This window comes from Coturnix japonica, chromosome 8 (genome assembly GCF_054131305.1).
Source record: "Coturnix japonica strain WE chromosome 8, WE-NBRP24, whole genome shotgun sequence".
Lineage (NCBI taxonomy): Eukaryota > Metazoa > Chordata > Aves > Galliformes > Phasianidae > Coturnix > Coturnix japonica.
In genome coordinates, this window is record NC_140670.1 from 28,799,228 (window position 1) to 28,943,406 (window position 144,179).

Below are 144,179 nucleotides of genomic sequence, written 5' to 3' on the forward strand. Positions count from 1 at the left end.
TGTAAAGACAATAATTAATTAAGTACAACGTCCCCTTTTACCTCTGGAGCTATTTTTACTGACCAAATTAAATAAGTTCATTAAATAATATTTAATAATTTCATATTAAATAATGAAATAAGGTCTAGAGATTGACTCAGTTTCCATAGTTCTCAGGCACTGGATCCTAACTGGCCTTCTTGCTAATTTATTTACAGCTGGCTGATGGGCCTAATGTTATACAATCCATTGTGGTATTTTCAAACAAGATGTAGCAATTCTTACCTCAAACCGCTCACACACAACATCTTGAGGATGCTCCAAGCCAGCACTCCTCTATTTCAGCAAACCTACAATGAGAAAAAGGCTTAAATTGATTGGAATGAAATGAAAAAGCATCAAATCATAACAGAGCCAAATGAGAAATCAAGGCAGCATTTTTAATGTGTGGTCACTCAATTATCTCTTATCTCTGCTTGTTCCAGTGCACAGCTGATGGTACAAGAACATTCCCTGCAAACCATTTTTACTAACTATAGACTCGAGCAAGGATTTGTCTTGGACTTGCCTCTTCTTCACTCCTGGTTTCTCTTTTTCTTCACCCAAAATCCTAATGCTGCTTGAATGAAACGCAAATGAAATGTATTTAGGTTTTATCTGACTTAGCTTAGAGGTCGAGAGCTTGTATCTACAAGGATACAAGGCTAACAGTTGGAGGTGTGTGAATTTTGCAGCTGATGGGCATTCATGTATAGGTGAACACAGAAGCACATCACAGCGGGAGATGAGAGTCAAGTCAGGGTGGGAGCTGCATAATGCAGCTGATTAACAGTGGTGCATAAGTACATGGAAAGGGGACAGTTAAATGATTTGAAGAAAAAGAAAACAAAGAAAACACAAAGAGGGCTCAGTTTGCTGCATTGGAATGCACTTCTTTTATTTAGCTGCATTGAAATGCACTTTTAATTTTAGACCAGCTACCTTTTTTCCTGGAGGAAGAAGCCTTACCTATAGGCCAAAACCAGAAGAACCAACCTTGCTTGTCTTGTAATGCATTGGCCCAATGTGCTGCTCTGCAACACCTGGTTGCAGTGACAGCCAGAACTAGGAGCGGCGAGTTAGAGAAAGCCAACTGCATTTCAGTCTTATGCTTTATATAAATGCTGCCCTCTATCCCTAGTCCATGATCTCATGGGCTGAGCAGGAGGCTGTGAGAAGGCAGAAAATGCCTTAATCAAACATTCCCACATCAGTCCTCAGAGCTGAAAGTGTTTCTTATGTGTACATATAACTTAATCAGGAAGCATCCAGAGCTTTTACACACCTAAAGGTCATTCCACCAAAAATAAACATAAAGATGCTGCCAGCTTAATGGAAGTCTAGTTCAAATGCCAACCAGAATTTGTCATCTATTTGTCAACTCTTAGTTTGCAACAAGAAAACACACACATATCCTAAAATAAAATAAAACCTTCTGTCATGCCACGCTGTTCCTGTTTGATCATAGTCTAACCCCCAAAAAAACATTGGATGTGATCCCACAGGGCTAACAGGAGCAAAATGTGATCTGACAAAATCAGTGAGCTAAACACATAAATAGACTAATGTAGTTCTGCCTTCCTGAAGCTAACAAAAAGGAACTTTGAAGACTGTAGCTTTGTCTTAATTGGAGCTGCTTCCAATCCCCATGATCCATCACCAGGGTCCTGGTGTTACACTGAGCAAAAACTGAGAGCATACAATCTCCAGGCCACCTCCCCACAAGTCATCTGCCTGATGTGCATGAATGAGAGACGGACGAGATCCCAACATCCCTTTCAGTCCTGTGCAGTTATGGGAATCTTAAGAAGATGAGTCAGTTCCAGTGCATGTTTTAGCACTGGATGCTCTGAACGTGAGGTCACAGAACTCAGATTCCAACAGATTCTTGTAGACATACTTACAACTGTGACATTATATTTGCAAAGCAAACCATAAAACACACAGCTGCTGTAACTTCAGCCTGCTGAAGATTTCCTGGGCTACATAATGATTTTCTTGAATCTGCTTAGCAAAATCACCCTAAGCTTTTCTTGCAGTTCAAGAGAGTATTGCACCAATCACACAACACAAAGATGTATAAGATAGGCCTTTATTTGCCCATTCAGAACCAAAAGACAAGTTATTTCAAACCGCTGACATAAGAACTGACTGATTTTTAAAATGTATTTTTCCACCATGCATATTTCATAACCATTCAACATTTTGGTTAATCATTGTAACTGATGATGAACAAGATACTGAATTAGGTTCCCGTGTCTGCTCTGTGCTCTCATTGGTCATGCGGTTAAAACAGAACTGAAGGTACAACAGGGGGCTCTCATCAACTTTGCATCAAGAGCTCTTAAACAGGTTTTATTTCTGACTTCAGTCCTGGAACAGGCAAAAGGAGGAGCCGCATGCATAGGCAACTGTGTGTTATCAAAGCATAAGAGGGATTCTGTTTAAAATTCGCCTGGATAGTCTTTAAGGAGCAGGTGCACGTAATCCTGCAACCTGAAATTCTCCAAATCTATTTTCTCTGGGAAATCCAGCTGCTTTCATGTCAGATAAGAAAGAAAATCACACAACATCCACTTGGCTATTCACCATTAGCTTACAGCATCCCACACCGTGTGCTCAGCACTGGGGAGCCTGGGCCCAGCAGGGCTCAGTCAGGCCAGAACAGATTTTTGAGCTGTTTGTTGCTGTGCTGGGATCTGAAATGCTCAGTGCTGTGCTGTATCAGGTCTCACTGCCTGCTGGGCATGACTGCCAACCCTGGGCGCTCAGTTCCCTCTCTTGTAAGTTCCTCGTGGATGTTTGGAGCTGGCATCACTCCCAGTAAAGACGTGGAGCTAGAAAGTGTAGGACTATGTAGGACTTCAGCTGCACAACTTTCTGCTCCCACTGATTAAAGTACTGGAGGGCAAAGGCTTCATATGTAATTTGCAAAAGGAAAAATTTGTATCCAATTCAGGACAGAGTTAAGTAAACAAATTTGGAGCAAGCCTTTTGCACATATATTCATCAATGTGTTTTGATGTCCTGAAAATAAACTCATCAAATATACACACAGGGTGTGCTTACCTTACCATAAAACCTAACCCTCATAAACATCATTAACGTTACAATATACCTGTGCTTCTCACGTGCTTCTTAATATGAGAAGATTGTGTGATCATTTCTAATCTCTCCCAAACTGCTGTTCACATCTTCACTGGGCAAAACTGTCTGAAGGCTTAGTGAGGATCTTTCCATGCCAGCATAACCCTCCAAAAATCAGATCCATTGGATTTCTGTTTTTTGCTGTCTGTAATTTGTTTAGTAGATGTGACATTTAAACTGCTAAAATATAGAGAACAGATGATCAGCCTAAAATAAAATGAAATACGATAATACAGCAGGAGATGAGAAAATGTGTAGAGACAAAAATCTAGTTAAACATAAACAGTGGGAAAAGTAAACAGTCTTGTAGTTAAAGCAAGTTAAAGGTTCAAAATGATCTTTTTAGCTACTGGAGTCCAGGATTTAGGGGGAGATTAGACTGCTACCACCATTAGATGAACAGAAGTTCTGTGAGCTCAGAGAAGTGTAACCTCATCTTGTGTTTCAGAAAACTGATTAGTTTAGGAAGGAATTATTGCCCCAGTGCTGCGTGAACAACAGATTTTATGCATTATACGGAGTTCAGTCTTGTTCAGAAGCATTGGAGACGCGGCTCTGACTCAGCCCATTGAGCAGAAGCCCCAGGTTTCCTCTCTGCCTTGTCAGGCATTATTGATCCAACAGCAGGATGGCTGAAGGAGATAATATCTAATCAAGTTACAGATAGCAATCCTCTGTTCTTTTAAAAGGAAATTAGTTCATCAGCCAGCAGGCTGAGGTCTGCAGTGTAGCGGAGATGTTTCACTCTGTATCCCTGGAGCGGCGGCAGGATGCTACAGGAGGCCAAGCTGAGAGGTATGAGCAGCATCACTTCAGCTGTCCTATCCAAATTCACATGTGAACGTGAGTCAGAGCTGCTGCTACAGATGGGATATTTCCCTGAAGCATTGTGCAAATACGTGCGTTGAACAGATAGAGGATGAAACTATTAACACTCTCCAAAACTCACCATCCCACATCTGCCCATCCTGCCAGTGCAACCAACAGCCTTGCAACGGAAATCCTGAATGACAGATTCACTCCTTCCAGTTCTCCCTTTGCAACTGCTCTTATCATCAAGCTGGCCTTGAGCAGCCAGCTACACTCTTGAAGTGGGGGGAATGCATTCCTGGCACAGTCCCAGGGAGCTCTTTGTATGGCTAAAAAATGCCAGCACTTCTAACGCTGCCCTTGCTCTCGCTATTGGAGCCGCCTCACACTCCCTGTAGATGCTGCTCCAACACCCCATCCTGGCAGTGCTTTTCTTCTTTCTTTTTTTATTTCTTGACCGAGATTTGCTAGCAAAGCTTGCACAGTAAACCAGATTTCGAGGCATTCAGGGTATTGCAGCCTCGAGTACTTGCTCGAGTTCATCCACTAGGTGGAGGCCTGTAGATACTAATGAATGATGACCACTGCAGCAATTAAAAACAAAAAAGCTGAGATAGACTGTAATTCATTCTCCTGATTCCTAATGAAGTATGGCAGGGATCTGTTGCTCAGTGGACAGAGTGAGGTAGATCTTCCATCAGAGATCTCTCTGCTTAAGAGCTCTGCCTAACTGGCTCAGGAACAAGAGGGAATGCTCAACCAAAACAGCCCACTTTGTACATCATCATTTAGCTGACCCATTCAAAATATACTAAGGAAGTGCTTAGTTCTAAAAATCCCAGATCTTTTCTGTTGCCTTTGTTCTATCTTGAATTTTCCTTTTCTCTTCATACAGATCACAGACATCAAAGTGGTTTTGGTGTGATCACAGCCAGAATTGCTCCCTGACATAAGGCAGGATTAGCTGAGCTATACACACCATACAATTCCTGCACCAATGTAGCTGTCAGCATGAGATCAGACTGTTTGTGCACTGATATGTGATGCTTTCTTAAAGGCTTTGCATTTTTGGTTTTCTTTTGTGCACCTGGAACAGGACATTCAGACAGGGAGTTTCCAGGCTGTTCAGTCCCAGTATTCTGCTCTGGGGTGTAATATCATACTATGGAAGTCATGGGGGTAGACCAGTCATAGTCTGTCTCAGATTGGAACACTGAGGGACTCCATGTGCCTGCTTGCTGCACTTATTGACAGAGATTTCTTATGACTCAATCTGAAATGACTCCAGCAAAGAACTTGGACTGACTCCTGCTTAGAAATACAGCTACAGACATGTGCCATACACACTGCTATCCACAGGTTCATTAGTAACAGCTTTCTGGAATACCTCATCCAGAACAAACATTTCAGCTCATAAATCTTTTCTGTTCAGGTCTGTTCAGATCTGCTAAATTGTGAAGGTTGCTCAGAAAATAAATTGGAAAGCCAGTTTGCAGCTTACCACAAGACATGTTGTTTCCTGATATATCAGAGATATCCACTTGTTTATACAGTGAGTACAATGACATCCCTACAGCGGTGCTGCTTCAAATAACCCCAACTAACCCTGCAGCAAGGCAAGGAGGCAGCTCAGCAGGCTGGGGACATGAGCACACTGCTCCATCACCTGTTGGACTCCATGATCCTGCTGGGTCCCTTCCAACTCAGGATATTCTATGATTCTGTAATGTTGGACAGAGCTGTTACCAGCGTCCTCATGAGAAGAGCAGGCAAAGCAGATAACCTCCACCAGCATTTGCTGATCCACCCAATGATCTTCTGTTTGGTCTAGAATCGGCCAGTTTGGAAGACAAAGAAGTGAGCAAAGACCCTGTAGAGCTTATTGAGATTTGTGCTGAGCTGTATTCCTTATATGAACATTTCCACAAACCACTCTGGTCTGAAACATGGCTAAGAAAAATATAAGTTATGAGCTGTACTGCCTCAGGGTTGCAGCCATGGCACGGCACTCTGTAGCAACAACACCTGAATCCAAGGACTGCTGTGCCGAATAACCCACCTACCCAGCAATCCGTACAGCTACAAGAGGCTAAAGTCTACCTAGCACGGACAAGAATTTAATTAAGAGGAAAAGCACAATATCCAGCCAAATAAAATCAATCACTCGGATGCCTTCCCTTTTCAGTCCATGCTCATCTCTGCATGATACTGCAGCCACAGGATTTGCTCCGGCAGAAGAAGCTCGGGCAGATTCTGACCTATCAGCCCATGATCATTTAGGTGAGATTTCCTGACCTGTTTCTCAGCAAGGCACAAACTCACAGCCACATTTAGCTTATGTCTCTTAGCTACTACCCTGAATTTTCCTTCTATTTCCAGCTTTTTTATTAACTCTGCTAAGTATGTGGCTATCAGCTACAGCAAAACAAAGCTTTTCAAACAAAGAGATCCTTGAGACAAATATTGCAAAGGCAAAGATGGGAGGGCTGTGGGAAGGGCAGCTGTACCTGGGGTTTATCAGGCCCAGCACTGCTGGCCGGGCAAGGAAAGGGGTTCTCCTGCTCTGCATTGCAATGCTGTGTCCTCACATCGAGTACTTCCAAATTGGGATATTCTATGGCTCTAAGGAAGGAACAAGGCTGAGCAATTGTCACGATAAACAGACGGATAAACAGTCAGAGGATGGATGAGTGTCAGTGTCAATCAGCGTCAGCCCAATCTGTGACCCTGCCCTGAGCTGACAAGGTTCTGACCATCCCCAGGGTGTGCACAGGCAGCTCCTCTGAAATGAGGCACGTGGGTAATGAACGAATGCACACCTCAACCTCTTCGGAGCAAGCAGCTTTGCAGCAGATAATGTCTGCTCTTCAGGGGCTCGGCTTTGACTCTGCAGGGTAAATAACTGTCAGTAGGCGCCTGGGGCCAAGTGGATCTGTCAGATGGCTGCAGGTGGTCGCTGCCAAGTGGTGTAACCCACTGCCAGCACTCGGAGATGGGGGACAGGCTGGTGCTCACACAGACACTCTACATTCAGATGTTCGCCAGCATCAGTGAATCCAAAGGCTGAGACACGATCAAAGAGTCGATTCTGAAGTACAGTGCCTGTCCACACTGCAACTCTGAAACAGACATTATTTGTGCTGTTTGCCAGGGCTGGACACACATAACCTTAACCCATCAGAAAGGACGACGTTCCTGGCTTCTCGTTCCGTTGGACCAGAATCGCAGAATCACCGGCTCGGAGCAGGAGCTGTCAGAGCGCTGTCAGAGCGGTAACAACGGGGACATTCAGGCACTCGGCGCTGCTCCCCCAGCCCGCACCCAGCTCGTCTGTCCCAGCCGGGTCTCCCCGCCCGTAACCCCGCACCGCACTGGAGGCCACCAGAAGTTTCCAGCCGGGCCGGGCTCGGCCGCCTCCCTCCTCCCCGTCCCTCCCCTTTCCCCTCCTCCGCCGGCCGGCGCCGATTTCCAGACACTTCCAGCCCCGCGCCTCCGCCCCCCCGCTCCCCGCGGCGGATAAAGCGGCCGGGCCCGGCCTCCCCGCCCCGCACTCGGCGCATGGCCCGGATCCGGCATGAGCGCTGCCACGCACTCCCCGCTGCTCCAAACGGAGAGCGGCTCCGAGCCGCTGCCGCCCGGCTGGGAGATCAAGGTGGACCCGCAGACGGGCTGGCCTTTCTTCGTGGACCACAACAGCCGAACCACCACCTGGAGCGACCCGCGTCTGCGGGGCGACGCGGCCAAAGTACGGCGGGGCGGGGGGTGCGGGGCTGCGCTATGGGGCAGGGGGTGGGTGGGTGGGTTGGAGGGAGGTGGGGGCCCGGCGCTGGGCTGGGGGCTGCCGGGGCCAGGCTGCGGCTCAGCGCGTGGCAATGCAGTGAGGCCAGGAGCTGCCTTTTGTCTCTGACGCACTGCAGTCCCTTTTTTGTGCATTAAATCATCCGATACCTCGGCTCCGGGGTGTTTATTTAAAGTTGGTGAAGTGAACCCGGCCGGCCCGGGGAAGGTTGGGATGGGTTTTTTTCGGCTGCAAATGAGCCGAAGCGACGTACAGAGCTTCAAAGTGACGCGGCTCAGACTTGTCAAGAGTTTTAGGGTTTTTTGTTGTCTTGGTCTCGTTCCATACTCCGTCACTTCGTTGTGTTGTGTCTGTAAGTGCGCTCAGAGAAAAGCTGCATCTCAGTCCTAATATGTCCATGGCTGCGGGCAGCGGCTGGGAGCCGGTGGGACCCGCAAAGTGGCTTTTCGGAGCCCAGCTCTGAGCCTTCAGAAGTTGCGCCGTGTGACCCGCCTTAGCATTAACGCGGTGACTGAAAAGAAAGTGCTGGAAACTTGAGCTGCACCGCGAGTTGCCAGAGTGCTGGAAAAACAAATCCTGGGGGGTTTTCTTGCATTTCTCTGCAAGCAACGCTGCTTTCTTTCAGCCCGGGTACGGCCAACCTCGCGGCCTCGCCTTTAGTTCTGCAACCCCATAAAATGGGCAATGATGAAGCATAATATCGCGGCGCCTGTGGAGGATTTCTGTCCGTCCTTGCGACCTAAAATGTCGCCCGTTGCCGCCGTTAGGACGAGGCCCAGGATCGCTCCGTGCTGGACCCTGGCCGCCGCTGCTCGGAGCGGTGCTGGAAGGGATCGCTTGGACTGTGCGGAGCCACGGCTGGCCCCGAGCCCAGCGCCGGCTCTCAGCTGCCAGGCCCGGCTCCGTCCTGCTGCAAGTCAGCTGGAACAGCCCAGCTGCTCCCTGGACGTGGTGCGCGTGGAGCTGGCAGCCTCCAAGTGCTTTGATCACGGTGACGCGGCCCAGCGAGCGCTGACTGTGGCCATTGCTTCGCCCCGTCCTGTCGGGGAGAGCCGGCAGTGCAGGGAGGAATCGGGGCTGCCATCTTAGGCAGAGCCCCTTCCCTGGGAAAAGCAGCCTCTGGTGTGGCACGTGGCTCACATGGAGCCAGTGGAAGATACTCAGTAACTCCAAAATGTATCTTCGATGTAACTGATACAGTTTTTATTCCCCTCCTCGCCCAAGGAGTCTTAAAGTGCAAAAGAGCATTTTGAGAAACATTAAGTTCTTACATTGAATTGCCCATTTTATGAGCGCAGATCAGCTCAGTGTGAAAGCAGACGAAGCTCACACAGAAGCAAAGGGGCTGTGCTTCTTCTCCCCACTGCTCCAGCCAAGTGATGTTGTGCAGTTGCATTCACAGATACAAAGTGCTGTTTGGAATGGAAGAAATGCATTGTGCCAGTTACAACATAGCCTTTCACCCCCTTTTTCCACTCAATTATTGAGTATATAGTTCTGGCAGTAATGGTAGATCTTGTTTGATGTAGTTTGGTGATGTGAATGTTGAGAGTACAATAGGGAAAAGTGCTTTAACTCATTTTTGGCTACTGGCTTCCTAGTGGTAATGAGACACCTACTAACATGGGCTGTTATGGCAATAAAATATGCTTTTTAGAGCCATAAAGCATAGTCAAGTCGAAAAGCATGCATTTATTCAAGGCTTTTGTTATGGAAATAGCACTTGAAAGTAACTCGTTTAAGGGAGAAATCACATTTAAGCTGCATTTGATAATTGTATAAAAAACAGGTTTTGAAGTGCTCTAATGGATCAGTGCTGGTTTTGAGTGGGTGACCGAAACAAAACAAGTTTTCATCCCTATCTGATGTTAAATCTGTGGTAATAAAAAGTGCCTCCTCTCCTGCCAACTTGGGAGTGTTACTACAGGCAGAAAGAGCTGTGCCTCTTTTCAGCTCTTTTTGTGGAATTCACTTGTTTTCCAAACAGAAACACCTGTCACTGCTCACTACAAGCAGGAACAGCTTTGGGACTGGTCACAGAGAAATGCTTCCAGGGATAGTATTGGAAGGTTGATTTCTCAGTTCCCTCCTTCTTAGTCTGCCTTCAGTGAGAGTGGTCAGAGAACTGCAGAAGCCAACCTTGTGTCGGACCATGTCTCATTAAGGATGAAAACACAAGCAAAATTGTACTGACTGTACTGATGAAATCAGTGATTTTGTTGATCCCTTTTATGTTAGTCTCTATAAATCCTTATTCTCTCTATAAATCCTTGCTCTCTCTTCAAATATTCCCTCTTCACAGAGATATAGGTAGAACATGAGCTGTTGCTCAGAGAGCAGAGCGCAGGTCCAAAGCTGACTGACTTCTTTTAGCTGATCAAACAGGCTGTGGCATGGCAAGGTGCTGCATTTCCCCAACAGCTGATCTTGGTCTTCCTGCTCTAGATTTGCCAGCAGTGTAACTATGCTGACTGCATCAACTGTACCTGTATAATCAGGCAGAAAGAGAAACGGCTCCCGTAAAGTGTGAATCCATGAGAGTTTGTTAAAATGTATTCGCTGATTCAGGTAGCTTTTTCTTATTCAGATTGGCCTGTTTTAATTTGCACAAAATAGCATGTCCTTCCTTTGCACATGGAACTCCAGTTATTTGTATGGAGTCACTGTGAAATCAGGCTGGGATAGGGGGACAGTGCTGAGAAGGAACAGAAAACCTCTCATTAGATCCAGTAAGAAACAAGCTGCAACTTTGCAGATGGCTGAGAAATATTTACTAACAGAAGCATCAAAGCCTCCTGGTAAACTAATGATTTTAAGTGTTTGTTTAGTTAATAGCGAGTCACTTGGGGGAAAAAAAGTCCAATCAACATCAATATGCATGATTTTACCAAGAAAGTTTTACTGTTCTTCATATTTCTTTGTTAGGATCACTGATTTTGTATGCTTATCTGTTTCCTTGTGTTAACTCGAGCTGTTGTTAGCCCAGCATACTTTTTGCAAGGTTGTCATATGTTAAATTGTTGACTTGGTATTCCCCAAAGTGTTGATAAAAATAGATAATGTTTAGAGAAAAAAAAGCAGTAGCGAAGCTTGTGTAAGTATTTACTGATGCCCCTTCCCATATGTTGTTTCTACGTGCAGTAAACCCAATGGGAAATGCTGCCACTAAAAATAGACCAAAGGAATTGACTGTGCTGAGCTTCACTGAGCTCACGTTGTGGAGATCGATAGCGCACTAATGCCTCCGGTCCGAGACTGGCCAGCACAGCTTTCAAGGCTGAGAGCAGTTATAAAAATGGTGCATTTATTGGTTGCAATAATGCACAGGCCTAAACCAAAGGGGAGGGAAAGCAATCTGAATCTGATACTGATGGATTCTGCCTTATTAGAGGAATGGCTAATTGTATCTATCCGCACCCTGTGGGTAATTCATGACTCTTCTCTGGTTGCTTCCCCAGATAAGACATAAGTCACTCAGTTCCCATCTCTTTAGGATTAAACTTATTTTTGAGTGCTGACTGGAAGGTTTGGTAGACCGAATTAGGACTTGCACTGAAAGCACCTCTCTGAACATCAGTGTCTTGCAGTGGTTCATGTCAGTGGAAGAATACAACAACATGTTACACTTGGGATCTTTTACCTGCAGTGCTTTTTACATTACTTAGGCTGATAAATATTCTGTCATAGTCAGGCTTGCAGTTTGCCTGTTTCTTAATAAATTAGTCATTAGATTTGAGATATTGTGCTTACTATATACTGTATATGTAGAAGCTGCAAGGCAGTCAGTAGGGGATTTCTGGACTAAGCCAGTACACAACCTTCCAAGTTCCATGGAGCTGCTTTATATAGTCATTTAGAGCCCGACTCAGTAGAACATGGTAAACAGGGAAATAACATACAGAGACACCAATTCATTTGAGAATGAGGGATGGATCAAAGATAATTTAGCTCCAAGTAATGTGCCTGGGCAGTCATGGGCCAGAAGAAGTTAAGAAGGATGTTAATTTCCTGGTTCTGCTCAAATTCAAGTACATCATACCTTTCTTCTAAAGAGGAAGAGTACTTGTGCCAGTGTTCTTAGCTGGGAATCATATTTTTAACACTTAACCTATACGCAGCCGTGGCTTTTCTGTACCCATGTACCAAAAATAGAATTGTTCACACTGGAACCATGATGAAGCAGATAACAATCTGATACGCTCTGTGGTATACAGACAACATCTCTCTCTCTAGGTAAGCTTCGTCTTTTTCCTCTGGCAGCTGTGCCTTCTCAGTTATGCCAGGCTAAATATAAAATAGAAGAAATGGCTTGCTCACATAAATTACATTGTTTAATTGCAGGTATGATACATTCTGTTTCTTCAAGTATCTTCAAATACCTTGCAGAAACTGTTTTTAATATTTGTTTGGTTTGGTTGGTTTGTTGTTTTTGTTGGGTTTTTTTAATAGGCAGGAAAATGAGCCATAGGATGGTGAAGCAACTTGTGTGATGTCACTCACCCACTAGGTCAGGTAGCACAAAAACATGTTTTCATGGCTGATGGCAAGTCTTATAATTGATAGATGGGTGCAGGGTAGCCAGTGCTTCTTAGGTAAGCAGGCAGCAAACATAGGTGAATGGTCCTTGATGAGGAAATTTCTAGTGCTTTAATGGGCTTTCTTTGAAACCAGCGTATAGAAGCCAGCAGGATGGGTGGTACCAGCTCCCTTTCTCAGAACTCTTTGCTCCATGCATCAGCCTTTGCTTTCTTGGGATGTGCTCAGTTGGGGCCACCCAAGGCTTCCTGTGAGTGGGCAGTTTCCACTCTTGGGCGTAAAGGGCGAGTGTCATCACGTCATGCCAAAATGACATCTTAGCCCAAGAAGGAATTGGCTTTAGTGATCAGAAAAGAGCAGTTTCAATTCCCGTAATAAGGTAGATAGTCTTGGATGGTAGATGGCCAACATGTTTGCCCCAGTAAGGCTCTCAGTTCTGAAAAGCTTATGTTTAGAAGTCCTCTTCAATTTTTAATAGTGATTATTTGTTTCTAATGACATCATTGTACTCCGCCAGTCAAAGCATGCATTAATGTAATACCTGTAATTATCATACAATCATCTTGTATTATACGAGAGAGAACAAAAGGCCTATTTGCCTACACATGTGTATGTTATGAAATAAAAGGCAGCATTCAGCAAATACAACATCAAAAGCAGCTCACTGTATAAATAGGTTACATGTTGCGACTGACACGAAGGTCTACTGGGACAGCTCATGAGGCTCAGCTTATTCATGGTTTCCTTCAGTCATCAGCTAATGATATCTTGCTCAAATACTCATGTGCTCAGTGTATCTATATTCAGGCTGGATATTAGGTAGAAATTCTTTTCTGAAAGAGTGGTCAGGCACTGGAATGGGCTGCTTAGGGAGGTGGTGGAGTCACCACCTCTGAAAGTGTTCAGGAAATGTGTAGATGCTCTACTGATGAGCGTGGTTTAGTGGGCAGTGTTGGTGATAGGTGGGCAGTTGGACTAAGTGATCTTAGGGGTCTTTTCCAACCTCAGTGATTCTATGATTTGAGCACAGTTTTTGCTCAGCAGTATATGGATATAAAAACCTTCAGTGCCTGAAATGGCATTGGGAAGCTACAGGTCAGTTACGTGAGCCAATGACTCTACAATGCTGTGTGTCTAATGCCCTAAGAAGTATTAGTTAAAAGCACTTCCTGATAATGTTGTATCAAGTATGAAGCACTCTTTAGTACTGAGATCAGATTACAACAAATAAATGAGCTTGCAAGGGTAGTGTAATTTTGGTTTTATCTCATTAGTACAAAAGAAAAGGGAGGGAAATGGTGTGGCTAAAAGTGAAACACAAGTGGATAGGGAATCCAGTTGTAATAGTGAATGATTTGCCTCTCCACAAAACCCTTATAATTGTAAATAAACCTGGCACACCACTCTTAGATTTGAATATAAGAAACAGTGTGTATTCAGTGGCCATTTCTGATTTTACTGTAGCCATTAGACTTTCTGCTTGCATACAGAAAGAGACACATTCCATCTCTTGGTGATGTTTGCAGCACTTCAGTTTCTTTGCTAGGTAATATTTACAGAACAAGTAAGACTTAAATGTTTGTACTTTTGCTCTGTAACAGCTGTGAAGGTGCTGTGTGTACAACGTGCTTTGGAGAACTGGATTTACTCTGTTATGAGTAGTGTCTGTGTAGTTTAAGAAGTGCTAGTGTGTAATTGATGGGAGCTTGTTTCTGAACCTTTTCTGTAGCACGTTGTAGTGTTTGAGGAATGAAAAGCATATTTAACAGGCAGCTTCAAAAGGGAGGCTTCATATTTGTTCCAGGTTTTCTGGTAGTCTCATTTGCATGTAGAATTGTAACTAGTTTTGTTGTGCTGGTACAGCCATCCAGATGCCTTCCATGGCATTTGCTAGCTTAAGCATTGAATGAACTTGCAGGTTTTTTTGTTTCAGGAATGACACTTGTACAGTCATTGACATACAGACACAGGTAGGTCATTGTCCATTCTGGACAGATGGTACAGGAAATTTTCTTGCAAGTTGTCTCAATCCCTTTGTATTTTTCCCCAGTGGCACACAGTGCTGGAGCTTACAGTCTGTGCCCAAGTTAGAGGATTTTAGTGTTGCTGGCCATGCCCTTCCTATGGGAAGCCAAGAGTAAGATGTGGGGTATGAAGTGTTTTTTCCAGTTGCACAACTCGTGCTGGCTGCACCTTTATTTATCGTGGTGATGACCTCACAGCAGAAGCACGTGTCCCCTTCCCAGGAGGTGTAATCACTGTGGTCTTCCAGTAGCCCCACACTTGTGTGTGCAGAGAGCAATGCGAGCACCTGCTCTCCCCTGAGCAGCCCTGTTGGTTTTGGCATTGATGCCTGAAATAGTGGATTGCATCTGAGTTCCTGGTGTTGTTGCAAGCGACCTGCCAGGACTGTTTGCACCTCTGGATTTCCTGGGGGGAACTGTGATATTTTTATACTTCCTTATTTTGGGGGATTCTGCCCTTAAATACGGTGTATGACCACAGCCTGAACTTCTGTAAGGTTGACCGCCAGTTCTGGGGACTTAATTCTTCTGCTTAGAATTATTCTCAGTTTCAGCATAAAAATGCTTCTCATCCCCTTGAGTGAGGAGAGGAGGAATTACTCCAGCTTTTCATGCAGTAATAGGAGTTATATTCCTATATGTATTTTTTTTAACTTCACCTACAACTAAGGCTTTTAATGCAAATAAAAATGTGACCAATAAATTCAGCATTAACTCTGGACTTGTATAGATAACACACTTGTTAGCCTACTAAGCAAAAGCCATATTTGTTAGAGGGCAAATAGAGATCAAAAATGGGCATTTTTTACCCCCCTGACCTGGCTGTGCTGTGGAATTTCTGAATTAAAGCATTGAGAACTCACGCATCCATTCTCTTGGTGTTACCTGGAGAGATTTGCAGAGCCTGGTTCCACTCCCCTTTGTCACACTATCCCCAGACACACCCCAGTTTCTCCTGCAGTCTTATAGAACCAGTTTGTCAGGGCTAGAAAGGCTCATTTCCCTTGCACGAAATAGAATTTCTTTCTTTTGCTGAAAGCCTCGCTTTGGGGCATATGGAGATCACTGTGCATGAGATGTTCTGCTGGATCTTGGCTTAAAAATGGGCCTGAACCTCTGGCAGCCATCTGACCGAACCAAGAGCCTTTTTAGTCATCAGACATTGTGTTACTGTGGCATTCCTCAGCGTGGGGTGTTTCACAACACTAATTTTGCACGTCCATTGACCTGTGAAACTGTGAGGTGAGAGGGAACAGAAAAGGAGGAATGCTGAGAATGTGGTGATACAAACTGGCCAATGTCAACAGCTGTAGATGGAGTTCAATCTTTATTATGTGTTGAGGGGAGCAGTGTGGGGCTGGAAGAACAATTGTGATGAAAACACCTCTCCCAAAGCTGTGATCTGGCAGCCTCGGAGCTACTGGTGGTGGAAGAAAGGGGAAAAATGGTATTTCTTCCTTAGCTGAAGACTGCTCCTTATGGCTGTACTGTTCAGCAACAACAACAGAGAAACCCCAAACCTCCTGACTACAGGGGAAAAAAACCTGGAACAAAGATCAAGCTCTAAAAGCAACTAAAAGCAATTTTCCACAGGAAGAAGCATAGGCTGTCTGAAGCTGTAAGAATAAATGATGAATTACAAAAGCACGGCTTATGCTGTGTCTCTTAAAGAGAAGCATGTGCTTCCATTTGGGGGGTGGGAGGGGGGAGGAAAGTGCTGAACTTGCAAGAAGTTCACTTTGGACATAAACTGAAATGTTGTAAAAGTAGTTCAGCTTGATCTCTTTTCTTTGGTTTTGGGCTGCTTGTTTGTGCTGAGCTTACAGAAGCAGACCTGTCAGGGTGCTGAGATAGCTCAGAATGAGGGCAGATAAAGAGGAGGTAGCCAGGCTCCTAAGAAGGGCTTTGTGACAGCAGGAGGAGTGGGACACTGAATATTGAAGAGTTGGTGATTATTTATTACTTAGTATGGCTTTACAAGATTGATGGGATTGTCACCAGATGCAGCAGCTCAGAACACTGCATACCCTATTCTTGCTGGGGAATGGTACATGTTGCTGGGTCCACCCAACCCCTCTACCTCTCCTCCCAGCATTGACCCTTCCTGCAGGGTGCCTGACAATGCTCCGTGCGAGTGCAGCTTCTTTTTATAGCTGTGGGAGCTGTGCCTATAGGTGGGCTGCAGCTCTCTGGTTACACCCCAACTCGCTCCCACCACTATGGAGCCTGTGCTGAGCAGCTGGTGTGAGCGGGTGCAGAATGCATTGTCAGCACCAGGCAGCAAGGTGCTTCTTCCGCCTGTCGAATCATCAGTTTCCCTCACTGCAAGGCAGCTTGTGTAGCTCTGTGTTCAGTGGAGGTGTAGCCCTGATACGGCTCTGTGTTTCTACTTGCTGAGTGTCTCTCAAACTTACTTTCTGACATAGCCACGTGTCCCTGCAGATGCAGGGAGTGTGCTGGCAGCACAGTGTGTTCAGGGCTGTGTTGGGGGCATCACTGATGAGGTAGAATGGGAAGATAATCCTCAGTCCTTGATGTCCCGAGGCACCGGAGCAGTCTGTGTTCAGTGCAGCAGCCTCCAGTGAGCAGCTTCCTGGGGGAGTGAATTGAAAATGACTCATCTGGCCATGGTGGCTCCTGGTGCAGAGCTGGGCATGAGATCATCCTTGGGCTGTAACTGGAAAAGCCAGCCGCGTTCCTTCTCTGCGAACTTTCTAGGCCTCTCCTGTGTACCTCCCTCAGAATGTTTCCTTTGCTCGTGGGGGATTTCTAATCAGCAAAAGCAAGAGCTTCTGACTGCAAATTCCTTCCTTTCTATACTTATCTTTATTCTTTAAATGTACCTAAATAATAGTATTCATTCACTGCAGTTTTCTCAGAAACTGGTTCTAAAGAGATACTGTAAAAGAGGGGGAATATTCCGTCTTGCTAGTAAAATAATTAATTGTTACTATACTGATTCATTAAAATAGGCAGAAGCTACATAAACAAAATACTTTTGCCCCTCAAACACCCCTTTAAAAATAGGGTTTCTAGCACTTGTACCATATGTCCCCTTATTAAATTCTCCTCTTACTGAATAATGACATTACCCTCTGAATGACAGAGGTGCTTGTTACATGATCTGACTTAGAGATACATCTGGAACTTGGCCCTAGCTGGGCCTCAAAATAGAATGACCGATGCAGGAAGAACTTAATAGAGGACTTGGGAGGGATCTTGGTACAAAGCACTTTCCCCCTTGCCAGAGCTTTGACATTGTCCAGTGAGCGCAGTTGGCCAGCACAGGAATTAATATTATCTAACCTTCCAGCATTTTCCTCTTCATTATGTTATCCTGTTGGAATCTGCTGAAGTGGATCCTCTCTTGGCTGTGAGTATCTTCTTCAGAATGAAGCAGCAGTAACTCTAGATAGGCAGTAGGAAGCACAATACCAACAAATACTGCTCTATGATGAGATAAATCTTCTAAGTTTCTTTTCTGCTGTTATCTATAACGCTGGGTGGATTTGAAGGGGTGTTAAGGAAACATATGTGGTCCCTGAAGCTCTCGTTTAATTAGCATGGTACCAGGTGAGGCAGCTGGACTCATGGCTGTATGCAGGTAGTGAGCGCTACAGAAAATCCCTGTTGTAATGTGGTATTTTAGTGCCTCAGTTAGCATTTATCAGCACTGAGGGTGAAAGGCTCATACCTAATTGGTGTTCAGCTTCCTTTCTCCTGCCTGCTGACCTTGCACAGACCTGAGGAGCTGAGCTTCTCATGCCTGGCTGACGCTGCTTTTAGACAGACCTTTATGGCTGCTTTCTTACGTGGTATGTTGAGCTGAGCTACCAACAAATGCTCTGTGATGTTTTTAATTTCTAGGATGGCCAGTCGTCAGCAAATGGCCCATCTCAAGATAGTCCCAGGCAGATGCCGGCACGGGAAGGAAACGTGGTGTACCCCAAGCTCCGGGCTGGCTACATCCCCATCCCAGTCATCCACGAGGGCATCGACAGCAGACAGCACCCATACTTTGCTGCTCCACAGCCCGGCGTACAGCGGTACAAAGCAGAAGCCGTGCCCACCACAGCACAGGCACAGCCACCACTGAGGGGGGCCTATGCCAGCCCTGAGTCCCCTCATAGGGGGCCGGCTGAGGCTTCCCAGGCAGATAAACAATGTGGACAGACAACAGCAGCTGCAGCAGCCCCAGCTCCAGCGACACACGGACCTGAGGTAACTCGTCAGTACTGCTGGGGTGTGTGTGCCTTGGTCTCTGAGGCCATGTATGACCTAACTGTCACACGAGTACTTTATCCTTTGGAAAGCCAAACCTGCCACAGGATTACATTTTCCCAATACTTCCACAGTGTTGAAATACGAAAGTGCTCAGTCACTTCAGCAGAAGTGTTTCACATTTTTCCGGCATTGCCAGCTTTTGTTATCAACTGATTTGCACAGAAACAAGCCTGTGAAAATTTTCTCTATAAAAAAGCCTGTGAATGGTGCAGGTGCTCCTGCGGCAGGTGAGGGCTGTTGTAGGGTTTAGAGTGGTTACTCTGCAAGCTGGGAATGCAGGCAGATCTCTTGCATTCCCTATGTGGGAAACAAGTGAGCAAGGGGAGAGACACAAAATACAAGTGTCCCATTAGCTGACAGCTTAGGCTGTTTCAGAAACAGGGCTATTCTGCTTTCCAGTTTAATACTCTGGTTTTATTAATTGTATAGACCTGCATACACAGATTTAGAAGTGAATTCTGAAATATTTTTGTTGTTATTTTGTAGTATGCTAAAATACATGAACTGCTTTAAAAAGTGTCACCCTCCTTGCTTTGCTTTTCAAAAGGCAGGATTTTGGTTTGTCTGTTATCTCCTCAGAATTAACAGGAGCAGTATTCTTGTAATAGGCTGAAGCACTAATCTCACTTCTGTTCCAAGTAAAATAAGCAGGAAATCGAGCCTCTATCAGTGTGAAAACACATGGGGAATTTTTCATGTCAGAAGTGGCAGATATTTCTCTAAAACCTGTTTTTGTGTCTAAACAAGACAATTAAAATCCTGTTTGCAGTTCTCCTCAGTTGTTGCTGCTTTATCCATGCAGTGCAAGGATGGGAGGCTTAGTTCTTCCTTCTTTCAACTTAATGCAGCTGGGAATATACTTTTGTATTACATGCAGAATTGCTTCAGAAAAGTCTTCTCCATCTCATGTGCTCTGAGATAACTGCTGAGGACCGGAGAAGCTGCCATCACAAACTTAGGTGGCATGGGCACTAACTGACCAGGGCACTGACACAGCAGTGCTGGTGATATGTACAATAAGAAAAAGCAGCATTTATTTATAGCTGCTGAGCTGCAGAGGTGAGCATTGACTAGCACAAAAGGCATCTTGTTCCCTATCCTTTCTCACCTTGCCTGCCTACTTGTTGCTTCCAGCTACATTGTCCTGCTCTCCCTCCTGTGCTAACTCCAGTCTTACCTGGCTTGTCACTGAGATATCAATAAACCTGTCAGGAAATAATTTTTCCTCTCCTTCATGGGTTAAAGTATAGAGAATAGTCCATAGTAGGTGAGTTGATGGACTGGCACAGCAGGAGTAGAGAAGGAGTGAGCTGTGAGCAAATAAACTGCCTTTCCCCAGATGGTGCAGAACCATAACCTGAAATACCAGAAGCTGAATCGTGGTGTATCCCCAGCACTTGCTCCTGCTTACAGCAAATCTACACTAGAGCAGCTATCACTCCTGGTGCCAACAGGGCTGATGTGCTGGAAGATCTCGTGAGGGGTCAAGGGGCATTAGCCACACATAGCAGGCTTCGACAGTGCACTAAATTACATGCTTAAAGAAGTAAATAAATCTGTTAGCATGAGTGGGATCAGAAGTCTGAACTTTGTGTGCCTCTGAGTAGTTTGTTTTTTGTCTGCAATACATAATTTGTTTGCTTAACTTTAGTTTGCCTCACATTTAACAGGTTTAGACAGGAGTAGCCATGTAAAAACAGAAAACATTCTGAGTGAGCATCCACTCCCTGCTTACTTGAGGGCTGGGAATGCTGTAGCTCAGGTTATTACTTGTTATAATGATGCTCTCTCACAACTTCTGTGGTTTGTCTAGCAAGGCAAAAAAAAATAGAACACAAACCAACACAAACCCAAACCAAGGACATAGATCTTTTGTATGTGGGAACACAAATTCAGTTTCCATTTCTCTTTGAAAATGAAAAGTGCTATGAGCTGAAACAGCTGATTTAATAATGGATTTTGTTTTCATGGCAGCCTCAGTCTCCTGGAGCTTCTGATTCTCAAACGGTTCCACCTCAGTCATCTGGCAGATCCAATTCAGGAAGCCATCAGCTTCCCCGTGGCTATATTTCAATTCCTGTGATCCATGAAAATATCCAAAGGCAACCACCACAAGGCTACCATCAGGCCCAGAAGACACACTACCCTGCCCAGCAGAGTGAATTCCAAGCCCACCAACCTGTATTTCCCAGAATTCAACCAGATGACAGGGAGCCTAAGACAGCACGAGCACAGTCTCCATTCAGAGCCGCTCAGAGAGGGGCATCAAGTCGTGAGAGTTCACCTGCCAGAATTATCACCCAGCAGGTACAGCCCTCGACTCCCATCACAGTACAGACGGTCGTAGACAGACCTCAGGTATGTAGAGCGGGGAGGGTTATTACCTTCCACTTATCTCTGCTAGCCATGCTGGGCTAGAGCTGAAACAGTGGCTCATACCCACAGGTACATGAAAGCACATAAAGCATTTCTTATACTTGCTGAGATCCTGAGATAAGCTTCCATCAATTCATCTTTCCACCTATCAGAATTCTGAAGTCTTTGGATTGTCGAAATACATTAAGCAAATCATTTCTAGTACATGATGTGATCTTTCCTCTCAGAGTATAATTTAATGCAATTACTCTGAGGTCAGTGATATTGCATTATGGTACTGAGAAGCCAATCAAGTCCATGGGATTTGTGGTATCTGTAAATATACCTCGCTGTTGTCTCAGAACCACTCAGGAGAGCAGCAACTGCACAGAGTAATTTCAGTTATGGTGAAAGAGAACTGGCACAATTTAATCTGAGAATACTTTATAACCAGAGCAAAAAGGAAAAAAAAAACAGGAAAAGAAGACTGAAACTACACACCCTTCCTCTTCCAGCAATATGCTACTAGTAAATAGACTCCATAGCAGCAGGGAGGACTCAGTCTTGATTGAAATTGTAATTAAAAAAAACTTCTGAGAAGTGTGAGTTGTGAATCTACCTCTTCTGGAATAATACTTGATGCTGGTTGCTGCCCTTTTTAGCATATACTTTTTTTCACATTAAACAAAATATTCTTACTCAAGCTACAGTTAGAAGTCCTTTGAGTCAAGAATTCTTCAACATTATTTGAGTTGTCTTCTACTAGGAATTCCCCACTATGGGAGGGGAAGGAGTGATGTATAAAAACAACCCTGGATTCCTTCTCTTCAGAGATTCCATGCTGAGAATGACAGGAAAACCAGGTGTTATGTAGGACAAAAGAGTAAAGACTGACATATAGTTTATAGTGTTAGTTTACCTTTAGAAGGTGAGAATTTGAGCTCCCTAAACAAATCTAATATTTAATGGTTAAAACAGTGTCAGTGCAGGCCAGTATATATAGCATAAATATAAATGTGGGTGTGTTAATGAGAGCCAAACCTACCTCCTTTCCAAAAACCATGTACAAACACAGTGGGTAAGTGAAGGAGGTGGCAAAACAAGGAAAGTACAAGTCTCAAGAATTCAGTTTTTCCAATAGGATTTCATCACTCCTATCAGTTTTAAGAATTTTCTGACTTGATGACTGTTACATCTCTAGCAATCATTCTGATTGTCTCCAGTAACTCTGGCATAATAAGATTGACATAGTAACCTCTGCATGTAAAACTGAGAATATAGAATCACTAAAAATAAGCACTAACAAAAACATTACCTTGAAAGTAGGAAAATGAAATGAGAATAGCCCCAGATGAGATTAAAGCCCAGCAAAGTACTGATAGCTTTTCAAGAAATAGTAGCTCTTTGTTGCTGACACTCTAAGAATGGAATGTTGATGATGCTGAAGACACATGCTGAAATCTTATTTAAGACAGGCTAGAGCTTTGCTGGAAGATCCTACCTTATAAAACTGCTTGTAGGGCTGATCTTAGCAGGCATGAGCAAAGTTTAGTCAGTTGTAGTTTAGTATCTGAGAACTGATTGGTGCTGGTACTCATTACAGTAGTTTAAAAGCAGTACCTATCATCTCTTGAGCACAGAGCTTTGTGGTTTAGAAACCTCAAGTTCAGCACTACACAGGGAAAAGTGTATGTAATGAAAATTCATAGCTAATTAGGATAACAAGAGCAGTGTGAAACAAGACCCCTGTTGGGCTTGAAGGCTTTGTAGCTCTGCTTAAGTCCTTGTGATGTGGATGGTGCTTTAGGGAGCAAAAAGGGAGGCTCACAGCTTGCCTACATCTGCCACAGCTGAAAGTTGGATGGGCAAAACTAGAGGTTTTGCCAGAAAAAGGAGAATGGGGAAACTATCCCATCCCTATTCCATCTGCTTTCATTCCTGTTTTTAGCTTTCTCACTCTTGCTCTTACTGGACCACTCTAAGGCAACAGAGAAGTGTACCTTTGGGGGTACTTTTGCCAAATGCCTGGCAACAAACTCTAATGTACTTCCTATGCTTCAGCGTTAAGTCCTTGATTTTTAAGAGCATCTGCTGGCTTTTATGCTTACTCCAATTTGAGATAGCTTAATGGTCTGGATTTCAGAAGAAAAGATGCTGACACCTCCTGAAAATCAGGGTGTTTTTCTAGATTTCAGTTTGAGTACCTGCAGTTGGGATCCTTTCCTAAAAGCAAATAATAATAATTATCTTGGGCTAAGCTTTTGATTTTTATGATTTTATTACCTGTTTTTAAAAAGAAATAAGGAACATTGTTGACTGTGTTTCAACATAAACTTGTCTTCCTCACCAGGTTTCTCAGCAACAAGTCCCTCCTCCAGAGCCACCAAGACCATCTCCACCACCTGAAATCAAAACTGAAACCAAGACAATCCCACCGCCTGAAACTGAGGTGCCTGCAACATATATTCCAATTTCGGTCACCTACCGAGAACCAGATTCTAAACCACCACCTCAGAAGCCTCCAGCCATGGCAGAGAAAGCAGATAAAAGGGTTCCCTGTTCAGCTAAGGCTGTTCCTCCGCAGGAAAGGCCTGCTCCTGAAGAAACTGTGACATCGAAGACAACAGAAACAGCAGAACCTCAAAAGCATCCTGGTGTTTTGAAAGTGGAGGCAATTCTGGAGAATGTACAAATGCTTGAGCAGGCAGTCGACTCCTTTGAAGGCAAGAAAACTGACAAAAAGTACTTGATGATTGAAGAGTATTTGACCAAAGAATTGCTAGCCCTAGACTCGGTGGACCCCGAGGGTCGTGCGGATGTGCGTCAGGCCAGGAGGGATGGTGTAAGGAAGGTCCAGAACATTTTGGAAAGACTTGAACAGAAAGCAGAAGATGTCCCAGAACCAGTTCAAGTCGATGGACTTCAGCCAACCTTGGCAGAGCCTAAGCCACCACAGGAAATCATGGAGATTGAACCTGTGGTAGTCAAGAGCAAGGGAGATACCAGTAATAAAGATGCTAAAGAGGAAAGCAAAATGGAAAGACATCAGCCTGAGACTAAGGAAGAAGTGTTTACCAATCTGACCACCACCACAAACACATCTAATAACCCAACCGAGCCATAGCTATGTGCTGAAATTAAAATCTCTCAGACTTCGTAACTTAAAGTGTGTTTAAGTGAATTTTAAGTTGCATGCATTTCCAGAGCTCTTTTCAACTGGTTTTTAATCAACATAGCAGCTTGGGACGCAGTAAACACTTGTGGGGAAGGAGGGAGTTAGAAAGAAAGTAATGCATTTATCCTTTATTCTTACACTATGTAAAGACATGTTCTCAAAAACAAACTCTGTACATTAATCTCTTTTAGATCTTCTGAGTGGAAAAAAAATAAAATAAAAAGAAAAGGAACAACTTTGGGGTTAACGTTGATGTGTGTTGTTTGGGATGTATTCTTCTGCAGGTGATTTTTGTACAATCAAAGGCCTGCATTGTTGGAATGCTGGTCCTTCTTTAAGTGTAGCCACTCATGTAACAGCAATGTTTTTATTTTTAATGTTCACAGTTGGGCACTTTAAGCAGTGGTGGGTAGAAAGTGTGTAAGAAACTGTAGGGATATTTATATGTGTGCAGGACTTCAATGCTATATTTTAAGAGGGAAATAAAATAATATAGAAGCCTAATTTAGTCTTGTGATTTTATGAGCTGGAGATGTAAGAGCTGCAATCGGTTTCAAATGCACTCTTCTAAGCAGACAGATTTCTGTTTGTACACCATTATAGCTGAAGTCTGAGAGCTGCTTTCTCACAAGATGTGCCTTTCTCCATTCAGTTTTTTCCTTTAAGATTTCTCTGTTCTCTTGTGTATGTGGATTGAGTGAGCAAAGAATTTGGCTTTTTAAAAATCTCCTGCTCTCCCTTTTTCCTGGGAGTTAAAAGTAATTTGTTGGTATCTTACAGTAACTTACTTCAGAGTAGTTTAACTTGTTCTGTAAAGCTATTAGCCTTTTATTAGCACTACTTCTGAATTTCCAGACAAACACATTTGCTTGGTATTCATTTCCAGCTAAAGACACTATGTATTCATAGCATAATTGAGAGGCAGCCTTCTCATTTCATAAACATTTGAAGCAGAACTCAGTGGTTGGTTTAATTGATTAGCAACATGCATTTAATCGAGGAACATAAAACGTGATTCAGGTTTCATCAATGAAAAACGAAAGCAGAATGATTGCAAGTGAGGAAGGAGCCTGAACCAAACTCCAGAAATTACATTTGGCTTTCATTTGTTAAATGAATCAAATATCGTTTTACATGACAGCTTATGTTAACAGCATATGAAGAAAATTATAGAGATGCTTAAAGCAATTATAGTCTGAATCATGGAGTTCAATTGGAAATTAGTTTTAAACCCATTTGAACACCTGACTTTAAGGGATAGGTTTGGACAGGTCATCTAAAACTGCTGCTTCTTATTTTAACAGAACCATAAGTGTTCTTGAATAACAGATGGACTGCGAGGTGCCTGCTTAGTTGTAGGTAGAACACTGATGCTTCTTTTAGTTTCATTTTGATAGTCAACACCATGTAAAAATACACAATGTCTTGTAACCATTTGGCTGCTCTGACTTTTGCAGCAGCACTGCAGGCATTCCAGCAGAAGAGGTGTGAAAGTTCATCTGCCTGCATAATTCTTGTATGAACTCACTTCAGTGACACATTCCTCCTGCAGGATTGCATTTCAGCTGAGGACACATGTCTCTGACATCATACAACAAAAATACCTAAATCCAAGAAAATCAGTTATGGTTTTTACTGTCAAGATACAAGCAAAGTCTGTGGGAGGCAAAAGGCTGCTTCTCTTCCTGGTTTTCCTTAGTAGCTCACTAAAGTAGTTCAGATCAAAACCACCTCATTAGATGAGATGGGAACGTGGAAATTTAGATTACAGTCATAAAAACATGCTATTTACAGGAAGTTGAACAGGTGCTGTCCTTTGAAAACACGTTATCTGCTGCTAATGGAGCCTGATTCATATTAAACTATTCAAGTTGGTCAGAGTAGGTGGAGTCAAATTTAAATAAAACTTTATTTAAGAAGCAAAGCTAGAGCTACAGCTGCTTTCTGCTAGCAGCTCTATAAGAGATGATTCCTATAGTCAGCAATACTACTGCAGAATTAGGTACCACTCAAAATGAAGAAAGGTTTCATGATCTGTCCTAATAAGGGAAAGTACATCTGGCTGCCCTGGAGCCGCCTAGTTGGAAGACTGTTGCTCTGAGTCATAGCCTTTCTTTGTTTCCTCTGTTGCTTAAGAGTAAACTACAGGCAGCCCAGCATGTCTGTCTTGACACATCAGTGTGCACATTTTGCATGCAGGCTGGGATGAGGGAATATAGAGGGAACTGGTAAAGTGAAGACTCCCACCTGGTCCCTGTAAGTTTCTGACCTGCTCTGTTTTTGCACAGCTTGCTTGCATCCTTGCATTGGTGCCAATGAGGTGATTAGCTAGCAGAGAAGAAAAGAATCCTTTGTAAATTTGCATTTCTGCACCAGGGTACTACCTGGTGTATGAGCTGCCCTGCGCTGTGGAAACTTGGCTTTGAAACCTAAGCAGAGAGCAATTAAGGTTTTAGTGCTAATGATTGAATTACATTGCATGACGTAGCATTTCAAGTGTGACAAAAAAGTGTGCTGTGAAATGTGGTTTTCAAAGGCACATACTGCATTTGTGATAGCCATTTCAGAAATGAAAATAACCCAAAGATTTTCAATACCAAAAAATGAAGCTATTTATTCTGTATGCAAATAATCCCGTAGCCAGTGAAAGACACTGCTTCAGCTCACTTAAAAGTAGCGGGGATATGAGAAGCCTGTACACAGAATCACAGTAAAAGCTTAGGCTATTTTCTGATTGCATTATCTTATCCAGTGATATTTCAAATGCCAGTAGTGGTCTGTTCTCTATATTTAAACTATCACAGCAGAAGGCATTGTGTTTCCTATAAAAATAGTGTTTTAACTGTTTACACACGACCAAATCATAGCATACACTGAGGAAGAAGCCCCCAAGAGTTGAAGCGTGGTACTTGTTTGGTGCCAAATTCCTTTCCTTTGGCAGGGGGTGCGGGTCCCTTATCTGGGATATGTTTTACTTCCAACTTCAGGTTAGGTCAGCTCTGTTTGCAGATGAGTTGAGGAAGGAAAAGTGTACAAGCAAAACACTAACCCACGTGGTGGGGAGGCAACACGGCACAGTTTATAGAGGCAGGTCATTCCCCTGTGCTCTAGCAGCAATGTAAACCAGCCTAGGAAGGCTGGCTCAGTATCCTTAGTGAGGATATCGTGTTGGGGTCAGGACGTTCTTTTAAAATTATAGTTGAAACAATAAAAAGCTTCTGGTAGCCGGCATGGATCTACTGAATAAGACAAAGGTCAGTCTAAGATGTAACTTCTGTGCTTTTTGGTCCTGTTTAGCCCTAGTAACAAAATACAGGTACCTAATGAAACTAAATTTCAAATTACTGGCTGTAGATATTGAATATTGGATCAATATTTGGGTCTGTTACAGCAGCTAGTATTGGTCAACAGCAGTTTGGGCCACTTGGGTGAAAAGACTTGGATAAAGCTAATCTGGGCTCAGTCGTGCAGGCTGTAGAATACAGATAGAATACAGATAGAAGCAATGTGTTCATTCTTAAAAATATGGTTTCCTATATTTAACATAAGCATTAGGATTTAAAATCCAAATGTTTCTTCAGACACATAATACACATAATACTGTCATCATGAAGTCATCATGATGTCATCATGAATAGAATAATTTTAGTATCAATACAACGATTTTATTGGCACTTCTGCCTTTTACTTTTATGAGAAGCATCTCACAGTGCTGTAGGAGATCCAAACGAACTTGTCTGTTTATTTTACTCATAGCAAATAATTTGCTTAAAGATAATTGGGTGACACTAAGACACATCAGCCTTGCTGCACAAAGAACGACCTGGATAATCTGGATTTCCTAGCTGTGTACAAAAACCACATGGATAGCACTGGGGATGGGATTGGCCTGCAGTTCCATGAAGCACTGTGTAATGGTCTGTCCGCCCTTTGTAATACTAGATACAAATGTACGCCAGCCAGTGGATTCCAAAGCAAGAGTTATTTTAAGATGGACAAGAACCTGGTTACAAAGAGGAACATGTACCAACTCTCTGTCAAATATGCTTCCAGAATTTATAAATAGGCAACTTTTTAAAAAAGGGGTAGGAATTAGAGGGTATTTCAGTTATTGCCCACTAGAATTTCCACTGCTGCTCTGGAAGCTGAGAATCTGCTCAAAAAGATGGAAGAGGTTCAGCCTTCAGCATCCCTGCAGCAACCAACCAGAAGTAGAAACTTTCACATTAAACTTCAGTTTACCAAAAAAAGAAAGGTGCATCTGGCATGCATGTTGTTGGAAAGGATGCCAAAGGGCACCTGTCTGTAAAGACATCCTTTGCTTTCCAGAATTAAACATGGAATAAGGAGGTCATCATCTGTGGTCCCTTACATCAGACATCTGTACAAGGACTGTACAGTATGTGCAATGCGTGTTCCACAGCAAACTCAGAAATCACTGTTAGAATTTGCACTAATTGATAAAAAAAAAAAAAGCTTAAGGTTGAAGAGACATAATAAGTGGTTTCTCCTATGGAGAAATGGTATTTTTTATTTTTTAAGAAATGAGGTAAGCTGGCAAGAAAATGTAATGAACTTTGATGTGCTATTACTTTAATTACACACATTCAGTGCACAGAGGATCTGTCTGCAGGGCTGTTCAGCTGCATTCACAAATTTTAAATCCATTGCACTTAAAGGAGTGTGTGTGTGGGGGGTGTCTTAGTTTTAAAACAGTGGAAGAAATATGCTGAATTTAGCAACAAAGTGGTAAGGAACTTTCTGTGATACCTGGTAATGAACAGACTGTGCCTGCAAAATCATCACATGAATTACTTTAGGCCCTGATTTATCACCTCTCATCATCTGGTGAACTTTGAGTTCTCATCTGTTTCTATTCTTTCAGGAAAGCTCAGCTCCTTTGCAGAAATGAGCAACTCTGGTGTATTTCCCACAGAGCTGGCAAGCAGATAGTGGATATTTTCTGCAGCCCATATGGATCTGAGGCAAAGAATACAAAGAGCCAACAGTGTCTCATGGCTCTCCAAGTGCACAGCTCGGAGCTTAAGTTCAGAATGTCAGAACACTTAACTCAGCAGGAATTTTTCTATTTTATTTGAATAAAATTGAGATGAAACCAAAGAAAATCTAAAGCAGTGTTGCTGAGCTGCCAGAAAGATTTGAGGGTTTTACTTCTGTCTGGAGGAGGAGGAGCTACAAGATCTGGTTTAGTAGCTGTGGTAGCAATGGGAGGATGGTTGGACTAGATGAACTTGTAGGTCCTTTCTAACCTTGTGATTCTATGATTCTTCCAAAGGACTGAAGTAGTGGCAGCACATTCCCCTGTTTACATATTTCAGTAGTTGTTAGTGCTTATTGGTCCCCAGAACCTTCCCTCAAAGCTGTAATTTCTGATGAGATCTTATACCTCACCCCTACCTTCTTCAATTGCCATCCAGCTACCATGAAATCTTATTGTTTCTCTTGGCCTATTATCTTATCAGAGATTACATGTGAAGACTTCCCTTAAAAATTTAGAGCTTGGTCAAAAAAGTCAGTATTTCAACTCCTAGTTTACATCCACAATTAAAGGAGATCTTCAATCTTGATTCTCAACCATTAAATTCAAAGCTTTATTAAAATTACTACATGCCTACATACCAAGCTCTCATAAAGACAGAACACACCTGGGAGGGGGACTGCACAAAGAAAGAGTAAATGCTATTAGTGCAAAACATCCTGATAAAGAACAAATCTGCATCAGAGGAATTTTGTCATTCTCAGTAGTAAACCTGTGAAAAAAAAACACCTGTGTGATTGAAATCTCACTGTATGGATCCATTAGCTTAGACTGAACAAAGGATATAAGGTAGAAAGGGTTGTATAACGATAACATAAACAAATATTGGTGCCTAGAAACAGCAGGCACAGACGCATTAAAATATTTAAGGTACCTGAAATATTAACTGCCTAGCAACAAGTCCCTGATTACTTCAAAGAAAATACTTTGGAAGGCAGAAATCACAGCTATTATTATTATTATTATTCTTTTTTTCTTTTTTTTTTTAACAATAGCAATTAGACTCATCGTTATTATTACATTACATACAATTGCACGCACAGTGAATCCCTGCCTTAAATAGTTTGTGCTTGACTACACTAAGAAGCAATACATGAGCAGGAAATCACAGGATGTATTTTACAGAGCAGAGAAATTGACTCTCTGCATCACTGGGCTGCAGCTCCTCCCCTGCCTCAGATTTATGTTACAGCAATCCCAACCCACCTAAAATCTACATACTCATTTCTTGATTGCAATTATATTGCAGTTGTGCCATACAAACTATCCCAAGCACATTACATGACACTGACAAAAGAGCCAATTTAGGCCGTGACTCTTATTTCCCCTCTGTTGTTCATGTCGTTGCAAGTTCCTGTACCTTAGTCTGGTAGTGACCCACAGTGTACTCACTAAGCAGCTCCTTGGGTTACAGCCTGGCGCTGCTGTCTTCCCTCACCATTACACGTACCTTACGCATGAGCCCAAAGGCCGAATTTCCTGCTCAGTCCTTGTGAAACAGTTGAAAGGATTGTGATGGAAAAAGGTTCCCAGTAATACCTAAACAAACTTTCTAATCTTGCATGTGTTCATTACAGCAGTGAGCAAACACGTTGGCAGGATGTTTCCACACTTTGGTGGCAGGCTCTGGTAGAAGCCTACATTCCTCCGATATTTTTTTAAGCTCATAATAGGTGTCAGATTAGGGCAGGTTTGCATGCGATTGGAAGCCTTGGGTTCCTGCAGTTCCAGTTAAAACACACAACTTAGAAACATTCAACATTAAAATAACAAAACAAAGCAGGATGCTTTCAGATTTGGGTTCCAAATGAGGCTTTTAGAACCCTACTTGCACAAGGCTCATTTCAAGCTCCATATGATACCGATAGCTGCTTTCAGGTGGGATCCAAGCCTCATTTGCTAGTTGTCCACTCCTGATGCATGATTCTTCTGTAATGTTCCTCTCCCTCGTGGGCAGGAAAGCCAAGGAGTTTTTTGTGCTTAGGATTTTCCTCGTTGTACTTTCTGTCTGAAGGACTGCACGGCCGAAGTTGTGAGGAGTTGCAACAGAAGTGAAAGTATTTGTGTAAATGATAAGAGGAAGAATGGTCCAACTTCTGTGTGAGCTCATCTGCTCACACAGCACAGGACAGGGGTGGGCTACGTGCAGCAGGCACTCAACGAATCCAGGCTCTAAGAAACTTCCAGATTTAAAAGCTGAAGTCACTTAGGCTTGAATCAAGAAATAAGCTTCCCACCAACCTTATTCCCAGCAAAATCCAGCCAGTGGAAGAAACTTGTGATGATACTTTAACTCTCATCATACAGCCAAGAATCGCATCAAGAAAATGCGCTATTGCGGCACTATTAACGCGATTTTACAGCGTCGCAGAATTACGTTCCTCAGGAGCAGCTGAACCAGCTGCATTACTGCACTTGGAAAACACGGACTTTGCTCGCTCCAGCCGACTGCCGCTGTAGTTCTATGCGTGACGCCACCGAACCTTCACGCCGCTCCGGGAAGCGAGCGGCAGGCGGCGGCCGGTAGGGGGCAATTGGGAGCCGCGGGCGAGCCCACAGAATCACGCAGAATCACAGAATGACCCGGGTTGGAAGAAACCTCAAGGATCATGTAGTTCCAACCCCCTGCCTGGCAGGGCCACCAAACATACACCTTTACTAGATCAGGTTGCCCAGGGCCCCGTCCAACCTGGTCTTGAACACCTCCAAGGACGGGGCATCCACAACCTCCCTGGGCAGCCTGTTCCAGGGCCTCACCACTCTCCTAGTGAAGAACTTCCCCCTAACATCCAACCTAAATCTTCCCTCTTTTAACTTAAAACCATTTCCCCATGTCCTGCTATTATCAGCCCTTTCCAAGAGTTTACTCCCCTCCTGGGTGTAAGTTCCCTTCAGGTATTGAAAGGCTGCAATGAGGTCACCCCGCAACCTTCTCTTCTCCAGGCTGAACAAACCCAACTCCCTCAGCCTGTCCTCATAGGGGAGGTGCTCCAGCCCCCTGATCATCTTCCTGTCCCTCCTCTGGACCCTTAACAAAATCTCCATGTCTTTTTTGTACTGAGGGCTCCACACCTGGACACAGTACAACAGATGGGGCCTCACAAGAGCCGAGTAGAGAGGGACGATCACCTCCCTATCCCTGCTGACCACCCCTCTCCTGATGGAGCCCAGGATCCCATTTGCTTTTTCATCCCAGTCCTTTCAGAAGCCTTTTACAACAGGAATGCCTGCTTTCTATTTTATCTTCCCTGAGCTGAATCCAACCAGATCGAACAAAACCAAAGGATAAATGGCTGCTCCAGCTAAGAACTGAACCTTTGCCCACAGCTGGTGCTGTTAAATGGCATTTGCCTGTGGATGCTGTGTTTGATTAAAGGTAGTAGCATCTATTTTTAAGATTGCTGGCAAGTTTTATCTTTGTCATTGTAATTAACATAGAGGCTCGAGGCGAATCAAACCAGCCAACAGAACAGCTGCATGCATAATGCACCAGTTGGGCTCAGAAATCTCATATTTCAACCTGTTTTAGCTGTTCTTAAAATCCAGTAGTGGCGTGTGCAAGCACAGCTTATTGCAGTGAGCAGTCTATTCCCATACCGACCTAGCCAGACTCTCACTTTCTGTCTAATCTCACTCATTTTTTCCTGCAATTCTACTCATTATTTCTTATCGGGGATAAAAGATGGGATTGTTTAACCTCAAAGTAAAAAAAAATCACAGAAACAAAACCAGGCCTCAGGCTTTATATGATTCAGTGACAGAGGACAATGAAGACAGCTCTTCTCGTTATCTTTCCAGCACTGTTTGTATATTTCAAGACTGTTTTCCTCTTTCCCATACATCTCTAAAGAACTGCAATTCTTCAAATCACGAATCACATCTGCTAAAATTCAGATTATCCTTTGGCCTATTTTCAGTGAATTCATATAATTATTGAAATGATAGCATCAAAAAGATAGTATTCTCACTGAGGCCTTTCTAGCAGTGGAGCAAAAGGATTACTGCATAGGTCTTATGTGTAATGCTCCTGTGTATTCATCTTAGCATAACTGGATTTTTTTCCCTTTTCCTACTGGTTGGTTCATCAGTTTGTGATCTAGGATTACCCCAAAACTCCTGATTAACCAGCTGTTCTTCAGCTTGTATTTATAGCCAGAAACATTTTCTTTTGCCTGCCATTTCATGAGTTTGAGAACATTTCTTCAGTTTGGCACAATAATATCATAAAGGAATCCTGATACCTAGTGGGCTTTTGAGTCATTCTAGCCTGATATCCACTAAACATACTGGCTATTTCATTATTTGGGCCATAAATAAAGATACAAAATAGTACCAAGCTTGTGAGTTTAGTACTAGTACCTCTTGATAACAGCCAGCACAAATAACAATAAGGTGAACATCCATAAGGAGGCTGGCTGTGTATTACCTTCTGCCCTTCTCTCTCCTCTCTGGCACTAGCATGGAGGGACACCCTTTAACGGGATGAGAAGGCCACCAGCATTATCAAGCCCCAGGTGCTGAGCTGCCAGAACATGGTGACATCCATTGTGGAACAGGAAAGTACAGTGAGCACTCTATAAAATGTACTATAAAATAGCAGCAAACTCTGAGTGAGACTTTGATCAGTGCTGCTGCTGGACAGCAAGACTTGAGATCTTCCAGTGGCCAGCAACACCTTCTCTGTTGCAGTATTCTGAGGACTAAGCGAGCCTTTGACATGTGATCTTCTACTTAAAGCCTGAGTCTAGCTTGTGATTACTGTATTATGTGCTGGTTGTTAAGAATTTGACTGGATCTACAGAGGGTTTAGGTAACTGGAAAGTGCACATAACTGGAAATTCTAGAAATTCTGTGCAACTGTAAGCTATGTTAGGCCCTAGAAATTGTAGATTACAAGCTGTGTTGATTACTAAATTTATAATAACAAGTCTCTAATTATAACCACAACCCTGTGGCCAGTTCTCATTCTGCCAAGGATGTCTGTGCTCTGTAGTATCAGGTGACAGTCAGCCCTTAGGAACCACTCAACAGGAGAAACTTCCCAACTATTTGGGGCTGTGGTGGTGTCCTGACTGGACTGCATTTCCCTGGATAACTATGGGAAGAGCACGAGAGGCAAGATCACAGGTCATATTAAGCCAAGATTTACTCTATCTGCCCAGGACTGCTAGACTGTCAGACGGGTATTGATTCAACATTGTTATGTTAACAGTTCCATAACACTTCATTATCTTGCAAGTATCTGAAAGTAGATATTTTATTTTCCTTCTATTTATTTATTTATTTATTTATTTAATTTAAGGAATGAGGCAATTTGATCTAAAATTCTCAAAGTCTTCTTTGCCCTTTTTTAAAGACTTAAGGTGGTGCAGATTCATCATTATCCATACAGTTATAACCTTCCATCGATCTTTCAAATATTGGACAATCATGGTAATTTAGAAGCCCAAATACATTCCCTGCTTTATGGAGCCTTGTTCATCCTCTGTCAGTGTCCAAAGGTCAGTACTTACCATTCCAAGGCCGTCATGTCTCCACCCGATCCTACCAGACTGATGATATAATGTAGACTCCTGCAATTACAACACACACTGTAAATTTTCCCTTCAGTAATAGCTCAGAAATAGTTCTGTTTCTTCCTACAGTGAGTATGGCAGGCTTATGGTGCCTTCATAAATGAAAGGATGCCTTGCAATTATTTGCATCTCTTCCCCCCCCCCTCCCCCCCCCCCCCAAAGACATAGTTCATTATTTATAATTAGCTTCTAGGACATAGAACAGTTTTCAGGAATGGCTTTGGACTTTCCTCAGAAATATCTTCTTGTAAAGCTGAGTCATCTGTGTAGCTACATATCAATCACAGCACCACAGCTCTCTGATTTATCACATGGAGTCACAGAATTAGAGGGTAAAGCTATTATAGATACACAGTATATATATATTGCACAAATACATATGTCAAAACATAACTAAAATGTCAAACAAAGTGAAAAATATAGTAGTAATTGCCAGGTGTTACATGAGGCTCTGATTTCATCTTGGCTTCTCATTACCATTTCCCTTCAAAAATGCAAAACTCAGCTGACAGCAATGGCAATACACGACTTCCCACGTTCGTCTAAGGTACAGTCTTACATCTTTTTCCCCCCTTATTATTTCCATAAAACAGAGAGCTTTCATCTATATGCATATTAGTATGACTAATTTCTTCCACACTAACATATTAAACAATACATACACATATCAGAATAGATGTATATAGCACCATAGTACATTGTAGAAATATTATCTTTAGTTATGTATGTAAAAGGAAGGGAAGATTTTTATCCAAGACTAGGCAAGGATTCAGATTTTATGACTTTCAGCCCTCTGTTTTAGTCTCATGTCTATCTTCCCTAGGTTTTACAATGACCTACATATCATTGCACAGGAAATGCAAAGCCAGCAATAAACACTATCAGCTTCTTTACAGCAATGATCAACTATCCTAGTTATTTAAGTATAGAACATTTAATCTCTCAGGAAAATAAAGTTATTTTAATCTTCTGGTGTAGCCCATTGAGAGTCATAAGAATTGTAATTACCAATATGGTGCTTTACTGTACAGCAAGTGCTTGAGCTTTGCAAATTCCATATGTGCGTTTTTATATCCACAAGCCACAGATGAAGGAAAAGTTGATGGCATTTTTGACCTAAATTACTGCCTAGCAGCAAGAGATTCTGCTCTCACAGGAAAAGGATTCAGTGTCATTCTTAGCACTTTACACATCCCTGTTCCATTCTTACATACAGATGGGCATCCCTGCAATATAAATGCATCTCTACGTAGAGATCAAGGTTCTGTAAACATGGGTTCCATTGGAGAACACTGGTTAGGGTCACTTGGAGCCTGGTTTCATAAGAAATACTTCAGTAGATTATTCAGCAGCTGCATTAGTTCCCTGATTTCAGTTCACAGTATGCTGCACAAATGCTTGTGGCTATACAATGCAGGCCTGGTACAGGAATAGAAACATACAGCTGGGAAGGAGGAAATGATTATTTAAGCTGTCTTTAGCACTGTTGTTGGTGAATGTCACAATGTGTCAAAACTTTGAGAAGTTCTTCTGGACTTTTTCCTAGTCTCTCATTTTTCTTATTAAAAGACAGGAGCTCCATTTGTCCTGTAGCTTTGCTTTTTGTCCTTGAGAGAAGCCAAGTCCTGTAAAACTTCTAAAAACATGAACTATTTTGCTTTTGAAAAAGCAGCCCACATTGAAAAATGACAATGAAGCAATCTCTTCCAAAAGGCAGAAAACCTCCTAATTTGCTTTCAGAATACTTTAAAACTTTAATTTTACTGAATATCTCTTCAACAAAGTGCCTGTAGACTTCCATCCTGCACTTTAGTAAACTTATTTTACCCTTCTTCCAAGACACTGAGTTGAATGCTGTTTCACAAATAGAAGTGTGATCAGGACAATACTGTCTCTGAAACCCTTCCACAGAAGCCACAGCACCTTAATAAAAACCCATATTGTTGTGAGGAAGCATCTGAAGAAACACCTACACTGAAAGTTCTTCCTGTCAAAGGATTGGTGTACGTAGGTCTAGACAGCATTGTGCAGATGTCCTTGATGCATCTGGACAATGGGATTAGTGCTCACTCAGCCCTTAAGAAATGAAAAGACACATGGGGCCGTGCAGAGAAATATAGAATCCATTTAACAAAGCACTTCTTGAGTCTGAAATAGCCCACTAAGTACACTTGTAAAACTAGCAGCAAAGCAGTACATCTATGTTATCAGATTAGGAAAAACAAGCAGAATTGGTTGAAATTAAGCTGTGAGTTTTATTATGGTGGTGGCAAAGAGCGCCCTGTCATTTAATTCGGAACAAAGTTATGAATTAAACATAGTCTCAATATACTATAAATAATATCTTGACTTACTGAGGTGGACCAACAACAGTATAAGGAATCCTTTCATGTATGACTGTACTAGGTAGACTACAAGTGGAATTTGTAATTATAGAATGAAAGAAAAGAAAGTAATCATAGGCCCTAAAAAAAAATTCCCCTTTATTTTTGCACACAGTATCACTGATTTGATCTTAACACTAAGTGCAAGAGGGAAATCAATGTATTATCCATAAGCCATGAAATATATTGCAGATGTTGATCACATACACATAGTTTTGAAAGGACAATTTTATTGTTTTCCTGTGTGCTGAGTGAGGCTCAATGGAAATATTCCCACTAGTAAATAAGGCACTTCCACAGGGAAGCAGGAAATGCCATAATCCTCCTCCCTTTGGAGATAACAACTCCAACTGCCATATGGAAAAGTTATTCCTGTGAAAAGTTAGACATAAATACAAACAAAAATTCTTATGCTAAACTTCTTTCCCTGGTTTTGAGGAATTCTCATTTTGTTGTAAAAAGTTAATATGTATTTTTTTAATGACAGAACAGTACAAAACCACTGTTATAAGTTTCTTTTCCCAGAATACTTAGTACAAAGATGATATCTGTAGGTACTTCTGCAGTGTTCTGGTGCCAATTGTTGGCTGTCACAAACTTCTCTTTATCTGCTGTAAGCTGCCAATCCGAAGTGCCTACTGTGTTACTTTTGTTCCAAGGAGGTTCCATCTCAAAGTGGAGTAAACCTCTCCATTAAGAACAGAAATGCCATTTCAATAATACTTGTGAATCAGGAAGTCACCTTCTTGCATTGCAGTCTCTTAACCATCTCACACAGCTGGGGAGCTGCCATATCAACTTAGTCAACGTGTGATTAAGGATTAGGCAGATTAAAGAATATGACTGTGATATTGCAGAAGTACTCATCCATGGATGTGATTGAAGATAGTAAGAGCACAGCAATGTGGATTTATTATTCATACCCCTCTATTAAAAGGAGCATGTCAAAGACACAGGCAAACCAGTTTGTCTTGTCTGCAAACAAATATCTTGCAAGAAAATCAGCAGGTGTAACAGGAGGCCAGCTGGACTGAATGGGGAACATGCAACCAGCCTCTAATGCAAAAAGGGAGCATATGGAAAATCCAAATGCATGTGGACTACAGATGCATTGCCTGGGAACACAAGGATGAAAGTAGGAAGAACATAATGCCATTAGGTTGAAAAAATGGCAAAGAGTATGAAGTGAAATAAGAAAAGAAAAGCCTCTATAACTACTTGGGCATCAGGAAAATGACCAAAGCAAAAAATGAATCCACTGCTAAGAGAGGCCTGTAACCCTATGATGACACAGAAAAGGCTGAGGCCTTCTCTGAGAATTAGCTTTAAAGCCTTTCATGCTTATGTGTCTAACAGTGAACTTTATCACAGCACTTGACAGTTCTGTAAATAACTAGATGGGATGTACCTTAAATAAATAATAGAGTAGCAAAAATTACTTCCTATGTTGTCAGATAGCTAAATAAGTGACAGCTCAACTTGTCATTCCAAAGGAAAGCAGTAAATGTGCTTACTATATAACTTCACCAACTTTGTCTATGACCAGGTATCTCTGATAGCCAGAAAAGCACAAACTGGATATGACAATACAGGTAAATCAGGCTGCTTCAAATACTGTTATTGGCACAGTGCAAGCTAAAGATGATTTCTCTGCTGCTCACCTGAAAGCCACCAAGAGCATGTTTCTCCTAACACAAAAATGTTCCACCACTTCTTAATCATGGGGATTTACAAATAAAAATCCTCATGTTACACTCTAGAGCTGCACATTGATACCAACTATTCAGTCAGTTCTACTTTCAAGTACGGACTGTTGCCAAATCAGATCACTTCCCATTAATCAACATTTGAACTTGAAACCAAACTGTGGGCAATCAGGTAATACTGAGAGTGAGAGTGCATAACTAATTGCCAGCCCACACATTTCCTTCCCATTAGCTATTGTCAGTGAACTGCAAAAATGCAAATACAAAGTTCCTTCTCTTTTTTTCATTCTTTCTAACTGAGGCTGACAAGGCTTATGAAAACACTGCCCTTCTATGAATTGCAGGAAAACACACTGAATGTAAACAGAAAACTCCCCATGGGCTAAAAATGCCCTCACCAAATGGTGAACAAGGGCAAAGCCAATCTGTCCTTGAATTTCTGCAAGGAGCTCTGAATTATTTTAAAAGCAGCTCTGTGCATTGCACTACAACAGCAAACTACTCAGAAAATGGATGCGGAATGGAGATGCTTTTGTAAACTGCAGTGATAAATGTGTATCAAATGATAGTGCAAACTAGTCAGAGGGCAGCAAAAGTAAAAGGTTATCTTTCAACCCTTCGAGATGTTTAGTTCCTAAAGTACAGAAGTTCTGAAGTCAGCGCTCACCTTAAATCTGCTGATGTCTTTGTGAAAAATGTTTCATTTAGACATTCAATGTCAAGCATTAATTAAATGCTTTTCTAGTCTGGATGTTCAGTGCCCTTCAAAATCAAGCACTTGCCTGGGTCTTGAATGCTGATATTTAATAAGGAAATTTCTCAGTTCTGAATGTCCTTTAGTCTCATGTTTTTAGAATAACTAATAGACGTTCATGAGTAAAATACTAATGGAGAAATGTTGTGTCATAGAGAAAGCAATCACTTAAAAGCATGGTTTTAAAATAATGCTGTTTAATGCTTAGTAGCTTAATAAAAATTGGCATCTCTTTTTGTGAGCTGAAGAGGCTTACCTCCCAGTAGTCCACCCCCACTGTCAGCAGAGGCTTCTTTCCTCCAAGCTACAGTGTGTCCAGACTGAAGGCATGATTTGGCATGACAAAGGGCAAGCAGAAATCTCTAGCAGGGGAGGGAAACTCCTGAAATGGATCTGCCACTGACAGAACAGACTCACTCTGGAAAGCTCTGCCCTCAGCTGCTGGTCCCATGCCCCAGCTGGAGAGTCTCATTCTCCTTTGGTGTGACAAACAACAAAACAGCTGCTTGGGGAGCCGCTCTGTAACCGATGGAGTGGAGTCCACAGCAGGGGGCAGGATATATTTCCTCCTGTCACTTTAAAACTGATTGTCAGTTGTTCTCACAGAGCAATATTAACCATCTCAGTCAAAAGTCTTCGTGGGTTTCCCAGAAAATTAATTCAAAGCATATGTAACACTGAAATGTTTATATTTACACAATGAAAGGAAGGAATTGTAAAATTCAATATGAAATCTACTTGCACTGTGTAGAAAAGAACAGCCTATTTCAGGTATGCAGGTGTGTACAGCTGACAGCTTAAAGAGATCCTTCTACCTACTGAGAGTTAAATTCTAACATATCTGCCTCATCGTTCATCTGAGCGAATCTCAGCCCCAAATCGCCTTCAGATCTTTTTTCTTTCCTTAAGGCATCACACATTTCTCAGTGAAACAGAATGCCGGCAACGCTGCAGCTATTGCCACTAAGATGCCTGCTGCCCGTGACTCATTATCTTACTGAACTGCTGTCCCTCTTTGCAAGGTCATGGGGTGACTTCTACGTAGGAGAAGCTGCAAAAAGGATTCTACAAAAATGAGCAGAGCATTTGGAAAACCAGAGGGTACCGCAGCTCCTCACCTTTTCCTCTTTATGTAGCTAAAGCTGAAAGATGCAGCTTTCTTCACAGATCAAGAACTTTGCAATTGGACATAATCTGTTTCTCTGAGTGAGTTAGCTCTTCAATCTATTCATTCAGCTCAAAGTGTTACAATACCTTCTTTTCTTGGGCAAGGCTTTGTTTTGCTGCACCACGAAGTATATCATTTGCAATTAAAACAAAACAGCACTGTGGTGTTCTGCTAGGAAAGCTGTCTGCATCCAGCTGTTTCCAAGAACCTTTTTGTCTGCTTGCCTTCCTCCACTTCCTCATCCTTTTCCTATTAATCTCCATGATGTAATTTCAATTCTAATCAACAAACACAAAGGCATGCTGATACTTACAGCCTTCTTTCTGCTTCAGTGCAGACTTTGCTACACTTAGCCATTCTTTTTTCCAGTTATTACTCCAGTTTTTCCTATCTGAAGGAGGTATTTATTTTTAAAGCAATGTTGGACAGAACCATTATTGTTTCCTAAGCCCTGCCCACTTGCATCATTCAGGAAGATCCTGGGAATCATCGGTCAGACTAAAGGCTGCCTGCAGAAAATCAGAAGAGCTTGATTTTATTCATCAGTTGTTGCCTTCTCCCATAACTTGAATGTGTGTGTCACAGTAGTGATCCTTCTTGATAGGACTTTTTCCAATGCTGGCTTATTTATAAATGAATATGCAGGAGACAAAGTAATACTAAACATGACATCAGCTTTTTATTTCAATGGAGCTTAGAAGAAGGCCATCTTTTCCTCCCAGCAACTTTCTATGGCCTACAATGATGAAACAAGGTAATAAGTTTGACTATTCCCATTTGCCTTCACTGTAGGTCATAAAACACACATCTAATTTTTATATGGTTGTTGGAATGGGAGTATGCATCCGAAAGTTATTGCAGAAAGCTTCAAATCCTGATGGAATAATTAATCTGAACAATAATCCCATGTAAAAATTACACTAGTGCAATTAAAACATACTACTTTCTGCACAAAGCTGCTAGAATTTAATGAAATAAGAGGAAAGCAGTACAGCAATCTGCACTTGAAAGCTGAATAATCAGTCCCTGTGGATACAGGCATGTATGGCAGTGCTGAGAGGAAGCTCTGATTGCCTGTGCTTACCTAAATGCACAGTTTTAAACGTAATTCCTCAAAGGAAATCTTTCAGTATTCGATCTATGGAGCGATCCATCCCTTATTGCCTTTCTGTGTGTTTGATATGCCTTTGTAAGTACATGACATTGTGCTTATGGGAACGCTGAGTATAAAATAATTCAAAACAGATACACTGAAATGCTGAGAAGCTATTTAAGCTCTTCTCTTGCGTAGCACCTGCAGGAGTGACCTGAATTACTGGCATAACTCAGCAAGTGACATTGACTGCTACATGCAGGAATGTGACAGGATACACTGGGAGCTGCAGGGCATTCACACAGCATTTCCAATACTAGGATCTGTAGTCAAGAAAGGAGAGTGTGTTCTTCTGCATCCCTGCCCTGGGGAGAACACTGACATGTAGAGGCACCCATTACTAAATCAAATGGAGTTTGACTCCTTCAGACCACTCCTCTATTAGTTAAGTGTGCTTAAAAAGCAAAACAAGACAAATTAGGGATCTGACATTATAAGAAAAATCATAGACAGGACACAGAATTGCAGAGGAGCATTGAAGATAACAGTCTCTTAAGAAGGAAAGGTAGATGGAGATAAACAAGATGAGAAAATTGTCTTTCTAGCACCGTGTGAAACTACTTACACGCACCATTAGTTTTCAAGACACCTTGAAGATGGTCTTTCAACACATCCAGCTGCTCCTAAATGGCTGCACACATGGTGGGATGCTCCTGGTAATGCTGTTATGGGGCACAGGGCTCCAGCCTCTGCACAGCCCAACTCTGGGGGGTTCTGCTGAGGGGATCTGACATCACCACACAGCAATCAGCGCTGCCTGGACAGGAGAGAGACGCAGTTACCCTCGTGTCAGGGGGTGCAGGTCACAGAAACACAGAATCACAGAATGACCCGGGTTGGAAGGGACCTTAAGGATCATGTAGTTCCAACCCCCCTGCCTGGCAGGGCCACCAAACATACACCTTTACTAGATCAGGTTGCCCAGGGCCCCGTCCAACCTGGTCTTGAACACCTCCAAGGACGGGGCATCCACAACCTCCCTGGGCAGCCTGTTCCAGGACCTAACCACTCTCCTAGTGAAGAACTTCCCCCTAACATCCAACCTAAATCTTCCCTCTTTTAACTTAAAACCATTTCCCCGTGTCCTGCTATTGTCAGCCCTTTCCAAGAGTTTACTCCCTCCTGGGAGTAAGTTCCCTTCAGGTATTGAAAGGCTGCAATGAGGTCACCCCGCAACCTTCTCTTCTCCAGGCTGAACAAACCCAACTCCCTCAGCCTGTCCTCATAGGGGAGGTGCTCCAGCCCCCTGATCATCTTCCTGTCCCTCCTCTGGACCCTTTCCAAAATCTCCATATCTTTCTTGTACTGAGGGCTCCACACCTGGACACAGTACAACAGATGGGGCCTCACAAGAGCCGAGTAGAGAGGGACGATCACCTCCCCATCCCTGCTGACCACCCCTCTCCTGATGGAGCCCAGGATCCCATTTGCTTTGTGGGCTGCCAGAGCGCGCTGCGGCTCATGTTGAGTTTTTCGTCCATCAGGACCCCCAAAGCACTCAATATCACAAGGAAGGCTGTGCTGCGATCCCACCTCCAAATAACGACTGGATTAGTTCAAGCCGGCAGCCTGGATGCTGAGGGGCGTTGGGAGCGGCGGGAGAAGCGCTGCCGCTTTAAGAGCGCGGGGCGGCGCTGCTGGGCACGGTCACGTGCGGGGCTGCGGCCGGAACCCGCGATCGCGGCCGCCCGAGGAAGCGCCCCGAGCCGGAGCTGTGAGTGTGGGGCGGCGCGTGCCCGGCTCGGGAGCGCGCATCTCCCACTGCTCCTCATCCGCGGCAACGGTGAAAGGAGGGCGGCGGAGTCGGGGAGAGGATGGAGCTGTTCCAAGCCAAGGATCACTACATCCTGCAGAGCGGGGAGCGGGCGCTGTGGTGCAGCCGAAGGGACGGCAGCCTGCAGCTCAGAGCCGGTGGGTGCCGGGGGAAGATGGCAGCGGAGGGTGGGGGGGTCGCTGAGGGGAGCGCTGGGAATGGCGGCGGGGCCGCTCCCGTGTCCGATCCCAGGCCACGGTCCGCTCGTTTAACACGAGACTTCTTGGTACCTCTGGTCACCCCCCGAGCATCACTAAACCCAATGGCCATCTTGCGTTGGCGTCAGCCTTATGTAAGTGGTGCCTGACGGTGCCGAGTCCTCGCAGGGGTGTTCTGTACTGGACGGTGTTTCTGTTCTGAAACTGGACCGGTACAGCCGCTTCTTTCAATGGCTCACGAACGTTTCTGTGTAACCCAGCCGTGGTCGGGCTCAGGCTGTGCAGAAGTTGTAGGCACAGAGTTCTGTCAGCTGAGATACTGGGGCAGCGCTGGGCAGTGATACCTTGTGGTCACCACGGGGTGAGAAGTGAGGAGTGCTCTTGGTTTAAGGAGCACATGTAGCTGATGAGATATAGAAGACCATAGGTCACCTGCTTAAAGGCTGGAAATAGCCTGAGTCAACGTGTGTTCCACCAGATGTATGGCATTGCTTACAGCTTTCTGCAACTAGGCTGAAAAAGCCACATAGGCACATATATGGCCACAGTTGGCTGAATGCGGTGAGCTTAATGAGCTTTCACAAGGCTGGAATTGACTTAGATTAACAGTGGGATTGGATGCTTCTGTGTGTTTTATCAACAGTGCTGCTTTGTTGTACTGTTATGTCTTCGTGCCTTTATCTCTTCTTGTGTATTGTCATAAAAGCTCTTGCTTTAACCGGAGTAATACAAACATTAGCGTGTAAAGCTGTAATTCTGGAGGCTGTTGTGATTGACACAAACCCAAGCTTTCAGGCTTGTTGTCATGCAGCTGTTGCTGTGATTTCCTGGAGCTCATCAGCTTCACGGGGGCTCTGCCAGTGCTCTGCAGTCTGTGCAGCTCACCAGGGTTCTGTCTGCAGTGTGACTTTAAATTTACAGTCGCTATGAATGTGATCCCTATTGTGTGTGATCCACCAATTAATGGAGAGTAATGTGATAGTTAAGGCTCCTGGTTTGCTTGACACTTGTTAGTCATGCTTTCCTATTTGGCTGGGTTTTCAGTTTTGTTGTTGCTGTGGCTCTGGTTGATCTCAGTATGTGCTAATGCTGTGAATTGAAGTGCTGTACTTGGTGTGTTGAAAGCAAACCTGAGCAGGAAATAGTTCTGTAACAGAATTTCTTGGATCAGTAACTCTTGGTTATGCTAAGACAAAGCTGGGGACCCTTTAGAACAGGCCATTTGACCATTTATAATCAAGGGCCACCGAGTGGAAATGAGTAAATGGATTAGTGTCCTATGAGTCACTGCTATATTAAAAAGAACAAGTTGTAACTTGTGTTCATTGGCATGTTGAATAGGCCAGGAAAAGGCTGTCACCTCACTGTGTGTCTCTACTAGTTTTTGGAAACTGGCTCTGTCCCTAGAAGGAGGTTAAAATTAATCATTGCTCACTTACGGATTGAAACAGGTAATGCTGGCAAACCCTGCAGAGTATTGTTTTACAGGATGGGTTGAATTCTAAAGAGCTGAAGCTGAGCTTTATAATGGTCTCATCCCTCAAACATAAAGGCACGTTTCAAAACTTGCTGATTGTGAAAGCTCTATTTCTGACCTTTTCAAGTCACGGAGAGAACTCGACTTAAAACAAAAACCAACCAAACAATGAAAACCCAACATGAAAAAGCACAACCCAACGAAACACCCGTCAACTGAGAAATGTTTGCTATGAGCCAAGTCTGAAGCTGACCCAAGGTTCAAAGATGTCTTCATGTGTTTACAAGGTATCTCTGTTGGTGGTGTTTATGTGAAGTGAAAGTAGTGATTGAGTCACCTGCAGGAAAGCTGAATCATTGTGGCATCCCAGTCTATGTGAGGTGTCTTGCTGTCCTCAGTTACTATTTTTCAACATGGTGACAAACTATGTTGTTCAGCCCTGCTTTAAGTGCTTTGCACTCAGGTTTTGATCTGGTGTTTACTTCCAGCTTACCCTGCTTATACTTTGCTTGGCTACTCCTGGCAGCACAGTATAGTGTATATTTTACAGCATGGTTTTATTGCTGTCATGGGTGTGAATTATGCAAGATGCCGAATTCCTCACTATCAGCACAAAAGGGAATGGGAGACTCTCAGTGAGTGAACACTTCTAGCTCTTTCAGTGTTGGCTTTGATGATGCTATGGGTGGTGGTGCCAGACTGAACACAGCTGGAAGTAGTTGCTGAATAAACTGGGGCAGTGATGCTGTCCTCTCTATCCTGCAAGAGAAACAAGTGCCAGCAGTGGGAGTGACATTCAAGTGGTGTTATTCAGAGCCAGCTTCCGGGCACTGTGTGCTCAGATTCCATGACCTGCTTGTAAGTGTAAGGTGGCGATAAGATGCGCCTCACCTCTGGAGCTTAACTAGAGGCAAATGAGCATTCATGTATTATTAAGTGTTTCAGGAAATTAGTGCTCCAGTATTGTTTTTCGTCTGTTGAAAATGGTTGTGAATCATCAGCTGAAGCAATGCCTCTTAAACATATTTCTTTCCTAATGAGAAGCTTATTAGCAAACAGTATTTTTTTCTGAGTATCAGGGAAGAGATTTCAGGCTAAGTGTATTTCTGAGAGCATGAAATCTGAACCGACTCACGAATCATAATGTCATCTAACACCGGAGCTGTGTGTAGTTACCTTACTCCTCAAAGGCATTACTGAGGTCATGGGAAAATTACCAGTTAGAATTTCTGCTATTCTTCTCTTCTAGTCAAATGCTATGAGGAAAAATTCCTTTATATGAAGTCCAGTGCCTATAAATGCTCAAAGAGGCCTCAGTGAAGCAGGATGGCCGTGCTTGACGTCACGTAGGGAGTGATGCTGCTGATGCTGGTTGATGCTTTAGTTGCTTGAAGGCTGCAGAGCCCTTCTGAGCACAGTAAAGGGATGATGGCCTGTGTGCTGGCTTGTGCCTCCGAATTAGATTCTTGATGCAAAATAGGCTTCTTGAGGGGGTATGTCTTAGAAATGGCCTGTGTGTTCTGGAATATATTCCATAGAGGAGCTGCAGCTTTGGGAAGGTTTTTTATCACAACTTCCATAGGGATCTCAAGCTGTTTTCTTGATACTTTGTTTTAGCTGCGGTGGTTACTGGGCTGTTTCTCACTTATGTGCGTACATTGCGTTCCGTCCTTTCAGCGCTCTTAGCTGACAGCGCAATGTACCTTGTGGCATATGTGACAAACCAGATGTCAAACCGATACATATTAAATACAACCCAGCAGAAATAGTGCTTGAATACTGAGCAGTTAATTTGCTGCTGCTGCTTTCTCCTAACAAAGGGCAGCAGGGTGAGGGCAGGCTGTAGGCTGCTGCGTATCCTTCATCTACTCTGTTTATTTTATGTATGAAACATCAGTTTTGTACCTTCTGGCTGTGAGGTGAGACCTTCACTACCGGAGATAAGATCTACTTCAATTTTATTGACTTTCTTTAATGGAATGTAGTCAACCTATATCTAAGACTTAGAGATGCCTGCTATGTGTTAACCTGGTGGCGAACAAAGAAATCTTGAGGCGCCAAGTTGCTTATTTAGCTTCCTTTTGAATCTTAGTGGTTGAGGGGAAGCTGAATATAACATGGCTGTTCCTCTCATCTCCTCTCCTTATATGTAGAGGTCTGGAATTGTTAGATCTGTCCCAGACCAAATGCAGATGTATCCTGGAATTCCTGCCCTCACTGGAATGACTTTGGTTTTAAATAAGCGAAGACTCTTTTAAGCCTGATATGTTGTTTCTTGTGAGCTGACAATTGTTAGCTTCTACAGGGAGAGAGAAGGTTATTTATTTATTCATTTATTGCTACATTAAAAAATGAATCTGTAATTCAGATGTATTTTAGCCTTGTATTTTGATAGCATAAATCAGATATCTTTGATCTCTGTAGGTTAGAATTAACTAAATGATGGCAAAGAGGATATTGCAGAGTTAATTGCAATGAAAATGTTTAGAACTGCAGGCACTGTTAGGAAACATCTCTTCATTTAAGAGGGGTCTGCTCCTATACCAGCAAGTATTGTTGCTTTTCACACTGAGTACAAGTGTTACAATGTGTTACCTGTGCTCTTTCAAAGTAATTCTTCTTGTTTTGTGTTTGTTTGTTTGAATTATAATTATTATTTTATAATTCTTAACTTTGATTCTGTTAAGTGTACAGGAGAGACCTCAGGCTGCTGGAGTTACGTTATTGCAAAGGTTGTATAACAACACTGTGAGTGTATTTAGTGTTAAGACTTTGTTTTGACTCCTGCAGTATCTACCCCGTCCTTGGCAGAGATAGGGAGCTGTTGCTGGCACAGGTGTCAGTGGGCAGTATGAAAACATGGCTTTTTCTGTTGAAAAATAAAGTATTTTCTGATGAAGTTATCATTATGAAAGGGTGGTTGAAGCTGGATCATCGGAAATTGAGAGATTTAAGATGCTTCTCTGAAGGCTTTGGGTGCCCTGAGGAAGTGATCTGGTGGGCACTTGGGCATTTCCTGGTGACATGAGTGAGACCAACAGAACGAAAACGTTCTTTTGCATCTGTTTCAAATTGTAGTGCATGCCAAGCACAGCTGGAGTCCTGCAGTGTCCATGTACTTCCACTGAACAGTTCCCTTGCATTGTGAGACTTCTTGGATAGTGGTGTAAAGTTTCCTTTTGGAGGCAAATTTTGCAGTGTAATATTGAACAGCTCTCAAGTGTAGCTTAATTAAATATTGAGTGTGTTGCACAAACCCACTGTTAAAGCTGTATATTGAGATTTCAGGCCCAGAGTTTGTATTTGGGGTACAGATAAACACTTCTCTCAGTGTCTGGAGTTCTCATGATTGATGTTTAATATTATACAAAACATGATTTCTTAATATACTTGTTTTGAGAGAACAAGATACAAATGTGGTAGCGCAATTCATTTTTCTTAAGCGTTAAATTTGCTATAAGCTTCTGACTTCATTGAATGCTCTGCATTTTGTTACAATATCCATGTGCATTTTTATAACTGAGAAATCCCCACTTGCAACTGTGCATCCTGATGCAGTAACCTCATTTGATTAGGGGTTATTAAATGACTTCTGGAGAAGCGAAGGCTCATTGTGGCCTTCCAGAATTTAAAGGGAGCATATAAACAGGAGGGGGAGCAGCTGTTAAATGAAGGCTTGTTAAATGAAGGTATGAAGATAAAGTTGAACATCACTTCAAGCCACTACGCTACAACATAAGAGGTGTTTGAATAATTGTTATGGAGTACATATACTGCTAGAGTTATTTAACTTCCTGAAGCACTCTGTTTTGCAGGAATTCAAGCTTTTCTAGCAGATGCATGATTATCTGAAATGCTCATAGTCTGGTGCAGAAATGTGCTTTCTGAGCAAAATAATCTGGCTGAGAAAATCAAGGAAAGAGGATTGAATAGAAGTCTTTGGCTAGAAGCAACTTTAAGAGTAAAGGGTTCTTAGCCACTGAAGCACAGCTTGCCATCTTATTCTAAGCTGCTTCCTCCTTGGGCTTTTTGAGGGATCAAGGGACCTTACAGGTGAGGAATGAATTGAGGTGTTGAATTCTTTATGGTTGGGAGGGGAACCTGCATTTTCAAGTGACAGAACCTTTTCTGGGATTGAATGGGGATGGCTACATACTTCTCGTGTTTTGTGTTCACAAACAACTTGAGGAGGAACAAAACAAATCCTTCCAAGGTGGAAGGAGACTGTTGGTTGAATTCGGTGAATGTGAAATTAAGCTGACATTTAATGAGCTGACATGGGGATTGTGTGTGTGCTGAATGGCTTTTTAGGGCAGACTAGTGGACTGTTCGGTAATAGTTTTGTTTTTGAGTAGTGAATATTTGAGGGATGTGCAACTAGAAAAGCCTTTTTGGTTTGTCCCTATTATTTTACAATTACCAATTAAAATACTTCTGGATTTAATTGCAGCTCCCATCAACTTTGTATGCCTTAGAACATGGCACTGGAACAACTGACAATGGCGGTTTGTTATTGCTTATAGCTTAGGAGTTCCTTGTAATATTGTGTGCTTTCTAGGCAAATGAATGTTTTTCCTTATGTTTTTATGGTTTCTCAGCAGTTCTTGGTGACTCAGAATTTTATAGCTGCAGCAGAGTACAAAGAAGTGTTCTTTATCCTTACAAATAGCAAGGATTCGTTTTCATGACATACTTTCTCTTGAGCTTAATATCCTGCTTACTCTTTTTTAGGAATGATTGCTGCACTTAGATAAGGATTGTGTTGTTACATCCCTCATTTTAAATCTATCACTATCCAACCTGGACAGAATGTGAATTTGTTCCCGTTCATCTGGTCCAGTTTTGAAATGCATAAAGAATATGTTCAAGGATACTGAACTGCTTAATTTCTTAAACAAAGCTGGATGGATGTGTGCTCTGCGGTGTCTGTGCTCCTATGGTTGAGCCATGCATGTTGGAAGGAACTTGCATTGAATACTTTCTTGGACAGGATACATCTCACGTTAGGGACTGGGGGATGAACAGGTTATTCTGAGGTGCCACAGCAATGAGTTATTAGCTGAAGAGATAATTTGTTTCAGGTTTCAGCTGGGAAATAAGCAAGTCAATAAACCTACCCTTCATAATTATTAGTTGTTGGTACTCATAAGAATAAATGTCTTAATGCTCCTCCATCTTTCTGCAATTAAAGTACATTAAACATGAATTTAGGAGTCTGCCAGTAAGAACTTAGCTGAAGTTTGCCTGCTGAAGTACTACTTGAGGCCTTTCTTTTCTAGAAAATACTTGATACTCTTAAGTCTTCCCAGTTAACTTGTAATCTTTTAATCCTGGCTAATATTTCAGAACAGTCCTCAAAGTTGAACTGGAACTTGAAAATAGTTCCTTTTGAAAAGCCCTGAGGGTCCGGTAGTGTTTGTTGGATGCTTCAGATCAAAGGCAAAACTTAAATGGGAGGAAAAAGCTGAATGTTGAAAGTGGCTGTGAGAATTTCTACCCTGCCAGGCAACAGAAAGAATTCCTGAAGGTGTTTATATGTTTATTTAGATAGATTCCATGCTTGTTTTTAGGAGCTCCATATGTATAATTGAGCTTAAAGTTCGGTACCAATTGGTTTTCATACTGAGTACGGTGGCTGAACACTTCCTAGCTGAGGCCCATTCCTTGAAATTCCCCAGTGTTTGAGAACTATACCCCCTGACTTCCAGCAAAATTGGAAGATAAATGGTTGTAACTACCTGATGGATTGAACCTGACAGCAGCTCAGTGGTAATGGCTGGATCCAACAGATTCTAAATGAGATCTTTTTTTTTTTTAATTTCCTGCCTCCTGCCCGAGGGAGGCTGATTACCTCCCCAAACCCATCAGGCTGAGCAGTAATCATTGGTGCTGAGCAGTGCCTTGTCCCAAAGCAGCAGTTTGTTTCCTTGTCAGAGCTTGTGCCTGACCTTGGATCGACTCTGCCGGGTGTCGAATGGGGAAAGAGCTGGAAAGCAGTTTTGGCTTTTGACAGTCTTCCAAGTTGCTTTTATACTGCCTTTCCCAGGATTATGTTTGTATAAACACAAACAGTTCAAGAAGCTTTATCTGATGTTTTTGCCTTTACTTCCCAGCAGCGATGTTCAGAGAGCTGGTGTGGAAATAATCACATCAGAGCTGGTTTTGTTCTGTGTTTGTGGTGGAAGTCCTATTGTGCTGTGATTACAATGCTGATGCAGTCACGGTGCAGAGTAAATGTATGTTTGGTGATCACTAATCTCAGACAGCAATTGGCAAAAAGAGCCAATTTTTTTCCTAATAGCTTGGATTTATTTGGTGTGGTAAGGAAAAAAGAATATGAAATTCTATAAATAAAGGTATGTATTTGTCTACCAGGTTTCTGTCCCAAAGTATTAAGTGCGTGTGCTAATGCTTATCAAACTTGGCAGGTCTTTAAATTGAAGCTGAATGAGGGCTCCACAAGCTCCCTGAGCAAATGATGTTCCACCTGGATTAGCTCATTGCTGTTCTGAACTTCGTGTACAGTTAGCTTTTATTTTGGTAGACAGTGGCTACTTTGATATTTGAGTATAGAGACTATTCCAGTGCTTTGCTTGATAGAGCACTATGGTAGATAGTGCTTACTGATAGATGGATTTTTTTAAAACATGAAAATGAATTCACACTTGCTGTTGAGTGGCTTTAGTATTCAAATATTTTCAGATGTCTGAAAACATCTGAACAGGGAACTTTATCTGAGAATTTGCTTTTTTTTGTATGTCTGCTTCCTTTTGGCTATATAAAGACCTGAACATCTTCTGTAACGTGTCGCTATCTACCAACTTATGTTGCCTCTTACATTTTAATGCATTTTGTAGTTAAACTAATCTTATAGGCCTACATTTAACTTTTTTTGGTCTCTGTATATTTAAAAGTCTTTCATAACCGTGGAACTTCTGCTTTAATTTTAAGAATTCACGTCGATGGCTAAAGGAATAACAGCTGCCAGAACTGCTGGGCAGGAGGTTAAATTACAGTAGTCAGTCTTAGATGATCTTACAGTATTAAACATAAGCTCGAGAGCTGCTTTGTCTGAAGCTGAGTAAGCAGGACCGTATTCAATATGAAAGCCTGTATTCTTTTTTTTTTGGAGGGTGAGGTAGGAGAACTGTGCAATAATTTGGTTCATCTACCTTATGTAGGTACGCAGGGGTGTACTTCTCTAAAGCAATAAGCTCATACTGGTGATTATTATTATTTTAGTTATATTTATTCAACATGGCTGGCTGTTGGCTCTGAGTCCAGCAGGGACCATCATGTGGGATCTGGAGCTCTAACTGGTAAATATGTTCTAGTCAGAATGTCAAAACAGACATTGATATTTTTTCCATAGCCTGCAGACACTGCTTCTATAAGAGTTGTTTATAGCTAAACTTTGCTGGATGCTGGGAGGAACGCGTCAGTCTCCTCAAGTGTTGCTAAATATGTGGCTTTTCCTCCCACCATGTCACAGCTTCCTTATAGGTTGGCTTTCTTGCCTTCACTGATGGTAGTTTGATAATCACATTTATTTCAAGAGTCATTGCTTCCTATCTTGTGGATCCATATTTGCTGCCTTTTGAGATCTTACTGTGATGTATATCTGACTCCAAATAACTCCTGGTTTTCCAAAGCTTTGCTATGCTGTAAGTGAACACAGGAGTTTAGTCAGCTCTCATTCTCTGCCCTACTTGGGAGACGTGCTCCTGCAGAGGTTTCAGGCATTGCCTATGGCCACGTCTAGGGCTGAATATGTCAGAGTAAACCATGAGAACAGTAGAGGCTCCATTAAAAAAAAACCTTTATATTTTGCAGTCCCCAGTATCGGTTTCTTTACATCTTCTTCTTGGTGTGCCAGTCCAAACTATCATTTCCTTATGCCTTTAATTGCAACTAAATCTTTTTTTAACATTTTCCCCCATTTTTGTACATTATTTGAACAAACTCACAATTTAGAGCTTTCCTACTAATAGGCTGAATATTAGGAAAAATTCTGCTCGAAAGGAGTAATGAGGTATTGGAACAGCTGCCCAGGGGAGTGGTGGAGTCACCATCCCTGAGGGTTTACAAGAAACATATGGTACTGAGGAATGTGGTTAGCGGGCATGGCCAGGTCAGGTTGATGGACTAGATGATCATAATGGATGATTCTGTGCTTAGTTTATCTTGTTATAGCAGGAAGCAGATGGCTTCAAGAGACCTGGATAGTATTCAGATTATTATTTTTGTAGTAGCTATGGCAAATATGAAGTGGTTTGAAGCCTTTAAACCGCTACCAGTATTCCTCTATGTGCCTGGCTTGTGTCTGTTTTTTATCTCTCATTGGCACATGAATGAAGTAAATTTCAAGTGTCCAAGGTAGCAAAAAGTAGATTAAGTTTGAAATAGAGCACTACAGGATTCTTGAGGTGAAGGTGAGACTCAGGATGTGTTGGTGAGCTGGGGAAGGTGGTGAAAGACTTGAGAGCGGGGAAGGCTTCTTGCGTGACTCGATCCTGTAAGCTTGGTGCTCACATCTGCTCAGCACAGAAGTGCTCCTGTGCATTATTTGAACTGAAATGCTGAGATCAAGAACTCAGGCGGTACTTGAATACGTATTGTATAAGCAAAAGATATTCAGTACACAGGAACATGATGAGTTTGAAGTACTTCAGAGAGGCTTGAGCATAAATCACTGATCACACTACTGCATAATTTCTTGTGCTCATCTATTTCAGTCTTCTTAGGAGCTTAAATTATGGCATGATTCATTTTTCTTATATTGGCTCCTGTACCAAGTAACTTTCTCTAGTGCTCTCACAGTAAAACAGGAACAGTCAGGTATCTGCCATTAAATGGTACAGCCTGGTTACACGTATTAACCATAGCTCTGTACTGCCTCCTGCAAACACCTTGAAATCTTGATCCCCAGTGCACTTAGTTCCTGCTTTTCTGTGTGAAAGCACAGCACGGTAAACTCCTTTTAAGTGAGTTCAGTTTAGATCTATGCTGACTTCTGTGTCTCATGTAAATGCTTGTATTTCACAACTAAATGCAGGCTGGTTTATTATGAAGTGTGTTAAACTGAAAGCTAGGAATAAATCTGTATTCTTGGAACAAGAGCAGCCTGAGTTGTGAATAAGTTTCAAGGAGAATGTAGTGTTTAAAAAAACTGTGTTTAAAAATAATAAAATACCATTGGTTGTTGTCTGCAGATTTTAGACTTTAAAGGAGGAACTCAGTTCTCGTGAGCAAGGTGTGGGTGGATGATTGTTCTCTTTATCTTGGGACGTTATGTCAGGATGCTCTTGAAAATGTTTACATATTTACCCTGGGATCTAATCTATGTAACTTGCCTACATGTAAACTGGAGAAACTTTTCCTCTTCTGAGCTAATATCAAACTAGTGGAATGTGAAACCCTCAGATTTCTCACGTGGATATTGTTTTTAATGGCTTAAATGAAAATTCTGAAATTTCTTTTGCCACATTATTGAACTTTACAGGTATCATACAGCTGTTGGTAACAAGATGCTGCCATTCATTTAGAGTTTCTATCAAATGCTTTTCACACTGATACTGACTTGCATCAAACAATGGCTTGAGTGCATGTTGAGATTGGTACCTTTTGCACATGATGGAGCTGGTAGCATTGCCTTCCTGTTTGCTTTTATACTTCCTCTGTGGTTCATTGGCACTTCTTCATATGGTTTCTTAGAAACCATGAAACCTTATATAAAATGAAATTGTGTATGTATATATAAATAGAAAAAAATTGTGAAATGAATAGTATCTGGGTAGATATGACAGAGAGCTGGGGCTGAGAGTTAACATCTGCCTGGTCATCTTGGGGCTACATTAGCAGCTTAATGACCTGTATTTAATTTTGCAATGACCATGTAAAGTTTCAATTAAGTTATGAATTCCAGTATATATTAGGAAAACTAAATATCCATTCAACTGAATTGTGTAGCTGAAAACACTCTCATAGTATTTTTTTTTTTCCTGAAATAACCAGGAAGGGAAAGGATTAGAACTATAAACAGGAGGAATCATTTGGTCAATTAGTTAAAATAGCTACTTATTAGCAAGCAAAAATTGAACAGCATATGTATCTTACTCTTGTTGTAGGAGTCATAGCATGTTTTCTGTCATCTGAGAGGGGAAAACAGAAAGAATGACTTGTGCTGGATTGATTGTCCTGCTGATTTTATTACAAAATATTAATTGTTATTATTTTTTTCAGCTACTGATCTTCTTTTGGCATGGAATCCCATTTGCCTGGGCCTGGTGGAAGGAGTCATTGGTAAAGTCCAGCTTCATACAGGTATGTGGCATTTTATTTTGTGCTGCTAATTCAGTTTGGTTTAAAGGCACTGATATGACCAGTAGAACTGTGCAACTCAAATGGGTTATGTAAATATAATATATTCTCTACAATGGTGTAGTACTTCCCAACTGTATGAACGTGTCGAAGTGTTTATACTGTAGCTGTGGTATGCAAATTCCTCTGTCCAGTGCATGTATTTTTTTTTTATTGTCTTGTAAAAATAGGGGACTGCATCCACAAAGAATAAAGTCAGTACCTGAAGTTCCTTCTGAGACTCCCTGTGAGATACGCTTGTTTGTCACACAGAAACAGCTGAATCAAGATAGCAGAGGCACACTAGAAATTGAGGAAGAAAGAAAATGGGCTGCGAGGGTATGGTGGATTAAGTTCTGGGAAGTGGCTGGCTCCATAGTTACTGTAACCATTAGGTCTGGGTTCTGAGAGAGCAGTTCAGAGCCTAGCTCTTTTCATAAGGCTTTTGGCCATTTCCTCTTTCCAGTTGCATCGCTTGATCTGCTTGGAATTTCACCTGATATTTTTCTGTCCTCCTTCTGCAGATCTGCTCAACAGTTCTTTCTGATTTGGTGATATTAGTTGGTTCACACTCTGCCTTTTTCTCTGACACACTCTTCTCATACAGGCAGTCTGTGCTGTTCAGTGCGTGCTTTCCATAATAAATGGATGAGTGAACTCCAGTGATGACCTTTTCTTCCTGCTGTGGGAAAATGCTTCATGCTTGTTTTTGACATGGTTTTGTTTGTTAATAAACCATTCTTGTACACAAAGACCTTCCTCCTTCTCTTTAGGGATTCCTGCATAAAAGCCTTTCAAGGGAGAAACCTTGATAGATGCTTTCTAGAAGTTCTCCTGTATCATGGCAACTGAATATTCTTGCATGCTTGCTTACTGTGAGGCACTTCTGCTTATGAAAGCTGCATTGAAACTTTTCCCAGCATGTGACATTTGTTAACGTGCCAGCTTACTGTTGTCAGGTAAATTAAGGTTGTCAGGTAATAAGTCTGATATCTAGTTTTCTTTCCACACGTTTTTTATAGCTTCCGTATAGATTACGCTCATCCAGGCACTCCATCCAGTTGCTGCTTAGGCAACTGCTAACATTTTGTTTCTTTGCCTTTTTTAAAAGAATACATAAAGTGCTTATGGACTGTTCTTCTTGTGCATGTTGAGACATTTAATGATGCAGCTGTCTTGTGGACAGACAGTAAGAGAGAGAGTCCTCGTTGGGCTGCAGTCAGAATCAAAGAGCTGACTGAAATGGCCTAAGAAGGTCTTTTTAAGCCAGTTATTGTTAATGAACTATCATTTGATTACATTCAGGTATAGTTCTGTGTAGTCCTCCAGCTGAGTCATCTAACACTGTAACAGTAACTGTCTTCATTACTAATTCGTGTATCAATCTTTGTCACTTTGAAACTTTATCAGTAACAATTGTATAAATATTTAAGTGCTGGACCATTATCTCCATACTCAGTAGGAGAATTGGGCAGTGCAGGCTGGATGAAATGCTTTTCTTCCAAACCTCATTTGTGTCAGCAAGATCAGGAGGACTTGTTGCTCTGATTTCTTCCCTTTTTCCTTTCCCTATCTCTGCCACCTGGACAAGAAAGATCAGAAAATTTATTTTGAACTCCTGGATAATTAGATTCCTTTATAGGATTGTCCTGTTCAGCATCTTATTGACTAATACTGTAAACTTCAAATACTTTCTTAAGAGTTAAAGTTGTTGCCAGTCTGCTATTAAGCTGTCAGTAAGCCCAAAACCCATATTCACTTGGTCTTGGACATAGATCCTTATGTGTATTGCAAGATCTACTTAGTGCAAGAATGCTGGAGTAGTCTAAAATGACCTTGAAATAACCTGAAACTGACTACAGGGATGTTGTTAATTTAGCATTGGAAACCGCCAAGTTGCTGTGACAAGGGATGGGATTTAATTTACTCTAAATCTTTCTGCTGTTATTTCTGACCTAACACAGGAGAATTTGCAGGGAAGCAATCCTGTGAGAAACCAACTCATATTGTCCTTTTTAATTCTTTGAAGAATTTATATTTATATATATTTATAGAATATTGGTAATGTTTTGTCATCCAAATAATTTATGTATGTACTAAATAACCATTCAGATTCCTTTGGCAGAAATTCCAATACGTGACTAGAACTTATTTCTTGTCAGTGGTGAAAGTAGATGCTGCTTCCAGCACTGAAGTGGTAATTGTAGCCTGGAATCAAATTTGTAGTTGAGATTCACTGATCTGCTTTAGCAATTTTGATTTCCTTCACTTTGTTAGTATAACTTTTGGCTTCTGATTACTGAAGTTACTACAAGTACTACTGTATGTTAGCAGAGGAGTATTTCTTTTCTTTCTTTTAGTGGTGGATGCTCCTATGTAAGTGTTGTAATCAGTTTTGATTAGAGACCAGTTAATCAAACATTGATTAGAATATGCTCAGAATTAATGGCGTATATTGAACTATAACCAGTGCTAGACGTCTTAGTGCCAGACAAATTCCACTTAACTCCACCTTGCAATCACACATTTCTCTATCTCATAGTTAAAATGCAGTTTAATGTATGCACACGTATCAGTTTGTTTTTCTTATGTGGGTCGATTAAGACCTGAGTAAAACGTTACACTCAACTTTCCTTAAGACACTGTAAGCAAAAAGGAAGTGAAATACTTTCCTTCCTATAACCAGGAATGGAAAGCCCTTTTGTTGCCATGCCACTGAGACCTGTGGTTTAGCATCAGAAATGTCTTCAGTGCTGCAGTCTCCAATTTAATCCAATCAACAACTTAAAATGTTTTCTTGGCTTTCATCTAATCTTCAACAATCAGATAGAAAGCGATACCATAGTATTTTTTGTTGTTAGAATCAAAGTACTTGCAAGAAGTGCCATTTGTAGTAAAATTATGCACAGTTTAAGACTAATTACTGCTAAAAGGCACTTGGGGAAACTAAATGCTAGGCTGTCTGGGAAACGTTAGTAAGTTAAACAGCATGGTGTGCTGGCAGTAAAGCAAAAGCAGAGCTCAATTCCCGTTTCAGTGAGGAATGAGAGGTGACAGCCTACATTAGATACAGTGCCTTACATCAGTTGTTGCTGCCAGCTCTGCCATAGTTTGTAATATGGTTTAAACAGAAAGACAACAAAAACAAACCATGGGATCTTGGTGGATGACCTAACAAATTCAGCTTATGGAAGGACATGTAGCCAAAGCATTCTTCTGTGCGTATGGTATGTCTGACATGGGACATATTGTAAGCCCTCTTATTAAATGAGAAGTTCTACAGAACTACCTTTCCATACTGTAGAAGCACTACTCTTATCTGGGCGTTATTGGCAATTACACTGAGTTTCTGTGGTTGTTGCTGAAGCTTTTACTCGGGGGCATTTTTTAAGCACATACCTTGGTTCTTGACTGATTTCTTTTGGCCTGCCAGGGAACTCCTGTTGTTTTTCTTTTTTAACGTACTTTGGCTGTGGCTGTAATACAAATGGAGCTTTGAAATGAATGCCAGGATAACCACGTCCTTCTTAAAAAATGCACTCAAAGGTAGCAGAACTCACTGGGCTGTGTTGAATTCTTGTTTGCTGCTTTTAAGGCAATATGAAATACCTTTTCCTTTAGTTTATTTTATCTTGTTTGTAATGGTGTCTTTCTGACTATTTTGCTTGAGATATAGATGGTTTCCTTTCTTTAAAAATCTTTTGTTTCCTGACATACTGATCTATCCATAGGTTTGAATTGTGTGGTTAAACTTCCATAACAGGGAATAAATGAGAGTACGGCGTTCAGTGAGAATGTCCGGATGCTGTTTCTACCCTTGTGTTAAACTTGGACTGAACTGGATTTGCAGAAACCTGATTGTTCTGCCTACTAGAAAACAATCTAAAAAACCTAGAGCTACTTTACAGATAAAACTATAATAAACTTCTATTTATTACTTTCACCTTATTCCGTGGTTATGTGGCGTCAAGCTGGATGCAGGGGTGGTTGCTGTCAGCCATGTTGCTTGTATGTGCACTAAACAGCTCTTTCAGCACCTGCTGAATAGGATAACTTTCTTGCTGGCATCTACTCTCATTCTCACATCCTTATCTTTTATCCATTGACCATCAATAGTGCAGTTAACTCATTTTTTAGGGGGCTGTGCTTGTGTGCCAGTGTGAAAAAACATGGTCTAATCTCATAGCATCCCCTGTTAGAGCAGGGTGACATCCTGAACCACCTCTGCGATCCTCCAGAGGTTATGGTTTTGGTTCTGTGTTCAGGAAGCAGTGCAGAAATGCTCTGCTTGGAAGTCGGCATAACTGAACAATTGGTGCATGACTTCATATCCTCCTTCCTCAGTTGTCATAGCACATCTGTACTTTTGGGAAACTGTAATTTATAAAAGCATAGTGCTCCTTGCATTACAGACTGGTATTATTCCAAAGATAATGATACACAATTGAAACAGTGGGTTGTCATAATGCACAATTATTTTCTTCAGATGAACAAACTGTTGCTGAAACACATCATCTGCTTTGGGCAGAGACATTAAAGATTGAAATGCTGTTATTCGAAAGATGCTTTTAACTTTGAAGCTTTGATTCTAAGCTGAAAGTACATCGAGAACTCTGAGTTTACTGTAACTTAACACATTTTCCTGGATTTTCTTTTTTAAGAACTCAGAGGCTTAAATTGGATGTAGAATTTACTGTACAATGAAAGTAGACTTGACACAGTGTATATGGAACGTGGGTGACACAGTGTATATGGAATATGGGTGATACAATGTATATGGAACATGGATATATTTCAAAGCATAGTACCATGAACTGTCAGTTGTGGAAGCATATTGGTCTATGGCAGCAGGCTTTTAATGCTTGCATAGGACCTCTCTGCTTAAGCTCAGGTGGGAGTAGTAGTCTGTCTTCTGTGTTTCTGCATAAGAGAAGGTATGAAGGGAAAACTGTAGCTTGCTGCCTGGTGAGATCCAACTGTTCATTTCTAGTTGTGCTGCTACTTGGGATGTTGGGGATGCCCATCATCCTAGAGGTAATTTTACCTTTGATTGATGTCTATGGAAAAAGTTTCTCTGATTCATTGATAGCAACCATGCTACCTCTTTGGTAGAATAAATAATCTTTTCCAGGTGGTGATTTGTTCTTGTCATGTGTAGTAGCAAAACGTGGCAGCAGCAAATCATCATTCACTGGATTCTTCTGGTCAAATAACTCCTGGCAGGCAGTTTTACTACTACGAGGAAAAATCTGACAGATTAGTTGAAGTAAATGACTTTACAATAAGCCTTTACTAATCTTTCTCCAGATTTACCGTGGTGGTTACTTTTAATTCGTCAGAAAGCGTTGATTGGCAAACTTCCAGGAGACCACGAGGTGTACAAAATAACAAAGGTTGCAGTGATTCCGCTTTCTGAAACAGAACCTCAGGATCTGGAATTGGAGGTATGAATATCTTCAATAAACTATGACATTTTTTTCTTCTGACCATGTTTTAAGAATGAAGGTGCCAGGATTTTCAGTAAAGCCCATCGCTTTACAGTGATGCACACTGACTGTGACCGTGCATCTACTAGATGTTTCTGTATGTAGAAACCTGTATAAACATTTAGATTTGCAGTGCCTGCTCCAGTGCCTTCAACTCAGTTACTCCTCAGATCATCTGAATATCCATAGGTTTTCATGTGTGTGCCTTTTGCAAGGAGAAGATGTTTTGTTTTGCTTTTCTGAATTTTAATTAAAATTCCTTTGGATTTTATTGTGAGTATTTTTATATTGATTTTAATTCAATACCATTATTGCTTAGCTTTGTAAAAAGCACCATTTTGGAATAAACAAGCCAGAGAAGATTACGCAATCCCCAGATGACTCAAAATTTCTGCTGAAGACTCTTACACAAATTAAATCAAATGTATCTGCTCCAAATAAAAAGAAGGTAAGGCTTTTTACTGATTTATTTTAGTATTATTATTTTTCCTTCCAAAATGTTTATTTGGTTACTCAGAGGTTATGATGGATGGATAATCAAGTAGTAAGTAGTAGTAAGACCTGGAAAGAGAACCAGTAGGACTAGGATGTATACCTACCCTGTCTTGAGTTTGACTTCATTTTTTATTGCTTCACTTTTGCTCTTCTATTTTTATATTTTGTAAGCATGCAGTTGCTGAGCATTTCCTAATGAAATGTTGTCTTGCCAAGACTTGTTTCTAGTGGGTTTGCAGCTTTTGCAAGTTGCGCTGCGTGAATATCTACTATCATAGAGCTGGACAAACTTTGGCATGCAGTTTCTCAGAGAATCTCGTACTATCTTGAAGAAAAAGAAAAGACACAACAAATGAAACACTTCTGACACTGAGGTTTGGATTTGTAAAATCTACAGAATTTTAGGATTAGAACAGGTAGATGCAGTCATTGGTTTAGTTTAGAAACTCTTCAGGTGGGAAATGATTGCTTTAATGTCAGCTCAATATTTTTGAGCCTGATTGCTCTAGATGTCCTTGATAAGAAAGTGCTTCTATGATGCATTATATTTCTGAAGAGTCCTATGCTTGTGCTGATCTCTGCTAGGAGTTTTAAGATCCCATTTGTCAATGATAAAATGTTTTACAAGTTCAGAAATGGTGTCTTGCAAGTGTGGCTAGGATCTTTTTTTGATAAGACATACAGCCATTACTTTCCTTTCAGATTAAAGAAAGCAAAGAGAAAGAAAGGTTGGAGAAGAGGTTATTGGAGGAATTATTCAAAATGTTCATGGATTCAGATTCGTTTTACTACAGCCTTACCTATGATCTAACAAATTCTGTGCAGAGACAGAGCGCATGTGAGAAAACCGACTTGCCACTCTGGCGAAAAGTAAGTGTTCTTGCTTATCAAAACTTGACTCCTCACTCCATCTGGTAGTATAGTCTGCAGTAACTGAAGATCTTGCCCTGTTACTGGGTTCAATGCATGAGAATGAAGTATGAGTTTCCAGCAGCATGCTTTGAATTGAGCTGTTACATTCAAAAGTAGCAAATGCTGAACTTGTCTGTGCAGTTGTAGTCAGTAACATTGGTGTCTTTGCTAGGAGTATTTCTGAATACTTCTGTTGCAAAAAATGCCTCTTTGTTTTAAACAGGTTGATGACAGATTCTTTTGGAACAAACACATGATCGAAGATCTTATCATCACTGATGTGAGTTATTTCTAGCAAAAGCTGTGTTTTATAAGTACTAGTTTTAAAAATAATTTCAGTTGCAATTTTTATTTAAGGCCACGTAGTAGTTGACTTAAAAACATGCTTTGACAGGTCATGATCGGGGCTGCACCTTCTGCAGCTGACTTACAAGGCAGCTGATGCTCCCTTTTTCACCCAGCCAAACTTTCAGTTAGCCCATGTTCACTGCTAGTTAAAAAAATAAACTCACCTTAGGTGGCTTATTTTAATAAAGCTATGCAGAATAACCAGTGATATGCCAGTTTATGCTGATTTGTGGAAGTAAACTTCAGATCTATTCTAAAGTTTTTCTTATTTAAATGATGGAATGATTTTTGTCTTCTGGAGTGGAGAATACTGCTTTTCTCCTTGAACAGAATAGCTGATCAGCATAAGAGTAGTGTGGAACAAGTTATTTTGAACTTCTTTTCAGAGCAGATAAAGCTAATGAGGCTTCCTGGCTAATGAACAGAATCGAAGAAACATACAGTAACTACTTACAGTTGGACTAGATGATCTTGTAGGTCCTTTCCAACCTTGTGATTCTGAGATTCTATACTTATTTCTTTTTCTTCAGCATGTGATCTCCTTGATAAGTTAGTGAACTGTAACTACTATGTACATTTGAGGTTAGGCCAAGTAATAGGTTCTTTTAAAGATGATGGCAGACACTGTACTTTGTGTCTTGTATCTGTTAATGAATTTCTGCTTTGCCTTTTTCTATCTTGCATAATTTCCACAGGAGGAAAAAAACTCTTTAAGTTGCTTTCTGTATCTAATTCCTAATTTAAAAGCCATCCAACTAACAGGGAAAAATGCTGATACCTTTTACAGAAATAAGACAAGGGTATTGCAAAAGCTACTTTAAAACTTGAAAGCAATGTGAAGCAGCTGTTTATAAATGAGAAATGGGAGAAATAATGGAGATGACAATGTAAAACCATCAGGAATGTAATGGCTGTTTTTTTTTTGTTGTTGTAACCTTCAGAATTCTGAAGTGGACTTCTGGATTATGCCCATCATACAAGGATTTGTGCAAATTGAAGAACTTGTTGTCAACTACAGTGAGTCTTCTGATGATGAGAAGAGCAGTCCTGAAACGCCTCCTCAGGAATCAACTTGTGTAGATGACATTCATCCAACGTTCCTGGTGGTACTTATTTCACGACGGAGTCGGCACAGAGCTGGTAAAGAAATGTACCATTATAGGAGAGCAGTTACTAAATCTAAGCTTCAGAAGTCTGCTCTTATGCATCAAATGTGTTCTTGAGAGTGATAGTTTTGAGAAGAATTTCCATCTCGATAAAGAATGCTTAAATTTGGAACTTACAAGAGAAACTCTTACCATTGATCATTTGTTTTGCCTGCGGTTCCTTTATTTTTTATCTTTAGAGTTTGGGAAGGAAAAAAACCAATCAGTAATGTAGGATTTAACCATTTTAATGCTTAAGATGTGAATTGATTGTTATTCTTGTTCTTCCTAGGAATGCGATATAAGCGACGAGGTGTTGATAAAAACGGAAATGTGGCAAACTATGTTGAGACAGAGCAACTGATTCATGTTCATAACCATACTCTTTCATTTGTACAAACAAGAGGTTCTGTGCCTGTTTTCTGGAGCCAGGTTGGATATAGATATAACCCACGGCCCCGCTTGGACAAGAGTGAGTTTTTAAGTGGAATAATTCAAGATCAGAATTTTTTCCACACCACCCTGCTCTTAACTCAATGTAAAAGAAAACAAACATGAAGAATGATTTTTTTCAAATGAAATATAGTAGTAGAACAGCAATGTTGGAGCTGATAGAGCTCATGACGGACTGTAAAAGTAAGTTTGTAGAATGTATTGTGCTGTTTTTAAGCAAGGGTATCTTTGAGCATAGATTTGAGTACGAATACTTCAAGCAGAACTTACTGCTGAACAGACTGTTCTTGTCTAACACTGCTCTGCCTTGTAGGTGAAAGTGAAACAGTGTCCTGTTTTCGTGCACATTTTGAAGAACAGCTGAAAAATTACAAAAAGCAGGTAGGTGCTATGTGGTGAAATAGCTCAGAAATTTTTTTGCATGCTTTTTTGTGATTATTGGGATGATGCTACATATAATCATATCTCAGTTTAGTGTCACCTGAGAAATGTAGTAACTTGCAAAGATGTTTAAACCCTACTTTTGTATGCATGTCCTTAGCATTTTATAGCTCTTTATTCAGCAAACATCTAGAACTTATTTGATCTCAAATACAGCTTATCAAAGACAATACCTTATAAAAAGGTAACCTGCAAATTTTTTTTTGACTCAAATACTACTTAATACATGATATCAGTCACATTGCAGAGGGTAATAAGTGTTAAATCTATATTTCTGAACAGGTCATTATTAATTTGGTGGATCAGACAGGCAGAGAGAAGATTATTGGAGATGCTTACCTTAAACAAGTTCTTATGTACAATAATGCAAACTTGACCTATGTTTCATTTGACTTCCATGAGCACTGGTAAGAAATATGTTTAAAAGATTGCTTTGCATGTTTTTTTATGTAACAAAGAACAAAAAGGAGGAGAAAAACCATTATTTGTCTTCTGTGTGAAGCACCTCCTTTTGAATAGGAAGAATATCTTTTGTAAAGCGATATAAAAAGTTGAAGGTGGGATGAACAAGCATTACTTTCCGTAGATTTTTGTCTCTGATCTTTGTTAAATATGCACTGTTGTTATTATTAACGTTGTTATGCTTTATTAAGCAAAGGTTTCTTTACATGCTGTGAGTTGGTGGCTGACCTGCTTTTCTAACAGTTGAGCATTCTGCATGTGATTCATTGCTATTAAGTATTTTTCTTCCAGAGGAACCCACTGCGTGTTTATAGAATTCTAATGATGTTCCATAATAAAATACATCAAATTTTACTTTAATGCGGTATAAATAGCTGCTGTTTTCATGATTCTACTCTGATGTTGGCATGGTCTGTGGCATGCCCAGGCATGTGAACTGGCACACAAACATGTATTTTCCCTGCTTTCCTTAAGCAGGCTGCAGTGGTGAAGTTTTCTTAGATACTATAAGGGATGGATTTGGCCTGGAAAATCATTATTGACCTAGTATGACACTACAAGATATTATCTGAATGTCAGGAAAAGGGAAAGCCCTCCAAGTACTTAAGGTCTTTAAGGTAACATTTTTATCTGTAGAACATCCTGAACTGATACTTAGCAATGAGCTTTCATTTCTGTTTGCTCACTTTTCTTCCAAGAACTGTAGTAATGAGTACTGTTTTTCCCATGGCATAAGTGAATAGGGTACAGTACTGAAAACACAATTCTTGGCAAAGGTTGTCAGAGGGTGTGTCTGCAGGTGTGACTGTTATAGGATGGCTGGAAAAGCAGTACAGGCTATCCCAACTTCAAATCCTTTTTTGTTGACTCTGCCATAAATATTACAGAATGGCACCCATGACAGAATAGCTGCACACTTGTTTTTCCTTATAGATTCAGCGTTCCTGAATGTTGATTCTTTAGAATGTAAATATCAATGTCTTGCTTTGGTTTTTGATATTGAACTGTTCAAAGTGTTCTGAATTAGGTTTACTGTTTAGTTTGTCAGATTGCCTAACTCTCCCACTTAGCTAAATCCTTAACATCATTTATTTTCTGTTACTTGCAATGCCAAACAAAATCACTACTTCAGTTTGAATTAACTGCTATAAAATTCTGTATTTTAGCCGAGGAATGAAGTTTGAAAATGTTCAAACACTGACCGATGCCATTCATGACATTATTCTTGACATGAAGTGGTGCTGGTAGGTACTTAACTGTTTTCAGGCTCATATTAAGTACTTCCAGGGGAAAAAAAAAAGTGCCTTGAATTTGTTGTAACTGTATGTTTTGTGGTGCCAAATTTGTGCATTGGTCTGTATTCAGTGTTCAGAAGCATTACTTTTCTATGCACCTAAGAGCAAAAATTCTCAGGTACTGTTTTCTCCTCGAGGTTTACTGCCTTAAATGTTTTTAAGGTTGCTTACATTTGTGGGAAAACACTCTATATTTGACCCATTAATCCTAGAGCTACAGCTCTACTATTGTAAACAATGTCTTCTCAAGTAAGTGAGAACAATGGTAGTTAATACTGAGCATCACATGGTGTGATGATGAGTGAAATCAAACCGTATTCCATGTGTAAAATGTTCTGTGTCTGTAGGGGCTGATAAACTACACTGCTTTCACTCGATTTTTATTTTTTTTTTTTATCTCGAAAGGGTTGATCAAGCTGGTGTGATTTGTAAACAGGAAGGAATTTTTCGAGTTAACTGCATGGACTGTCTGGATCGTACCAATGTAGTGCAGGCTGCTATTGCCAGAGTGGTCATGGAACAGCAGGCATGTATAAGTAATGTCATTGTTAAAGTATTGAGTTCTTCGAAGTTTTACTACTATTCACAGGGAAATCACGCCTACTTATGTGACCTATTGTAGGGTGCTTGCTTTAGCAGGGGGCTTGGACTTGATCTCTTGAGGTCCCTTCCAACCCCTCCAGTTCTGTGAAGTCTTTGTTACTGAATAATGCTAAATTAACATCTGCTGGAAAGGGTTTTTGCAAACTGCTTAGAGAGCCATGAAGCTGCTAACATAACTCAAAATTGTTTGAAAACAGTAATGCAAACATTTTCTTCAGAGAGAAAGGGACTGACCACATCTTGATGATTCTTTTGTTTGGATTTAGTCATTTCAGTTTCAAATGTGCAGTAACATAAAGTTGTTTTTGTTAAAAAACAGTCTCCTAAATGAGATGTTTAAGGACTAGAACTCAAGTAGAGGTTGGATGCTAATATTAGCCACCATGAAATGTAGTATGGTATAGCATGCAAGGACATGCCTCTTCTCTTCTGTGTAGAAGAACAGCTAGTTCATGATGTTAGTGTCCCAGGCAGTTTGATTCTCTGCTCTCTCCAGGATGCAATAATACTTGGAACATAGAAGCTTCCATTATTTCCCCAACCTAAAATGAACAAATCCGGCTATACTTGAAGCGAGGGATAGAAGGTGTGGTGAGCCTTTCATAAGGATTGAAGATTGAATGGCTTTAACCCTTTTGTCTGGCAGTTGCTGTTTGCGGGTCATAAACAGGTTTCTGTGTACATTACCAGTGCAAATTCAAAGGATGTCTTTCTAAATAGAGGATTTCACGGAATGCAGAGATCTTTTTCTTTTTAATAATTATTATAACATTAACTATGATGTGCTCTGTCCTTCTCAAATTACAGCCAAAGCACTTTCCAATTAATTCAAAACACTGGGAGTTGATTGACATGAAGTAGAATATTTAGAATTACACACGTCTTTCCTTTACATTTTCTAGGAACTGTAGGATTAGCTTTATGTCAACTGGGAACTTAATAGGGTTTGCAAAGTAAAAGAATAACCTTGTATTAGTTTTCGCCTAAGCTGCAAACATACTTGAGCATTTTTAATTACAACTTGTAAATAGAGGTTTGACAGGTTATTACTACAGTGATAACCTAAAATTCATTGTCTGCTGCAGTTACATATAATATTATTTTCAGAATAGAAAACTCTACAGCTTTACCAATTTAATATGTGGAGAAAAACACTTCAGTTTTTATTATAGCTGAGACTTATCTGGGAAAACCTGTAAGTACTGGGCATTCTGAAGAGGAATATGTCAGGCCTTCAGTATCAGTGTTGAGCACTAACAGTCCAGAATGCACAAGCCTTTATTATAAACACAACATACCAAGTTGCTATTAAAGTTCTCTTCTGGGGAAGGAGTGAGACTGAAGATGGGGTGACTACACTGGCTTTAGTGTCTATGAGAAAAAGATCCAATCTTCATGGCATGCTTCTTTTCTTGCAACTGGAAAGAGATTCTACTTTATTTCCAGACCTTTGACATTATGAGTACCTTTGCAATAAAAGTAATTAGCTTGTTTAGCCTGTTAGAACTTTAATGTGGGTAACAGGTCACGTACTCTCGATATTTTCCATAAGAATTTCTCTGTATCCTGAGTAATCTTCTTGTCTTTCTTCATGAACAGGGGATTAATCTGAGAAATCAGCAGACTGGGCTTCTTATTCAAACCATATAAAATTTAGTATTAAAATGCTTAAGTGTTTTCTTTCTTTATTCAAGCTCTTATACTGTGAATGAGTTAATCTAGAGCCTTATATTAACAAGTATGTTAAATTCCAGCTCAAAAAACTGGGTGTGATGCCACCAGAACAGCCTTTGCCAGTGAAATGCAATAGAATCTACCAGATAATATGGGCAAACAATGGAGATGCCATAAGCCGGCAGTATGCTGGCACAGCAGCCTTGAAGGTAAAGGGTCAAGTGTTACCTATTTTGTTATTGAGCAGTGTGCTACGTTGTAGATTTTACCTCCAATGGAAAACTGTCTTATGGAAGGTGAATTAGCCACCTACTCTGTTTTCCTGGTGGAGACTGTGGCCTTTTAACAGAAGGACACTTTGTACTAAAACTGAGGAGGCCTTGAGTGTCTAGATGTCTTGTGGAACTGCTGGCTCTAGTTAACTGTGTTCTATTAGTTTCATCCCTTGGTGCATTGCTCTTAGGTGAGAAGTATTATTATTATTATAATAATGCTTCTATGTAAGCAGAGATAGAGTATGTTTAAGCTCAGCTGAGGTACTTCAAAAACACTCTGAAGGACTTAATACTGGGCTAAGTAGATAGCAGGGTAATACTAATTTAGTTATTGTTTCACAGGTTTACTTAATTAGCTGCAGTACAACCTAACAAGATGAGAATTGGGCATGAAGTCCCTTCCTGTCCACTCCTTCTGCTTTTAGTGGTCTTTGAAAAAAACATAGACATAGGACTGAAGCTACTTCCTGTGTGTTCTGGTGGAACAGTTCCTGGTATCTGATTCTGGAGAAGATCTATTCAGGAGGAGTGCTTTAAGCTTAATAATTGGTTTTTAAATCTCTCTACTAAACTCTGATTTACACCAGTCTTTTAACTGCAATCAAAAACAACCCAACACACTTGTCTTATTAATAGTGTTTGGCTTTAACTCTGGAACACAGAACTTGATTTGTATACATAAATTTTTAGCTTTTCTGATTAGTTTTTCATTATGATTATACACAGAATTATATTTGTTGAAAGTGTAAGGCTCTCTGAAGAGTCAAATCCACGAGAAATATTTTGCTTTTCTAAGAACATTTGTTTTCAACTTGTATGTAGAAATAGTGATTTGAACATTACTTCTGAGCTGTCATTTGTTCATAAAGCTTTTCTGCTAAGACTGCTGCTTCCAAGCTGTGTGTGTGCATGACTTGCATGTTCTTGTAACTTGAAGGGTGACTTCACAAGGACTGGTGAAAGAAAGCTGGCAGGAGTAATGAAGGATGGAGTAAATTCTGCAAACAGATATTACTTGAATCGTTTCAGGGATGCTTATAGGCAAGCAGTCATAGGTAAGGATAAAACTTCTTCAGTTAAGCTAAATTATTGTGCTTAAGACTGTTCAGAATTACCTTGGCTTTATCTTTGTCTGCTTTTTCTATGTACCTCTGGTGTGTGTGTATATTATCTCACTCATTTCTGTGCAGTGGACACCAAATGAAATAAGCATTTGGACATTAAACACAACTCAGTTCAGTGGAATTATATATAGGATAAATCACTACAGAGTTTGTTCCTAACTTAAATTTAGCATTAATTCTCTTGTGACATCTCTTAGACAAAGGAAGGTTCATGTTTATGTAGGAAAGCTTTCATAGTTATAGATACTTGAAAAATGGTTAGTTAATCTTTCTGAACAGAATGTTGCCAGAATTGAGAACACTATAGGTATAATTTTGTCTTCTGTCAGCAAAAAAGGTTACAGTTCGCTATTTTAAGAACCACTTGAGGAACTGACAAAGCATTTCACAGACTACTGTTGTGCATCACTTAACTGTTGGCACCTTCTTATCGATATCTTGTGTCGTTAAATCTAGACTTGATGCAGGGTATCCCTGTAACAGAGGATCTCTACTCCATATTTACAAAAGAGAAAGAGCATGAAGCCCTACACAAAGAGAATCTGAGAAGCCATCAGGAATTGATTAGTCAGCTGTTGCAGAGCTACATGAAAATGCTTTTACCAGATGATGAAAAATTCCATGGAGGATGGGCACTTATTGATTGTGACCCAAGGTTTGTTGAATAAACTGACCAGTCGTAACTGACCAGCTGCTATTACATCTTCTGTTAATTACTTCTGACAAGTTGTATAACTTTGATAGCTAGTATGTTAAACAAATACAGGTGTTCAGCTGTGAACTATGGTTGAGTAGCTGGAATTGTAAAGGTCTTACAAACGTTGTGTTTTATCTCAGGTGCCATAAAAATGGTGGGTTCACCCTTAGTTCCAGAAGGGGCTCTTTGATATGTATTTCCTTATTGTTTTGTAGAGGAACTTGACTTCAAAGCCATATTGGATCAAGTTAAATTCTTGTGTAATGAGTGGGTAGTAGGAAAGCCTAGGTGGCTCTTCATGGTGATAGTGAGCATAAATTCTAATTTCATTGATTAGTCTCCTTATCAAGGTCAGAGTATGCTAATATATAATAGATAAACAATGGTTAGATCTTCTGCAAACTAAACAGTAACATCTGAAATAGCAAAGATGCACATAGACTCATCACTTGGATTGTCTGAATTCTTTTTCTCTTAATCTGTTAGCATTTTAGGAGCTTGTGAGAGTTTATTTTTTGGACCTGGTACTGACCTATTTGAGCTACTATATACTTCCAGGTATAAGGGGTCATTGTCAAAGAAGGTCCCTGAAAAATGCTGTAGATTTGTTACAGCTGTGAGAAGAAAATGATTGCTTTTTCTTTTTCTCCTTCCTCAGTCTCATTGATGCTACTCATAAAGATGTGGATGTTTTGCTGTTACTTTCTAATTCTGCCTACTACGTGGCCTAGTAAGTTACCAGCTTCTCTTACTTTGTGTAGCTTACTTTTACTAGCTTTATTTCAGATTATTAAGTTTTTAACTCTGATTCTTTTTTCTAGTTATGATGATGAAATTGACAAGGTGAATCAGTACCAAAGACTAAGCCTTGAAGCACTGGAAAAAATAGAAATAGGTAAGAATACAATAATGCACATATTTCTTGAATGCTTTTAACAATAGCTTGCCCAGTGAATGCATCTGTAGTCTGCTCTGAATAGAAACAGCAAGCCTTCACATGTTGCATCCTCTGTAGTGTGTCCTAGACAATTGCTGTCTTGCTGATAAGACACCAGAGTTCTTTCACAATCTTGTCTTCTGGTCCTGCTTGAAATGGAAGCTTTGATCACTGGAAGGGCTCCAAAGCAACAACAAAACTGCATTCTCAAACTCTTCCAAAAATACCAAAGCACCAAAACCATCAATTCATCAAATCAAAATGAATCTCTCCTCAAATGTCAGTAACAGATTAATCAAATTCTGTAATCAGTTACAGGTATGTGTATTTGGCGGACCTCTTTATTTCATCCAAATACAGCAGTTGTTTCTCAGTTGTGTTTTAGATCTGTTTCGTAGCTTTTTAAAGTTTGTTCTTCTTTAGTAAGGTCTGATAAAGAATATGCTATTTTGGAATTGTTTTATGTTGATTAACTTCTATTGTTGCCCCTTCCTCTGTTAATTAAGTTAAATAATACATTGCAGAATGCCTCATGATTTTATCACCTCCTTGCTGTAACTCTAACTATGCATTTACAGTTCCTAAAGAAAAAAGTCTGCCTCAATTGTGGTTTTCCACAATACAGGAAACACCTTGATTTACCAATTAAAGTTGAATCAGCAGGATCTAATACCTTACTAAAAACGCATAATAACTCCAGCTGTTCAGTGATATAGATAACTTTGAAGTGCATTGAAAAGTTGAAGTACTTGGTTTAAATCATGAAACTTATATTACTGGTGAATACATAACTTCCTCTCTTTAATCTTCTCAGAAACATTTCCTAGGACACAGGATGTAATAGATTTTTTTCTCTTATCTGAGAGGATAGTCTATAATGAACAGTCAGGCTGGATTATGTGTGCATATGTCCAGTTGCTCTTCGAAAGTAATTGGTAACTTAGTTATTGTGGAAAACCTTTCATTTAAAATGCCTATATTATTTAAAGACATTACAAAGCTGTTTTCTTACTTGTTTAGGTATAGTCTCCACAATATCTTTTTCATTATTCCATGTTTCTTCTCAGGGCCTGAGCCTACTCTCTTTGGCAAACCCAAGTTCTCATGCATGAGGCTACACTACAAGTACAAGGACATGAGTGGATATTTTCACACCCTTCGAGCTGTGGTACGCAACCCAGATGAGGATGGAAAAGGTTTGTTTCTTGTATAAAAGCTTTATATATGAAAGCATATTAGTTATACCAGCTTTCCTCTAGAAAACCTTTTCCGTAGCTGTTACAATCTCTTATAGTGTATAACTTTTAATATAACTAACTCTTCTGCTGCGGGGTTGGGGTAGAAACCTATATATCCTGTGTGTACACTGAACTTTCACTGTTCTAACAGAGAAAAATAAGCTTCAGATATGGTTTTAAAGCAATACTTCCGTCTAGAATGAAGACATCCAATTTTGGAGTAATGACGGTGTAGACATGAAGATAGAACAGACTTCATATTGGCTCCTAATGAGATAAGAAATTGGTTTAGTTAGTGAAAGCAACATCTAGAAATGTTCTTGCTTCTTGTTTAACTGAATAAAAAAACACTAATAGGGAAAGCCATCACTCTTTACCTGGAGCACTAAGTTTAATCAAGAAGGTTTTAGAATAAATGTAATTGTAGGTGTTCCTTCTGCAAATGTATCATGGCAGTGATTCACTTACACCCGCCACCCAGTATCCAGGGCTTAAGGAGTGTCTGTTGTTTCCTTAAGCTTATTTATAAGCTTTAAATCAGTTGCCACTTGAGTGTAACTACTCTAAAGAATAGGGGGAAAAAAAACCAACCTTAATTAAGTTACCAAAAAAAAAAGTCCAATTTTAGATGTCGGGATGTTGAGATGTCAAGTTTTTAAGTCTGACAGGCTGCTAATTGGATTTCAGACACTCTTCAGTGCATTGCAGAAATGCTGCGCATCACGAAGCAAGCAATGGGATTAGATGTGCCTATTATTGAGAAAAAGCTAGAGAGGTGAGTGCTTTAATCATGCAAATCTTTGTTCCAGATTTGCTGTCTTCTCAGTTGGTAGCAGTACACGGTAATGCGCGATACCTAAAAGAAACAATCCTGTTTCTGGCAACTGTGCTAGAAATTAATTTGTTATGGATGCCATTCTGTCACACCTTTCTTTGTTTTGGTTGTTTTTAATTTGATGAACTTATATGGGTATGGTTTATGTGCAGATCTCTATGGAAATAGACTGGAAAACAGTGAATACTTGGTGTTTATAGATGAAATTCTCTTTGTTGGACATTAGAGATTGATTTTTCTTCCAGGAAGAGCAGCAAACCTCACGAAGACATCATTGGCATTCGCACTCAGAACAGAGGGTCCTTGGCACAAGGCAAGAATTACTTACTCAGCAAGTTTTCATCTCTCAATCAAAAAGTGAAACAAACCAAATCCAACGTAAACATCAGCAATCTTCGCAAATTAGGCAGCTTCGCCAAGCCTGAAGTGAAAGTTAATTTTTTAAAACCTAATTTGAAAGTTAATCTTTGGAAATCAGACAGTAGCCTTGAAACTTTAGAGAATCCAGCAGTAGATACTAAAGTCCATGCTGAATCTGATACAGAAATGTCAGATAATGATTCTTTCCACTCAGATGATTTTCTGACTAATTCTAAATCTGATGAGGACAACCAGTTAACTGACTCTCTAGAGAACATAGGGCAGATAGATTATGTGCTGCCTAGTTGTGGTATCATTGCCTCAGCTCCACGGCTGGGCAGTCGGTCTCAATCTATAAGCAGCACTGATATGAACATCAGCATTCATGTTCCGTCTGAGATTCACGTCACTCAGGCTAACCAGTCTGACTGTGAAGACGTACCTGTACCTTCTGCTGACAATGCGGAGATGGAATTTGCTAAACCTATCGATGTGTACTGCCAGAGGTTTGTACAGGATGCTCAGAATAAAATGTCAGATGCTTTGGAGGCAGAGACTTGCTCTGAGGAGCCACATCATACAATAAATGAAACCAGCAATAACATGTGTAAAAAAGCAGAAAACAAGACTGAAGCTATCAGAGGCATTCCTTCCAGGCCATCCAAGCTGGACGTACAATCTTCGGAGCCAAATCCTCAGCTCTTAGCTGTTGATGGGACTGACTTTACTAAATCTCACAGAAGCCCAGGATCTGCTTCTGGTATCCTTGAGACGGGACTCCACACAACTCCTTCCCCAGCTGACAGTAGCAGCAGCAGAGCTGTATCTCCTTTTGCTAAAATCCGCAGTTCCATGGTCCAGGTTGCTAACATCACACAAGCAGGATTGACTCAAGGGATTAATTTTGCTGTGGCAAAGGTCCAGAAGAGCCCTGCAGAATCAGAAGCTCTAAATGAAATCAAACAAAAAGAACTGAAAGAAATGTTTACACAGTGCCAGACACGGATAATTCAAATTTAGTTGTTAATGGAGTGTTTTTCTTATTGTGGCTTTTAATATACCAATACTTCAACGACAACAAAAAGAACCTTAAAAGAACCCTCTATTTGAGTTCACTGTAGCATTAACTGCTAATGAATAATGGGATCAAAAATATGGATTACTTGTTTACAGTAAGTGCGAGAGATGTAAATGAATTTGGTTCTGGCTTCAGAATTCCCTTGGGCAGCTGAGACAAAAGAAGTGTAAATCATGTTTGAACAGGTAGGTTAGACACTGGGACTTAGTGAGCATGCTGTTTATCTTAAATTTGTTGCACAGGTGTTTTTTTGGGATTAATTTTGTAGCTCTTCTGACTTAAGTAGAGAATATTTATACTTAAATGGTTATTATACTGCACTTCTGTGACCTTACTTACCTTGCACTGCACCAGCAAAATAACTTCTTAATAGTAGATTACATGTTATTTATTTTTGGACTAGTATTTTTACTTGTTTCCATTGAAGTTTTAGATGCAATTTTCTATGAATTGTGCCTCTACAATGGGAATTGATGTGCTTTCTTTTGGTATTTAATTACGTTAACCAGAAATTAAGACTTCTTGCTGTTCTTTTCTTTCCACACTACCTGGGCCACTTTCAGTAAAGATATGATATCCCGATACAATATGAAATACCCACAATCCTGCAGTGCAAATTTATCTTGTAGATTTGAGGTGAAGGGAAATGAGGTGTGAATGCTCTAATATTTTTTTTTCTCTAGACTGAAGCTGTTCTGTGCCCTTCTAAACGGTGGCAATATGCTCAAATTTTGAGCTAGTGTAACACAAGACCAGCCAGATACCTGACCTTCAAGCATTGTGACCACCCCCCCTCTCGTGCTGTCACTTTCCTAGTATATCCTAACTGCCCAGATGCAAAGATCTAACTAGCTTGTAAAACAGAAGGCAAGTGTAGCATTTCATAAAGTCAGTGTTGACATCAGAGCATAGCTGTCTTTATCTGATCAAAACCAAATCCATTACCAGCTCAAGCTTTGCGTACTTGCAGAATAAGGCTAACCTTACACTCATGCTGGGAACCAGGTTTAAAAAACCAAACAAACAGCACATGTATGTGGTGTCAAAAGATGATTCTCTTCCAGAAATGCCTTGCACTGCCATTCTAGTGTAGGACATTATCCAAAAGCAGATGTTGCTACGCTGTGGTTTGTAACTCTACCTACTCTAACTCTACTTACTCTAACCACTGTTATAGAGCCAGTGCCTCTGTTCTAGTACATGTACTGTAGATAGGCTGCACGTGGTGTTTTTAAAAGTAGTGTCATGGGTAGGCAAGTACAGTGTCTTAGGACTTGTTTATCTGAAATCATTGTCTAATCTTCATCTAATCCTGATAGTCTGAAACCTTATTTATTTATTTTACTGAAGTGATGTGGGTTTGGGATTTTTTGAGTGTCTATACTTGTGGCTCTATTTAAAATTAAACTACTGCTGTATTTTAATGTAAGCAATATATATATATATGAGATATTTTAATAAAAAAATAGAAGAAAAAATGCTTTCTGGCATGTTATCAAGGTATATGCTGCTATAGAAGTCTGGAATTTTAAGTTTCCAAGTAGGGGGGAGGCTGCTTTGACTAACCATATCTTGGCTCATCTAAATGCTTTGTAGACAGGAACAGGAAGCTATGAAACATGTCACTGCAAAGCATGGAGCCAAAACAGGGTTTTTCTCCATGTTTCCTTCAAATCTTTGTCAAACTACAGAGTGAGCAGCACTCCCTTTGGTGTACATACCACACACATGGCCTTAAAACTTCATTAGCACTTGTTACTGTTGTCAAGGTTATCTAAGCAGCTTCAGAAAATACAGGAAGCAGCTGTGAGACACTGCACACTGGAGCTCAGTTCTTTCTATAAGCTGTCTTATTTTCTTGAAGAGACAGTAACAGAACAAAATCATCATTAACAGGCTGCAATTTTGTATTTTCCCCAGGATGGAGCCAGGGGTTTTAGATAAACACATCTTTAAGCTTAAAAAAAAAATAAAAAAAAAATCCAATGCGGGCTGAAGTCAAAAGCGTATTAAAAGACTTTTATAACTGAGAACCATTAAGTTGCAGACAAAATAAAAACAATTTCAAGTTGCTTCTGCTGTGCAGCTACCATTGTGCTTGGAACAGAAAATGCAATAAACTAGCAGCTTCCTGTTAACAGTCTCGCTCAAAAAGTAAGGTTGGCTTAGGCTTAATGAAAAGTTCACAAAATAACTGAATATTTAGTCTTACCTCGAATTAACTCTAGACCTGATTCATATAATTTAAGTTATTCAGAGGGTAACAACACACCTTGCAGAGCCCTGGCTGCCTAAAGCCCAAGTTAAACCTACAGAAGCTGCTCAACAGCAGCCTCTGGTCCTCCAACCTACACAACTCAAGAATTACACCATGCTTACTCCCAAGCAGACCCTACACCCCTGCTACAATGGGTTACATTTTCCTATTGTTAAAGGAAATGAGTTTACACAAATTCAGTATTAAACTTTAATATCAAATCATTTGCTCAGTGTTACCAATTCTCAATTACAAAACAGGCTCCAAAAAAATTCCATAAAATATGTTTAGCTGGCTGAACAGAGATAGTTTGTTCAGATTGCAAGGGTAAATATCCATAATATCTTGGTATAAATTATCTACAAAAAAACTGGTATAAACAATATCCCAATCTTAGTATGGGTTCCATCTAGGATTAGACAAATTTTTATCATGACATCCACAAAACATTAAAGTTCATTTCCATTAACACATTTCTGCTGCTGAAGTCTGGCTTTACGCAATGCCTCCAGTTGTTTTGCTCTCAGCCACCTCTCTCTTGACAGTGTTGTCTGCCCCGCGCTCAGAGACAGGAACCTGGATGAGCAGAAACAGCAGTTAAGGAAGAACATGCTGATGGTTTTACACTCGGTAAACTAATACAGCTTAAAAACAATTTTCAGTATCTTAGAGATGGGAAAGCAGAGAATAAAGTGGTTAAGAAACTGACAGAAACACAGGTTAAAAGATTCCTCAGACACCTGCCTTTGTGTCAGCATTAAATGAGTTTTGCTCCAACTTGCTACAAAGTCTTCAGTTCAAACTGACAGCACAACCCACCTTGCTACAAGCAGCGTCCTGTGCAGATCGTCAGCAGTGATGCTCTCAGGGTCATTCTTGCGCATTTCTACAAAGTCTTCTTCAACAGCCTACAAACAGCACAGCAAACAACTGAGTGGCAACAAAGGAGCTTCAGTATAAGCCTTCAAACACCACAACTATCCTTCGATTACAGGAGGAACGCTGTCAGGAAGTCAGCTTGAATAAAAACAGGCCAGCTCATCTTTGAATATAATGATTTTCAAAATGAGTTTTAGCAAGCAGGATGTGTACAAATTATACACTGAAGCACTCGGGAGTACAAACTCATGAATGCACACACATCCATGACAATAAAATGCTTCTTTTTAATTTTTAAAGAACTTCCAGCAATCACTGCCTGGGAGAGAAATAAGCAACTACAGTAACACGTTAAGGTGCTCTCTATCTGAAGATGGAGCTGAGAATCGGTTGGTGAAACCTTCCATACCTTCGTCACTTCATCAGATATGCTGTAATCCAGCAGTCTCAGTATGCTCAGGTAAATTCGGAACTTGTTCAGCACAGAAGGGAGCACTGCAGTTAGGAGGCTGTTCATGTATTCCTCCATGTTTGGTGGAATTATCTGTGGCTGTAACTGGACTTGGCAATCTGACTGAAAAATAAAACGACACATCATCCTTTTTCATATGTTTTTCTATTCCAAGATTTAGCCTCCGAGGCAAAAGTCTCAAAATTCAGGTAAGACAATTCCTTCTTTAAATACTTAACAATTCCTATTGTGAAATCCAGCATGAAGTTTTTATTCAATAAGTCAGTTTCCCTTTGAGACAAGTGCAGCTTCTCAGTTTATAAAGCTGGAATGCAAGTGGTCAGAGACACGTAACAACATCAGGCTACTGTTTTTCCAGGGGCAATGCCAGACCTATTGCTCTTTATCCATACACCCAACCCCTCTTGAAGCTGTTTTACAATAAAGCTTTGAGAACAGCAGTCTGTATGCAGATTCTACCCATTATTGTGAAACCCACTGATAACTTCAGTCACTATCTTGCCATCAGTATTCAACCAAGAAGCAAGAAAGGTGACTCTTTATACACACCACTGCTCACAGGACAGTCTTCCTGTCTTTGCTTGTATCTTCGCTTGTCCCTGGAACAGTGTGCTCAGTGTTTTTAAGTAGTTACTAACAGTAATTATTCCCCAAATTCAAAGAGATGTTGCCATACCGGTAGGAGTGATCGGCCCTCTGAGGTGATAAGAACGTTAATATTGCATGGGAATTCCATCTGGTGGTAACTGAAGTCATAATCCACTTTCTGCCAAGTTATCAGATTACCCAACGCTTTCACATTGTGCACACCTAGAAAAGCAAGAAAAATTCTGGCAGCTTTGACTTCGACCGTCTTTTCAAACTGATCTTTTCCCCCAGCGTCTTTAAATGAGCAGCATTTAATTATTAGATGCCATAGTTTATTGTTTTGATTTCATATGGAAACTAATAAGGAAAAGAGTTCTATTAAATGTTTTCTTCACTTCAGTTTTGTCGCTTGAGTAAAGCCAGATTAACAGCCCCTCCACCCCCCAAAAAATACAAGTGAAGGCTCTGAAGCAAATAAATAACTTTCAGTAGTAATAATCTGAAAAGAAGTTCTGTTTTTCAGTAGTATCTACCCGAAATCTCAGCCTGGCTAATTCTGCCAATCTTTGAGCTGCAATGGGACAGAGCACCAGCCACTCATAATGGAGGCCCGGCAGTCTTGCAGCATCACACAGTTCAGACTCCTAAAGGTAGCACTGTTCTTTTAAAATAGTAACTAACAGTGACATCAGTCTTCCACTGAAGCATCATATATAGCCATGCTATATATCCTCCAGTTACTGAGCTTCTAGAAAGTAACACAAAATTTGTCACTGGGATGCAATTAGCACCACTGTCTTTAAATACATATAGAAAATTTGTCACTGGGATGCAATTAGCACCACTGTCTTTAAATACATATAGAAAAAAAAAGTTACCTTTTGTGTCAAGCTGTCCTTGCTCAAGCTGAGTCTCATCTATTACAAGGGAAGTGTTGCTGGCAAGCTGCAGTATTCCACTGACTAAGCGATTAGCAGTGTAGTCTTTGCGTGGGATGAATCGTGAATGGTTCATGTTTTCAATCGTCATTTGTAGGCGATAGGACTGCAATGAGAAAAGAAACTCATGGCACATTTCCTCTCCTTTCACTTCTCTACCAAGTCATCTTCTCTTTACCAGGAGCTGCAACTGTGAACCTCCACAGGAAGTAAAATAAATCTTGCTGCCACAATATAGAACACATTTTATTCCAAACATCCAAATACTAAATGCTTAAATGTAAAAAAGATAGATGCATCTGTCAGTTTAATGTGGATAGGGCTTCTTTCTGTATTCATCTTACACAACTAGGATAACACAGGCTTCAACTGGAAGACAGCCATATCTCCACTTTTACCTGCCCCTTAGATGGAGATCAGCAACTTTATTTAATCAAACTACAGCCTATTTTGTTTGGCCAATTACCCCAACATTTACAGCTAAAAACACTGCAATGCTGTAATGTTATCCTTACTGCTGGGACGAGCTGCTGGATGATGCGGTATATGTGCTCTGTGAAGATGCTGTTCCTTGGACATCCGCTCAAGTTGACTGTGAATTTTCCCAGAGGAAGCACATCTCGTCTTGCATAACTAAATGCAAGAAACATGGTTAGGGAAGTGTCTGATTAATAAAGTGATCAGAGATATCACTAAGTTTGATAAGAGAGATCGCTCAATTTGAGTGATACCTGTGATCAATCTCTGATAGCTAGCAGGATTTTAGTACTACAATATACATAAGCAATAGTCTCGTTTTTGTTCCTTCTCCAGTGTCCATGGAGCTAAATTAGGCTGAACTCTGCTTTGGAAGGCTTTGTAGTGTCACACAAAAGCAGCACATTTACAGTACTTGTGATATGTTCTGTTCTCCTTCTCTACAGCAGATAGAGAAAGAGACTTCTCTTTCTTATTGCTTTCTCTTTCTTATTTCTCAATTTCCCTACTTATTATGCTTGTTCATTTCCTTTACCTGCCCTCAGCCTCCCGCTTCCTTTTCTTACTCTACATCATCTGCCAGCTCTTGACAAATTTCAATTTTATTATAAGAGGAAAAAAAAACACATTCTAGTCCAAGCGTCGGAGCATTCGCAGCCAGAAAGAACAGTGTGTACATACAAATGTACTGATATTGTACCTCTGTTTAAACTTTTATCTGGGAGATTTTTTTTTTCCAGCTCTCAAAGCAATACTGGAAAGATGAATCTGGCCTTTGAACAAAACTTTTTGGTATTCCAGAGAATTAAATCTGCTAATAGCATCTACTATGACAGGACGACTGTCTGGACTAAGTACTGCTGGAGTAAGTACTGTTTCTTCTGTTTGTTTACAGAATGGTAAAGAAACCCCAAAAAGAAATGTCTTTAAAAAGAGAAACACGTAAATTCTTTACAAACATCTGAATACTTACACTGTAGAGATGAGATGCAATATAAGGTACTCGGCAGCCAAGCTGTCCCCCAAGAGGGCATGTGTGAGGAACCCAAGCAACTCTGCTCTAACTGGTGACAGCTCAGACATGAAGTTAGAAACAACTGGTAGAAGAGCAGAAGACAACAATGTCAGAGAACAGGCAGTTCTTCACCCCCCTATTCTTTACATAAAGATTGTAATTCCATTACAATCAGATGGAGAAAAGTGGTTACTCCAAGGCAGAAAAATAAACATTCACCAAATGAGAAACAGGAAAAAGTCCCCTTACATAAAGCACAGCTCAAGTATATCAATTAGACGTTGATGTGCAGTAATTAACAAGAAGAAAACTAACAGTTAGGTCAGCCACAAAGAATGACACAGTTGCTTAAAAACCAGAACTGTTCATTCTTATCCTCGTAGCACTCTGATTCCCTTATGTTGCACATATGTTTACTTACAATTAATTTGGAAATACAGTTATCCAGCAATTCACTGCTGCATTTGAAAGCAAATACAAATGAAATCTTACAGCTGAACAGCTTAGTAAAGTCTTTGAGCTTGTAGATGCTAAATATGTTTCATGTAACTCACATTTACTTAAGAAAAAGCAATACATAGGCATCACATAAATACAAACTAATGTTTTGATAACTGTGTAGCATTGAATGGCTCCTCTAGCAAAACTTAAATACAAGTCTTGTACTGATGCATTTGTCTCTGAGCAAAGAAATACTTGTTCACGTGTACTAGCAAACTGTGCATTTATGTGTAGAGTGAAGTATACTCACAGGTTTTACTCTCTTCTTCACTAAGGCAAGCAGGCAGTAATGGATTAAGGTGTTGCAATTTATGTGCTAAAATCACATGGATTCTGGGGACTAACGAGGATGGAGGACTGTGAACTCTCTGTTCTTCTGCTGTGTCCATGCACTCCATAGGATCAAGGGTTGAGCTATCCCTAAGAAAAGGCATAAGCAGACTTGAATATACTCCCAACATTTCTCTCCACCTGAGCACATGCCATTAGAATCACGGCATGAACACAGCGTGGCTGTTCCCAACATCTATTCCCAACACTTGGTAGCTTTTGCATTCAAACCACAGGAACTGCCTTTAGGGTTGTTATAAACAAATACAAAAATCACAGTTTATAACCAATGACATAGAAATACCAAAGCATGCTTGATAAAGGAAGTTGGATTCTATTATTGTCTGGAGGATAATGGATACTTACACTTCTTCAAGGCCTCTCCTCTGTATTACTGTCTCTTTTTTATCAAAAATCCCTTTTGTTTGGACTCTTTGCATTCAAGATGTTGCTAAATGCCACCACGTTGTTTATTTGTGATAGAATGACATGCAGAAAACAAATAAATAACTGTATGACACCAACTGATCCGTCAGCGCAGGATTAGCTTTCTGTCAGACAGATGATAGCCAAAAGCAGCTGAGCAGGCTGAGTTACTTTTAAGAAGCTGGCACTATAAAGCACTCATACTGCACTCTTCATATTGGACTTATTAAAAGGATAAACAAAGTCACTAACACAAATAATTTATTTGAAGCACAACTGCTCAAGGCATAAGTAGTATTTGGGTTAGATCAGTCACTAAAACTATTTTTTAAATTGATTTAAAACTCTATTTTTTCAAGCAAGTTATCACCAAACAGAAGGTGAAACCAGAAACTGCATATGAAGATGAATGTCCTTCCCTTCTGAACCACATACCACCCAAGCCTTACCTCTCTTCATTGTTCACTATACTCAGCACTGGATCCACAGACAAAATACCATACACCTCCAGAACATCATTGACTTTGAAGGTATCCCAGTTCTCATATACCTGTCCGAGAGATGGAAGTAGTGTTAAAAGTTTCACAGACAGCATAGCACACTACAGAATCAAAGACCATCTCAAGCACAATACAGAGATATCTGCTGTATTGCTTTTCTTTTTCCATCACAAATTTTCACTTATAGAGGGCAAATCCTAGAAGCAAGTACCCAGAAGCCAGTATCTGCTAGACATCTGAGTAGTTAGTAACATACTTTTCCCCCTGCCACTTCAGATTGTCTGCCTCATAACCATGCTCATCACCTCTGCTTTTCTTACCTTCACAAGGCATGCTGGTCCTTTCTCCCCTGGCAATGGAAAATTTAAGTCGAGAGGAGGGGAACAGTTGGGAGAAATAAGATGGTGACCTGCAGAAGCTTCAGTTTCTAATCTTTTTGGCTCCCCACATCCATGATTATTGCTTCCACTGCCTGAAAGCAAAGGATTCATACACTTCTTAATAGAAATACAAAGTAAACAACTCATTGCATCAAGCAAAATAGATTTATACTGATTTAACAAGAAGCCAAGCAAAAAAAAGTATACTTGTCAAAGGATATTCTGACTCAAAATAGCAAAGTATCACAAACACATTTTACATTACCAAGATAAACAGGAGAGTGGGTAAAATCTGTGTCTTAAAAACTCTAAACATGACCAAACCATCTCATTTTCAACATGTGGGTCTTCAACCTCATCAGCTAAATGCTTCTAGATTGTACAGGTCTGCAAAGGCAATATATTTCTGCATATCAAGTTTAAAAAGCAGATCATCACAGAGGTGAGAATAGACATCAACAAAGCAGGTGGCATTAATCACCTATAGATTTTCAGCAGTAAAGAAACATGATGAGAACCTACTCTGCAATTCATCTCTTTAAACACAATAACTTAAAACCTCAGCAAGTGAACCTCATGAACATGTAACACCAAAAGTAGCTTCTTCATTTATCTTGTAATGGGATTCATCATTTTGATCCAACCATTTTCTCTTGTCCAAAAGACAATGTGTCAAAATCTTCATAAAACCCCTAAGCCAGTTTATGTGTTGTCTCCACAAAACAGCAGCAGAACAAACAGTTCACAAGTTGTCCACAAAAAATCAGTAAGCAATGCTTTGCAGTGACACGGATTGTTTTGAAAACAGCATCTTCTGATAAGGTCCAGCAGCCTTCTCCTTGATGCTACAAAGCAACTGGTGTTAATCTGCCTTATATGAAACTGAATTAGTCTCACAAAAGAAAAAGGTGAGGCTAGAGGGTATTCTTTATAAATACAATATTCTTTGTAGCAAAGCAGCACCCAATTATGATGCAGTTTGGCCTCAATTCAAACAGTAACATTCAGAGCAAGAGAGAAAAGAAACTAGACAGTTTCCTCCAGATTACCATGAAACATGCTTTACAGTTAGAAATTAAATGAGAACACCTAGAAAAGGCAGCATACAAGTGCTGCCGAACAAAATATTTATTATAGGAGTTATTAACTCTAGAACATAAAACCAACAAGTCATAGAATATACAGTGCACATCAGCATAAGCTCCCCCCCACTTCTTAAGCCACGGATGACACCTACAAAAACTCCAAGTTAACCAACTTAACTTGGTTAACTACTGAGAGGCTGCATTAACATTGCTGATTCAAACAAATACTTTGGTTTCTGAAGCTGAACTTCTGCAAAGCCTGACAAAATGCCACAACATCTAGTCATCAGTAATGACCATTACCCATGTGCTGCTCTTTCTGTTTAGATGGATGTTGTTCCATATCCTCATCTTCCTCATAGCTCCTCTTGTGGCGACTTGGTGTGTAGGATGTTGAAGGACTAACTCGAGCTTGGCTGGCACTGATATATGCGTGAAATTGAGGATTAAGGACAACAACACACTCAGCTGGGAAAAATGCAGGGAAAGTGAGCTCTGCTAATTCTATTTTGAACAAAGCATTACAAGTTTCTTTAGGCCACCTGCCAGTTGTCAAAGCTTCCCGATACAATTATTAGGACTACTTAGAAAAGAAATACATAGAAAATGCTGACATACCTGTAAGATACCAGCTGTGCTACAGAAATAAATGAATTTTGCAACATCTAATAAACTGGTGTTTTCGTTAGCGTGATGTACAAATGTTGACATGACTTTCAGTGCATTTTCACACTAGTCAGGTTCACCAGAAATTTCCACCGCTGCAAGATTTTGATACGAGCATTCCCACAAATTAATTCCTAACAAACATTTATTCACCAAAAAACCACCATATGTGGTATTGGCATTCCGTGCCAACCTAGAGCTCAAATTAAGTCTCCCATTCTCTAAAGATGCACAAATATGAACTACTGGGAGTTTTCAGGAGCCTTCCAATCATTACCTACCCCAATTCGCTTAAATAGAAAACTGAACTAACAACCCCAAAACTAAGAAACATTACATACATTTGTCTCCTGGCATCTACCAAATTAATTGGAGATTAATGTTTGCATAGCACAGCAGCAGCTCAGAGAAAAAAAGATATTTCTTTCACCCATGCTGATTCACCAGGCACTGGAACGCAGTAGAACGTCTGTCTTTCCAAGGTGACTGTTTGTGAGGAGTTCATATCAATTTCCTGCTGTGGCTAGAATACCGATAGACATAACAGCGTTAAAAACCTGATTAGTGTCTTTGCTGTATAAAACCAAATATTCACATATTCAGTTATGTAGCCAGAACTCAAAACAAACAGGCCGGATTACGTATTATGAAACAGTGAATCTACACAGTTTAGAGTGCTTTCTCTCCCACCCCACCCAATGAAACAAATGTTAATTAAAACAGAATTGGCTTCAACTCTACTGAACTTCAAAAGCAGACGAGCAATTAGGAATACTCTGCTGTCCCAATCTGAGATTAACTCTCAGTTTTAAGAAACTTATCTCCAGGAGCCCACTGTGAGCACCAAATTACTCTGCACTTATAAATCTTATCCCTCCAATTAATACTTCATTGCCAAATGCACATAACTTGTGGAACTTACCCCACATTCAGCCACATCTCTATATTTACCAAAATGCAAAACCTGTCAAGAAGGAGAAAACAATGCAATCATTGTGTGCCAGCAGCCTGAACATTAATGATTTACATTTGAATTAGTATTGAATTATTCAAAGATATATATTTTTAAAGCAATATCGATTCCCTAAATTCCCCAAGAGAATTATAAATACTGTTATATTACTGGTGCTATATAATAAACTACCACCAGACAGTGCCCAGACCCCATAGCTTTAGCTCTGCAATGTGAGAAACGTGACAGCTAGGGAGAAGAAACCACTAAGCATTTACAGAAGTAATGTCAGTATTTCACTTACACGTGCATTTGTGTTTGGGTCAACTGTTTCATAGACACCCATATAAAACTCAGGATCAAACATATCTTGAACCATACAGCGAAATTTCACCAAACTGTTGGGCTTCAGGTAATGTACAGGGACATCATTCAGCGATGGGACCTGTAACAGAAAGCTCTTCCTCACCAGCTGCCATACAAGCATTAAGTACCACCATGAAGTCAGCAAAAAAAAGAAACCAACAAACCACATTGCAAACAGCTGCCACCGCCCTTCTCTTATCATCCTGTATATCCTACTGCTAACTCGCTTGGCTCCAACCCTGCAGCACTGTTGCTTTTAATCCAAATAACAGTGCTCCACGATGCCATCGTTGCCAGCCTTTTAGGCTAAGGCACCATTTGAACTCAGGTGTGGATGCTTTATTTTTAAATCTAAAGCATGTTTTTTCCTTGCTGAACTTCCAGAAGTTTTAGCAGAGGCTATTTTTCCCTCAAATACAAACATCCAAGCAGCTATTTCTACAATCCAGCTGAATTTCGCAGCATTACGATAGAAGGATGTGAAAGAAGAACAGTCTGAACACTTGCTGTGTGTATTTATTGCAGACAGACAGGGCTGGCCTCCAGATATGACAGTGTTTGTCAGCTCCTGCCACCTACTGGATCCCAGCACCAGCAGGCAGCGCTCAGCAGGTGGGGCCCAAAGCAAACCAGCACATTGAATCCAAGGACAGGAGCTGCTGCAGTATCAGTGAGGAATTTGCATCTTGGTTTTACATACAGATTAGAGCAACTGAAATGTAAATGTACACCACAAAGGCCTAACGTTCAGAAGCGCATATCAACAAATGGGAAGAGCTTCTTAAAAGGGAATCGCTGCAATGATTAGGAGGTACAAGAATGTAACCTAAGAATTGCGAAACTCTAAGAGAATAACAGCCTTACCCAATTAGTAGCGTTGTTTTCCTTTAATTTCTCTCTGAAGTAGTCAGTTACTTTCTTCTCCCAGTCGGAATTTGGAGTATTTTGGGCTACAAAACAAGGCAGGTTTCCATGAACATTTGCATCACATAACAGCCTCCCATTCAGCACCACGCTAACACAGTAAGCAATTCAAACGTTTATCCCTATTCTGGGCAAACAGCGGAGTCCTGGACGACTTTATGAATGTCACATTGTGCCGGGTTCCCATCCCACGCCCCACAGGCGAAATGAGACAACAACAGACCAGCTGGGCAGCGCAGAAGGGCTCTGAAACACAGCAGCACCCTCGGGTAGGAGGCACCGCTTTCTGCTTCCCTGAGGAAGCGTTCTTTATTTCGGTGAGCTTTCAGCTCACATCAAGCCTAGCACTGAGCCTCAGCTATAGCACCAGCAGCGTCCATAGGGTACAGCGAGCAGCAAGGCTATAAGAAGAGCCCTAGTTCTACGGGCTGCCTCCAGCTCCAAACACATGTGCTCGCGGCTCGGCTGCCACCTCCTGTACTTACTGCCAGCGGACCGACGGCAGCAGCACCGCCAGCCCGACAAATATACGTGGGTTCACAGAATCACAGAATGACCTGGGATGGAAGGGACCTCAAGGATCATGTAGTTCCAACCCCCTGCCTGGCAGGGCCACCAAACATACACCTTTACTAGATCAGGTTGCCCAGGGCCCCGTCCAACCTGGCCTTGAACACCTCCAAGGACGGGGCATCCACAACCTCCCTGGGCAGCCTGTTCCAGGGCCTGACCACTCTCCTAGTGAAGAACTTCCCCCTAACATCCAACCTACACCTTCCCTCTTTTAACTTAAAACCATTTCCCCATGTCCTGCTAACTTCCCCTAGCCCTGCTAAAGGGTTCGTCCTATCGAAGTTCAGAAGCGGATCGCCCAGCTGGGACGGCCCTGCACAGCCCGGCACAGCCCCGCAGCCCGGCAAGGGCAGGAGCCATCGCCCCGCATGGCCCCGCATCGCCCCTCGGCCCTCCCGCCGCCCGCTGCCGGCCCCGCCCGGCCCCACGCTCACCGAAGATGCCCTGCACGATGCTGAAGGGGCTGTTGAGCCAGTCGGCCACACACGGCATGGCGAAGGCGGCTAATGCTGCTCTACCACCACCACCGCAGCCACCCCAGCGCCCTACAGCCGCCAACTCCCGCTCTCCAGCCCAGCACTGGGGCCGCGGACTTCCGCCCTCCACCTTCTCCTCCTCCTCCTCTTCCTCTCAGCAATGGCGGCTCGATCCGGACCCGCCTTTTCCTCCCGCCCCTCCCTTCTCCTCCCCTCATCGCTCCCGGCCGCGGGGCCGCCATGTTAAAGGCGGGCGGGATGAGGGCGGAAGGGGCTGGGCAGCCACGGGGAAGGGACGTGGACGGGCCGCAGCCATGGCGGCGGGGAAGCCGGGTGGGGGCACCAACCTTCTGTTCGCTTCCTCCGCCACCGAATTCAACTTCACCGTGCCCTTCATCCCGGTCAGCCAGGAGCCGGCTGCTACACCGAGCCCTGCTCTGCTCACTGCGGGTACGGGGTGCCGTGAGGGGCTCTGATGGGGGCTATGGCGTGTGGGAGCCATATGGGGGCTTAACTCAGTTCTCAGTTCAAAATGAAAGCTTGATTTCAGTGCTGACATGTTTTAGCTAGGGAAATAAACGCAGTGTATCTGTGGGCTTAAAGGCGTGCTTGCATAGTGCGACTTCAGGATGTTATTTAGGTGTTTTCAGGGGGAGAGAGGGAATAAGAGCATTACAGTATCATCCTTACTTATCTAAGATACATAACTGAAGTATTTACTGACTTGAGTTTGTGTAATCCTTACGGTTTTTAAGTGCAGGTCTGGAAAGTAGTCTTGTGTATGTGGCTCATGTGGCAGCTTCCTGGCTAGGGGGGAAATCTGTTGATGGGATTTCAGTGATAAGGTGTGATTAGTTGTGTGCTCTTCTTTTCACTTAATTTTAGATAGGATGAAGGTTCATAGTTTTGCAGCTGGAGTGAAATTAATTGCTTTGAAGAGTAAGAGTTTTGTGCCTTGTGGTTTGAAGGTGATGTGTTCTCTGGTTCAGATGAAATAAATAACACTGTTACTGTAGGTAGAGTGTTCCCAATGAGGACTCTTGTCAGGTGTCATTCTGTAAGTGACCAGGTATTATCTGTGAGGGATGCACAGGAGGCTGTCACACAGTCATTGTGTGTGAGAGGAATACTGTACAAAGTGCTTCATTTCCTGCCAGTCTGTGCAAGTGTTTCAATGGAGTTTGTTCAAATTAGAAAAGAGATAACGTAGGAATTGTGTCTGCAAACTACATGCACGTATGGATAGATAAAAGTCTGTCCGTCTGTTCTTTTAGGAGACACACAGATAGACTGAGCTTCCCAAATATACTTGAAGTAGTTTGATTAATTAATTAGAACAGCAGCTTCCTTGGGGGCATCTCTCTATGTATTCCCCAGTGCTCCCTTGATATGCTGTATTCCTGTGATGTTGGCTACAGATAAAGGTGTAAAGATGTTTGTTATCAGCCATTTGGAGCTGCAGGGGTGTTTGGTCTCTCTTTCCCTGGGGACTGAGGAGCAGAGAAGCAGTAGTGGTGGTTTCATCCTTACACTTTCAGTTTTTGTTGCTTCATCTATGCACACTGAATGAGTTTTGTGGTCTGCTTTAGATGTTCTTGAAGGCTTGGTGTCCTTTGTTTATGGCATGTTTAATCTTCAAGGATATGTAAGATTTATAATGCTTTCGTCCCATAGAGTGAGTCCAATGGAGTTTTGGAAATAGCTCATAACATTACAGAAAGTTTTGTCTACATATGCTGATTTGTTTGAACCTCTGAGGACATCCCTTTGTTTGTCTTTGCAGATGATTCTGCAGATGTTGGAGAAGAGGACAGCTTCTTGGGTCAGACTTCTGCCAGCCCTAATCCTCCACAGACTTTCAACTATTTCTCTCAAGTGCCCAGTAGCAGCGATCCATTTGGAAGCATTGGGCAGCCGCCCTTAACATCTTCTGCACCACCTGTTGGAGCAGCAGCTTTCTCCAGGCCTCCAAATTCACTTCCACTTGTGGCTGGGTCACAGGATGGGCAGAATGCCTTTTCTCCACAGCTTCCCAAGTCACAGTCCACTTCTGGTCCTCCACCTACTTCACAGATGGGAATTGCAGGTTATCAGACTCCTCAGCAGAGCTGTCCCCCACCTGCAAATGCTTCTGCTCTTCCATCTCAGCAGGGCTATAACCCTTATCGCCACACCACCCTGAGCAGCAGAGCCAACCCCTACCTTACTCCACCACAACTGCAGCAGAGTCAGGCACCAACCCCACCTGTTCACCAACCATCCTCTGTTCCACCTGTCCAGATGTATCAGACACCTCCAGGGCCATTGACACAGGTAATTAAGTTGTTCCTGATGTGGTGCTATCAGAATTTAACAATTTAAGACTCTCTTCCTTTTTGAATTGTATATTTTACCTTGAAGATCTATCTTGTAATTGGAAACCTGCAAGTTTTCAAAAACATAAGCAATGGGCAACTTGTCTATACTATTTTATGATTGAAAGAGAATGTCCATGGAAAACAGAAATAAAAGCTCAGAATTATATTTATTTTCAGTTTCCTCCGTCTCAGTCACAGCTCCGAGCTCCCAGGCCTGCAGGTCCACTGGTCCAAGCACCTCCTGTTCTGCTGCAGAACCAATATGAGCCAGTTCAGCCGCACTGGTTCTACTGTAAGGTGGTGGAGGACAAGCAAATATGGATGCCGTTCAGCATTCTGGATTCTGCAAAACTAGAGGAAGTCTATAATTCTGGTAAGTTATAAAGATTTTAATCATATCTTCTTCAGAGATGAGCAGAAGAAACTAGATGGAAGGTATTAAACTTCCATGATACAAATATTATCTGTCTTAATTGGCTTAGTGTCAATCACAGTAGTGACTGGGGCCTTGGAATGAGACAGGAAAAAAGAATGCATATGTTTGTATTGTAATTGAGGGTAACTTTTATGTCACAGTCCAGCCTGATCCTGAGAGTGTGGTTCTGAGCACTGATGGTGGTCGCTATGACGTGTACCTGTATGACAGAATGAGGAAGGCTGTTTACTGGGAAGAAGAGCCTTCAGAAGTGAGACGATGTATGTGGTTCTATAAGGGAGAGAAGGATAGCCGCTTTATTCCTTACACTGAGGATTTTAGTGATAAGCTAGAGGTATGTATTGCTTCTTACATAAGTTTCATGAATAACTTGTACTTTTTATTTATGATTGTAGAATTACTTTCGTTTCATTTAAAATGATTCTCAGTAGTAATTTCTGGAACAATAAGTAAGCAAGTTCTGGAAAGTGGAATGGCCAGAATAGTTAATTGCTCATGCAGTGAGCCTACACTGCTGTGGTCTTAAATCAACTTGTGTAGTGCTTCATCTGTGTTGCTTTTAGAATCACAGAATCGCTAAGGTTGGAAGAGACCACTAATAACATCTAGTCAACCTTCAAACCATCCCCACTGTGTGTACTGAGCCATGTCATTCATAGCATAGATAAAACTTTATAACTTCTAACCTTAACATTACAGATAATCTACATGGCCAAAAAAGACTTGAAATAAGAATACCCCCTCAATTTAACTTGTTTGCTGTTTCAGGCAGAATATAAAAGAGCTGTAACTACAAATCAATGGCATCGTCGACTTGAATTCCCAAATGGGGAGACAATTGTTATGCATAATCCAAAGGTAACAGATTTTGGCAACCGGTTCTTGCAGAACTCAATGGGGTGAAAGAGTATAAAAATAATGCAGGGTTAGTTTTGCTTGAAACTGACTTATTAATTGTTTTGGGTGTGTGTGCATTTAAGATGATAATGCTTATAGAAACTAAACTCATCTCAATGTGCTGTCACCTAAAATACAGGGCATCCTGGTACTTAGAAAGAATAAGGGTTTAGATGGCTGAAATATTTGCCAAGTGTAACTGGCAGCAAACAGGAGGCAATTTTAATTAACCTCAGTCAGTCTCTACCAGCTGGAAGGTAATTTAAACTAAGCTTTCATGTGAAGAAGAGCATTAATCAAACTGTAAGGAAATTAGCTTGACTATTTAAGCCATATTTAAGTCTTCCACTGCAACTATTTCTAGGCCAGAAGAAGTAGAATAGCCACATCTTTTTTTGTACTGTAAATGCTTTGCTAGCAGTGTCTTGTGACTTAACTGTGGACTTCAGACTTACTGATCGGTGTTGTTAACTGTTCTCTTATCACAGATGCAGTAATGCATTATTTATATATATATATATAAAAATATCCTCCTTTAACCACATGCTAATGTAGGTTAAGAACTTTTATCCAGGAAAAACCCTAGAGAAGAGGCACATAAAACTCTTAGTGTCCTAAATATGACATAACACTATTGTGCTAGTGACTGTGAACAGCCATGCTAGTGAATTAATTGTTTTTTTAAGGTTTCTATGCTCCTTCAAATGTTTTCCTTCTCTGATGAGCACTGATAATTTTTTTTTGCCTTAAATTAGAATAATTGTAAATAGGGGAAACAGTCATTTTATTCACAAAAAAATAGCTGGCTGATAAGAGAGAGTGGGCGCTGAGGTCCAGGAGAAAGGCACTTGAATAATGCTTATCTGAGGGATTAATCAGAGTCTAATTTAAGGAAAACTGTGGAGAAGCTTATAGGGTTTTAAAAGGTTTTTTGTTTGTGTTTGCAATTGGTAAATGTATTCTTTTTCAGGTTATAGTTCAGTTCCAGCCTTCTGCCCCATCAGACGAATGGGGCACCTCTCAAGATGGTCAAGCAAGACCAAGGGTAGTAAAACGTGGAATCGATGATGATCATGATGAAATACCTGCTGGTATGTGATTAGTGTATGTGGGCCTGCATCTTGAGCGGTAGGTTTGGTTCAGTGCAAAAGTTGGATGATAGTGAGTGGAGCTGCAGAACGTTGTTTGTGTTTAGAGTCTAAAGATTAAAGTTGCTCTGTAATCTAAGTTGCAGTTCTTTGGTGTTGCTTTCTAATCAAAAGCAGTCTTGTGACTGTGTGATATCTTGAACCATGGTATGTAATAAGCTATATGAAGCAACTAAGATTGCTTAACTCTATATTTCACTAGTGTAGTAAATACTGGTACTCTGAATTTTTCCTTTTTCTACAGGAGAAATGTCCCAGGTTGACCATTTGGTGTTTATGGTTCATGGCATCGGTCCTGTATGTGACTTGAGATTTAGAAGCATTGTTGAATGTGGTAAGTTTTTCCTTGTTTAATTGCAGTTTTATTTTTAACTGTTAAGTGTAGATAGCTTATCTTTTAGGTAAGTGTGTTGTTAAAAACCTTTTTTTTTGTGGGTTTTGGGGTGTGTGATTTTCTTTGGGTTTATTTATTTAAGACAGTTGAGTGAGTTAAGAAGGCTGTGTGTGGTCTGCTCTTAGAGTAAAAATGCACTGTTGGGAGATAAAGAGGAAGGGTACAAAAAGGCGCTTAAAAAACAAACAAAAGCAGCCCATTTGAGTAATTCTTGAAAAGGTTTTTTTTCACTTTGCAGTTTCCTTAGTTTGTATTTGTTTATGCCTGTTGTAACTGAGGGGAAAAAAGAATATTTGTAACTGTGTGCTACTTGAATACCTTTACTATCAGATTTTCATTACTCTGCTTCTCTACAGTTGATGATTTTAGATCCGTTTCTCTGAAGTTGCTGCAGACTCACTTTAAGAAATCTTTAGAGGAAGGTAAAGTGAGCAGGGTGGAGTTCCTTCCAGTTCACTGGCATAGTTCTCTGCATGGAGATGCAACAGGTGTAGACAGGTGAGTACACTGTTCATCTTATTCTGTAGAAACAACTAGAGAAATTAATATGCTTCTTAGGCTATACGAATGACTCAGTGTGCAACAAAAACTGCTGCTATTTTTTTATAGTTGTCACTTTGTTGTACAGTGTAAGGAAAGTTGGAAAGACGTGGAATGTTTTCTGTTATTTTTCATGACTGAATAACATGACTTGTATCTATACATACATGCTGTACATTTGGTACAGCATTTTTATGGAAGTGGCTAATGCAATTGATACGTGAAACACTTAGGAGAGTGGGAGTGCAGTACAGCAACAGGTGTGTTTCATTCACAGTGGATAGTCGTCTCTCCTGTGCCTTCCTGCAGTCTTAAGTCTTACTCTAGGAGATATCAATGTCCTCTTTGAGGAAGGCATTAAGCCCTTTGTCCATTCCTTGAGTGCTAATTGTATGAATATACAACAAGGCCAGAAAACTGTGTGCTTTTCAATGTCTCTAAAGACCCTATCCATAGTATCCCTATCCCACTTCAGTTCTGCCACCTGTTGTTTCACAAGTTCAGAAACTTGTCTACTACTACTACTAACGATTCTCTGTTCTGACCAGGAACATCAAAAAAATCACTTTGCCATCGATTGGACGCCTGCGCCACTTCACCAATGAAACCCTCCTTGACATCCTGTTTTACAACAGCCCCACCTACTGTCAGACGATTGTGGATAAAGTGGGGATGGAAATGAACCGTTTGTATGCGCTTTTCATGAGTCGCAATCCAGACTTCAAAGGAGGAGTCTCTGTGGCTGGACACAGTTTAGGTAATTATTTAGGGCACTGATTTAAAGTAAAACCAGCATTTGTACATGAAGGAAAGTTTAACCTTTATGAAGCAGAAGGCTGAGCTTAGATGATAGGCTCTGTTCTATCATAAAGCCCTTCTCAGTGGCTGCATTCATAAAGCCTTGCAAGAAAGTTTGTAAGTCCGGGATACATGCATGTGTGACCTGTCTTAATTTTCTTCATGAAGACTTAATGTCTAACTTGAGTTTAAAAGTTAGTTTGTTATTAGTGTCATCTTAGGCAGGTAATTCATTTAGTGAAACTGATATCATTTTTTGAAACACGACATACAACTTTATAGAACTTATATTGGTTTGGGCTGGGCTTTTTCCTACTTTGGGAAGCAGACTAAGATGGTTAAAATGTAGTTTAATATTGGCAACTGCATTCCCCTTGAATAGAAAAAGACTAAAAAGATACTGTTTTGCTTTTTACTGAGATTGAATGTGTTGATACGTGTGTTTAAGTTCAGTGTTTTGTTTTGTTTTTTAATCAATTTATATGTTGCTATAACCACTGTATCTAATTATTGCTTATCACTTTGGGACAGGAATATCTAAAACTTTTCTTAAAGCAACTTTAAATTCTGTTTCCAGGTTCTTTAATTCTGTTTGATATATTATCTAACCAGAAAGACTTGGCTTCATCAGTAAGTACTGAACCTTTCTCTGGCGTTAATGGGACTGAAAAGGATATGTCTGTTCAAGATAAACAGGTAACTTGCATACTAATCTTCCCAAACAAGTAGATCTGATAATTTCAACAACTTCTCTAGTAGACAGAGTTTACTGACTGAAACAGTGTTGCACATTCTCATAGCATGTTTGACGTGTTAATGGTAATGTGTCATTTTGTAAACATTATCAAATCTCTGTACAAACTATATCCCTTTCTCTGAAGATCCAAGTAGAGCTGTCCTGGTATTTAGTCATGTGCATTATTTTTGGCCTTGTGGACACATAACTTGCCTTTGCGGAATCTGAGTGATAGGGAGATTTTTAAGAGGGAAAGAATGAATTTGTTGTCAAGCTTGATGCAGTGTCCAGCTGTTTGATTGTTAATGGAAATACATTTTTAAGTGTTTGAAAGCTATTTGCTATATATGCACTTCTTACTGACTGATGTGACTCTCTTTCTGTGCTGTCCTTTTAAGATGACTGAAGATACCAGTTCCTTGGGCTCCTCAATTACTACTTCTGGTGATGACCTTTGTGAGCCTGAAGTAGATGATGATGTTCCTACTTTGCAGAAGACTCTGGAGATGCTGAGTTTATCAGAGTATGCAAACACATTTGAAAAGGAGCGAATTGACATGGAATCTCTGGTACAGTAATGTTCAGTTGGCTCATGGGGGTTATACCAGGGTATAGGTGTTGGATTTTTGTTGTTGTCTGTTTTCTTCCTTTGCTTCAGTATACTGTCAGGCATGAAAGTAGTCATAAAAGTAACATAATTAGTGCTTGACATGAAGACTATGACATGAAGTTATATGACTTGTTTTTTTCAGTTATCTCACTATGTGTTATGTATTCTTATTTCTTTGTAATTTCAGTAGCTTTGTAGAATGTCTTTTAACTATTTCATTTCCCAAAAGAAATGATATATGCTCCTTGAGAAGTTATTAAGCGTACTTTGTGTATATTTGTGGTTTTGTTTTAAAGCTGATGTGTACAATTGATGACCTGAAGGAAATGGGGATACCCCTTGGACCAAGAAAGAAAATAGCCAATTTTGTAAAAGACAGAGCAGCCAAGCAGGTAAATACATTTTTCAGGAGTGAGAAAGAGTTGTTAAGCAAGTGTAACTGACTTCCTTGCTGTTGAGTAACTTCTGTTCTTAAACACACTTGTTAACAACGTGAATGTATTAGAAGAATTCTGATAGATGTGGAAAAAATATTTATTTTATTTCTGGTCTTGAAACCTGTCTCAAAAGGAACAAAAGAAAGCAGCAGCAGAGAAGAAAGCAGCACTGGCTGCCATGCTCCAAACACAAGAAGTTTCCCAGAAAGCAAAAGAAACGGTTACTTCTGTCTCACCTTCAGAGTCTGGTCAGCAGCACTCAAAGAGGAAGCTTCCAGTTGGTGCATCTGTTTCTTCTGTGAATGTTGACTATGAGTATTTTGAAGTTGGAACTGGTCAGGTGAGACCACATAAATTTAATCAAACCATCTGGAACTACTCTATCCTTTTGCTTGTTTCTGTGTGTGATTTCATTCATTCAACATTGACTTTGATCTACATCTGTGCAGATGCTTATGGAAAGCTTCACCTTTTGGTTTGAGAGTGCTGGGAGAGTGGGATCAGATTACTGAAAAACACTATTATTATGAGGATACCAGGACAATTAGCTTTTTTTTTACTTTCACTAACGAGTGAGTTATAAAAAGTGTTCTGTTCCAAAATCAGAATGGTAAGAATGCGGTGGTACTGAATGGCCTAAATTGGCCCATATGTGCTGTTACATTTAAGTTGTACCTCAGCCTTAACTTGAACCACACCTTGAGTGCTTCCTGTTCAAATAAATGAATATCAACTTCTAATTTTTCTGAATCTATCTGTAGTGTGAAGTTTTAAAAATAATATTACGTTGTAATAGCGTGTGTATATAATATACAGTACTACAGAATTAGTATGGAATGGAACGCTGCAGCTGAGATGTCTTGGAGGTACTTGTGTTTAATACATACTGACGTGTCTTGTTTTTTTCTTCTTAGTTAAGCATTATATTAATTAGCTGGCAGTGCTGAGGGTTTATTTTTCTAACTTTTGTCTGATAGGTTTCAGTAGTTTACAGTGCATTGGACTTTGAACCGGATACATTCTTTGCTCTTGGTTCTCCTATTGGTGTGTTCCTAACTGTACGAGGACTGGAAAAGATTGATGAAAACTACAGACTTCCTACTTGCAAGGGTTTCTTCAACATCTACCATCCAGTGAGTAACCAGTACTTCTGGGTTTTTATTTTAGCTGATGCAAACCTCTATGCAGAATACTAAGTTACTAAGTTTTAACCTCAGAGCATTGCACCTCCTTTCCCTTTAAGTACACTTTCATAAAACAAAATAACCCATCTAGGATATATATTCCAGATACCTGTGATATTTACTCAAAAAAAAAAAAAAAAGAGTTGGCCTTACAGGTTCCATGCCTGTATATTGCTTGATAATATTTGTCATGTTCATTTTTAGAGCTTAACCAAAGTGTTTGACTTGTTTTTTCTTAACAGCTTGATCCAGTAGCTTACAGGATAGAGCCAATGATCATTGAAGACTTGAATTTAAAACCAGTTCTTATTCCACACCACAAAGGCAGAAAAAGACTTCATCTAGGTATAAAGAAAACTTATGTAAATTATGGATCTAACTCCGAACTTACTTGTTTGATGCAGTAGAATATCACACAGTTTGAGGAGACCATGTGTCCAAATACCAGTCTTGTGTTGTTAGATAGTTTTTATTTTATTTTTTACCTTGTCCCAGATGACCTCCATTAGATTTTTTTTTTTAATCAGTCTTTTCAGTATGGAAAATGTTCAGGAAAAAATTGCAAATATTTTTTTCCCCAATGCATGGGTTGGAATTTTATTGCTTAGGAGTACAAATTGGACTAAGGTGGCTTAAATTTTGTGTACATCAATAAAGATTGTCAGTTTTACTGTTTAGTTGTCAGTGTAACAGTTCAGGGCCCTTTTGAAAGTCCGTCTTCATTCAGAGTCTTGGATAAAGAAATTCAGTAGCATCTGTGCTTTACAATGGTATGTTAGAATCAGTCTGTTTTCCTGGGCTAGACAAGGTACTTGCTTAGGAATGTTTTAGGTTGCAACTCTTAAAGTGTATGTAATAAAAAAAAATATCGTCTGTATCTGTTTACAAAACTGATTTTTCTTAGATCTAGATGAATGTTTCATGGAAAACTCTGATTCTTGATGTAACAGAGCAATGTGAATCTAACCATTAAGCCATCAAACATTAGAGGAGCTTTTAGGGAGAGCCCTCTTTTGTCCAGTGTTTGCCCCCAGTACTGAATAGCAACTTAGTTGCTTTTAACACATTTGCTGAGTTAGCTCATTAACCCATGCAGTGAGAAATATTGTGCATTAATTATTTTTCATTTAATCTTTTTAAATAGAGATGCAGGAAATGCATGTTTATGACATTACAGACCTGTTCCTCCTAACAGCTGGGACATTTGTTGAATAGAGCTTAATTCTGGTTTTAGCTCCATTTTAACTATGTTTGCTGTGGTCTGGTTTTAGCTACATTTTAAACTTTTTGCTGTGGTGTTCTTTCTAGAGTTGAAAGACTCTCTGTCTCGAATGGGATCTGATCTGAAACAGGGTTTTATCAGCTCTTTGAAGAGTGCATGGCAGACGCTTAACGAATTTGCACGTGCTCATACATCTTCAACTCAGCTACAAGCAGAACTGGAGAAAGTTGCTAACCAAATTAAAGAGGAAGAGGAAAAGCAAGTGGTAGAAGGTACGTGGACACATTTTTTTTTTGTCGTTTTATTATTTATTGATCTCAAGTTCATAGAAACTTGAGTATCTGAGCACTTGCTATTGATTTTCTGGTTTATGCAATGCCATCCTAGTCAGTTGATACTGCTATAATTGTCTAACTGCAAGTACTTTGTAATTGTAGCAGGGAAATTGAGTAATAATACTTAATTATAGTATATAGCTTGAAATTATATAAAATCTTAAAATCTTTAATTGTAGCTGAAAAGATCACCGAAAGTCCAGAGCTTCCAAAAGATGAGGATTTTACAGTGAAGGTTGGAATGCTGAATGGAGGACGACGTATTGATTACGTTCTACAAGAAAAACCAATAGAAAGCTTCAACGAATACCTTTTTGCTTTACAGAGTCATTTGTGCTACTGGTAAGAGTTTGTCATGGCTAAATTCTGAAATGGTCTCCCATTTGGAAAGGTGTTTTCTTCCCACTCAGGCTATACTGCAAAGTTAAATCTATTATATTCTAGATGGTGAAGTAGTTGAGACAAGTCAAATGTGAAGGCGGACAGTATATATGATTACTCAGGAATTTCATTCTTAGGATGCCTGACTTAGATTTCCCTGTTAGGTAGTTTCATTTCAAAGCAGTGTGCGTTTGCACAGTGTAAACAAATCTATAGTCCTGTTTGCCCTCAGGATGTTGTGTATTGGTCTATTGAACTCAGAAAGTCAAAGCACATACCTTTAGTACCATCTATTTTTAAAAGGAGAGCTTAATGAGCATTTTGCCATCTGTAGCTTTTCAAACAGAACTATCTGTGAAGAGACTGTATTAGACTTCAATATATGGTTAAACTTAATTACCTCTTTGTGTTGAAGTGAAAGATATTGATGCTGTGCTGCTAAAGCTCAACAAAGGAAAGGAAGAAAAAGGCATGGCAGACTTTTCCTGTACACTTGGATGTTTGTGATTTACCACATGTAGACAGTGGTTGCTCATATGCAGAACAGCTACTAGAAAATATTTTGGCATCATATAGACCTGCCTATGCTGTTGCCGTGTCAGCATTCTTTAAGTAATAGTGTTTCAAAAGGGGGACACAATAATTAAGCACATGTGAGAATTCACAGATTGTGGAATGCTAGAACAGAGGGTATGTAAGCTGTATCTGGTGGTGCTACAACAACTTCATAGGTAACAAACAAGCTGGGTTATCAGTTGCTGACTTATACAAAATGCTGTTGGGTGAGGGGTGTGACTTTTCTCTTTGAGTAACCAAAATACTTGTCTCTCTTTCTGAGTTCAGCAGGAATGGAGCAAGCACTTCTCTATGTTCTTGTGTTTTCCTCTTTAAAGATTTTATTATTGATGTCTAATAAGTTTTAGAAGTAGGCATTTTTTCAGAGGGTGAAGTACAGAATGTGGAAGCATTACTTGCAGGATCTTAGGAAAGCTGATGTCACTTGCATAAGGAGAGATCAGTAACTGCCTGTGGAAAGGTTTATCAAAGCTGCAGTGCAGCCAAGCTCTGGTTTGCTCCGACAGAGCTCCCAGGCAGTCAGTGACCCAGCGGTGGCACTGCTGTTTTGCAGGTAGAGCTGAAGGAAAGGAGCTTTATTCCACAAGGTGGCAGCCAGTCATTGCCGAATTTTAAAAACATATCTCCCCCTGTCTGGGTTTTTGGTCATTAATGACCCAAATTTGTGAGGTTTTTTGTTTCTTCCTTGGGAGGTGGTGAGGAAATCCCTTAAAAAACAGTTTGTGTTCCATGGAGCAGAGCTTCCATGCTGATCCCTCTGCTTGCTTGTTTGCTTGCTTGTTCAATAGCAGAGAACACGGAGAAATATGGTTGCCATCTCCATACTAGACTGCTGAAAATGTCTGTAGATCAGACAGATCCTTGTGCGTGTTTAGCACTGCACAGGTATTATGTAAAGGAGTTCTCATTTAGATGGTTGCCGTTCTGACAGTCTAAGTTATCTTTGCTACCTCCATGTATAAGTTCTTTGAAAGCATGGAGTGTTGTCATTATTTAACTATTCCTGCAGCTTTAGAACTTCATTTAAGTTTGCTTAACACCTGGTGAACAGTGTTGTTTTTTATTTTACTGTGGTTGTTACTCTCTTGCATTGGTATCAGGTTTTGTGCTTATATAACACTTTACAGATGTAACATTAAACACTTCTTTTTCCTTAATTTAAATTAAGATTGCCTGAAGCTTTCATTATAAGAAGAGCCGATAAAACAACTTTGAAACATAACACTTGAATTCTATTAGTCCTGAAAGTATTTTTCACATTATTTAATTTCTATGCAACAGATGGCCATGGATTATTGTTACAACCTATCAACAAGAAAGCACGAACCAATTAGCAAGCAAGATAAAATATTGTTGACAGTACTAGGAAGGCTTTGTTCTGATGTCTGGGTAATAGATGCGGTGGACTAAGTACAGTAGGAAAGCTAGTGGAATATATTCAGGAGCCCACATCAGACAGAAAGTGATAGGCTATTTGAGAAGATTTAAGCCAAATGAATAACATCAAAGAAGTGGGTGGAGAAGGGGATTTCAAACTGCAGAATAGTAAGAGTTAGGGAGAACACAGAAAGGAAAATGTCATAGTAAAAGGTAAGCACGTTGGCCAGGGCTTATTGCAGAGGGAATGAAAAACAAATGCAGAGTTGTGACTCAAGGAGCTTGATAGAAGAAAGACCACATTCCCAAAAGATAGAGATTAGGGTGATAACTCTCTAAACAGTCTGCATAAACTGAGATGGGTTAGAATGTGATCCATGCCTAATTAACTTTTTTCTCCAATACTTCATAGGGAATCGGAAGACACTGCCTTGCTGTTTCTCAAAGAAATATACAGGACTATGAATATCAACCCCGAGCAGCCGCAACATTGATGCATAGATACATGATTTGTAAGTTTACTCAAGCATAACACATTCATAACAAACTCAGCTGCAGTTTAGATCTCTTTACTTTCTCTTTTCCTTCTGAAGTTTAAATTATGAAGGAGGTAGCTGCAAAGTGTCATTTTTGATCTGAAAAAACAATTTCTAGATGTTTAAATGCAGAGGAAATATTTAAGTGCTCTGTTTTCCCTTCTGAAAAGATATTTTATGTCAGAGTTCTTGATATGAGGTGGTAATTGCCAGCAGAACTCTGAAATGTGGTCTCTATTATATCTTCATAGTCTAGCTGTTCAGTGAATGGTTTAGTAAAGCATTGGAAAACTTGGTGATATTGGATATGATGTTCCATCTACAGTGCAGTGCTGTACAGTATGTATTGTGTAGTGTTCTGATGATGTTTTTGTTGGTAACATACTATTTACCATATCAGTAGTGATAACTGTCTGAGCTAAAATCACATACAAGAAGAATCAATTGCACTAGCAATTAGTGAGTAGCTACTAGGATTTGTTTGCTTCTACTCACTGATGAAATAATACTAATAGTATTAAAAAAATCTGTTCTTTTGTATGAGTGACTTGATTTACTTCTAGGTCATCTTTAAGCTGTTCTTCATGTAACAGTAATAAAAGGCTTCATATAAGAATTGTAAATAAATGCTTGATATAACTCTAATGTGTGACCTGAAGGCATTTTCTGTGGAAGTGTTTTCATTTCCTATATCTGTTTTGGTTACTTGGTTGAAAATGCTGAGATGCTTTTAAAGTTCTCTTGCAATTGAGAACGCTGTCCTTTAGTAAAGTATAGATACAACTAGAAGTTTATTCTTCTGTTCAGGGGAGTATCTTTCACTGTGTAATTTGGAAGATTCAAGTCACCGTGCTCTTTTCCTTTTTAGTAAGAAATAACTCCTTCTGGAGAACCCACTTTTGGGGGAATGCATTAACATACTAAAAGCTCAGATACAAACGAAGTGTCTTCTAGTATCTCTGAATACAGTAGGTAACTTATAAGCATAAGGATCTAGTAGCTAATTAGGATGTCATATATTATACATGTTATGAGCAGTTGCAAGCTTTTTCTTTGTAATTGCCTGTATGCCTTCAAAACAACTACCTTTCAAGAGGTTGTGATTAGAAACTGGTCAGACAGGAGGATGGATTTTTATAGATCTTTTTGAGTCCTCTTGGAATTGGATGTTGGCATATCTCATTTTCTTTGTACTTCTTCAGGAATGCCAAACTTGATCTATTTCACATTTCCCTTATATACATGTTCTGCTTTCTCTGCACAGCCATCCCTGTTCTGACAGACCTGGTGAAAGCTGCTTCAAAGAACACCTCTTATTTGCATAGTTAGAGCTGACAGGATAAGTATCAGACTTTTCCTGCAGTCCGGAGCTCTCTTGGATTCTGCCTTCCTGTGTCGCTTCAAGCAAACTTAGTTCTGAAAAGATCAGCCCCGTCATTCAAGAGATGAATGGAATGACACGATTTTGGTCTTTATAAATCAGTTAAATTGTACAGTTGCCAAATATAAAGTGATCGCTGAGGAAGTTCTCTGGCGTGCAAGTCATTACTTCTCCCTCTCCTAACTCAGCTGACTGTCCAACATGCTTTGTCTACTAAGGCAGCACATCCTTGTTTAAGAAGGACTTGTTGAGAAACAGCAATAACCTGCATTTCTTGATGTGTTCATTGGTCCCCCTTTTAGTAATAAAGTGTAAACTGCAGCTATAACCACCTTTAATACAGATTACATGAAGCTGTTCCTATTTACAAAAAAAACTAGCAACAAAAATAATTTTCCTTACTATTGTAAGTGTGATGGAGATTTTATAAAGATCTTTTTAAGTTTCTGCTATGAGTTTGGGTTATTTTGTTGTGGGTTTTTTTATTAATAGAAATGTGACTTTGATTTCACAGAAGTTAGAAGTTGGTTACAGTTCGTTCAGTGTTCGCATCTCTTGAAAAGAGCAGTTTAAAACCTTTTGGTCAAAGGATTGATGCAGTTTAGTGAAACTAGGCTGTATGTGTGAGAACTGAAATACTTACCTTGACATTGCAGTTTAATCTCTCAAAATACTTAATGGAAATATAGGAATCTGAAGCACGTGGGCATTAGATAATAATCTTGGTCCAGGTCAGCAGCCCAGTCTGTGTATCTCTTAATGAGGTTGAGATAAGTAGGGTTGCATGCAATCATAAATTTGGGTCTGTGAATACTGAGCTTCTGTAGCTTTCTCCTAGCTTCAACTTACATGCAAGTTGTGGCTTAAGAACTTTACTACTGATTGTTTGCTTCAGCTATTGCAGTAAATGCATTTTGAAATGCAGTACTTTTTTTTTTTTCTAAGTAGATGTAAAATACACATTCTTGTGTATATACTTTAATTATTATAAATACTTCCTATGGGTCTTTACAGCAAAAATCTGTATTTCATCACAGAGTAGGTTGGAGAGGTTTAGTGCAACTCCCCTGCTCCAAGCAGGGTCAGCTTAAATTATGTGGCTTAGGGTCTTATTGAAGGATGATGATGATGATCCATCACCTGTCTGGGCTCTATTCTTAAGGTTTGACTACTATTACTAAGATTTTTTTCTAATATATTATTGTCATTTCCCAGGCAGAGCTTGTCTGATGTGATGCTTTTTGTCCTCTCCAAGTACAGTCTGTCCCTGTCCTCTTTGCACCCTTTTACAAGATAGTTGAGGACAACAATGGGATTTTCCTTTTGGCTGAACACTTCCTTCTAGACATTTCCTTTCATGCAGTGTGCTGTAAATCCAATATATATTTTAAAAGCACAAAACTACAGCAAGCCAACAAATGAAAAACCAAAAGGTAGTACATAGTGTGAAGAATAAGTTGAGATAAATAACCAAAAAGTAGAAAAAAATATATACTGTCTCCTAAAGGATTGCAGCTTGATTGATTTTTCAGGTGCAAATGTTTATAAATGAAGCCTAAGGGGGAGAAAAATAATCAGAGCCTCTCTGAAATCCACTGCTTTTCCAACAGATTGCCATCTAAAAACAGAGTTATTTGGAAAATACTTCTGCCTAACTCGAGCAAAGAGGGCTGATTTCTGCCCCTCTGCTTCACGAGCTGCTGTCTTTGCTGGTGAGTTTCCTCCCTCTGGAAACCTCTCCCAGCACTTCTGTTTGTAAAAGCAGTGTAGTCAGATTGTGCTTGTGCCACGTGACATTTTGTGTAGTATTGAATTTATTCAGTCTCTGCTTCTGAAGTTGTCCTGATCTTGGTTTTTCTTTCCTTTTTCCAGTGGATGTTAAATTAATATTTATAACTTTATGTCTGCAGTGTGACAAACGTGCTACCAAATTCTGTCTACAATGCTACTTTCCTAACAGTGTTTTCCCCAGTTCCTCTGTATGTCATCTTGTTTCTTGTCATGAATAATAAAATCTTGCATTTCATTTTTCCTTAATAAGTCTCAGCAGTTGGTGCCAGTGACGCAGTGTTAATCTATGGAGAGCTGGGGTTCAAACCTAACAGGAGCAAGCACTCAGGAGCCACCCTTTGGAGTGCTGCATTGCTCTGACCAAGCAAGTGTTCTTAGATTGCATTTATGTTTTTTATCAGCACTTTGAATTAGGGTGTGTTCCCCAAATGTTAAACATAAAGGGTTGGGGTATTCCATGGATTCTTGATGAATAATGAGAAATATTGCTCCAGCTGTGCGGTCTGATTTCAGTGCTCAACATGTTCTTGGCGTATCTGCTTTTAATTGAAATCATGTAAGATTATTGACAGTTTGCTTTGATGTAGTGAGAGCAGCCTGCTGGTTGTTTCCTGACTCTTGTAACAGCAACTGTTAGCATAAAATACATGCTTGGCTCTAGATTGCTATCTGATTTTTCCTAACTGTAAATCAGGATTAGCTTCCTAAAGGCTGGTGGATCCACTCCAGTGTAAATAAAACTGCACACACACCTGCTGAGGCTCTTCATTTCTGCAGAGGTAGGGAGGGTTTTGTTTGCTTTGATTGCTAGCAGTCTGCTTTAAAGAAAGGACAAAGAGCTGCTCTCAGTTCGCTGTGGTGAAAGGAAGGAGAGGAATAAAAGCAGGATCTGGGCTGTGGGTACCACTGAGCTCCTGGTTGCCTCCCAGCTGGAGCAGGGAATGAGGCTGAAGAGCTGAGCATCCTAATGCTCCTTGGGATCTGTTGGATCAAACCCAGGAGCTGTTTAGACCATCCCTGACCCTGTGCACAGGGTTATGACCAGTAAGTCTGGAATTATGTGAGCACTGTGCTCTCGCTGCATTGTAAGCTGCAGTGAAACCCAAGAATCCCTCTGACTGTCAGTAACTCCCAGTCTTATATCACATGTTTCTTTTCACAGTTTGTAACTTTAAAAGCAACCCGTGCACAGGAAAGTATAAACTTCTATTTCCTTTGTTGCAAAGCCCAAAGCTGTGAGAATGTTCAATAACCTGCACTGAGGTGTTCATCAGTACAATTCTGCTTGCAGCATCACTTCAGCTAAGCTGTGTGTGGGGTGTGAGAGCCCCATATAATGCACTTTGAAGCTAAAGTGCAGCTCTCTGCATGCATGAGGAATGCTGCTTTCTGCCTGATGACTTTCAAAACTTGGAGCCCTCCAGGCTTCTTTGATATATGAAGGCTATAAAAGCAGCATCTTTCGTATGTCAATAAAATAGCTTCAGATTCAGGCAATCAAATGTGAAGTGTATCTGTTTAAGGATGATAACAGAACAAAGATCTGAAAGAAGGGGAATAAAAAGCAGTTGACCTTGTATTTCTCCTTTTGCCACAAAAGTATTCAAATAATTTGGAATTTCATCTTGTTAAAATGGCCTCATCAATACAAGCAGAGCAGTAATTTTGCCCCAGAACTGCTCTGAGTGCATGAGTAGGGAAAGGGTTGATTCAGATACTGGTTGTGAGCTTCTCCATCAGGAGCCTGTTTGCCAGTAGTCGCATTTCCTGAGCTAAGGCTTGTTCTGGGCATAGCAAAACATTTGGTTATTCATCTCTTTTCTCTGCTTGTGTTTGGATATGTTTGTCCTTTCCCCACCTCTTCCATCTTCGTGAAGGGCTAAGAATACAGCCTTGAATTTCCCGTAAGCCTCCAGAGATGTTCTCACCAGTGAGATGGGTTGCAGGTTGTAGAAGGGAATTAAGGGAGAAACAGATCTCGGATTTCTGCAGCCTCAGGGAAAAGGGAGCACAGTCACATCATGACAAATACTTTCTCTCTTCTTTTTTTTTCCCCCTTAGCATCTCTGTGGAGCAACGTGTGGAGAAAGTAATGATGGTTCTGCTGAGTGCAAAGCTAAAGTCACAGCCATAGCCTAAAAGAAAATAACTTAAAGTAATCCTTAATGAGGCTGGCACTGTCTGGAAGGTGTTTTGGCTAAATGATTTCTTAAGGGACTTTGGTGTTTTTAAGTATTGCACCCTGTCAATAATGAGTTTCAGACCATCCTTTGTACGTGTTTATGTGGTTTAAGCCGCTGGAAGATCCTTTGCTAATGGGATCGCAGTGCAGGTTTCAGTACTGATTGAAATATAATGGCATCTAATGAATGATTTGGGCAATTCTCTAAGGAGATAACCTGCTTAGAGAGCAGTGCAAAGAGAAAGCTGTGAACAGAAACCAGTGGCTGAACAGTGACAGAGACTGTATGAACTAACAGGTACAGATGCATGTATAGATACTTATGTATGATGTGTGTATAGAAACACATGTATGTGTGTACCTGTGCCATTTATATGTTATTGTTCTATAAGAAAATTAGAGCCAGTTCTACGCTGCACCCTAACTACCCATTAGTCTAGATCTAGGTTTAATACTGAGATTAAAGGATAGAACAGCACTTGAGCTCCTGTAGGCATCAGGCAACCATAGTATGTTTTTTTTCTTTATTATTCTCTAAGTAATACACCAAGATATGGAAAAAGATTCAGTCCTTTGCAGTGTGTGTTTATTGAGCTTTGTAAGATTATATGCACAAAAGATGTAGTATCCCCAGGTAAACCACGACTTCATGGTACAGGTAAACCAGTCATGATGAATTGTACAAGCCAGGTCAGATAAATTCATTCACACAGAATAGCTTTTCCATCTTCTTTATCAACACTTATCAAAGCATGCAGTATCTGTCTGTGTACACCCAGCACTGAGAAAACACTTTGTCCTCTTTTGATGATATGGATAGAGAGTGTGAGGTGTTCTCAGTCTGTGGCATCTACATGGGAAAACTCACAGCAGTTATCACACCTCCAGCCACGCTACTCATGTTTGAAATGATGCAGATGTTGGCAGAGCAGTAGGAAGTTGTGTCAGCTTGTACAAAATACATATGGAAATAAATAGTGGTGGTGACAGTTTAAATTGAAATGAACCAAATGAAACTTATGAAACTACTTATGAGACACAGCATGAAATTGTTTCTTAAACTTCCTTAAAGTGAGGGGACCCCAGGACGCATCTAATGGAAGGGTGAGAAACCAAATCAATGCATCAGCAAATCCAAGCATCACTTGAGAAGCATCAGCGTTGAATGGGGTACGTACCAAAAAGCCCCTTGCATATACTGTATGTATGTGCTGAGCGCATAACGTGCTTAATTTGCTGATAAATGCATCTTGTTGGACAGCATTTTCTTTATATGTGCATTGACCTTTCCTTGGTTTTCAGCAGGAGGCTCATAGTTAAAGTACAAGATAATTAATGGCGTAGCTAATCATATCAGATGCTGTAGTGGAAGCAATGAGGGTAAAGCAATTATGGCTCAGCTAAGTACAAGTTAAAATAATCTGTAGGCTAACAACGCTGCAGGAATGTGCTTGGCCAACTGTGAAGCTTTGAATGTTGGTAGGAAGGACAAATGTGTTTCAAAACCAGCATAAATTCAATGAGTCTATGCTTATATGTTCAGTTCGTTGAGCCTGTATATGTGTGTATGGCAATGAATTATGTCATACATCTGTGATATGACGATGGAGTTACATCAGCCAGAGCCCCAAGGAGAAGCATGAAAGATCCAATGCTTCAGCCTGCCAAGATGTCAGAAATACGATGTTCACCAAATTCATTTCAAATTGAAGCTGATGGGGAAAATAATAAAGATCTTATATAACTTTAACCACTTTGGGTTCTTTGCATTGTTTTCTTTCTTCTTGGTCTGTTCTTTTGTATGTTGGGCTTCTTTTTGGTCAGAAATGGAGTATTACATGACAGCTCTATTTATACCTGATGCAGAACATGAAATTGTGGCGTTTCTGTTATTTAATGAGACTTGGGATGTAGTAGTTAGAATGTATTCTTGAAAAAAAGTATGAAGTTAAATCCAAAGCTTTTATATGAAATTAATGCAATTGGTCTAATTAAGATAGCAAGCTTAAAGCACATTAAAGCTGAACTTCATTCAGAATACCTCATTAGAGCATAACTAACACATTAGGATGAAATTCTCAAACCATCTTGAAAAAATTGTGACTGAAATACATTAACATTGATGAGTAAAGCACAGTTTCTACTATTACCACTCAGCACAGCTTATTGTCTCCCCAGCACAGCTGAATCATAAAGCTCATAAAGGCTGTGACAGAACTGACAATCTAATCTTTTGAAATCCAGTCTTTGTATGCAAGAAAGAATTAGATAACTTTATGCTGTCATCGAGCTCCTCTAGAAATGGAGCTCTGAGAAGTTTAGCCAAAGTTTATTTTTCAGTCATGTTGGTTAAATAGGAGCAAGAATTCCACTGTCAGAGAATATCTTGGTGGGTCAGGGGAAATCAATACATGGAGAGACCCACAGAACATAAGCATGTTTATGGCTGTATTAGAAAGACACCCACTGGTGTCTGGATACTGAAGGGTTGTTAAAGACACAACTATTGAGAGCATGTGGCCACTGAGAACTCGCCTTTATGAGCAGCAATAAAGGCCGTAACTGATTCTTAGAATCTACTGATATTTTTTCCTATTTCCACAGTGAGGCAGAAAATTGAAGTCCTGTTCCTTGCACCTTTTTCTTCTCACAGCAGGTGAGGTTTAAGAGTTCCCTGGTCATGAAGGAAGAAGCTCTTGCAGAACATGGGTCTAATTCAACACCACTCCTAAGAAGAACCAAGTCTCTGATTTGCAAGAATCTACCTAAAGACAAGTTTGTTTCTGCATGTTCTCTGTATAGGATAGATGTGAACAGAATCCAGCACTGTATTGCAAAGCTTGATGATGAAGGAGGATGAGAATATTTGGCCTGCTGGAGTCAAAGCCAGGCTGAAGTCAGAGGCATGGTATTATCATGTTGTTTTTGAACACTGGAATGATATTTTAAATATTGATGGAGATTTTTCACTGAGCTCAGCCTGAAAATCCAGATCAGGTGTTCTCTGTAGAGGAAAGGTGTTGTTAAAACTGGAGAAGTCCTACAGCTTACACCAAAGCCATGATGATCCTTTCTGGCTTTACAGACTATGGCTCTATGAATCCCAAGGACAATCAGAGCTCACGTAACTATCATGCTCCTCCATTGATCACTGTGTGTCAGGATGCTATCACTGCACGTAAGAGCCACATGTGTCCCTCTAACTGCCACCCTGAGTTCAGTGATCTATAACTTGCAAGAAAACACAAAAAATCCCTATTCTAGTGCATAATCTATGTTTGGTTTGGGTGTTATAATATTTCATGGGTCAAATTGTCCATATTGAGAAGGCATTCTCTAGCCCCCAGACATGAACAAGTATGAAGCCACCACAAATTCAGGCAATATGCTACAAGATGAGCCTAAAATGAAGCAATTATAGCAAAATATCCTGGATGATTATGACGATGTACCCACGTGTCATTAAAGTTGGAGGGGGAGGTATTTAGGGATCTGGTGATTTGCTATAATGAATGTTTGTCACACTCGGAGCAATGCACACGCCACCCGCGATGGCTCATTTTACTTTACTCTAAAATTCTCTCTAAACTCATCATATATTACGTGTTCTGCTGCTGACATTTAAACCAGAGCAGCATACTAATGAATCCGGGAGCGGAGAGAAGTTTTCAGGGGTAGATTTGCAGCTGCAGTGGTCTTAGCAAGGGAAGCAGAACTGAATTAGCAGCCTGCTGCTCTGCCAGCCTGGATTCATAGGTGACTTTGGCAATTTGCGTCTTGACATGGAGGGTTTGGGATTCAGTTTGAAAATTACAGAGTAATGGCTCACTCCCAAAATAGTTTTGATTTGTTTCCTGCTACCGCTCACTTTATTGCAATTGCATGGGTTATTATACAAATAGCACAGTTAAAGCAGACAGGGATGGCTTCTCATCTGGAACCAGTCTTCAGTTTATTGCTATAAAGTCAATAAAGGAACATCACTACATGCCAGCTTCTTAGTGTTCAAATAGATCTATTTTCTCATCACCGTGACTTATTTAGGTGCAATTCTGTGTGCGTGAGTCCAGTTGCTGTCCCACATGGATGCTCCAACCTGGGGTCAGTATTTCCTACACAGTATCAAAAGGGAAAGTAATTTGCAGTGAGTATCTAAGAGCAGATCCAGCACTGGAATGAAGTGAGCAGAAGGCAAATAAAGTAACATATATATATGTATATAAAATAATCTCACTATTCTTCTGCAGTCCGATTGCTCTTTAATTTTGTTGGTAAATGATACCACTTGTCTCAAAGTGTCTCACGTAGCAAAATCCAATATTTCCATTTCCTCCGGTGGCAGCAGCTAATTAATTTTGTTGCAGTGCTCATGAATGCACTATGTTATGTAGATTTTATTATATTCACCAATCTGTAAGACACTTAGTGTTATGCTTCCCTTTACTTTTTAGCCCAAACATTGGTTCATTCAGAATGCAAAACTCTGTCCTAAAAGGCCAGTTACAGTCGCACTGTTGGGTTTAGGGCTCAAGTTGCGATACTGCATTTCCAAGAAGTCCAATATCTTATGTAAACATCACCAAAATTCCAAGCGAGCTGATTTTAGCACTGCTGTGCTAAATCCTGATGTGTTTATTGTATGGTTTTGGTCTTCTGGTGCAACTCAGTAGGAATCACTGTATTCTTCTTGATTTACACTGGCATGAATGAATAGATTTACACTGACACAAATGTATTTTTGTTCCAAATAGATACCAAATAAGTACAATTTCAGTAAACCTTCAGCTATGTATTCCATCCTCTGGATGTATTGCTTCAGGCAAAATTTTGACATATAGTTAACACAGGGCTTTGTTTAAGACCCATGCCATGCACAGAGATTAGAGACCCATCAGCTGCTATTCTTCAGCAGAACTATTTGAGCAATGTTTTTCTTCCACCAGCTAATGATAACAGATAGGATGCCAGTAGCAATCCTGCCACCTGTTGAGCTTCATTTCTCATACTCTGCCACTGACAGCATGAACAGATCTAAACAACTGCAGCAAGCGGCTGAAGAAAGAAAAAAGGAAACAAGAAAGCCTGTGTACAACCCCGCTGTGACTGAAATAAGAACAGAGGCTGCTTGGGTCACTGGGATGCTCTGTACCAAATATTGCCATGGACCAAACATGCTCAGGTAAGAGGTGACCTTGGAACACAAAAACAAGACCTGCTCCAATTTTCCCTATTAAGACAACTGACCAAAATAAAACCAATCTGCTTTTATCATTATAGCAGAACCGAGTGTATTTAATAAAGTGAATAAAGCCACATTAAATCCTAGTGTCTTTGCTGAAAATCAATTACAAAAATAAAGGCCATCTACTTCTTTGCGATTTGGTAACAGTGATATCTACAGCTCTACATCTGACTCTTACAGTGAGCTATCATGACAATACTCCCCACAGACTTTGTTCTTTCATCCTGTTTCATCCTATCTTTCTCTGTCATGCTGCTTCTAGTGCCACAGAGGGCTCAGCTGACCCTTACTGCAGGAGGAAGGATCTCCACAGTGTTGTGGTGGAATAAAGGAATAATTCTTTTCCCTCAGCTGAAAGAATCAGCCCCACACACCAGTGAAGGTGACACTTTATCTTCCATCAAATCTGGGATACTGTTATTATGTAGTGCTTAATTTAGTGACCCATAAAAAGTCCAGGAGTAAAAAATTTCAACCAAGGGAATACAAATTGTGATTAAACTTAAGCAGAACATTCCTTCTAAGTTGTTAGATAATACAGGGATTAAACCAACAGGATCATTAGTAGAGCTCAGCAATGGAGTATATAGCTAATGAGGAAAGGAGAATCAAAGAGAAACTGCTCATTCTGGAGAAATGTTTCAAATAATTTTTTCTTCAGAGATTTCTTGAGTCATGTGGATAAGGAATGGAGCACGTTAAAGGATCTGTTCCACTGATGCAAATGAAGATGGATTAAGTACACTGCCCTGGAATTAAAGCTTTCTACTTCAGCTAGTTTGCTCCAAAGACTTTTACCTAATATTGTCTTTTGAAAGAACGAATGAGTTCCATACAATTGATTGATATTGGCTTTTATTTGTTTCAGATATGCTACATTTGGAAATTGGGGGAGGAGGGGTATAAAGAGGTGAAGGGGGAGGCTATACATGCCCATAGAATGGAAAAAGTCAAAGATCCAATTACATACAAACAGTTCTATAGATGTTCCTAGATGCCATTTGTGCAGACTGAAAACAATATCCAGAGACATGTCCATTTGGGAACATTGAGCTAGCCTTATTCTGTCCCCTGCTGGAGCTTCTAAGGAGACCGGATCAGAAGTAGATGACTAATATTTAATGGTTCCATGCTGTCTATTAATGTTGACAATCATCTGTTCTTTGATATACTTTAAACAAGATCTAATTAAAAGCTCTGAAGTCAAGAGTGATGTTCACAGAAGCTTTGATTCATTTAAAGTGCCATTTAATAATCAGGACTTTTGTAATTGCTGTCATTTTTTTCTTCTCCTGTTTGCTCACATTCTTTAAGCAATTGATTTAAGTGTCCTGAAAGTGGAGTGTATTTTGAGAAGTTTAAGGCAATCCTTTATGCTTCTGAGTGAAGGAATCACTTAGTATTGTTAGAAAAGAATCAGGTTTCTTCCAATCTAGACACTGATTCTTTTATGTGGTACATGGGTGTTGATGTTGTACTTTCTTATACAGACAGTTTGCATTGCTAGAGAAGGATGCAGTTCATCAAAGCTACGTCAGTTTGTGTAGAGCCTCTTGTCTAAAGCATGGATTTGGGGCTTTCATCAACTTTGCATACTGCTGTACTAGAAAAGAAATCAGAATAACAGCTGTTTAACCTTCATATTCTCCCATGAACAACTGCTCCTCTGTTGGGTTTTTTTTCTCAGTAAATTTGGTTTAGGCCACTTTATTTTTAACCAGTTTCTTGAGTTTACAGAAGATTAACTTCTGTAAATTCCCATGATGTGAAGTAGGATATGGACTAAATTGTCTCTTGAGCTCACTTATAAACTTGTTTTGTATGATTTACTGTTGTTTTATGATTGCCTTTAATTCTCTGAATGCACTGGTAGGAACCCTTACCTTGCAGATTCAGCATATCACTGCCTGAGAGGTATGAGATTATGGTCTGTTCCTGTTAGATTTACTTCTAAAGAAAGATAAGCACTGGGATTGTACAAGATTACATGAAAAGAACAAAAATATTTGAAGTGGCAAAATCACAGATTCACATCCATTTGAATGTTTAATGACTCCATTTCAACATATGTTGTTATGTTTATTTATACTAAGTGGATCTAAGTTGCTTTGTGTTTATTCATACTAAATGTATCACCAGTAATGGAAAGAGTGCAGCACCAAATAACTAACTGTAAAGTCACACAGTTACACCAAATTCTTCTTGCTTATCTGCTCTATGATGCGTTCTTCCCTCAAAGGACTTATCATTGCCATCAGCTTTTTCTCAGCTGCTGGACTAATAGGAATAAGAGAATGTTGCGTTTTGGTAACAGAAAAATGAGAAACCCCACAGGTAAGTGAAGAGAACTGCTGGCTGTGACGAAGGCTGGGAGAGGGCAAATGGAGGAAGAAAGGGAGTGTGGAAAAAAACTCTACTAGATTCAGCCTTCAGCCACTGGCCTTTCATAGCTGATGATGGCCCAGAATTAGGTGTAGTCTGTGCAAAGCCTTATAGATTACAGCTTTTTTTGTTGCCATGGCAATTTTTTTCACTTCCCCCCCCCCCCCCTTACTGGGAAACTACGAACATTACTTTGTGGTTTTGTGAAGCAAGGTTCCCTCTGCAGCAGCAGCAGCAGCTTTAAATTGACTGGTTGGGCAAGATAGAGGAATTGGTAACGCCAATTCTTAGTTCTGTGTGATAGCAATTTCTTGGAATTCAAATAGTTTCTAAAAGCTGATGTTATCTTTTTCAGTATCCTTAGAGCTCTAAAGGACACTGCTATTATCAAAAACATTTTTTTGGCACACAAAGATAGCGTTGGCCTCTTCTGCTGGATCGGAAATTCACACTGAAAACTGCTTGGTATTTATTGCATGGATGAGCTTAATCCAAATATTAAAGCTTATTCCCCCATCTAACTTTGAAGAGGCACTTCCTTATTCTTATGATACTTTTCTTCCGGAGCAGTCAGAAGTATTTTGAGCTCTACAGAAATTATTTGACACTCACTGTCAAAACCCACTAGTTCTGTGTCAAGTTTGTACTTAGAAGCCATTCATTTCTATCACACTCACTTCAAATTCACTTTTGTGACCTTCTGAACATGAAAGGCAGTCAGATTTTTTTCTCAGACATCAAGGTTTTAATTGCTTTCATGCAGCATCCATCTCTAAATTCAGCTGTCATTGACTACATTATAATTGTTTTTAAGACATTTGGATTCACAGAAACATGTAAAAAAAAGAAATATTTTCTATAGAAAGGGAATTAAAAAAACACAATTTAAATTTTTTATAATACACGCCTTTCAAGGGATCCCTTTTACCCCATTAAAATCAATGACAATCCATCCCACGGCTTCAGTGAATGCCAGAGCAGGCTGTTGGCTCCTCAGCACTTTCTAAGGGAGCTAGACATAATAAACAAAAGCAAATTAACTAAGTAAAATTACACTGTTTAATATTTATTACTTGGCAGAGATACTTTCAATCTAAATACGGTGTTATCTTCTGAAAAGTCACTCTAAGACTGACAGTGTGAAATAGCATATTTATATATTACTGTCATTTTCACAGATGAAACCACTCAATTCATGACATCAACCAACTCCTTTTGTCTTACCTCTTGTCTTACAGACAGCACAAGTGACAAGCCACATTCTTCACTGCTTAGGACCCATCACCAGTGAACATGGTAAAGGTCAGAAAAGAAATGAAAGGTACCCATTTTAGCCCTGATTTAAAGGTATACCCATAGTTTGCAATGTACTTTTGAGTACATTTGTACTTTTGTACTTTTCTCCTTTTGAGTCTGTTTAAGGTAATTAATCATCCAATTACACCAGCTCAGCAGCTAGAGAATTGTTGGGATATAAACCAAGACATAACAAATATCTGAGATAACTTTAATTATCCATCACCCATTTGCACATCTGAGCCCTCTAAAGCATCTTTTTGTCCTGGCAGCTGTTTTTGCCTTTCCACTAAGTGAAACAGTCCCATGTGACCACAGCAGCTTTTGGGGTCACTTCAGGGCTGCTCAAATTATGTAATAAAATAATTCATTCAGAAAATTTAAGGGCCCTGTCCTTCACCAGCACTACACAGCAATGCAGTAACTTAGAACTGACTGTCTGAATTTAAGATTAAATAGACAAATACAGGGAGGAGAGAGAAACTGAAAGGCATTCAGCAGCTATTACCTGCAAGCAAAGCACTAAATCACTGGGCCTGCTAACCATCATCCATGTTCTCCACAGCTCAGAAACCACTCCAGGACTCCCCAGGCAGCACAAGAAGCCCCATCCTGTCCAGAAGGTCAATGAATCCTCATGATAGAAATTAAACCACATCTGTACACAAATTCCTCCAGATTCTTCCTCAAAAACTGCCAAATTGATGTTTGCTGCTTGGTAGCACTCGACTGCATTTGTGTGCTCTGTGGAGCAAGATTTAAGGTAAAACAGTTGTAAAACTCACAGGGCTTACAATCCAGCTGTGCACACTGAGATTAATGAATAGCATTTAGAGTACTTTGTAAAAGAAAGGCAAAATTATGTTTCATGTAGACATCTGTGCAGAAAGGGAAAATAAGACAGATGAAGCCGCCCTCTAAACTCTCATAAAAAGATGATTTAGAAGGTGACAACATCTGTACTAACTGCCCAGGAACGTAGCTCTAGCAAATATGACATGATTTGAAATGGATCTCTTTTTATTGAAGACCAACACACGTTAACTCGCATCAGCTGCCATTTGCTTTAGGGTAATAGCACGCACTCCATATTAATAGCAACTAGCTGAACTAAGGGCTGGATGCAGATTAATTTGCTGATCATCTTAGGTGATAAGATGAGGAGACAAGTGAGATGGCCTTAAGTTGAGCTGGGGGAGGTTCAGGTTGGACATCAGGAAAAATTTCTTTTCAGAAACAGCAGTGATGTAGTGGCAGAGGATACCCAGGGAGTGGTAGGGTCACTGCCTCTGGAGGTGTTGCAGAGCTATGGGGATGTGGCACTGAGGGATGTGGGCATGGTGGGGTGGGCTGGGGTTGGGCTTGGGGATCTGAGAGGGCTTTTCCAGCCTTAATCGTGGCTTGGAATGTCCCAAGCATTAACAATGTGCATGGAGAGCATCTGTAGAATGCTGGTGGCTTTTCTTCAAGTTCTGGAAGAGATGTGCTGCTGTGCATCAAAGATCTGCAAAGCAGCAGGTAGAGAAAGGGCAGGAACTGGTAATGAGAATGGCAGTGTCTGGTCTGTGAGAAGCTGAGCAAAGTTACTGAGACTTCAGTTACAACTGCTTCTGTGTCTGTTTTGTAAACGAACACAGTGCAGCACAGCTCAGATCACATGGAACCTTCAGTTGACTGCAGAAGTGTGATGACTCTGGCACACAGCTATTTTTGGACTCAAACCTATTATTTTTCCCCACAAGTTCTTCCATATCCAAATTCTAGTCACGTGGTGAAATATTACACTCTCAGTTGGATCCTATTTTGCTCTGAGCAGGCATATTGCTTTATAATTCACTTTTTCCTTCTCTGAGGAAAGAGAAAGTAGAGCAAGGCAAGCGTACTGAGTGGCAGCAGAGTGCTCTGGGGGAGCTGGAGATAACTGCAAGGCATCATCTGCTCGCTGGCAGCACTGCAATGAAAGCATATGAGGAAAACCAACTCTTCAGTCATATTTCCTAATCTGGAGGGACAGGTGGGTGTGGAAAGTAATGGCAGTCTGTAATAGCCTTGGCCAGCCATCTGGTAGGGTTTTTATTTGCTCTGTAAAATACAGTGAGTTTAGTACTGAGTTTAGAATAAATAGTGCTGCCTGGAAATTCAGTCAGGAAAACAGACTTCCAGGAGAGAGTGAATTTCTTTCATCCCAGAGATACACAAACTTGTACACTAATATGCACACGTGTATGTAAATTCTTTAGAAAACTAACACAGACCTCAATAGTGTGATTAGCAATGTTAGGCTTTAATGGTTAAAAAGCCAGTCACAGAAAAACAGGAAACTTCTGAAATGTAAAAGTTTTATGCATAGAACAGTTTAAAAGATATACAGGTGAGGAATTAAACACAATCTTCAATCAGCAGCTTGAGAAGAACACTTGAGAAGTTGCAGAACAAAACTTTTGAGGTTTCAGCTATGGCCAGGGTGCAGTTCTCAGCCAGAACAACACAGTCAGCAATGAAGACCATTCAGGACTTCATTGACCTGCCATTCCATCATTGTTAGCTCAAAGCTAGAATTAGTCCAAGGGATCTTCATGGAACTGCTTTCATTTGGAAGTGAAACATCCAGTGAGTTATGATTTCCCAGTTGGTTGTGCTGAACAACAAACTGCAGTTTGCCAGCTCTTCTATATTTCATGATGCAATTTTAGCTCCAAGCCAGGATTTAAATACAATTTCTGGGGAATCAGAGCGAGGATGGATGAGTGAGAAATATAACTGCTCTGATTAGTGGTGTCCTATGTGATTTCTGCTCCCTAGAAAGTGCTGGGACAGGGATGGCTGGTGGGGTGATCACATGGCAGAGCGGGGTTGGATCGCTGGAGAGACTCTGAGAAGTCAGTCATTGTCAATCAGCAGAAATGTGTGTGAAATGGAGATCTGCACTGGAACTGGCTCTTGGTTATCTGGGTCTGTGTCTGTCTGTGGTTGTACTTGCCTCCTTTAGGTCAGATCCATATTAGAAATAGCACTATCAGATTTAGTGATATTTTGAGGGTGTGCCTTGGTTTGGAAAAAGCCAATGAATGAACACATGGTTCAAGAAAATAGCATAAATGGTCTTAAAATTTCAGGTAGTACTAAAGCTGGTTTTACTTCTATTGTATTCAAGTTGGAAGTTAAAGGACAGCTACTGCTTCCAAATTATTATTTATTATTATTATTATTTCCAGTATAGATATGATACACAATGAATTATAAACAAGAGTAATAGTTTGGGAGGAAGATGTTGCATATAGTTTCTTTAAGCCACATAAATCAGTCTCAACCTAAAAGTTAGAGCAAAACCTTTCTGATAGCAGTTAGATACACTGAGATCAAGCACTCAAAAAGAAAAAATCCCAAAGATTAAGATGAGTGCTTGGGTTTCTTACCTATTTAGTATTCACAGGACTGTGAGTGGGCACTGCCAAGTTAGCCTCTAAATGTAAAAATGTTGTTATCTGGGAGAACAAATCCTCATCTGAAGGACAGACAACTCACATTTTCACATCCACTGCAGGGCTAAACTAAAAGATGAATTTAGGCTTGACAGGAACTGCTGGATGTTGACATTAGCTTGGGGTATTGACTGCCTCAAGAAATATAAAGTACTTGTGCCAAGTGACTTATTTTTTAAATGTGGGCAAATATTTTTAGGCTGATATTGAGAAGAGCGAGAAAGAATTTGAAAATAAGAATTGCATTAGAATGCTCAAGTACTTCCTTCTTGCATATTAAGCATGGATCTCAAATTGCAGCACTGAACTATTCAAAACACAGAAATAATTTCCCCAAGGCTAGAAAAATACATTACCAACATAGATTACACTAAAAACTTTCTGAGCCACTGACGTGTAAAATAGACCAATGGAGGGGTGGAAAAAAGGTCTCCTTAGTAGCTTAGTTATTTACTACAAGCTCATCATAATTGTTCCACGAAGATTTCAGCAGAGTAATAGGTAAGATCAAAGCACTAATGGCAGATTCACACACAATGGTTTTTGTCCATTCTGTTCATCCAGAGATCTCTATGACCACCTCCTGGAAGGCTGTTAGAGCACAGTTTACCCAACAGACTGACACAGCTCATGGTCGCCTACGCTGTATGGCTTGTGGATGCAAAACCTCCCTGACTCTGAATTGGGGGCTCTTATACCTCAGTGCAAATATCTGCCAACGTGTTTTCTCATGATATATTGAGACTTTAAGCATAACTTTGTGAATTGCTCTTAGAAACTCAAGCAACGTTTTGTTTCTGTAAGAGATCAGTGCACTTGTTTGACTTCCATGAATAAATGTCAGCAGGTGAACACTTTAAACACAGAATAATCCCTCATAAATTCAATATTTATTTTAAAGCAGTTCTCAGTGTGCTCAGTCACAATAAACACCCAAGTTCCTTAACAGGAGACACCATTTTCAGAACATTTTTTAATCGTTAAAAAGATGAATATTGAACCTTACTTTTGTTCTCACAGTATGGGACCTAATAGAATTCAACTGTTTGCTCATTAACGCTTCAAGAACAAAAAGAGGTTAAAATAGAAAGCTGGTTTCTCAATGCTGTGCTTTTTATTTGTGGTGTTTGTGGCACAAGACCTTGTAAACTCAACCTTAAGCCGTCTTGATGTTTGATACTACACCGATACATGGCTTTTATTCTTTCTTTCCACAATCTATCCTGTGCCTATTAACCTGCTGCTGCATTCTCTCTCTTACTCCTGGAAAAACTTAAGATAAATTTGGTGCTACATTTCAGTAACGATTTGCAGAACTCCCTTCCCTTTATTATAGGACAGGAGCTTGTTTTTATTTAATTCTTGTTGCATTTCATTTCTTTAAAAATAAATCTCATATATTTGACTGCAACTCTTTTATGCCTGCATATTTCGGCTCTCTTTGATGATCTTCCCTGTATTCAACTCCAGTGCTTTTCAAATTCAGTGCACTAATTGGCTTTTCACAGCCAGACTTTTCAACTCTGCATGATAGATCTTACTGCATTAAAGCCATTTTTACCCTTGTTTCCTTTCCCACTGATCAACTCAGTACTGTTTTCCTTTCCAATAGTTCTCTGCTCCCCTCCTCCTGTCAGAAATACATACGCATATAGATCAAAACTGCTTCAAATTAACATCTAGCCCAACTCTGTTTCGTGAAAGCTTGTTTAAACACTAATTGGCCAAACCTTTTAGCGTCTCTGAGTTTTCTCTCTAGGCTCCTCTGCAGCTGAGCAGATTTACAGCATCACTTTGACTGAATATGTTGGCCCAAACTGGAATTTGGGCAGTAGGCATGGAGTCATCCACTGCTTACTATGTGATGGCTGTTGGTGCCTATGGTGTCACATAGATCAATTGTCACAGGAGAAAAGGTTTGCATTTGAAATAAATCAACTGCTGGTCTACAAGTAGGTTACTCAAAGATTCAGACACAATCTTCTGCTAGGGAGCGGTTTTGTGTTTGTTTGCAGAGTAGGCCTTTGAGCTTCAGGGCTTTCTGAGCCTTCTCTGCACAGGGCAGAGCCCTGTCTGGGTGTGCGTAGGCAGTAATCCATTACACGCTGCCTCCTCACACATCTTTACTGAGCAGATTCCCCTGCAGTCCAAAGCAAACATTTCACAGCCGGAAAGTGCTGCTAAAAGAGAAAGGAAATACTAATGGTGTATAAACAAGTGCCTATCCTCTCATGACAATAACAAAATTGAAAGCATCTATATTTCATGCAGTATTTACTTCTCCCATCTTGACATTTACCATCCTTTTGCTCTTAAGCCTCTTCATTTATTTATTATTTTTTTTTAAATATATATTTCCCAAAGCACTTATTCTGAAAGCAATACCTCTTTCTTGAAAAATCATCTCCCTTTTGTTTATCTGATATAATTTTCCCTTGGCAAGAAGCAGACGAGGAATAGAGATCGTAAAAGAGGACATGTGTGCCAAATGGAATTCCTCTGGGATAGCTGGCGGTAATCTTAACAATAAAGCTGCTACTGGTTGATGGCTGTTGATGGCATAAACCAGGAGAGCACCTGCCAACAGCTCAGCACCAGCTGCCTGGTTGCTTTTGGACATGGCCAAAGAGGTGGTCTGGCCATGAGGAGCATCCTTATGCAGAGAGTATCTGTGCCATTGTTCCACCATGGCCTTGTAGCACCGTACCGCATAGAGTGGAAAGGACATACTTCATTTCTATACAAGCATTGGAAAGTTGGAAACACTCATTTTATTCCTTCTTCTTTACTTTTATCCATCATTCAAAAAGAAAATCTAGAAACACTGTAAAGAGAAAAGTCAGTAAAGCGAAGCTTCATACATTGTTCCTGATGGAAATTGGAAGAAATGAAAGAAAACTAGAAAAGGAAAGAAACAAGATTTATTAACACTGCATTGAGAGACCCTGGTAGGTTAGAAGACAAAACTAGGGGAGGCGGGAGGAAGAAAAATAATTTTGCAAACCAGACAGAATTGTCTTTATACCTCACTTGAAAGTCTTTGAAGAGTAGAGAGTAAAAAGCATTTTGTTGTTGCTGTTGTCTGGAATGTCTCGTTCATGTGCCATGACACCTCCTCCAAAACCACACACACATCTTCCTCCCCCAGACCTGCACTTATCTCTGCTCCCAGCTCCAATTTATGCTTAGGGCAATCCTGCTGCCTGCAGGCACCCAGCCCTGCTCTGGGCTTAGTTGGCTACAACCAAAGCAAAGCTACTGTCCCCAAGGAGTTAGTCATGGATTTACTGCTGGATTTGCTGGGGTTTGCAGCTCATACTCAGCATACAGCTCATCCTGGTATTGCAAACACCTTCGATGGGGAAAGATTTTCATCATAGCAGCCTGTCCCAAGAACAGGGTTTGCAAATGAGGGGGAAGAAGGTGGAATCTGCTTCTGTCGTCTCTCCCTGTTTTCTGTGTGTGTAATTAAAGATCAACATTGCTTAAATTGCACAGCAGCGCATCCAAAGTGCTGCACAGCCGAGCTGCCTGCACAGCGGAGGTGCTCATTTAGCTCTGGCTGGCTCCAGATGGTGCAGGCTCCAGCCTGTGACTTCAGCGGGGCTAATGGGATTAAAGAGCAAAAAACTTTCTCTGTTGAAGTAAAGAGAAATGACAGGGTGAATAATACACAGCTTTTAAGGTTCCATTTGAGATGGTTCAGCCTCCAGAAACGTTGCCCTCTTTGTCTGAAGTCAGAATCTTTTCCCCTTAAATTAAAAAGGCTGTTGATTTACGCAATCAAGGCAAAAGTCAAAAATGAGTTACGTGGTTTTAAAAAGTAATCACTTAAAAATATCTAACAAACATAAATGTAACTGCTTGCTTAAAATAGGCCAAATGTAATATGCTCAGTAACAGTATTTTCTAATTTAACGATCAGTATGCAATTACAAAGCAAGCTGTGTTTTCCACGGCACCTTCCATCAATTTAAATGCAATATGACACATGAAACACTTTCAGGAACGTTATTCCACTAAATTCATTTGGTTTGCCTTTATGTATTCACCGCAGCACTGCACACAATCATTACTGCAGTTTCTTGGAAACCTTTATGCCTTGCATTCTTTGCTACTTTATCCAATGCTGAAAGCAAGGTAGTCTGAATGACAAATCTAGAGATCTAAAAAGGGTTGGGAAGCTTGTCTTTGATTCTAATGGGCTTGGATTTTGCCAGGCACTCTGTTGTGGCCAAGAAAATGCTCTGCTCGCCATATCTTCTTCTGGAGAAACTAATTGAAACCAGAACTACAGACACGATTGGTCGGAGTTCACTTTCAATGACATGAAAAAGATGCATTTTTAAAAGATGAAGCCTACAAAACGTCCCTAGTTTCCCTTTTCAGCCCCCAGAACAGTGTTAGATTTTGAGGAAAGAAACTAAAGCAAGAAATCGTTTGTAGCAATCCCGGTTGTGTGACAAAAGAACCGAAAGCTAAATACTACCTTTGTGATGTGTTTCTATTCGTGAAAGCTCAACCTCTTTTTAGACCTGATTCATTTTCTTTTTTCCTTAAAAGACTTGTTTGGAGTGTGTGCAAAAACCAAAGCCTCAGTGTGTTGCTGCAGTGGGACAGGTGGGCCCATTCTGCACCCAGGTGGCAGCTTGATTGCTGCTAAGGTGGAAGCTGGGAATGGGTAGTTAGTCCTAATCCTCAACACCTGGTACAAAGATCATTTAAGAAGCCAGAGAAGCATGTGGGTGTCTGAAAGGAGCAGGAAGATCTCTGTGCTGTGTTTGAAAGAGGTTAGTGGTGATTTTACTTGCTTGTATCTGCACTTTGTTCGTGAGGAAGAAAAGCTCTGATGTTGCTTGTAAGTTGGTGTGGTGCTTGCTACCCTCTGGAGTGGAGACTTCTGTTCCCTGCTGGGTTGGTTGCTCTGTATGTTATGTCTATTGGCTGCACTCAAGGCATGGGTAGAGGATGGATTAGGCTGTGGATCACTGCTGGGCCAAGAGCAAGTGCAGATACTACACACACGTAGTGAATGAAAATAAGGTAGCTTTATAGTATGTTATGATACGAAGAGAGGCATAATACTTGCAGATGGGCTCCTTTCTATTCTGAAGCTTTTGAGTAACTGCTCTGTCCTCTGGAAGGTGCAGCTGGATGTGGTTGGTTAAAAGGCAGGGTGCTGTGCTCCAGACATTCACGTAGAAAGAGCAGTCAGATCGATATCAATCTCTGCAGCCTGCTGCTGTTACAAAGGATCACAAGTGCATCTTGTTCTGCTGTATTTGTGCTCACAGGAGAAATTTAGCTGGCTGGATGATGCTGTAGCCCCTGGGGTGTTGCAATAGAGATGCAGAGGGCAGTCAGGACATTAGACTAATGAAAATGGGAATGAATGGGCTCTGGTATTTGCCATAATGTGTTAACTTAGGGGTAAAGAAAAGAATAGAGAAGAAGTGTTTCTAATGCTGATTGTACTAATATAGTGCTTATAACCTTGTTGAGGTGTGCGCTGTCTCCTTTTGAAAGATAAGCTACTGTTTGTGGTAGGAGTAGGGCAGATTTCTGGGCTGTATGTCAGCAATTGGGAAGGAAGCTTTTCATTATCTGAATAGGAGGATCTAGCACAAAACCAAAACAGAGCTCCTTGCTTTCGTACAACTGGAGTAATAGAATTCTGAGAAGTTTTAGTGCAATGGGTACTCCTTGGTGTAGTGTATAGGCACTATAAAATAAGAATACTGAAAGAAAGAGAATTAAGTTAGTCCAAGCTGTCATTCACAGATTATTAAACCTATGTTCTGAGACTCCTTCTGGGGAGCTGTATACTGTCTTTGCTTTATTTTCTTGTTTCCCTAAGTATATTAGTATCTAATTGGGAAGTGTCTGCAATCGCTTCCTTTATCCCTTTTCTGGGCCAGCTAAAGCTATTGGTGCATGGCAGAAAGCAGCTGTAACTCTGCTATGGGGATTACAGCATGGCAGAAAGCAGCCTGGCTCCTGCAAGCTCTTTGCAGGCACATCTGGACCACAGCTGTTCCACAGCTTCATCCCTGGAGGAGCAGCACAGGGAGGTGAGCTCTGGGCTCATGCTTGTGGGAGAAAATAGAGTAAATTCTTATTGTGTTGTCTGTAACAGTGTTTAATGCTGTTTGAGCCTTGTTCAAGTTCACATGAATCCACAGCAGCTGATAAAATGGGGATATTCCACAGATGCTGACTGGCTTGTAAAATGGGGCTCAGTGGGTCTGTACTTGCTCTCTTTGTGTGAGTGCACTGGCACACAAAAATGCTCCCATGAGGAAGTGTGGTCCTACAGCTTTATCTGCATTCAGATGCATGAGGAGATTCAAAGTTGTTTCTGCAGTGGAAGACCCTAAACCTGGCCAGCTTGTAATGTGTGTGCATCAATGTTTTGGGCAATGAATGGTTCCAGAGTACACTGGAAATAAATACTTATGGCTTGATGATCAGTGGATTTAAATTAGAAATATATTTGGTTGTGAATGCCACTTGAGGTGTGGGTGGCTATTTCTGCTGGTTAAGCTTGTAGGTATTCAGCAGTTAATTACAGTTGGGTGCTGAGGACAACAGAAGAAATAGGGTTTTAGTCAAAGTTGGCCTTAAACAGAGTTCAAAGTTCTTAGAAAGTACAGAGTGTGTGGGTCTGATGGTCCTCCTTGGCTGTAAGTCTGTTTGTATTCCAGCACTAATTGCCTGCTGGAGTTCAGAGAGTTTGTTATCAGCTTCATAAGCAATTTTATGCTGCAGAAGACTTTCATTGTTCATAGCTTAGTAAAGCCATGGCAGTGGCATCAACACTTTAATTTCACACATTTCATACTTTATTCACCATTTAATGTGTTTTTGTTATGAATTTACCATCTACTTCTTAAGAAACCTCTAGTCATGGAAAAACTCTGAAAGAATGAATTCCCTCATCTTCTCAGTGTGTGTGTGTGATGTTTTGCTCTTTCAAGTTAGAGGTTTAGAATATGTCTTTGGCAAGGCAGAATTCACAGAGGTTTAACACTTAATAACTTCTGGAGTTATTATAAATCTTGCCTGTGATTCAGCCCTACATGAAAATAATTTTCAGGGATGTTCCTTAGATTGTATTCTGGTCATGTAGGAATGCTTGGATGGCTTCCTGTTTATTATTGTTATTTTTAGCTGCCATGTTTGACACAGAGTTAACAAAATCAATGTGTATTAAGGCATATTTCATAATGTTAAATTCAAATGAAACCAGTTGGGGTGCTATTTTAGTCTCAGTGTATTACATCAAAATAGACACAGACCCATTAAAAAAGACTATAAATAGCATACATGATCTACATAGTCCCAAATAGTAAGAGTTGAGGGCTGTAATATGTTCGTTCTGTAATATTTATTTAGGCATCCATTTAAGGCATGGGTGGCATTGAGTGAAGAGCAAATGTCTTAGGCTGCACGTAGGTAGGTTGCTCTGAAAGTGATGCCTCCTTTTTATTTTCATGGAAACTGCAACAGATAAAAAGAGCATAATGACAACAACTTCCCGGAGGGAGGCTGTGATGGGGAGGGGTTTGGCCTCTTCTCCTAGGCAACAAACAGGACCTGAGAAAATGGATGCAAGTTCTTCCAGAAGAGGTTTAGACTGGACATAAGAAGGAACTTCAGGGTTGGGGATGAACTTTTTCACTTTAATCAAATCTGGAAACAAAAAAAGAGAGCCTCCAACCACCCTTCTTCTGACCTTAGTGGATGTTCTGCCTTTGCAAGGTAGTGTATATGTGGGTTTAGGGAGAATTCAGCTTTGGAATTCTAAAAGCATTTCCAAATAATTCCCTGCTGTCTCCAGTGTTGGAAAGCAAAGCAAATATGCTTCTTACAGCTGTTCTGTCTTCCTAGGGGACACATTACAAGAAGAACTGTGGAATTAGTAGATTGTTATAATTATGTCTATATATATTCTGAGATTAGATTTATTTTTTTTAAAGACCTATTGAAATCTGTTTAGCCATGTTTATTTGGTGTTTGTGAGTTCCTAGTGAAAGATGAGACAACTTGCTATCAAGTTGCTTTCCACAAACTATATTACTGTTAAAAAGAACCAGATTTTGGGATGCTTGTTGTAATCAGTGAGTATTCTTAAAAGAAGAGGAAATTATTATGTAATGGCAAAATACATAACCTAAGTTCTGTAGAAAATGTGGGGTGATTTGTGTATGAAATGAGGTCATAATGAACCTAGTCCCTGTGATCATAGGTTTTTATGGCGGCTGATGGATAACTGCTGCCAATTAACTGCACTTCAGGGTTTCTTTGCTGCTTGTGAATGGCTCCTGGAGAACTGAAAACCACTTCCAAAGAATCTCATCCTTCATGAGAGTGCCAACTATCCAAATGACCATCTTTACCAGTCATGGCCCTGGTTCAGGCAGGATTTGATTGTTGAGGCTTGGGTTTGATTATATTCCAAATGATTGCTCTTGCTTACATACTGATCAGTTCTGCTGCACAGCCTGATGAGTTCAGGGGACTTGGTCCCTGGAAAAGAATGGTGGAAAGAGATACTTATGCAAATAAGACTACCATCTGTGCTTACATTAGCTGGGAAGAAAAATACCCTATGAAGGCTATTAATGTTTCAAATCACTGACTGAAATTAAAAGGAGAAATTACTTTAGCACATCCATATTATGGTATAATTATCCTTTCTTTGGTTAGATGCAATGAAAACTTATGTATTAAATAAACAAAAGATCCTCAAACCACAACCAACAAGAAAACCCACACCTGTATCTGGCTTACAGAATATTCAAGCCATGCTCTGCCATTCATAACCAAACCATAGACTATGGGACAATTAGTAGGTCTGTGTGGTTTCTCTATGCTTTGTTTGGGGGGTATTGGTAATTGCAGCCTTTAAAATGTTTGCTGTAAATGAGTGAAGTGGATTTCAAGGACTTATGTACATTTGTGTTTCTGGCAATGCATGTAGGAGATGCTTGTGTTGCCTTTGTGATAGTGTATTCACTGTACCTGCACAACAAAGTTCAGTGGCATGGCAGTTTTGCCACCTGGGTGACCTTGTTGGGTTCTGAAATCTGATTTGGAACTCCTCGTTAAGGAGGGGAAAAGTACTTTGTCTCCTTTCTCTGTATCAAGTTCACTGATCAAAAAGCTTTTCCTCCTTTATTATGCTGCCAACTTGGCATTTTTATGTATTAGTACACTGGGTATTGTTAGATATTACTTTGCCTTTAATCTTTCAAATTGTCATTAAGTGGATGAATGACAAGCTTCTGAACATGAAACAAATGAGCTTTCTCTTAAATTAATTACCAGGAGAATACATAAACATTGGAAACAAATTTAATAAAGGTATCCAGATGGTTGAAGGTAGACTTGCACATCCAGACTATTTCTCATTGTAATTGCAATACCATGCACAGAGATTTATGCTGATGCTTTGGGGAATTCACAGATGAGATGTACTACACTCTGCTAGGAGACATAATATTCACAGGGTTTTAGTGTCACAGAAAATTATAATGTCTATTGAAGAAAAATAATTGCTGACAGTTTTGAGCTGTCTTTAGTGTGCAATGCATTTGTGCTGCCCTGTAGATCCTTGCTTCAAAACATCTTTGAAATACATACAAGTAGAAACACACTGCTCTAATCTCCATGGCATATATGTATAGTTGTTTAAGTGACTTCCTTTGTCTATACAGGTGCTTAGTTGGCAATGTGACCCTTCCAAAGGTTTAATTTAAATGAAGATCTTGCAAGATTTACTAGATTGTGCAGTATAGGTTCTGAGTAAAACAAAGTGGGGAATGATGCAATTAACATGCTTCACTGCATCTTCTCTGCTTTCAGATGGCAGGAATAGGTTCTTGTTTTCTGCAGGAGAAGAAGCTCTGTACTGCTGCTCCCATCTTGGAGCAAAGGAAGAGCTATAGCTTGGGACTGTAACTCAAACATCTGTAGAAGAGAGGGAGTTCCCATGTATCAGTGCTTCTGATCTCTTGTGGCTGCCACAGTGTGGCTTTATTCATGATATTTTTCTGATCCTCATTTTGTCCTCATCCTCTTGCTGGGATAGTCCACCAGGCATGGTTGTTAACTTGTCCATATGATATTCAAAACTTCAATCATCCTCTTCCAACTGACTTAAAACAGCAACCAAATACCATCATAGTTGCAATGGACTCATCTCTCTGCTAAGTATGACGGACTTTTTTTTTGTACCACAGACTGGCTCTCACCATTCAAGGTGCTGTCTGAGTTTAGGACATCCACACACAGAGGTATGCTGAATAGCTGCTAGCAGATGACTGATCTTTCTTTTTTCCTGCAGCTATAAATGGTTTACTAAAATTTGTACAAGTCTAAAATACCTTCTCAGAGAAACAAAGGAATTCTGTAAATTCAGTCAGGTGATTTTTTTGTAGGTGTGCTTCAGAGGCATTTATAGACTCTTAATGTGTTTACTTGTATTGTTGCCTCATTTGTTCCTTGCGCTGTGACATAGTATTGCACACCATTTATTTGTTCCATGTGTAGTGACATGGCATTTAGACATAGTCATTTATCAAACTTCCAGCTGCAGCCTTGGAGGAACACTACAGTGACCTGAAAAGCATGCCTGGTGAGAGAAGGTCAGCCTGTAAGTCATAGCAATTGAGAGATCTTCAGCGTTGGAAGTGTTGTGATGATTGAGTTTTTAAAAGATAATTAAGCAGGTAGGCTAGGAGGTATGACTCTGTACTAGTAATTTAATTAGCTCTGTCTGCTGTTATTTTTTTCGCATGTGAGATGTGGGCACGTTTCTGGTCTTTACTCACTCTGATTTGATTGTATTGAGTACTAAGAAAGTCAGTATTTTACTGGATAGCTTCATCAGACTGAGTAAGAAATTCAATTATGTTACAGATGCAATTGAGCCCAAAGTTATGGGAAAAGAGCCTAAGCAGTGCAGCCTGGGATTCACAGAGCCCTGCATGCACTGAGAAACACAAGATTTTGGTCCAGCTGCATTGGGAAGGGATAAGTATTCAAGGGTGGGAGGCAGCAAAGGTGTGATGACTGATTGGATTAGAAAGCTGTCCAGTTCAGTGAACTGAAATCCTTACAGCATAACTATGTATATCTACTTCTCTAAATAAAGCAAGAGTTGTAGTACACAGAGTCTGGACCACGGAGAAATTCTTTTTCCAGTATTAGTGAAAAGACTGGGGAATGTATAAATTTAACTAAAGAGTGAATGCGGGTTACAGGAATAGAACTACTCAGTCTCCTCTTGTCACCTGCTCTAATCCATCAGAGCTCTGGGATATTCATATGTATAAGCAAGTCCCGAACCAAAACAATCAGCATTGCTTTCAATCCCTATTTTACAATTGTGTGTTCCCAGTTTTGGGGGAAAAAATACAACAAAAGGTCTGAAAAGTATTATAGGTTTACGTACTGCCTTATTTAAGCAGCTCACCTCTGAGATGAGAGCATTTTTACTGCTGAAAATTGATTTCTAGACAAAACAGGGATCAGAGAGGCAGAAATTGGAACTCAAACCATGTTTTCTTCAGATGACTGTACAGAGGGAAGGCTTAGCAGCAGGTTGAGTGATGGTTTGATGATACGATAAACCTGGCTTTTGGCTCAGTGATGGAGGATCAAGAATGCTGTGACTGTATGGCGCAAAGCTTTGATAGGAGAGAATCTCTATGAAGGCTGAAATGTTGCTTAAAGAAGCATTCATGGATTAGATTTGCAGCAGGAAGGCTTTATACCATGTCAGAAGCTTTTGTCAGTGGGCATGAAACCAATAGGAATTAGCATAAGATTGATACTGTGCACTCCAGTTAACCAGTGGTGCGATTAGGTGCCTATGTTTGTGCAGTTGGTGACTCAATAGTACACTGTATGTGGTGGGTTCCTTTATGGACAAGTGTTCTGAATCCAGTTTCTGATTCCTTCGTGATGCCAGGAAGTCATTGCTCACTATTTTTGGTGGTGGCAGTCCTATCTGAACCGAAAGTATATGTTATATTGAAGCTAAATGGAACTTTGAGAAATGAAGTGATTGGTTCTTTATTAAATGACACCTATAATTGCCAGAGAGGCAATGACCCTTGTGAGGGTCTCTCTAGGTTTTGTGTACTCATCCTGTTGCAAATGATTTTCCAAGAAAGAATTGATGTACTATAATAGCATAAACTCAAGTCCCATGATTGAAAAGTTACAGAGAGCATCCAGTAGTTACTTTATCTCAGAGTTGGGCACTTGTTCCTGGTCACTACATCCTCAGTTTGGGGTTTTCTGACTTTGGATCAGCTCATGTGGAATTACAAAGCAGTCGTAATTCTAATTTGTATTCTTTGAAACAGAAATATGTTATTGTAAAGGTTGTACTTGAGTAATGAGTTGAAACTCAACTGATTTCATTTAAAGGCAGCTAAAGGAAAATGATATACTTCTGTCAAGAATAACAGAATGCTTTGGTGTAATTTGCCCTTGCATAAGTCTTGTTTGGAGAGTGATTGCAATTAGTTTGTGCTATTCAAAGTGCCAGCCAGAAGTCAGCATGCTTCAGGGAAATAAGTCCAATGTTTATTACTTCAGTTCAGAGTGATGGCCTGCCTTAGCAAACTGCAGCATGCTAAATAGTTTATGATGAAATGAAAACACAAATTTTATTACTTCAGAAGGTCATAACGTATATTTGTGATACATATAATAAACAGCCATAAAATGCAAATTCTCCATTAAGCAGAATTTCCTATAACTTTTTTTTTTTTTTGGCTTGGCTTCTGCTAAAAGCAGATCCCTTCTTAGAGAGAAAGTGTTTTGGTATCATTAAGGGGAGGTTATGGGAGGAAGGTGAGTTGAGAAAGGGCATAGATGACTGTCTTCAGATGCACAGAACCAAGAGCAAGAGCTCTTTAAGGTAAGCATCTGCAGACTCTTGACTTCAGTGTAATTTCCTTCTGTATGTGTCACTCAAATTTGATATGCAGGTGTGTTATAACACTAAGCATGTAGTGACTGGAATCATAATGTTTTCCTGGTTTTTCAGTGTGATTGCATTACTGAATCTTTCTACCTCTTTGTGACGGCTGTCAGGGGAGCAGCTTGCTGTGATTGATGACAGCTTTTCCCTTAGCTGAGTCCTTTCAATTTCATACCCTTGGCGTGTCTACATCAAATTTTATTATGAAAGATTATTTGTGTTTTTTTTTCTTATACAACTACTGCAAGAGGAAGGAATGGAAGCACAAATGTATTTGTAAGAAAGTAATATGTAGATTTCCAGACTCATGTTCTGGAACATTTTTTTTTTTTTGTCTGAGAAGAAAATACAATGCTTCAAGCAGGAAAAAAAAATGCAGTTGGAGTTATAAGTTATGGCCCTGGAGGACTTGGCTGAGATCTCTGCCAGTGCAAATGGGCATTAAGAAAAATATCTGCCCCAAAGGACTTTAGATTTAGAGTCGTGACAGCTAAACTGTACTTTAGGCTGTGTGTGTGAGGGGGTGGAAAACAACTTTAGAGGGGCTGGGATGTGCCAGTGACAGAGTGATGAGCAGTATTGTCTTGTGTGGTCCCTTATTACTCTTTGAGTCTTATTTAAAGGGAAGCATGTGGCGCAGACTAGGCATTTCCATGCATTGCTCTGTGTATGAGTGCATTCCAAGCCCTGCTGTGCATCCACAGCTGCAGACCCCACATTTCATGTTGGGCTGTTTCCACCATGCCTTTCCACCAGCCCCATGCAGGAGGTTGTGTGAGGTCAGAGCCCAGCAGAGGATGGTCCAGTTCTGCTGAACAAAGTGGAGACATAGAGACAAAGTAAAATGAAGTGCAGCCTGGGATTTCTAGGGGGTTGTAACAGGCAGGGCTGCCCAACAGGCTGTGGCATCTGATAGAGCTTTAGAGCTGCAGCTCCTTAAAGCTCTTTTGGAAGTCAGAATCTAAAAGGAAAAGAGAAAATATTTGTGCTAAGAGTCAATTTCACAGGTGGCCTGACATATGGGGTGCAAATCTGACCCTGTCAACCTGCCTGGCCTCTTGCCACAGGCTGTGGGATTGCTGGGACTCAGCCATGACCTGGCTGTGGTTATCAGCAAAGCAGGAGGGCTGTCAGTGCCTTGTGCTTTAACGTGTCATCTGCTCAGCTCTGAGCTATCAACCTTATAAAACCTGCTGTGCAAATAACACCTGGAGTGTGTTCAGCATGTATTCTCTTAGGCCTTGGATGTCAGGAGGGCAAGGCTGTAGTCTGCCAGCTTGCAAAAGGAAAACTTGTATAAAGAGAGCAGCCTGGAATGGAAGATGGAGCCTTGAGGTGATCAGAAACACTAATCTGATTTTTGTTGACCTTGAATTCAATTATAGCTTTTTCCTTTTTTAAACTGTTAGTCAACAACATACTTGTTAAAGAGAAGTGACTGAAATTCAACTGACTGTGTGCTGTGTTGTAAATAACATACAGTGAGGAGAGGTAAGATTCCAAATACATTTCATTGGCAATTTAACACCTAATAATGATGATTTTAACACCATGAGGATTAAATCACATAGGGAAATGATGTAGTGGTACAGATAAATAAGCTTTAAAGCACTATTTCAGTAATGAAGCTGAGGGAATGTATTCTGGTGCCTATGAAACTGCCTCAGACTTGCAAGCTACAGCAATTAAACTGACAGTTGCACAGTGGATGGTAAAGATATTGCTAATGTGAGCCAAAACAGTCATTTCTGCAGAAGCTCAGTATATACTTTTTTTTTGCTTATGTCTGCTGGTTTTGTGGCATTTTGTTTTATTTTGTGGCTTTCATATTTCTAATTTTTTTTTCCTGCATGACCAGACTGCAACTTTTGATTGCACTTTTAAGAGTAAAATAATTTGATTTTACCCACTCTTTCATTATGTTGTTTGACTAGGTGGAATATCACAGATAATTGGAATAAGGTTATTTTCCTCAGCTATTAATAAGCACTTTGTGCAAAACAGTGTGGAGCATCTTCCTGGTAAAACAGCACAAGTTTTGATGTAGAGAAAGATTACTAGACTTTAGAAATATATGGCTTTACATTATGTATCTCTTAGCTCTGCGTCCTGCTGAGAGGCTCTGGAGTGCTTATGGTATGTTTGCTGAAGGATCTATCATTCTGAAAGATGACCTGATCCTGGAGGGACCCACAAGCTCTCCACTAAGGCCAAGTGATGGATGTCTTTAGCTATGAACTGCTTGCCTTGTTTCACCAAAGGTGAGCAAATGTGTGAGCTCTGCTGTGCTCTCAATAAACTAGCATGCTCTCAAGACATAATTGCAGATATGAGCTCATCCTGCTGAATGTCTGGTGGCTGGAAAGGCTCTCCTTTGCTTTGCTTCTATAACTGCAGTTAAGGCCACCTGCAGAGATTATGATAACTTCCTACATTTAAGTATGTCATGATTTAAATTGTGATTTTTTTTTTTTATACATAAGATCTTATACTTATTTTACTCTGCTCTGCAGACCCTAGGAATCATATTTGCAAGCTTTTGTTAAAGCCACAAGGCTGAATTTCTCATTCTTTAAAGAGAGTAGACTTCTTACACAGCAATCTGGTTTAAATTGGGACTTGAAATATTTTGTTCCTTTATCTTGAAATACAGCTATCATGGCCTCTGTAAACAGACCTTTAATGACCCATTATCTCTCTGTAACACTCAATAAGAAAGGGAATCAAAACCACAATCTGGAGTGGTTGTATGCTTACAACTGAAGATATCAAACTAGATGGCATACATTTGCAGGATGTTTTTTCTGGGGCTCAATTCACACTTCATTTGCTTACTGCACAAGGAAAAGTGAAAATAATCTAGTTTTTCTTCCTTTTTTGAAGGAATTTTTGCTTGATGACCAAGATGCACATGCATTTCTTCATAGGTGATAGTACTTCAGCACTGAGTTGTAACTGCCAGCATAAGTGTTCATTTGAAGAAACCACTATGCTTCTTTTCTATTTTATGAAGATAAAATACTCATATTAATTCATGTAGTTTCAATTAGTGTAAGTTACTGTCTCCTCCACTGCCAATCAGCAAGCTTTCAAATAATATCAGCACTTGAAATTAGCCCTAGCCAAGAACAGTGCACAGTCTGTTATCTAAATAGACTGATTCCTTCCTTCCTATTTTTTCTGTTCCCTTTAAAATGAAATTCTGTGAAGTATTAAACACACTGGGCTTATTCACTTGTTTGTGTTGGATAAGTGAATTAGATGCTTGTGGAAAATGCCAGATGGGCTGCATGGGAGCCAGGAAGTCTCTGTCTCTCCACTGATCAGTAACAGTGTTTACTTGCCAGATTGGGCTCTCAAAGTGCCCTAACCTGACCCATAGGTAAGAAGCTAATTTTGATATCCCTTCAGTTCATTCCTTGTAACATGTGGATAATGCTACTGCTCAATATGTGTGCTTAGATACTCATTGTTATCCATCCTTGGAGACCTATGTTTTCTAGAGGGCTGAGTACAGTCATGACTGCTTGGGCTTTTGAAAGCAAATGACCCAATAAGGGGGGAAAAAAAGCTTCCTTTTCAGTTATGCATGGTTAAAAATAATGCACATGCCCCTCTGCCTGCTTGTTTTTCTATTAATAGTGCTTTTATTGGTAAGTAACGAGATTAATTTCATAATTTCATTCTGTTGTAAGCAGATGTGGTTGGAAGGCAAAAATCCATACTAATTTAAGACAGATACTTCACCTTAATAAAATCTTTCCAACAAAAGAATATTCTTAAGGATATGCTTGCTGGAATAACTCTTCCTTGTATGTCATAAAGGGCCATAGACACAGCTGATTTCATTTTTAAGCTCATGCTAGTTTAGTTTCTCCAGTTGACATCAATTGGGAGACCTTAATGAATGTAGATAAGACTGAGAGCTATGCTCTATTTTCATGAGTAATATATTTGTAAGTATTTGCAGTTATTCTGTTTTGCTTTATATTTTCTACAGTCTGTTACGCGAAGCTTAGCAAAATAGATTCACTATTTTATGTTGAGATTTGTTAAATCCATCTTGAGAATGAGATGCCAGCAGGAACATTTCTCAGGCTTTGCTTTGTGGCGTTCGTAGTATTTTTGAATTTATTTGAAGGAAAATGATTAATATGGATATTTCGGCAGGAAACAAAAGCTGCAAGGGAAACAAATTGGGTAGTATGGGGAGACCGGAGGGGGAGTTTTATTTTAGATAAAGCTATGTATAATTACAAGTTTAGCTCTGTTGGTTTCACAGTGTAAGTCTGAACAAGCGCAGTAAGGCATTAATCATTGCAGGTATTACAGTCCAAACCAAAATAAACTGCTTTCCTTTTTGGTGTATGCCTTCTTTATTAGTAAGTCCTTACGTCAGATATACCACTGATTTCCAGAATACTGGAAAGGATGGTCTATGTATGTGTAGGAAGCTCATTAAGTTTGCAGCAAGTTCTTTGTTAGTAGTTCCTACTAACGCTGATTTCTTTTTGGTACATATGAATCAAATAGGGTTCTCGAGCAGATTTTTTCTAATAGTAAAGAAGTGAATTGGATTTTTTTATGAAGGAAAAGTGTTTTTTTTTTTCCCTCTCATCTTGTTTTAATATCTTCAGCTTCCTGACATGTGCTGTACTTGTAATAAGTCTGGCATGTAGATTTCCCTACTGCTTTGCTGCAATTACTGCAGTGCCTAAAATGGGGCAAGGTGTGATGGCTGTATCAACCACTTGACAGAGATGGAGCTGCTGGTAAGATTTTGATCACAATATCCCTTTCCCCAGTAGGTTCTTGAAGTACACCCCAAGAAAATGATCCAAGCCTGAAGTGGGAGAGTTAAACAAGGAAAGGGTAAAAGCAGGTTTAATGGTGGGTGAGGAATTAGAGCAGTAGTTTGGTGTTGCTCTGTTGAAGTGGTTAAGAAATGAGAACAAATATTTTGCATGCTTTTTTGTTGGACTTTAGCAGGAAGGTATGTTTTAAGGCAATTGCTGATGTTGATAAAAGGCTTTTTTTTCTTCATAATTTAATACTCTCCAATTGGAGGGAAAAATAGAAAACTACAAGTTTTATCTCTTTCCTTTTTAAATTCTTTCTCCTATGGTAAATTTCTTATCAGCCTTGAACAGGCAGCTTTGGTGTCACAGATAAGACCTTGGAGTTACTGACAAAATATAGGACATGTGGAAAGTCGGTGGACAACAGAAATGCTTATTGCCAGTTTAATGAGAAAAGCCTTCCTTCACTGATGTGTTATTAAAGATCTAATTCCCCTGTGAACCTGTATCCAGCAAAAGTGTGAAACAGAAATCTGAGAAGAAAGCTGTTAACATAACCAATATCAATTTTTTCCTCTTGTATCATATCTTACACACCCTTTATCATACTGTCACTCAAACACATTCAGTTTCAATCAGCATATACAGAATTTGATGTTGGCATTTCATGGCTTTATTTGTGCCACTGAAAGGCAATAAAGCTACAGGCGTGTGTAACTTCAGGAAAGGATGATACCCACCTGGCATGTTGTCTCCTGCAAAACTTTTCCTGCCCATCAAGCATGAAAATAAGACTGGATTCAGAAGATCCACTGCAGCCCACTGACTCTTTCACATTTAAAATATGTAATGAATGCATAACCATATGTGAGATTATAGAAGACCAACTTGTTGTTGTTATAGAAGTCAACTTGTTGACTGTCTTACAAATACAAATCTTTAACTCAAACTTTTACACTGGGGTGGCTCAGCCAGCTCAAGTGGCAGTAACATCTTTCCTGGGCGGTTAGATCCATGTGTCATCCTAATGAAGGTAGTTTGTTGCATGGCTGTGGTGTGACACTGTCACACTGTTGTGTTGCACCTCTGTAGCTGTAGATGAGGTCAGCACAGAGTCAGTCTGCATGTAGACCTGAAAAAAAACCCTCCTTACACTCTTAGGGGGAGAAGTGTATGACTGTAATGATCTCTGCTCACAAGAGATCTGTGAAGATTAACTGCTTTAATGTGCATGAAGTGCTTTGAGGATGAAAATGACTGTGTAAATCCCATGGTTCTCAAGGACAATAACAGTTCAGATGTTTTCTTGTTTACCTGCTATTTTTCAGAATTGAAGGAAAACCTGGGAGAAGTTAGAGGCTTCTTTCTGATGGTAATGGATTTGTTTTGCTTTATTGTCCCATTAGGCTTTACCCTTCAACGTAACTGCTTTATAACTCTTAACCAGAGGTATCAGAACATGTGCAGCAAGAGCTCTTATTCACTCAGCTCCCATGAGATGTCTCTAATAACTTCTGAGGATAATGTTTCTGTGAAATTGGGTCCTCTGTAATGTGGAGCTTTGTTCCTGGTAACGCTACTCCTTTTGAATGCAGTGAGTCTGCAGAGTAGGAATTTAACAGCAGGGAACTTCTAGATCTTTTTTTTCCCCTTAATATGGTATTAATTGACTCAGCTGATAAAATGCCAGATTTAAAAAGGAAAAAGAGTCACTTAATTACTCTTATCAGACTGTTAAGCACATCCTTTCTGTGTTTGTTTTGAAGTCTTGCTGTCTTGAAGGTCTAAGAACCGTGTACCAGATCTGGGGAAGATGAAGCAGGATATATTCATCATATATATATAATCATTGTTCTTTGCAAAAAGAATTGAGAGAATAAGCACAGGGAGAGCATGTTAACTGTTCTGCATCCCCTTCTGAATCTCCTACCGATTTCCTAGGGGAGAAAAGGACACAGTTATGCAAAGGATCTTTTGTGATCACTTGAGAAAAAGATAAAACAAAGTTTAGTACTATTTGAATAGACTCCTAAACTCCATGGGAATTCTGTTGGCTTTTCCAACTGATGTAGACTGCATGAAAAGAGTGTTTTTGTGGCTTTTTGTATGTGGAAATTGTTTTCAACTTGTTTTTTTTCTCTTTTTTTGACCTGGAATCAAAGGCTTTGTTAAAAATCTCTTGGGCAAAATATTTCTGTCCACACCTTCTGTTTCCTTTTTCTTTATGAAGAGGAAGTGTGAGTGCTTGATATTGTACTAATCAAGTAAGCAGCACATCTACTCAAGTCAGAACTGAAAAAATCCAGTAAAACTAAAGAGATGCTTTCAGATATTCCTGCTGGAATATAGGTAGGTATCTGTAGATGATAGATATCCCACATTGTTTTCCACAGGCTGATGCCCCAGTGTTGTAATGTACATTATAATAAGTACAGCAGCTCTTGTTGCAGTAGTGTTCATGGAGCTTGAATGTCGAACATCTCAATAGTCTAAGCTTGGCTGAACAAGCCTTAATTATTAATGAAGAGAAAGCTGTTCCACAACTGTAAGCCCACCATGTACATGGAGAGATTGCTGGTTTTATTCATTACTAGTTCTGCTTAGCATTCCAGTATTTAAAGGCTGATGATGAGAGTGATCCCATTATGTGTGGTGTAAAAAATAAATTAATTAATGAAGCAGTTATCTCCTGTCAGAGACTAAAAGGAAGTGCTGCACTTTGCATCCTCAGTTGCTAGATGTAGAAGAGTATTGGCAAGACCAAGCTTGAATTTGTCAATTTCTAATGCTATATTGAACTTGAACTCCCTGGCGATACTTGTATCTGGTTTATTGGATGTGATTGAGTTCTGCCAAGTTGGTTGTGTATGCTTATAAAATATACAGAGAAGCACACAAGGATGGCTATCAGGATTCATGATTCAACCTGTCTGCTCATGGCTTCTGACTTTGCAAAGAACTGTGGTAGTAATATTCTACAATGAAGTAAATATATCCACAAAGAGAATCTTTTTTGGGATCAGAGGAAGAAAAATGTTCTACAGATGGAGTCAAACAAGTATAATCACCACTTTTTTCTATGACTTGTATAGTAGTTCCTCAGTTTTTCTTGGTGTCACTTCCAGGAATGCATGAAACTGATTTAATAACAAAACATGTTAGTGTAGCTTTTCAGAAGGAAGCTCTTTTTGTATGTGAAGAGGAAATACAGAGAACAAGATGGTTTGATGCAGAAGTGTGCATTAATATTATACAGTTTTTCATATAGTGTATTAATTTTTGACAATTGTTAATGTTTTCCAAAGCTTGCAGTCATGAAGAAGCCAGTGACAAGCATTAAACTGAGGTAATGTACTACCATGAACCTGGGCCGGTGGTCAGCTGAGCTGTGATAATTCTTGCTGGCTTCTTAGGGTGTTGCTCTTCATATTTGTGCTGCAAAGTAGATCAATTTCACTTATTTAATGTAGTGAATGATATATAGTAAAAATATTTTAATGTGCATCTATGGTAGTAATGACCAAGTTATTTAAAATAATTTCAGTAGGTGAGGACTCAGCTGCTGTGACTTATAGTGCTTATCTTGCTTAAATCATTTTAAACAGACTTTCCATGAGTGTCACAAGATTTTTTTTAAACTGGTATGTAATTTCATCCTTAATTATTTATACCACACAGGCTCAGGCAAAACATCTTTATACGCATTTCCTGGGCTTCATCATTTTTCAGAGTCCTTGTAAGAATGCTCACTTAGCTTGCTGTGCTGTTTAAGATCTCCCTTCAAATCTCTCCTTCCCTTTATTGCCTATGAAGTAGCATGATGAAATTTCAAGTGTTAGTAAACAGGTGATTGCTTGTTGTGTGCGGCTACAGAGATCTTGTAGGTAGATTAAAAAATGAAACGGTTATTTATGCTTTTTAATAACATCTTATGGTAGTTAGCTTTGGGGCTTATACTGTGGGCGGGAGGGTGGAGGGAGGGGAAGACCCAATAAGATAGCTTTTTTTTTCAGCATTAAATCTCTAAGCTCAGTATAGGTGATTAGCTCTCTGGATGACAGAATTATTGCCTGGACTAAGGATGGCCATAGTTTGAAGTCCAGGGCTACTGTGCTACTGCAGCTGGGAAGGTGGTTGATGGTGGAGGTGGTTGAATGTTCTTTTTTTGCTTTGAACTTGGGCTTAAGATTTTGTTTTGTTTTTGTTGAGTATCATGGCTCTCTGTGTCTGTTTTCATAGCTGTGCAGATCTAGTGTGCCTAAGGGCAGCAATTCTCCAAGACTTCTCTGAATCAGAGAAAACTTAAATGAGATGATAAATGAAAATATTGATTAGTCAGTCAGGAGAAAGTGTAGGTCTTCTGTTACATAATGTCTAGCTACCTGTATTTATAAAAATAAAGCCATTTCAAATCATTTCAGGTTCCCTAAGGGAGGAAGATAAATGGTTTTGGGAAAGACAGATGTATTGAGAGGAAGTATTATCCCATACAGTTATCTAAGTCATAACTTACAGTGGTGACTGTAAGCAATAGCTTAAAGCTAATTACTTTTAAAAGTTCTATAGATCAAGTACTGTGATTAAAAACATGACAACAGCCATTAAGATTGCTTCTTGTCAGGATTTGGCAGGATGTGGTCTTCAGAAATACTTGAACTCATGTTCCTGCTGTATTTTAGTGCTAATGCAGTAATGCAAAAGCCTGAAAACTGGTGGAAGTCCAGAAACTTGGATGCTTAAAAAGCTCAGCTGCCAAGCTGCAGGAAAATAGGTAGGATATGCAGTCTAGTAGCATTAATCATCTCCGCAGGTATCCGGGAGAGAAAATAGAAGTATTCGAGTGGGCTATTAGGCATGATGGCTGTGCATCTGCTGCATAAGCGTGCCCTGAGGAGAGCAGGGCATGTATGCAGTGCTCCAACTGGCTCTGAGTTTTAGGACTTGGCAGCTGAGGGCCCCCCAGGGCAGACAATTTTCTGCATGTTTAGTCATCCTCAGCTGATGTGCTCCCGTGGATGTGTCCAGCTTTCCCTTGAGTCAACATGCAACCTGTAACATGTACAAGCTCCTGAAGCATGGCAATGGCTAGAAAAGATGCAATTTTTTAAAATTAAGAACTACCTTTTAATTTGTTTGGAAGCTGCCAGCATCACCTCATGCCCCAGTTCTTATACTGGAGAGGTTGTATGCAAACAAATCCTGTTTTCTGTCTCCACGAAACACCAGATTTTGCATCATTTTG

At 40.3% G+C, this 144,179-nt stretch overlaps 4 protein-coding genes and 1 long non-coding RNA gene across 14 annotated transcripts; 3 read left to right on the plus strand and 2 right to left on the minus strand.

Annotated features, from left to right (window-relative positions):
• Nucleotides 1–201: 201 nt before the first annotated feature.
• On the minus strand, nt 202–43,617 carry LOC107316176 (uncharacterized). 6 transcript variants are annotated; one of them, XR_014948784.1, is made up of 4 exons: nt 43,482–43,617; nt 42,514–42,705; nt 34,721–34,780; nt 202–329 (listed from the first exon to the last, which is right to left on the minus strand). It is a non-coding gene; the product is annotated as an uncharacterized LOC107316176 (long non-coding RNA). The 6 variants fall into 6 exon arrangements; XR_001556214.3 differs by lacking the exon at nt 202–329 and adding an exon at nt 30,149–31,223; XR_001556209.3 differs by lacking the exon at nt 202–329 and adding an exon at nt 31,257–31,387.
• BAG3 (BAG cochaperone 3) lies at nt 7,520–24,652 on the plus strand. Its single transcript, XM_015867408.3, has 4 exons — nt 7,520–7,720; nt 18,202–18,555; nt 20,593–20,976; nt 23,324–24,652. Exons 1-4 carry the CDS (start codon nt 7,550–7,552, stop codon nt 24,095–24,097), a joined length of 1,683 nt encoding a protein of 560 aa, XP_015722894.2. The 5' UTR covers nt 7,520–7,549; the 3' UTR covers nt 24,098–24,652.
• Nucleotides 43,616–77,171, plus strand: INPP5F (inositol polyphosphate-5-phosphatase F). 5 transcript variants are annotated; one of them, XM_015867402.3, is made up of 20 exons: nt 43,616–43,859; nt 55,639–55,719; nt 61,063–61,199; nt 61,561–61,689; nt 62,439–62,606; nt 62,872–62,928; nt 63,938–64,136; nt 64,434–64,613; nt 64,908–64,975; nt 65,318–65,442; nt 66,664–66,741; nt 67,198–67,318; nt 69,150–69,278; nt 70,282–70,399; nt 70,925–71,123; nt 71,824–71,895; nt 71,987–72,060; nt 73,170–73,298; nt 74,028–74,115; nt 74,421–77,171. In XM_015867402.3, the coding sequence occupies exons 1-20, from the start codon at nt 43,763–43,765 to the stop codon at nt 75,553–75,555; spliced, it is 3,384 nt and encodes a 1,127-aa protein (XP_015722888.2). In that variant the 5' UTR covers nt 43,616–43,762; the 3' UTR covers nt 75,556–77,171. The 5 variants fall into 5 exon arrangements, with proteins under 5 accessions (XP_015722888.2, XP_015722890.1, XP_085410955.1 ...); XM_015867404.3 differs by lacking the exon at nt 74,028–74,115; XM_085554829.1 differs by lacking the exon at nt 71,824–71,895.
• Nucleotides 77,172–78,066: 895 nt separating this feature from the next.
• Nucleotides 78,067–89,580, minus strand: MCMBP (minichromosome maintenance complex binding protein). Its single transcript, XM_085554832.1, has 16 exons — nt 89,377–89,580; nt 88,310–88,395; nt 87,384–87,524; nt 87,050–87,091; nt 86,549–86,650; nt 85,765–85,894; nt 84,317–84,468; nt 83,946–84,046; nt 82,991–83,160; nt 82,198–82,321; nt 81,263–81,380; nt 80,688–80,853; nt 79,898–80,031; nt 79,159–79,323; nt 78,690–78,778; nt 78,067–78,446 (listed from the first exon to the last, which is right to left on the minus strand). The coding sequence occupies exons 1-16, from the start codon at nt 89,432–89,434 to the stop codon at nt 78,320–78,322; spliced, it is 1,905 nt and encodes a 634-aa protein (XP_085410958.1). The 5' UTR covers nt 89,435–89,580; the 3' UTR covers nt 78,067–78,319.
• A 114-nt stretch (nt 89,581–89,694) lies between these two features.
• SEC23IP (SEC23 interacting protein) lies at nt 89,695–106,800 on the plus strand. Its single transcript, XM_015867406.3, has 19 exons — nt 89,695–89,868; nt 91,202–91,731; nt 91,953–92,148; nt 92,352–92,545; nt 92,980–93,069; nt 94,079–94,199; nt 94,501–94,590; nt 95,007–95,148; nt 95,739–95,947; nt 96,566–96,684; nt 97,123–97,293; nt 97,631–97,726; nt 97,905–98,111; nt 98,749–98,904; nt 99,198–99,300; nt 100,264–100,449; nt 100,692–100,854; nt 103,259–103,358; nt 104,647–106,800. The coding sequence occupies exons 1-18, from the start codon at nt 89,733–89,735 to the stop codon at nt 103,338–103,340; spliced, it is 2,991 nt and encodes a 996-aa protein (XP_015722892.3). The 5' UTR covers nt 89,695–89,732; the 3' UTR covers nt 103,341–103,358; nt 104,647–106,800.
• Nucleotides 106,801–144,179: the final 37,379 nt, after the last annotated feature.

Bases quoted from the DNA above. Each gene is read 5' to 3' on its own strand.
- BAG3 (XM_015867408.3), top strand. From the start codon at position 7,550: ATGAGCGCTGCCACGCACTCCCCGCTGCTCCAAACGGAGAGCGGCTCC. The intron at 18,556-20,592 runs GTAACTCGTCAG...TTTTCATGGCAG, and splicing joins CAGCGACACACGGACCTGAG to CCTCAGTCTCCTGGAGCTTC. The intron at 20,977-23,323 runs GTATGTAGAGCG...CTTCCTCACCAG, and splicing joins CGGTCGTAGACAGACCTCAG to GTTTCTCAGCAACAAGTCCC.
- INPP5F (XM_015867402.3), top strand. From the start codon at position 43,763: ATGGAGCTGTTCCAAGCCAAGGATCACTACATCCTGCAGAGCGGGGAG. The intron at 61,690-62,438 runs GTAAGGCTTTTT...CTTTCCTTTCAG, and splicing joins CTGCTCCAAATAAAAAGAAG to ATTAAAGAAAGCAAAGAGAA. The intron at 66,742-67,197 runs GTAGGTACTTAA...TTATCTCGAAAG, and splicing joins CTTGACATGAAGTGGTGCTG to GGTTGATCAAGCTGGTGTGA.
- MCMBP (XM_085554832.1), bottom strand. From the start codon at position 89,434: ATGCCGTGTGTGGCCGACTGGCTCAACAGCCCCTTCAGCATCGTGCAG. The intron at 80,032-80,687 runs GTAACTTTTTTT...TTGCTTTTCTAG, and splicing joins AGGACAGCTTGACACAAAAG to GTGTGCACAATGTGAAAGCG. The intron at 78,779-79,158 runs GTATGGAAGGTT...TGCTGTTTGTAG, and splicing joins TATCTGATGAAGTGACGAAG to GCTGTTGAAGAAGACTTTGT.
- SEC23IP (XM_015867406.3), top strand. From the start codon at position 89,733: ATGGCGGCGGGGAAGCCGGGTGGGGGCACCAACCTTCTGTTCGCTTCC. The intron at 92,149-92,351 runs GTAAGTTATAAA...TTTATGTCACAG, and splicing joins AGAGGAAGTCTATAATTCTG to TCCAGCCTGATCCTGAGAGT. The intron at 92,546-92,979 runs GTATGTATTGCT...TTGCTGTTTCAG, and splicing joins ATTTTAGTGATAAGCTAGAG to GCAGAATATAAAAGAGCTGT.